Consider the following 121896-nt stretch of genomic DNA (forward strand, 5'->3'; position numbering starts at 1 on the left):
GGCGCCGGAGCAGAGATTCCCCTGCAGCCCGTGGTGAAGACCATGGTGAGGCAGGCTGTCCCCCTGCAGTCCATGGAGGTCCACGGTGGAGCAGATATCCACCTGCAGCCCGTGGAGGACCCCACGCCGGAGCAGGTGGGTTCCCGAAGGAGGCTGTGACCCCGTGGGAACCCCGCGCTGGAGCAGGCTCCTGGCAGGACCTGCGGATCTGTGGAGAGAGGAGCCCACGGAGCAGGTTTTCTGGCAGGACTTGTGACCCCGTGGGGGGCTCACGCTGGAGCAGTCTGTGCCTGAAGGACTGCACGCCGTGGAAAGGACCCATGCTGGAGCAGTTCGTGAAGAACTGCAGCCCGTGGGAAGGACCCACGTTGGAGAAGTTCGTGGAGGACTGTCTCCCGTGGGTGGGACCCCACGCTGGAGCAGGGGAAGAGTGTGATGAGTCCTCCCCCTGAGGAGGATGAAGCAGCAGAAAATAACATGTGATGAACTGACCGTAAACCCCATCCCCGTCCCCCTGTGCCGCTGGGGGGGTGGTAGAGAATCCGGGAGTGAAGTTGTGCCCGGGAAGAAGGGAGGGGTGGAGGGAAGGTGTTCTGAGATTTGGTTTTATTTCTCATTACCCTACTCCGGTTGATTTGTAATAAATCAAGTTAATTTTTCCCCAAACTGAGTCTGTTTTGCCTGTGACGGTAATTGGTGAGTGATCTCTCCTATCCTTATCTCGACCCACAAGCTCTTTGTTATATTTTCTCTCCCCTGTCCAGTTGAGAAGGAGGGGGAGTGATAGAACAGCTCTGGTGGGCACCTGGCGTCCAGCCAGGGTTAACCCATCACAACGTGGTTCTTAGTCTCAGCTGTGCTCTTCATCTGCTTTCCTGGCCACTGCTTTATCTTTGGTGGCCTGAAAAATAGATGTCTAAGAGTGAAGATAAGGAATTCAAGTGGCTTTGTCCCTTGATACAGGACATGAGCTGTAGTGTTGTAATGCCCAATGGATTTTTTTAATGAAAGAATAAAACAGGCATTCCTGACCTGCCGAGTTGATGTTTAGTGGGTTGATGTGTGTGAAATTGTCTTGTCAGAGATAAGATAGCTCTGATTCTTTTTGAGATGTAATATCACACTTGGTATATAAAAAAACCTTGGTAATTTGATAAAAGCTGTCACCTCAGTCTCAATCTTCTTCTGCTATTTAAAGAAACTGTGGTGGAACAAGATGCCTGCTGCATGTTATTTGCCCTGTCTTGTGGGAAGGGACACTTAATGGCTGGCAGAACCTGTTGAGCTAAAGTAGTGGAAATGTGGTTACTGTTTGCAGGCAACATCCTCCCTTCTCCATAAACCTATGTCTCTATGAATGAAATGCCTTAGCCTGGTGAAGTTCAGAAGAGTAGAAAACAGCATGGATATGGGCAAAGCTTTATTGTCCTCTTTACTACAAAATCAAGCTGGGCTGTATGGAGCTGAACAGCGTACGCTGAATGGTAGTATGTCTCTGGGAGCTGGGGAAGGCAGTTGTTGGAGGCCACATGAGTCACTCTTGATTGGTAGTGTAGCTGTACTTTCAGGATCCTGTGTATCAGCTATTGGGAAATCAACTTTTGATTTAAAGCTGACTACTTCTGTTGAACACTCTTGACTTCAGAGCGGAGGCTGGTATAGTTCTTCAGTAAGGACTGTACTTCAAGAAAGCCAGTAAAACGCCTGGCAAATTTCATGGAGTTATTTGATAATTACATTTTATAACTTTTTCTGAAGTAGAAGCTGGCAAAATTGCAGTATCAGTAGAAGTGTGCAGAGCTGTCCTCTGAAACAGTCTCGAGCTTTTCTCCTCCAGATCTCCCCCAAGCTCCCTGCTGTAGCTTGATGTATTTGTCTGGTCTCAATTAAGCGATGATCTTAAAACACTTAAGCATATAAGGGACTCTTCTCAAAAGAACTTGTACCACTGCAGTCAAAGCTATGTGTGTGTAAAGTTGTCTGCATTTGTAAAGTGGAGCGTGTTAGTCCTGTGTGAATGGGATGCATATCCCTCTGGGGACACTGAGCATATTAGAACTCCAAATCTAATACAGCTTGTAGGGAAATGGTACTAGTTTTCTTCCTCGATTTATCCAGAGTTAGGGGCTGCTCAAATTGATAATTCCAGTTCAGGGCTGTCTTTAGTCTAACAAGTCCCTTATGGATTTGCTGTACTGGAATTAAAATACTTCTCAGAAGCCAGACTTAATTCACTAGACAAGTGATGAATGCTGGGGGGGGGTGTCGTGTGTGAAGTGGGAGCCTTTGTTTACTGAAAATGTTTTTGTGGTTTGGCATGCTGTTGCTTTGATGTGATACAAAGCTGTCCTTTCCTACTATTTAAACTCCAGCTAAGTCTCTGTCAAGTCCTTTAAAGTAGTTCAGTCAAGCTCTAAGCCTATGGAATCATTATTAGCTGGCCACTTTTGCTAGCACAAATGAACTGGGAAAAAGCCCAGGGGTCAACAACTTGGCTTTAAATATATGTTAAAAATTGTTTTAGATCTTTTTAGACAGTAAAAGCTGATTTTAAGTTTGTATGAGTGATGATCACATCAGATAGAGAAAACACTGAGATTGCATGTTGTTTCTAATGCTCTAAGGGGGAAAAGTTTTGTTTCCTGTCAGACATGCCACGTTAACAGCATGAAACTTGGCTCCATGGAAGTTGAGGGCTTGATGTATGTTATTTTACTGATTATCATCCTGATTTAACCATGCTTTAGTAGAAGATGTGGCATAGCGACTTCTGAGCCGTGTAGTTAACTGACTTATTACATATCAGTCTTCAATTTCTCTTTTTCTGGGCAGCTCCCTCAGCTGGAAAAAAATTAGTGAATACCTGGTCATCTCTTTAGACTGAGAAGAGTTATTATTATTTTAAAGGGAAGCTTGGGTAGTTTTTAGTGTTTTGACACTTTGACATGTTTGCAAAAGCCTATTGATCGAAGACTATTTCTAAGCTTGACTAGTAAATGTAATAGTTGATTTATTTTTTCCTGATTCTGCAATGATAGCATTCCAAATGACTGAGTCTTCACTGGCTTTCATGTCATGCTATAAATCAACTCTTAACTTTAGAAAGACCAAAACCGATCTGCCAGGTTTTATAAACCACCCCCTTCCTGCCCCCCCACTCCTAAGTCTATGAAAGTTCTTCAAAACACAGCAGACTTAGAATTGAATCCAACTACATAAGTACTTGAAATGAGGCCAGACTCAGTGTTTCATGGCTCAGTACGGGACTTCAGTGCTGCTTTGGGCTTACAACACCCAAAACCAAAAATTTAAAAGTGTGGTGAGTATCTTACCGATTTCAAATTCATAGCCCACAACAAAATTCTTCTCTAAGAAATGTGTGAAGTCAAAACTGGTGACGATAAGAATTTCTGGTAATAGGCAGCTATATAAGGTTCAGATAGTTCCCTACTGATATGTAATCCTTCATCACACATTCCACTAGTTTTCTGCATTTCTATCTACTTCACCTTTACTTGGCTCAAAATGAAGAGGTTATAGCAGTAACTTGCTAACTTGATATTTCATAAAAACCTGATTTACATTCAGGTGAATACCCTTCAGTAATGTTCAAGATGAAACTAATGAATTACTCTGATCTTGCCAGCCTTGCTTAAGCCAATGAAATAGAACACTGAAGACTGCTGGACAAGTAAAAAGGAATGCTTGAAAAGGGCAGCTTAAAGAGCAAAGATGACATGGATGCGATCCTGTACCTCGTGCGGCCATTAACATGCTTGGAAAGTGAGCATGGGTCACTAACTGTGTGTGTTTGTGATGTCCTGTTATACTAAAAGAGATGGCCTCAAGGAAAAGGTAATGGAAAACCTGGGACTGTGTTTTAAGATAGCCTTTCACTGTCAGATGTGTGAGGGGAAAAATTGCACCTTGTGCTAAAGAAATAAGGAATGGGAAATTTGGGGATAGTTAAGTTTCTTCCTGGGAAATGTTAGATCAGATAAAGGGAGAGGCTGTGGATTTTCATAGTGTTGACCTTTAACTGCCTGCACATGATACTGAGGCAGGAATTTCAAATGAGTAGTTAAGGGTGTGCTGTTTCTAAGGGATATTTCTTCATTTATGGAGGATAATAAGAACATAGTAGAATGTAAGCAAAGTTATATTGAGAGAAGGTTTAGCTAAACAGATTTCCTACCTGAACACATGTTCAGATATGATTGTCATCATTTCTTAACAGTTTCTGCAAGGAGAATTGAATAGTGTGTTTTCTAGTGGTGGTTCCTAGCAATTGGCCAGACCTTGCACCACGGCTTTTGTTGCACATCCTTTGTAAGCAGAGGTCTGGCTAGTTCACAGCTATTGATACTATGTGATTTTTAAAGCAAATGGATAGAAAGCTGAAAATTCTTCAGGGATATTCAGTATCTGAAAGGTTATTGTAATACTGGGTGGGTTTCACAAATGCTTGGGGGCTCTGAGTGGATATAACTTAAGACTTTATGTGGTGCTAAACCCAGAAGGAGGAGGACTGGAGTTTCAAAGAAATGGGCACCAATGCACTCTCAGATGTAATCAAGTTCTTTAAAAAGTATTCATTTAAATAAAGCCCTGTTGAGTTTAATGGAAAACATAATTCTCTATAGTCTTTGTTGATATGCTCATGGAATTTCTGCAAGAGTGTATTCTATTAAACCGGGAAGTCTTATGGCAAGACTGGCATTTTCCATTAAGTTCTGTAAGGCTCTACAGTAACGCCTCAAGCTATTTGACAATCGTAGAAATACTAGAGTGCATCCTTTTCTGAGGAGCTCAGTTGTATTATCTATAAACAGATGGTGCTTGAAGCTTTGTCTTGGGACTCTCAGTGCCTAACCTTTGAGTAAGCAGGGTTTTTCACTGAAGAAAGGCTCTACTCTGTGCTACTTCCAGTTCATGATGGGGGTGGCACTTCATTTAAGGCATGGTCTATTGTAATGAGTGCTTCGAAGAACATTAGAACAAAGCTTGGCAAATGAAATGTGTCCTGACAGAGGGCATTTGTTTGTGTGTGACACCATTGTTTTCAAAAGCTTATTTGTATTTTGTGGGAGAGTAACATGGTTTGTTGCTGATGGGGAATGTACAATTAAGGACTTGAGTTTTCTTGGACTTGGTAGAGCAGTACCTGTCACCATTCTCTATTAGATCCTCTACAAACTCTGCTTATGTACAGCTATGAAAAAGTATGGAGCACTATGAGGCAGCTTACCTCTGGACTTAGATAGCTGTGATATGAGGAACAGAAGGTATTTTATGTGTATTTCTCTTTTAGGGTGAACGAGGTTTAGTATTTGCTTTTCCTACCATAAAACAATATATTCAGTCTCCCCCATCTGTGCTATCCTGTTTGGTTTTATTTGTATTCACTTTGCTTGTTAGAATGATACTTCCAACTTTATGGGTCATCACTTGGGGGCTGGAGGAAGTCTATTCCCTCTCCCCATACTCCCACAGCCATGGAGATGGGGTTTTGTCTCCACAGGTAGGTATTAATGGAAGTTAGCAGAGTGCATTGCTTTGTGTTTCTAAGCATGCTAACAAAGATACAATACTAGAGTGGGTGGTATGTTTGGTCTTCGCAGGGTTTGCATAATGAAGTTGTGAATGGCTGTATACTCCTTGGCAATGAGCTTTTTTTTACTTTTGACTTGAATTGGGGCATAACCAAGTTTTGTCTGTGTGAAAGGTGCTGGGATGACAGATCTACTTACTGGCCTTTCACTGTCTAGTCATTGCATGTATCAGACAAGATATTTTTCAAGTAGTCAACTGTGACCTGTAATGAGCATTAAATTTCGCTGATTTAGTCCTTGTCATTTCTGCTGTGTTTGCATGGGGGAGGCAGTTTACACTTACTGTGAAAGTTGTAACTACCTTCATCCACTGAACAGCTATCAGATAGTAAAGCTTTTAGTCACTGTTGCTGTGGGCTACTTTCATACTAGTGACTGTATGCTTAGAGGCAACATGTCTCAACGCTGCTCCCCTGAGCTTGTGAAGCCCTCCCCTAAGGTGAGCACACGCATGTCACTTTTTTCATGCCTTGTCACTGTAAGGTCAGTGCTGGTATAGATGGCCAAGTGTGACACTTCAGGTGTGGAGACTTGAGAATAAAAAGGGCAGACACTCTGCGCTTTTCCTGGCATGGACAGTGTTGGAAGGCAGTGCCAGTTTGGAGTTTTGATAGTGCTGTGAAATGCCAGCTGTAGTCTGCTGTGCATCTAAATGAATCACAAAGGGGAAACTAGGTTCAAAGCCAAACTGGTTTTCCCAACAAAAGCCATAGCAGTTGGTGGTATTACAAAGCATTTTGGCTGTGGTCTGGCTTCACATTGCTTTTCAAAATCTATGCTAAATGATTTGTGAAGACTTAATCAATTGTAAGACTTTGAGATAGGAGTGGTACATAGCTTATAGTTACCAGTATCACCTGATGTCCTTCATTTAATTGTGTGCATGTGTTGCTATTCTGTTAAATGACAAAGGAACCTGAAGCTGAGGTGGCAGATATTTACTGGCCTTGCTGCTACTGTGCAGAACAGTGTATTGTAAACGTCTTCAGCTGCTGCTAAGCAAGCTAGCTCTGATGATGTTGTGCAGCCTGGCTAGATCAGAGAATGCTATGCCGCAGAAACATCACTGGTCTGTTCCTGAGACTTGGCTTGTATCTGTACAATGATATGCTTCCCCGTTAACTTACTCCAAGTTTGTAGGGAATATCTGAACTCTCCATTGTGCAGGATAGGCATGTCAACTGTATCCTAGGTGGCAGCAAGATCAGTCCCGGACCTGGATTTCAGGTTTTGCTCACTTGAATGCTGGGTGGGAACTCCTGTGGAGTAAGCTGAGGAAAGAACCCATGAGCCTTATCTCTCAGCCAGCTGCTCAGCAGGCAAGCTGCAGATTTCCCCTAAGAGGGATGCTCTTGGCAATTTCATATGCAAACAATAATTAAAGCAATACATGTTCTGAATACAAATTCTGTTTAGAGCTGGCTTTGAAATGACTTTTTTTCTGCTGAAAAAAGGGGATGGGGAAGGGAGAACAATGAAAAAAAAACCCTATCTTTTCACAGAAAATGCTGTGTGAATAACTTTGTGACTTTTAAAGGAAAACTGAGCACAAGAAAAACCCTGAATACAAAATGCTTTGATTTTTTTAAAGTGGAATTGACACTCATTTTTCAAATGTAAACAAAATGGGTAAATATCTAGAGAAAGCAAGGATGTTGGTTTCAGTCCTTTTTCTCCCTACCAAATGTTTTTCACTCAGTGAAAATTTCACTAAGTAATCTTTTTCTTACTTGAAGTTCCAGTAAGAGGATCTAGCATGTAATTGGTATTACTCCTGGAAATTCGTCAAACGGTCTTTCAAGGTGAGCTGCATGACTTGTAGTGAGTCCAGATATTAGAGTGACCAACATTTTTTCCTGTAAGAGATTGGTTACTGTGATGTCTGCAGAATTGTAATACTTGCAAGTCTTTCAGGGCTAAGACTTCCAAATAGGTTAGGGTCAAGGGATATGTGGTGAGGGAGAAGTCACGTCTCTAAGTTTTGGGGTTATTTTGACTAAAAGTATCCCAATGAAGAGGGCTTTTTAATAATGAAGGGCCCAGATTCTGCCACTCTTGCTCATGATGAAGAAGAATGGCTAGAAGAGTACATGAAAGTGGATTACTGGTCCAGAATAGTTTCCAAGTGTTAAAGAAAATGTCCAGGTCTGTTGCCATGGCTAAAGAACAGTTCAAAATGATCTTGAAGTGTTGGAAAGGAATTAATTACTACCTTTGTTCAGCAGAAGTAATGATCAACAAATTGGAAGTCAGCTGCATGATTTCGTAGAAGGGAAATGTGATTCTTGTGAAGTTTATGCTTCATAAAGGGGTATGAGGTAGGTGCCCTCCTCCCCTAGTGAGACAAAACTCCTTGGATTTTTCCAGTTGTGCCAGCTTAGTATGAAAAAGAGAACAAACTGATGGTGGCTGGAAGGAGCAAGGATCACAGCCAAAATGGTCTCCAAGGAAAGTGGTAAGACAGGAATGGCAATGCTGTAACAGGAAAGGGCTAAATGAAGATAAATGACAAGTTGAGACAAAGAGAAGAAAACAAGAGTGTGAGGGAAACTTAGGAATTTGAATCGGGTGACAATAAGGCAAGTAATCTAACCTGGGAGTTAAACACTGTCACAACACTGAAAGGTACAAAACTAAACACAGCTCTTCCACTCCATTTAAAAAAAACAAAACAAAACAAACCACCCCAAAACATTTGGTTCAGTTTGTAAGGAAGTTGAATGGTTCTGAAAAGGTGTGTTGGTTTTGTTTTTCTAAGGAGAATGCATCTTGAAAGGGAAAGAATGCAGACTAGGTAGAAGCAGCAGGTACTCTAGTTTGCATTTTACAGGAAACATGAAATTATAAAGAACAAAATCAAAAAGCTTTTGCAACAAAAGCTTTTCTTTGTAAAAGGTTTACTTTCTAATAGTTAGTGAGCTGACAATCGTTCTGTCATGTTATATGCTAGTCTGTCCATTTTGTTTCAGAGAACCTAGCCTGCTACCTCAAAAAATACATAGGAACTAGTGAGAGATGCTGTGACAGGAGATGCTAAAAGGTTTGTTTGACACAGCTGTTATGACACTGCTGATAACAGGGAAGCTATGGTTTAGCATAGTCTTCTCATAGCAAATTAGCCAACAAGGGGGAAAAGTTGTAGCAGAATTAATCGCTACCTGGAAAACAATTTCATGCTAGGCTAAACAGGGATTATAAAGAAAAAAAAGTCTGGTTCACAACCCAAGCCTTGGTTTTAGAAAGAAAAGGGGAGGAAAAAAGAAATAAAAACAGTTACCTCAAGGCATTGACTACAGATCTGTCCTGTAAGAAAGACATAGTTTGGAGTGGTGTGAACTAAGTAAAGATCTGCGGGACAGTTGGTTACTGGTTATAAATTTATGAAGTACTTAGCTTCCTGCGGTAGTTTCCTGGGGACATATGCAACTTGAGTATGGGAAAGGAGGGGTAATGAAAGAGTACCAGGAAGGAGTGAATGGGAAGATGTATAAGTACCTTGCAGATAAGGATGTAACACAAGGTCCAAATGTATACACAAATATTTAAAACAAAGTTAACTTTATCTACTTGTTCTCTGAAGGGCTGTGCAGGGTGTTTTAGCCTGTGACTGAATGTTTCTTCTTTATAATATGCAGTCCGGCATTTAAAGGAGCACGCAGAGGAAAGACTCTTTAAAATGCAGCACTCCTGTGGATTATATGTTCACTGACAGTGTCCACTTCAGGGCTATTCTGATGCTTGCAGGATGGAAATAGTTTTGGGGTGGGGTTTTTTGTTTGTTTGTTTGTTTTAAGGAGTTAATAGGGTAATATGCGTTTGAATCTCATGCTTTTAATCAGGTACTATGGTGAAACAGATAGCAGATGGAACTGGTTACTTGCAGAAGTGTTTTGTTCATGTTGAACAGGAGGCCCTCAAGTTAAGGAGTTCTGGGACTCCAAGTTCAGTTCCTGCTGTGCTGTGTGTTCTCTGTGATCTCAGGCAAGGCACTAAAAGGAAGATTTGTAGAAGATTTTAGTACTGCATCCTACAGCACTGCCATTTTGGAAGGTAACTGGTCATCTAATGGAGTGGAAGCCACTCAACTCAAGGTGGCTTTTGTCTATTTGAGGCAAATCCCTTAAATCTGTTTGGTAGAAAACTTGTCAAACTACAGCAGTATGTTGTAAATGTCTGTTGTGGTTTAACCCCAGCCAGCAACTAAGCACCATGCAGCTGCTCTATCACTTCCCCCCTCAGCTAGACAGGGGAGAGAAAATGTAACATGGGTTGAGATAAGGACAGGGAGAGATCACTCAACTAATTACCATCACGGATAAAACAGACTCAGCTTGGGGAAAATTAATGTAATGTGTTGTCAATCAAACCAGAGTAGGGTAATGAGAAATAAAACCAAATCCTAAAACACCTTCCCCTCCCTTCTTCCCAGGCACAGCTTCACTCCGAAATTGTCTACCTCCCCCCCGTCCCCAGCAGCACAGGGGGACAGGGAATAGGGGTTGCAGTCAGTTCATCACATGTTGTCTCTGCTGCTCCTTCCTCTTCAGGGGCAGGACTCCTCACTCTTTCCCTGCTCCAATGTGGGGTCCCTCCCACAGGAGACAGTCCTCCACAAACTTCTCCAGCGTGAGTCCTTCCCACAGGCTACAGTTCTTCATGAACTGCTCTAGCATGGGTCCCTTCCACGGTGTGCAGTCCTTCAGGCACAGACTGCTCCAGCGTGGGTCCCCCGCGGGGTCACAAGTCCTGCCAGAAAACCTGCTGCAGCGTGGGCTCCTCTCTCCACAGGGCCGCAGGTCCTGCCAGGAGCCTGCTCCAGTGTGGGCTTCCCACAGGGTCACAGCCTTCTTCGGGCATCTACCTGCTCCGGCATGGGGTCCTCCCCAGGCTGCAGGTAGATATCTGCTGCCCTGTGGACCTCCCTGGGCTGCAGGGGGACAGCCTGCCTCACCGTGGTCTTCCCCACAGGCTGCAGGGGAATCTTCTCTGGTGCCTGGAGCACCTCCTCCCCCTCCTTCTTCACTGACCTGGGGGTCTGCAGGGCTGTTTCTCTCACATGTTCTCACTCCTCTCTGTGGCTGCAGTTGCTGTTGTGCAGCAACTTTTCCCCCTTCTTAAATATGTTATCCCAGAGGTGCTACCACTGTTGCTGATGGGCTGGGCCTTGGCCAGCGGTGGGTCCGTCTTAGGGCTGGCTGGCGCTGGCTCTGCTGGACATAGGGGAAGCTTCCAGCAGCTTCTCACAAGTGCCACCCTTGTAGCCCTCCCCGCTATCCAAACCTTGCCATGCAAACCCAATACAATGCCTGAAGGTTTAGGCGTGTACCTTGGTTAGCACATGATAGCACCCCGAAAAAAAGTTTTTCCTTTGTTTACATCAAGTGTGCTGTAGTTTCCCAGATGTAAAATACAGTCGCTGCCCTGACTCACAAGGACTTTCATGTGGAGAATACACTGGGTAACATGAGAGAGTTTGTAAACAGATGTAACAGCTCTGAGAATGTATTAGAAACAGTGTTCTCTGCCATATGATCTTGATCTTTGCTTCTGTTAAAAAGTAAGAATTGTTTGATGAGAAGTACTAGAGTTTAGAAATGGAGGGGCTTTTTATGTCTCATTTTGCAGAATTTTTCTGGACCCAGTTTCTCCATTAAAAGTGCCACCAACTAGAGATGTGTTCCTTGTTTAAACTTCTTCCTTTTCAAGCCTGCAAAATGGATCTTTGAGGAAAAACTTAAATGCACTTTTTAGTGATACTTCCTGAATGCTGGTGACTCAACAGCACAGAAGAAATGCTATTATATGCAGCACAGCCTTTGTTCAAAGGAATAGGCTATCTTAACAATAACTTTAGAGCTGTCTCTAAGGCAAGTGAGGAAGCTTCATCTCTTCAGTTCCCTATAACCAGACTGGACATAGCCCTGGAGACTGTGCTATATTCCCCCTGGAAATAGGGTTGAGATTCAGAAAGTCAGTGGCAAAAGCTAACGGAAGCTATTGCAATGGAAAAGAGGTCTGAACTCAAACACTTGAGAGAGTGTTTGAGGTGTCTGCAGAACTGGACCAACCTTATGGTCTTCAAGTACTTTTTTTCATACCAGGTGTTTAAGCTTGGAAATGAGAAATAATGATTTTGGGGCATATTATTATGGAGGATAAATCAGTAGTGTATATCTAACACTGTTCTTTTTTTCTGCTCTTAAAGAACCATTCTAGTTGATGCAAGGCACCTCTTTGACTCAAACTGTACTTGTACTGTGCTGGCTGTACAAAACTTCCAGGGATAAATAAGCAGCCAAGCATCTTTGTCCAGAGTTCCTAATGAGTCCAAGCTACAGACTGAAAAGACCCTGAAATCAGCATCCTGTGGTGGTGCATATTAGCTTAAGGAGGCTGAAGGCAGTGTTTCCTGGCAGGGATTTAGATTTAATAAATGTCCTTTTGTCCCAGTTTCAGGGAAGTGGTACAATAGGGCATGAATGCAGAAAGAAACTAATGGGGTAGCATCAGTTGCCCAAGGTCTTCCACTTTCCTTGGTAAGTGCTTTCATATGGCTCTGCTGTAAGAACTTGTTATGAGGCAGCTGAACAGCTGATGTGGAACAGCTGAGTTGCGTGGAGCTCCATGTTGAACTAACTGTGTCCTAAGCTGTTAATCTGCCTGTGTCCTAGGAGCCCAGACTCTGCTCTTGATTCTGTGGAAGAGTATATAAATTACATGGTCCTTGGAATTGTTGCAATTTATGTATGGTAAGGATACCTTCTCAGGCATACCTGGGAGGTGAATGATGGTAGTACTGTGACCATCTTTGACAAATTCTGTGCTGCCTAAAGGGCTGTGGGCATGTTCTGTATCTCTGAATTCAGCCAGCTAGAGACACTGTGTGCATATTTAATATTTTGACTTTCAGTTAAATTTCTGATGGGGTATGACTGGCCTGAAGTTTCTTCTGGGTGGACATGTTTGTTTGACAGGACAGGATAGATGAAAGCTATTCATTGCTTTAACCTGAGGATTCTATTAGAAGCATCTGATTTTTTCAGTACTTTAGGATGAAGAGACTGAGAAATCATTATGAGTGCCTATGATGATGGGTTGTGTGAGCTCCCTTAATATAACACTTGCAGCTTTTGATAAATCATCAGCCTGATGTTTTGAAAGGCTTTTTTTTCTTGTCCAGATTTCTTTTCAGTCACTCCATATTCTGTTGCTGGCACTAACTTCAGTGGGTTTTTTTTTTTCTTTCTAGGCTTTGGCACTTGAGCTGCTAGTTTGGCCTTGGAGACTTCTGACATGGTCCAGTTTCCCTAGCCTAAGACCTTTTGCAAGGTCTTGGCAGGGTTTAAAAAGAGAGTTACTTCTGCTGCTTCTGGGTGACAGAATTGATCCTGGTTTCAAGAGGATGTATTATGCTTTAAAGCTTTCTGTCCTAGAATAAGAGACTTGCTTTTTCAGAGGGACAGGTGCCCCACTTCTCAATATCTAAATCTTTGGTGATTATGCTGTTGCCTTTGTTTTTGTACCCACTGCAGGATGAAGTATGATTGTATTAAGACTATAGGCAAAACAGTAATGGGAGCGGTAGGGGGCACTTTCAAATAAAACTGCAAGTTTGAGTCAGCAGTGAGTGCTGCTTTTCTGCTGTAGTAGCAAGTCTGTTTTCCAATAAAATGCATGATAGGGTCTCTCAAAAGAAGGTCTGGTGCTGTTAGGAGCCTTTGAACTTGTCATATTTTCTGTACTGTATGCCACTTCATGCATATACAGAAGCGGAATGTTTGGGTTATCTAGACTCCAGTTCTTTGTTCTTGTGCTATTATGTGAAAGCTACATTTTCCTAGTAGTATTTACAGGCCTTCAGACTGCCCTGTTGTGAACCCTTTCCTACTTTCATCCATACAGAGAGAAGGGAGGAGAAACAACACCCCCAGCTGTTAGTCTACTGGCAGTAGTGTTTCTGTTCCACATCTACTCATTTCTTGGGTACTTAAGTGACCATCTTTTCCCTATATTGTGTACCAGGTTTCTAGTCCTGTTGTATAGAAAAGTAGGTATGTACATACATAGTACATACCTACTGTCAAGGATGGTGTTTCCAGATGCATCTGAAATAGAGCACACTCTAACCAAGCTACACTATTCTAGAAGAGTCCCTACTGAGGTAACATTCCTTCCCAACAACTGAAATACTCTTTCACCAGTGTCTAGAAGTCTATGTTTTTACAGATACCTGAGGTACTCCGATACAACAGATCTATGTTTGCTTACAGCCTAGCTATTACTTTACCCATGTTTATTTGCACATTGTATCCTATCTATGTGTTGAATTTACACCTGGACTGCAGTATTTGACTGTCTCCTGTGATGGAATTAAAATGAAGGTGTTTGCAGGTCTAATTTTGTTCATTTTCAAGGGACAGTTTTGGAGGTGATTCGCTTAGTCTTCTGCTGCAGTTTTCCATATGAAACCTCTGTACAGTTTTTGAGGCTACCATTGTTTAAAAATAAAAGCCAAGCTGAAAGGCTTCCCCCATTTCATGCCACAGTTCTGCAACAGGTTTTAAGGGGCTCTTATTACTTGCAGGGTTGGGAAATGTTGCTTTATTGAAAATTAGTGAGTGTTTACTGGGAAGGGCTACAGCTGTTGGGGCTTCTTGTTTGTTTTACTACTAACAGCAATAAATGAAGATCCATTGTTGTACTATAAACACAAAATGAGAAAGGTCTCCTGGGATGAACAAGCAGGCAGCACTGCAGTAGCATCAAGTCTATTCTCCCAGCCTGATAACAGTAGTGATAGAATTAATCCCTGTGCCTGGGATTCATACCTTGTTCTTAACGCTGGTTTAGTCAGTTCAGCCCTTTCCCAATCCTAACCTGTCCCAGCTTCTAACATGTTCATCAGTGCTGCTTATTTTGCTTTGCTCTCTGTGATCCTGTGTCAACCTCTGGGTACCTCTGTCTGTCAAAACTATGGTGCTCATTAGCAGGGAATGCCTAGCCTTGCCTGCCCTAGCTGGGACAAGACACAGAAAAGAATTAGGGCCCTTGAAGCTTGCTCAGGGAGAAGCCAAACAACTATACTTGACCGCAAAGTCTGAACAGAGTAGTTCAGGTGCTTTACGGTGAAGCTGTGGAATCCCTGTGTTGCTTTTCCAAAATGTTTGCCACACTGCTGGTCTCATTCCAGCCTGGGATTGCCTTGGCATACAACTGAGCTGTAGCCAGCCCTGTTTATTATTGGCTATGCTCAGAAGTGCTTCCCTTGGTCTCTTTGGCAAACCTGCTGCACATTTGTCCTGCTTCTGCCAGCTAATTTCAGCGTTAGCTTGGTTTGGTAGCTAAGCACTGGCCCCATTTCTCTGGGTTCATTTTCTGAAGAGTTTACAATCCAATCATTTTGTTGAAGCAAGAAGCAGTAGTGCTAAGTCAACATCAATGGTTACATTTTTGTCTATTTATTTACTTTTCAGCAATGCACAAAACACATTTGTTAAGCCACCTCCCCCTATGCTTTCCAGCAATGTTGTACCAGTGGAGACTTCAGAAGGCACTGTTAGCTGTTTGGTGTGATTTCAGATGTCCTTTTTGACAACAAATCTCTGTGTGATGTTAATGAGGCTTGGGACCTGGAATACACAGAGTTACTGTTGCTGCTGGGCACAACTGCAAGTGAAGGGTTATGGGCAACGGAGCAGAAAAGGGACCTAGCCTTTCCTGTACCCTTCTCACTAAGGACAATACAAAGAAATAAGAGGTCTTCAGCAGTGTCTCACCAGAGTATAATTTTCATTAATTGCATTACAATTATGTAATCACTTTAACAAATGCTGCCTGAGTCTTCTTCGGCTGCAGTTATCTCAGATGGCACCACCAGAAATATATCCTGTGATGAAGCAGGTTTTATGAAATTTTGGAAGCATTGTCTGCCCTGTGACAATATCCAGGGATAGCCCTGGGCTGTGTTTCTTAAGTGTGTGTTCACCAGAAAAAAATCAAAAGCTGTGGGAGAGTATGCTGAGGCGAGGGTTGGTCTGTTCCTGCCCAGTTGCTTTGACTCATCTCATAATACAAGCATTTTCTGCTACCCTTGTCAAAGACAGGGTAGTGGGATAAATGCTCTGGCCTGGCATTCAACAGTTAGCAAAGTGTTTCAAGTTAGATTTGAGGTGGTGCAGGAGACAATTATCTACTCAACAGGCATTGGTACAGAGCAGACCAAGCACCTCTTACCTGTTTGGGAGAAATTAATGACTATGTTTTTATTGATGTTTTTCACTTAAGCTATAAGCACCTGTGGTTAACACAACTTTTCCCAGCTGAGCCTCTTTGGATGAGTGCCTTTGTCTATCTTTGATGCCTCTGACACTCTGTGGTTGTACTTGAGTGTTGTAAGGTTTTTTTGATGCAGCGACTTTTTGTTATTTGTTGTTAGTCCCACCAGTCTCTTTCAAAGTTGAATTTAACATAAGCAGGTTTGATATTGGGTGTTTGCAGTGTTGCATGAAATCTTAGCCTTGTAGAAATCTGGGAGTGTTTTGCTGTTGATTTCTCTGGACCCAGGATTACTCCCTTGTTTCCTGCCTCCCCACCTCTCCCTACTGCTGCTTTACACTCCCCTAATCCATTGGCCATCTATGCTGTGTCTGTTGGAGATGACTGGGAAAAACTGTACTGCATCTTAATCTAAACTTGTCTGAAGATCTTTCTGGTTTTCTGTGTCATACCACTTAATTTCTTTCTCTCTGTAGTTTTATTGCCTTTATAAATTCAGCGTTTAACTTGGTAAGCTTGGTAGGGATAAAGTTTAGCATGTAAAATAAAACTATGGTGTAATTTTATACTGCTATTTTACTGCTGTTGTTTCTCGCAGAAGGGGAAAAACTTTCAGTTACCTGGGAAGGATGGCTCAATGTTGTGCATGTGTTGGCACCCTAGCTGTGAGGGTGCTTGCAAATTTTTAACGTGTCGCTGAACTTGGTTGTCCCATATTAAACCTCATATTTTTTGTTGTCAGTGCTCAACTTGCTCTAGGACTCTATAACAGGAAAACAGCCTCTGTATTACTGCAGCATCTCTCAGTGTATTTGTAGGTTTTGTACTGGCAAGCGTTGTTTTGTCATATTCAGCCACGTCTTTCTCTCTGAGGTGTTAGAAGATCATTGGGATGCACGTATAGGGGAGCACTACAGCAGCCCATAAGCCCATGGTGAACCATGCATGTGGTTCACAGGTATCATTAGAAGGGACTTGCGAAGTTGTTTTTTGAGGTGTATATGCATGCGTGTATATATATATATATGCATGCATGTGTATATATATATGCATGCATGAAAGATGTAGCCCTGACTTTGCAGCTCTAAAAGTGGAATTGTAACATATTACTCTGCAGACTTTTCAGTAGCACTATCTTTGTAATAATAATGAAAAAAGGAAGAAAAGAAAGGGGGAAGCGGATGGGAGGAGGCACCACCCTTAGCCCTCACTGTCATTCCTGCCCTTTTATAAGACCAAGTGGTGGCTTTAAGTTGAAACATACTTGCTGTTTCTGTAGAAGCAGAAGTTTCTTGGTTCAAAGTCACGGATCTTTTCCTTTTGCATTGAATAGAAATCTCTATAAGCTGTTGGTGCTATTAAAAGTTGTATCTATACAAGTAAGTAACAAAACTATTCCCAATGTGATTTCCAACTCCCACCTCTCCCCCAGTTTTGAGTTTTCTGTGCTTCCTTTCCCCCCTTCCCCTAGAAAGATTTTCTATAGGTAAAATGAGATGTGCAGTTTTGGGTATTTGCATGTTTTTCATTTAGAAAATGGACATTTTATCAGGTTTGATGGCTGAGGAAAATTGCCTATGTGGAAATGGTAACTAATTTCAGGGTGACTGATGGTAGCTTTCTGCGAGGTTCCAGGTTGTTCTCATCCCTTCTGGTGCATTCACCATAACAGGGCAGTCTTCCTGCCCTAAGGTAGGTAGTGCTGCTGCTTCTTAGACACCGGGGAGTTTATTACTATTGGCAGGGAGCCGAGCAGAACGGGTTTTTTGTGTTCAAATCAAGAAAAACGGCGCCTTTCTGTTTTGTGAAGGACTACTAATATTACAGGGCTGACTGGTTTCTTTAGGACTGACCAAACAGTTCAAGAAAAATAGGAGCTTTTTCAAACACAGTCAGGTCTGCTGAAGCAATAGTAAAGTCATTGGTGGAGGGAAGATGAGTGTGTCAGTTCTGGAAGCTAAGCTATTTTGTATCCCTATGCTGATACTTGGTAGGCCTCCAATGCCTGCAACCCAGAAAAGGACGTGCCTATTTATTTTCCTTGTTGGAGTCGTCTTCTCGTTTCTGTGTATTGCGTCCAACACCCTAGATTTATAATTCAATCTGTGTCTATTTGTTTCTTGACAGAAGAGGATGAAATAATAGCGAGGCTCTGTTTTCTTTATAGCTAGGAATAGGTAGCTATGGCTTACCATCAGTGTAAACTGTACAGGGTTTTGTGACGTTTCAGATGAATGATGCTACTGCTGCATGAAAGTAAATCGCGGTGTCCTGGAGTGAGTCCCAGGTTATTCTGCTGTTCTTGCAGCAGTTCATTTCTGTAGCAGTGTACTTACAAAAGTATATCAGGCCAGATTCTTCTTTTTTGCTATCACCAGGAGTCACTATGGCAGAGACAGTGGAAGTGGTCATATTCAAAATTGGTGCAGATCTAGTGGACGTTAGAACCTCTTTTGAGAGTTTTAGAGTTCAGAATTGGGAAGCCTCAACAGCTGCATGCTTATTCTAGTGGGGTGCATGACATACAGCAAGTCACTGACCCACTCAGAGCTCCAGTTCAGCTGATCAAAGGAAGGACCATCTTTGAGCACAATGTCAGTATTTCATCCCTCAAATGAGACTGCAGTTAAATAGCAGATCCTTCTTTGCCTTACTCTAGTATGTGCCACAGGGCTGAATTTGACCTGTGAGTTATCTCTGCATAAATCTGATAATTCTATAGTTAATTAGGTAACTGGAAACGAGACAAAGTGAATCTAACTGTTTTTCTTATCTTTTCTGCATTCTATTGCGTCTTCCATCTTTTCTGAACTTTCTGAAGTACAAGGGACAAGCAGGTCGAAAGTGGGAAGAAAATTAAAAGCGCTTGGCCTGGTGCCTGCCTTTACACTGTGTTGATTAGGTTTTAATTGGCAATTCTTGTCTGTAATGTAAGATAATTGCAGAGATTTCTAGGAATTGTTTGTAGAATAGGAAGAAACAGACACATCTGAGTTCTACTGGAGGAGTTTAAAGACTTTATAAAGTGCAACAGATGGTGCTTTGCTAGTTAAGATGACAGGCGTGAGGTCTCTTTGTAGACGTTCAGCCATGATGGTTAGAGCTTCTGTTCCCTGCTGGCTAGAGGTGCTCTGACATAATCTTCTATTAGGGGACTTGAACAATTCCAAAGTAACATGCACTTTATGTTCTGGTCCAAATTGTGAAGATTGTTCTTCAGAAAGTAAAGTTAGGCAGCCACAGAGTGAAATTCCTTGTGTGTGTGGCAGGAGTACCCTTCCCAACAGGAGCTTTGCTTTCACTGATCTCTGCAGTTGTTCTCAACTCCCTTCTGAAAGGCTTGCAGAAGCGAGAAGGCACATCAGTAGGTGTACAGTGTATAGACACTCCAGTGGCATGGAGGAAGAAGGATCTATTTTGTTTTCAGACAGCAGTGCTCCCCAATAAGTTCGTGTGAGCCAACAACCAACCTTGGACTGGCTCCTGGACTGGAATTATGTCAGTGTGAAACTTGGAACACAGAAGAGCTTCCCCCCCACCCCCCTCCTAGTGCCCGTAATCAAACTATTTCCAAAGCCCTCATTGGTCTCCGGCTTCCAGGAAGTTGTAGGGAAAGTGGAACAAAGAGAGGGTGTTGTAACTTACAGAGAAAAAAGATCTTGTCTTTGTAGTCTTTATTGGAGCAGGTACTGAACCTTGTGTTTTTATGTTACTTCTAAAACTGTGAGAGTATGTTGAAAAATAAAAATTCTGATCTGAAGTTGCACATTCATGAAACGGTTTTATGATACGATCTGATTGTTTACTATTGCAGTAGAATTATGATTTCTGTTTGCTCCTTAGCTAGTGGATAGTGGATGATACAAGGGAGAATCCTGTTTTAAGAAGAGTTCACCTGGGTTTTTAAATTCCAGGAAGAACCTAAAATTGCAGAACAAATAGCTGGCAACCAGGGAATATTTCACCTAGATGTTAAAGAAAAAGAAGAAATTTGTGACCGTGCGGGGTCCTTTTCATGGGGTCATCTTGTTGAGCAGCCAGACAGATCTGCAAGATAAGTATACTTTCAAGCTCCCTGCCTAGCAGATGCTTGGAAGGTATACATTATCTCATGTTTAAATGAGTTTTCTCACTTTTTGGCATTGGTAATGCTGCAGGGGAGTTTCCATGGGATTAACTCTTTGGCCATCTTTTCTTTCTGCGGTTCGGTGTTCATTTCACTTCAGGCCGTATTGGAAAGTGATTACCTGGAAGGGATTTGGTTACACTGGGCTTCAACAAAGGCAACACCAGATGCTCAAGAAACATTTTAAACATAAATTCTGAGGTTTTTGTTTTTGGTTTTTTTAAGAACTGTTTACTAGCCCCTATGGCTAATGCTTGGAGTTGGCTGATTTTGCTCTGTAGCCTTAGGATTTGCCCGAGAGGTGAGTGGGTAACTTTCTCATAGAGACAGACTTCTTTTTTGGTTTGGTTTGGTTTTGGTTTTTTGTAATTAGTGCTGATACTGTTGCCTTCTAAAAGCTATAAGATGTTAGAGATGGCAGTTGTTTAGCTCGTTCTGGTCATAAACTGATGAGTGTGGCTGCCGTTCTTTCAAATGCACAGTCTTTTTTTAGGAATTCATTCAGGGGAGAAGACAGGTAGAGAAGGGGGGGTTGCATTCACCAGGAGGTTTTAATTTTCTAACGACAGAAAAAAAAGAAGTGCATCAGTGTTTTCAGGTAACAATAATAATAATATCAGGGTGCTTATTTTGAGTATGGAACAGATGGGGAAAAAAAAGCCTGGAACTCTGCTCCCCGCATGCTCATTTTTTGTTGTTCTGGCACAGGCACACAGAGAAGCCCTTCGTGAGGAACTGCATGTGAAGTCCTTGCAGTTACCATAGCAAAGCTCACTTTTCAAAAAAAACAAACAAACAAAAAAAAAAGGAATTTATTAGGACAGTGGTGTACTAGAATCTAAATCTGATAGGCTTGCAAAATGAAAGTGAGAAAAGCAAAAAGGGAAAGAGTAACTCGGTGTTCGTTCTATTCTTTAAGTTCAGTTTCAGGTACCTTACTCTTTGTTGAGTATTAATTGCCTTTCTCTTATAGAACATGATGTGAAGAGACTTCCTGAAGAGGGATGGGTAAAATTGCCTTTACTGTGTAGCCCAGATAACTGAAGTAGAGAAAGAAGAAGTATCTTGGTTGAGATTACACAGCAGTACAGTACCTCCTTCATCCCTTGGCTCTTTCCATCAGACTGTGCTGTTTGCACTCTCTTGAAAACTTAGGTCTTCAACTTTCTGGTAAACAAAACATGACCTTTTCAAACAATGATAAAGACATGGAAAAGCTTCTCTGCTATCTACAGATGGTAGTTGGTTTAGTTTGATAAAGCATCTGAAGTTGGGATTTCCCCCAGAATTTTGTGCTCAGAATATTTACCTAGAAATCTTAAAGGAACAGACATTCATTCTGGAAGAGAAATCTTTCTTTAATTTTAACCACCAATACTTAAGAAATAATGTGATAACGGACAGGGAAATAGTGTTGATGAATGGAAAACGCAGGAAGTTAGGTTTATTTCCAGCTTCGGTGCACTCTGTGTGTCTTTGAGAAGTCAGCTAGTTCATGTAAGTGTAACAGGAATAATGATAACAAGGAGTTTATTTGACTGTGGAACATGAGATTTTCTGATTCTTAACAAGACGGGCTTAGAATATTTCCTGTTTCTTTTTTAGTCACTACACTGGTGGGATGCTGTGTCCCATTCATAAACACCACTTCTCTATAAAGGCAAAGCATTGTTCTTAATAGTAAAAATTATTGTATTAATAGCACTAGTGCTATTAACACCAGGGACAAAATTGTGCAGATATTACATTATGGTGTAATAATAACTGGTTGTTTAACTTGGAGTCTTGAATTTTTGTTCATTGTACCTTAAATTTATTTCTTTTGCTTTCTTTTAGGGACCTCTTCCCTCTCACCAGATTGCAGCATAGACTGCCAGACCCACTGTCTCATAGACTGCAGGCAGGGACATTACTACACAGCTGGCAACTGCTTGGAATGTCCGACGGGTTTCTAGTAAGCCTCCTTCCTTCCCTTCTCCTCGGCAATTATGCTCCTGCAATAAGAAAGTTAAATATTTGGGACATCATTTTTACATTCAGGATATTCTGAGAGCTATCCAGTAATGCAGATCAGGAGGTAGGGCACAAAACGTAGTGCCAGTCCCTTATAGATGAATATTCAGCTGACCAGGAAAAACACTACCTTTGTCTTAAAATGCCATCCGGGGCTTTCTGCAGCAATTGGCACTCACAGTTCCCCTCGAAGTCGACAGGAGTGATTCTTCTTCAGCACAACAGTCTCAGTAAAATGTGTGACAGCCTCTGTGGGCAATGTACAAAACCCCATTCCCTTTAAGATTGCTTAGGACAGATTTTGTGTAGTGTGTCTTTTGTGTAGTGTGTATTTGGGAGGGGCAGGAACGTTAATTGTATTTTAGCAGCAGCAAAAATTAGGCTGATTTTCAGCTCAGAGGAAAGAACACAAGGTGTCTTTGGCCCCCAGTGCACGGAATCTTCCCCTGGAAAATTCATTCTGTGTCCTGGCTACTTACTTACTGATGTGCCAGTCAGAAAATATGTTGAAAGCTGAGCACAGAATGATAACCTGAGAACGGAGAAGGCTGGGTACAAAGAATGGTGAGTTGCAGGGGGTAGGTGGTTGCTTTCCAGCGGTGCTGAACCCAGCACACAGACTGCCAGCCAGCCTGGCTGTGTTGCAAGCAAGACCTCAATGAGCCATTTTTGGTTGGAAAGCTGTCCTAAACTCTGGTGTATCATTGCCAGCATGCTCTGTCTTCCTCAGAAGAAAATCATTAAGACGTCTTTCTCTGCCACACATGGCTCACTTTAAATGAAAGTAGAAATGGTCATTGTGGAGTTTTCAGACATAATCTCAAACCAGATTAAGACGGGTTTTGTACAAACTGTCTTGAACCTTAAGGTCAGATTGCCGTATCTTCTACTGCAAATTCTGTCCTTGCGTGTGCAATCCAAGTGATGCACCTTGAGCTCCTATATACGTGTTAGCACCCTCTGAGGTTCTGGAGGGATCTGATCTGAATCCGTGCTTTTGTGGCTCTGGAGGGATCTGATCTGAATCCGTGCTTTTGTGGCTAAAAGCATTTGTTTGAGCAGTTGGTGAGGAGGATGTTCCTGTATCTACACAACACCCATACTGGCTGGTAAGGGCAGGAATTCCCAGAAAAGTGGAAAAATTTAATTTTTTAACTTTGTTATTTTTGATCCAGTTGCCCTGGGGGTCAAGCAGCCCCAAGGAAATGCCCGCTGGGAACAGCCAATGAACTTACTGCTCAAGCAGACATCACAGCTTGCCAGGTAAGCTGAAGGACAGGGAAGAGATCAAGGATGTGAAGTAGTGCTTTTTGCCTCTACTCCCATGTATTTTGAATCATCTGATTTCAGGCTTCTTTGCAGATTTTGTAGTCTGCTTTGGAATTTTTCAGGAAATCCCTGCATTGTGTTTGGCCCTGATTCGGCTCAGAGAAGGCAGGTTGTCCCTCCAGGTAGACAGTAAGCAGCACTCCCTCCATGCGTTATGGCACTCACAGTAAAAAGTGTATGTTGGGAGTGCTCAAGAGTACATAGGCCAGATATTGAAAACATTACAACATCCTTTCTTTCTGGCACTTGAGCTGAGGATGTCTAAAACTGCAGTTTTACATTATTCATGCAAAGAATGCGTTTCTGTGGATCTGATGCTCTTTGTGATCTCGCTGCAGGTTTGTCCCAATGGCTATCTCAGCCTAGAGAGTGGAGCTGGGTGCCGTGCGTGTCCAGATGGCTATTCATGCGATCCACGTAGTGGTGTGCAGAGGAGCTGTGGTCCTGGTCAGTATTCGCTGGAGGGAGAGTTGGAGTGTCAGGAATGTCCAGAGAAATATGTCTGCCCAGATGGACGGAGCAGACAGGTACTGAACGAGCATGTTACTCTCCAAGGGCAAATTTTCAGTCTTCTGGACAGGCAGGGCCTGAACATGAATGTGTTGTCAAAAGAAGACAGGCTTCCCTGCTTTAATAGTAGGATACAGACCTTTCTTCATCAAAGAAAAGCATTTAAAACACTTCAATGGTATAGTAGATCTAAGACCTTCCACAAGTGGCCTGTATTAAGAGAAATAAATATTTCTCATCTAAATTCTGAGAATGTTAGTGCTCAGGTTATCTGCCACCACTAAAACCCTCTGCTGAGGACTCAAAGAAGCTTGGAGTTTGAAGTACCATTTTTGCTTCTAGAAATTGTCCCTGGAGAATAGAGCTGAAGCAGTGCTGGGAAGGCAGGAGAGGGCAGAGAAGGAGGAAGCATGAGATAGAATGCAGTACTGGGCTTTTTCCTGACTCGGGTCTGCCTGGGACACAGCTTTGGGCAGCAATGGCCATCAGACCTTCTGGTGGTATGAATTTGTGTTTTTTCCCCTTAGCGTTGTTTGGCCGGTCAGCAGCCAGATCCAAGCCGCACTCATTGTGTAACCTGCGCTCCTGGTTCTTTCTCAACTGAAGACACTCTTCTGTGCCAGCCCTGCCCAGCAGGTAAGTACATCTCACAAGTGTCTTCTGTAGTCATTAAAACATAAAACTTAAGGTGGCTGAAATGATGCTTTTCTCTGGTAAAACTTAGCTGGCAGTATTGGAACAGAGAGAGGCTCCTTGTGTCACAGTAAAACTGGAGGTTAAAAAATAATTCCTGAGATAAAGCAGATGCCATTCAGAAAAGTTCATGAAAAGCAGAGAATGAAAATGAGAGAAGACCGAGAATCACAGTTGGTTTCGATAGTCATCGCACTTGCTGGATTTATGGGTGAGGTCCAGCTGATACAGCCTTGGGACATAAACTAGTATGTCCAAATGTGCAAGTGTTGCTGAGTAATGAGGGAAGCTTTTGCTTCCTCTTCCCACATAGAAAGCAGCGCTCTTGCACTGTAATTTTTAACTGATCATCTGTAAAATTGATTCGCACACAGTTGTAGCTTTCTCCACTTTAGGACCTCGATTCACTGGCCATCACAAATACCCATTTATAGTGGGTGCTGTAGGCATTAGGAATCAAATAAGGGCACGCTGTGGTTTTCTTACCCAATTTCTCTTTGTGCTTGATACTCTCAAAGAAATCCGAATAAGCCCATGTTTAGGAATTTGCAGTGTGTTGTCTTTGGGGCTGTCACAAATTCCTCACTGAGATGCTGATGCAGAATTAGGGAGCAGGGGAACAGACTAGGAGGGACTAGGGTTTTGTTGCAAAACAATTAACTTTTAAAATTATGACAGGTATGGAATGTCATTTCACATGATTAATTAGCCAAAAACATCCATCAAAGGAAATGGAGTAACTTGGGAAGCCACCTTAAGGTACATTCTGTGAGTGTTTGCTATTTGGGAATAATCCCAATACAAGAACCCAAACCTTTGTATTTGCCCAGGCGGTAACCTGCCACTCTTCAGTGAGAGAGCAGGTTAAGTTGTTCTAGTACTGAATGGTCCCTTGGTATAGTTTCCCCATAAAGAGAGAGTTTTCTGCAGCATTAAAATCCTGGCATGTGCCTTATATATCCCAGAGAATGAGTATAAGCCTAGTGAGGATTTGGTAGCCCAAGGTTACCTTTCCGTTGTGCTTGTTTCCTGTGATAAAATGTGGTGCTTTGTTATCCCTCTGAGGCCCTCTGGGTGAACTCTTTTCCATTCTTCAATACAGTACTTGGTAATAGGAAAAGTTTGGTGCTGCAGGTAGGAGCAATATTACCAATAATTCCCTCCACATGCCCTTAGACTTTAATTCATGTTTCTTAGCCCACCTGAACCCTAGCAAAAACACCTTATAGGGAGAGCATGGTGTAGCTGTCAATTTGTAAAAGGATATGTAATGTCACTACAAGAATGCAGTTTGCAAGCTGCAGTCCTACCAAGCTTTTCTCTTTCCTGTAAGCCCTGTACAGCATGTGAAGATGAACTATTTAATGAACAGCTCCAGGTGCCTCCTGCAGAGTCACTAAACTCAGTAACTTGATTCTTATGTCTGTAACTAGAATCCCTCTTACTAAATAATTACTAACTAATTACTGCTTGCCCCCCACAAAGCCCACCTTCTATCCTTCACTGAACATTTGAGCATGCTCTTTCTGTTTCAGGCCGACAGACTCCTATACCCAACTAAATACAGAGTCCAGCTACACTGCAGAGAGCATATGTGTCTTAGCGGTGGCAGGGTTTTCTAGTGCAGTTGTACCCAGCAGAGCGGCCGCAGCCCCTCTGCCTGCTCCCGGCATCTGTAGAAGCCATCCTTTCCAGGCACGGCTAAGCCGTGTTCCTGTACTCTGGGTACCTTATGCGTTGTCCAGTAGAAGGAGAAACGGAGTACCTAAAAAGAGATCGTGCCTAGACCACGATCTCAGTAGTTTCAATCCAGTTATAATACATAAGTGAGAGAATAGAACAAAGGATTTCTCTTACTTCCAGTGCCTGGGTTTAGGTATGAATAGCAAATAATTTTTCTCTCTCAAGGTCAGTCACACATGGGAAGTAATGGTGGTTTTGTGGATGTTTATCATATTACACTTACTATTTGCTGTGCTCTGTAGAGGGCCAGGGAACTAATTGAGGCTCCATAAAAAAAAAACCAACAAAAACCAGGAAATGCTGGCTTTTTTGCACGTAAGCAAGTATTTATAAATTGTACTTACCTAACTCTTGAATAAGTAAACAGACACGGGCATGTTACAGCATGGAGTTTAGAATGACAGATTTGCTACTGTATTATTATTGTTTATAGCGCAAGATCAGCCAAAAGCTGCAGTCAGGTTTCGCCTCCAGTGTATCAACCACAAAACCTGGGGAGAGCAAGTGAAAATCTCCGAGTAGATGATCAACAGGTTAAATATATGCAGAGTATCTCATGCTGAAATTCAATGCTTCCGTGTTAAAATTAGTCCCTCTTGTGTTCTTAAGTATGAATATGTCATCCAGCCCAACTGCAAAGCCCTTAGATGGTAAGAAGTTTGAATACCGTCACAAGCAGGAAAGGCTTGAGGATTCCCAGTGTTCTTTTTCACAGTTTGACTGACTTTAATTATATGTAATCTGTGTACTTAGTATTGCGTGCGTGTGAATGAAGCATCATTGCTATGCTGATACATAGCAATATATTTCAACACAGCAGTGGCAATTCCATGCCACACACAGTTAAATCTTGCCCCCCCCCGTCACTCTTCAAATATCCATCTGGAGTTTAGTAAACCACTTGATAATCAAGTTCTACAAAATCTTAACTTGGAAAGAATAATTAATTCTAGCTGGATAGGAGCATTTAATTGCTAAATGTACAACTGGCAGAAGAATTTTAAGATGGTGTATTGAACTGGGGAGGCCAATGTGGTCCTTAGAGCAGTAGCAGGAATACTTTGGCTTATCTTTTAAACCCCATGATCTTGAAGAGAGCAGAAGAATTGGAGTAGAAAGAGAGAACAATTAACTCTTAACAATGCTAACTAATAAAACTAACTTGGATATTTAGCTTGAAATTTCATTGTATGTCTTGAATTTTAAAATGCCGTGACATATTAAACATTTGAATTTTCTCTGCCAGCTCAGTTTTACAAAAGGAAGAAACATTTTTAGATGGGAAATTCATGAGAATTTATTTTTCAAATCTTGTCAGAATTTCCAAACCTGAAAGATTTGGGCTATCTGTAATGTGCTGATTTTAAATAAAGTGACCTGCTGTTTTCTTCCATTGATTATGTCCTGGCATCTCTGCTTATATTGCAGAACCAAGCAATTTATAGTCTTCACAGCACCTTTGTATTCCTGAAACGAAAAGTTTTTTGGAAAAAAAACCCAGTCAATCATTTAAATCATAGAATCATAGAATCATTTCGGTTGCAAAAGACCTTCAAGATCATCGAGTCCAGCCATTAACCATGCCCCCTGAACCATGCCCTGGAGTACCCTGTCCACTCGCTTTTTGAATATCTCCAGGGATGGTGACTCAACCGCTTCCCTGGGCAGCCCATTCCAATGTCTGACAACCCTCTCAGTAAAAAACTTTTTCCTAATATCTAACCTAAATCTCCCTTGCCTCAACTTGAGGCCATTTCCTCTTGTCCTATCTCTAGCCACCTGACAGAAGAGACCAACACCCACCTCACTACAACCCCCTTTCAGGTAGTTGTAGAGAGCGATAAGGTCTCCCCTCAGCCTCCTCTTTTCTAGACTGAACAACCCCAGATCCCTCAGCCGTTCCTCATAAGACTTGCTCAAATGACAGCCTTCAACAAACAAGAGCTGACTGAAATGCTATGGAAATTCTAGATCTCAAGGAAAATGTTCATTCAAAATTAAGCAAACCCAGAAAAAAATGTAAAATTCCATAATGCGCCCCCTCCCTTTTTTTTTTTTTGCAACTTACCAGAAATGCTTAAAATGATTTGCAAACTTGAATATTTGAAGTTTGAAAATGTTACTGACTTTCAGAACTTTGTTTTCATTTTCTGTTGGTTAGCTTTAGTAGAAGGCGATGCTCCTGGACTTCTGCCTTGTGTTACTTCAGCTTTGTCTTTTCTCAGTGTAAATACAGCAAAACCCTTTGTCTGTCTAATGCAGCGACCTTTTGAAAGTTCAAGTGCTTTAAACATCATAAAATGTCTTTTCTGGAGCAGGTTCCCTTCTTCCAGATAGCCCTTGTCCCCAGTGCAGGACAATTTAGTTTCTGACATATATTGACTTAGTGAGTAAAAGGTTTGGAATTGGAGGGACAGACAGACATGAATGGGTGAGGCTTATCCATCTTTGACTTCACCTATTACTTGATTTTGCTCACTGCTGTGAAAGACTTTTTTGAAACGCAGCCTACTAGAATGGCCTCCTCTCCGTTCCTTTAAATGATTCTGGCATCTTACTACCATTACGTATAAAACACTGTTGATGTGTAAGTAAAGAAAGTGCACTTACCGGCCAGCCATCCTATGCGGGTTCTAGGCTGTTTTCATCAGTAGTGGACCAGCTTACCAGGGACCATCCTGGACTTTGCTGCTTTTGAGAACACAAAGCTTAAACAGCCTCTGGGAAACTGTGTAGTGCTGTATCGCCTAACACCTATATTATTTTAGGACACTACTACCATCTTAGCTTTGCCTTGAGCTTGTGCTAATAAATCCTTTTTAATTGGACAGTGTTTTAGCCTAGACTGAGTAGCATGCTGACACAACTGGTTCTCCTGTTTTTGCTTTGGAGGTGGCTTGTATCCTGCTGGATCAGAGCACATTCACGTCTGCCTTCAGGGTGCAAGGTTCATACACCCTGATATGATTTAGTCAGCAAATACTTGTGCTTTCTGATTTGTCCCCACAACACGCACACACATGTCAGCATGCAAGAGACCCATCACCACTCTACTCTAAGTCCAAGTTGTCCAGAACGTCATTTCTGAACCAGATGTTGTTTTCTTCTTCTCTATAGGTCACTTCTGTTCCAATGGCCTTGCAGTCCGTCCATGCGCAGCAGGGAGTTTCAAGCCCAGAGAGGGACTTCATACACCCAGCAGCAGCTCCTCATGCTTGCCAGGTCTGTACCATGAAAGATCTTTGTTTTGGACAGTGGGGGTAATAATTCTCACTGTAAATCACGCTGTTAAGTGTGTTCTCGTGAAGGGGCTGGCAGTTACAGTACTTATTTACTAGTCTCTGGCTCGGGCAGTACTAGAGCTGGATGAAAGGAACACCTGTGGAATCTCCTATGAGTCACCAGACTTGTGTTGAAGCATTCAGGAGTTACAAAGCTGTTGCATCCAGAGGTGCTTACTATCTACTTATTTCATTGGGACTGCCTTTATGGGTATGGAGCCTGGTATTTAGATATCTGCCCTACACAGAGATTTCAAAGAAGTTGCAATGGAGGGAAAAGGTGGTTACGGTACTTTCAGTAGAAGGAAAGAAAGTCAAGGAGCAATTTGAAATTACGTGCTAAAGGCATCCAACAGGTCAGTTGTGAAGCCGAAGTCAGCAACTGGCCTGTTGTTAAAGCTTAAGGAAGAACCTTTTTATGATGAGGGTGGTGAAACACTGGCACAGGTTGCCCAGAGGGAGGTGGTAGATGCCCCATTCCTGGAAACATTCAAGGTCAGGTTGGACGGGGCTCTGAGCAACCTGTTCTAGTTGAAGATGTCCCTGCTCATTGCAGGGGGGTTTGGACTAGGTGACCTTTAAAGGTCCCTTCCAACCCAAACCGTTCTATGATTCTTATTCAATGCGTCAGCTTTGCATGCGAGACACTTTTTAACACTATTAGTCAACTTTGAGGAGATGTGCTATGCTGTAACGCAGTCTGATTTTTCAAGCTCTTTTATGAGTGGAACAGAGGAGTAACATAATTAAAGGAAGTTGACCATACACATTCTTTTTGGGAAAGGGGTTCTTTATTTGTATGTGTTTGAATCAATCACAATAGTCCCTGGCCTGCTTTTGCAGCAAGGGGAAATTGGGTTACAGATTAGGCAAAACTTTTTTTATTATAACAGTAAAAAAGCACTGGAATTTATACCTTCAGAAGCTGTAGAAGCCCTGCCCTTAAGAGTTTTTCAAGTGCTAAGTAGATGAAACAGCGTGTAATGTTCTGAAATGCATGCAAGGAGGTAGGCACAAGGCTTCCACAGATTTCCAGCTCTATTTTCTGTGATGTTGCCTTCTAAATATTTTTGGTTTGGTTTTCTAAATCAGTAGAACTTTGTTTTGCATGTGGTAGGGCTGAGTCACACTAATGATTGGGAAACCTGTTGGAAGTGACTAGATTTTGCAATTTAGTAATGAATAAATTAATTTAAAAGGACATAATAATAGAGCTTTGTTAAAGTCTTCTCTGCTGCTAAATCTTTGCTTAGACAGGGAGAGGGAGACCTGGCTTTCTGCTACAGTAATCACATGTTGCTGAGACCAGTTCTGCCTGTTTTTGAACATTTCCGATATCTCCGTGTCTCTCGCAGTGGCATAAAAAAAATGCCTCTCTCTCCTTAACAGTGCTATACAAATGGGAAAATAGGGGGATATTCAGGGAATGAGCTCAGTTCACTAAAGTAAACTTTGGCCCAAGTCCAGAACGTTTTGTCCAGGGTCACAAATCACCAGGTGCACTGCTGGGAGCAGAAACCTAGAGCTCAGTTGCTCAGTCTCCCTTTACATCTACTGGGCTCTTCCCCTCAGAGGGGTAAATGTGCTAAGAAAATAATTATCTCCTTCAAATCAAGCCCTACATTTTTCTATTTGATCATTTCTTTTCTAGCGAATGACTGAGCTGCTAAAGCGTCTTGACTGTTGAATGATTTTTTTACTCACCAGCTAAGTCTAGGCAATTGCTGCTTTCCGCCCACTTCTGAAATTAAAACCAGAAGTGCATTTACATGGTGCAGCAAGGAACAAACCTCACATCTCATCAAGACAGCAAAATTCAAGAGACAGGGCCAGCGGCACCTGAACAAATGCTGTAGAAGCTGCAAAGTAAATTAGAGTTTAAAAACTCTTTCAGTTTAATAATGTAAACTGTTACGCTATGCCGATACTACTTTATATAATGATGTTGTCAACTCTCCCAAGGAACGCTTGGCAAAGGTAGGACAACGCCTGCTGCAAAATACGCGGGGGACACGTGAATAAATGGTGACAAGCCATAGCATATTTCAAGTATACTACCATGAGGGAGATACGGCTCGTGTGGTATTAGCCTGTGTCCACCATCTGCACTACAGCGTGTGAAGTGTGACATATTTACTTCTCAGTGAAACCGACTTTGCCTGCATCGCATCTATTGCACAGCAAGTACATGGACTAGCCTGGTCCTGCAGAATAGATAATATGCTCTAAATCTGTGCCCTGATTGATCTGCTATAAAGTGTCCAGGCAGCCATGCTATTAAGTCCATTCTAAACTCCAAAGGGAAGCATCATCTCCAGAAAGTCAGGCAAGAACTGGAAATTTTGTCCCTATAGTCAAGTCACATAGATTCTGGTTATATAAAATGCCAGTCCCACTGGATTTGCTGGGGGTGCAAATCCACATCATGAAGCTTTTGACAGCTTAAGGCAATTTTTAGAGTCCCACAACTCCATGAGGTTGCAGCCCCCCTCAGGTGTGTTGATTCAGTTGCTGTGCTCAGAGCTGTGGAATTTTATAGTTTTGAGAAGTTCAAATCTTGTTGTACTGAGGTTTTTGAACCTTGTGTTCATCCATGCCATGTGCAGTAAATGTAAGGGGAAAATAATAAGCTTTTTCTGAGGAGTGGGAATGAGCAACTGGGTGGAAGGCAGGGGGAGAGATGACCCTTAAACTTGCTTTGCACTCTGAGGAATCCTAATCTGGACCTGCATCTTCAATCTGTGGAGAGGAAAGCCTAGTAGATTTTAATAAATCCTGATCATTCTGAGGGTGCTGTAAGGCTCTATTCCAGCCTGCAGAGGCACATACACACTAGTGTATGCCTGAGCCTTGCCTTGACAAGCATTTGGAAGGGAGCCAGGGGTTCAACCTGGAAGTACTCCAGGGAGCCATTATCAGCAGCCAGAGTTTTCCCTTCTCCCTGAATTGCTCTATTTGCTTTGTGCTGTTGAAAGGCCTGACTCAGGAGGATAGCAACTTCTCCTGGGCTAAATTTGTGTTTCCTTTTCACCAAGTTAAACGTTTGGGGACATTTTGTAATGAAATACACTCTCTGCATGTGGTAACACCAGTAAGGGATTGTTGTTTTATTATGTATTGATGTTACTAGTGTTCCTTTAAGTTACAATGCAAGCATCTTTTGTTTAACACGTGGGATTTTAGAGATGATCACGTCTCGAACTGGTTGTCATTCAAGCAGGTATCCATGTGTTTGTACTGAGAATATCTCCAGTCTGCGAAACCCGTTTGTCTCTCTTTGTATTCAGAATGCAAACGTAGAAACAGCTCAGCTTTCATGGAAACCCCAGGCTCTCTTTACAACTGAGGCCTAAGCATCGTGATTATTAAACATACCTCCATCTGAGTGTGTTTTAAGGCTGATACTTTTGTTTATTTTTTAATGTATCTCATTCCTTGTATTATCAGCTCAGAGCATAGTCCAGATGGTTTTACCGCTTCTGTGAGCCACTCAACCGCAGTAACATTCAGCTAATCCAATACCACCACCTTCTGGCTTTGGAGTAACTTTATTGTTGGTATGAATGAACCTCCATCATACTTTCTTGCTGTAGGTGAAAGCAAAGGAATCGTATTTCATAGGACCCTCTGTTTTGTCGGCAGGTCATGCTCCCTTTGGGACCTTAAATGTCTTCTCTCTCTTTAGGAATTGGATTGTGTTTAAAGTGCCCCGCTGGGCATTTCTGTCCTGCTGGATCAGGTTATCCAGTCCCATGCCAGCCAGGTACATACAATCCTCTCCAAGGACAGGATGAAGCTGCTGATTGCAGAGCCTGCCCAGCAGGGAGAGCTTGTACTCAGGCTGGCTTAGCCCAGCCTGATGCAGAGTGCTTACCAGGGTAAGCCTTGTTGTTTTCTGTGCTTCTATCTATGTCTGTGCATATATTTCACCATCGTTGTTTATGCTTTGTGCATAGGGCTGTGCAGGTGGCATCCTTTGCTATGTCAAGATTTTATTGCAGTTTCTGGTAAATCAGTGTGGCATAGACTGTTCTGGTGGAAGGCACTGCTGCCTGCTATTGCGACAGGATAGGTGGTAAAAAGAGACAAGAATGAAGCTGGGCCACATGTCCCATGGTTATGAACAAAGTGACCTGGCTGAATAACCTGCTTTTCTTTTGGTGAAAAATGTATGACACAACCAGTCCATTTACAGTGTTTCATTTTTGGTATTTCTGCATTATCAGTTGTCAGTTACATTGCTGTCAGCCACAGCATCAAGTGCTTCAGCTTTTTCCCAGCTGCAGCATTCATCCTAATATTCTGGTAGGGCATAGAGTTTGTCTCCCTCTTGCATCAAAACATTTGTCCCAGCTAGCCTGCTGTGTTCTGTTAGGTATGTGTGCCCAGCGGGGTCATCCAGCCCTCATTTTCCCAGCAACGCCTGTCCTCCAGGAACGTTTGGCAATGACTTCAGCCTCTTTGATAAGTCCCAGTGTGAAACGTGCCCTGCTGGATTTGTCTGTGTGAGAGGTAGGTGGCTTTATGACAAAGTGAACTGTGTTCTTTGGTACCCCTTATCACAGAGCCCCCTAGTAAGTACTAGAGTAGGTCAGTGAGGTATCACAATGATGGTAAATGGGAAGAAGTTGCCCTGCAGAGACTGCTGTGCTCACTGGACAAGTTGATTTTAATTTTACTCTGAAATTTCCTCTTTATGCCACCCATGAATACTGTTTTAACTTCATGACCTGGAAGCAGCCAGTTTTTACAGTCTTCAAAGTTTTTAGCTTATTGGTGGCTTCTTCACTTTAATGTCTATGCTAGCTTTGGACAGGGGCACCATGCAGGATACCTGAGTTGAAGAATAATTGCTTTAGTAACTGGTTCTGTGATAGAGCCTCTCATCGACAGAGGAAGTAATTATTGTTATTAAGGCACAAAGGCACAAAATGAGGAGAAGACTTAACTTGGGGTTATCCAGCAGTGCTGAAAACAGAGTGAGGGAACTGGATTGTGTGAAGCCAGTATGCTACCCATTAGGCTACATTGCTTCTCTTAAATTTGTCATTGTGTTTACAGGAACAGGTGGGAAACAGAAGCCTCCCACTCCATGCCCAGTTGGTCACTACTGCCCCCCAGGCACAAAGCACCCAATGCAGCACAAGTGTGCCCGAGGCACCTGGAGCAATAGGACAAGCCTGACCTCGGAAGAGGAGTGCTTTCCGTGCCCCGCAGGCTGGTTTTGTGTGGGAGGAGCCCCTATCCCTACTGGGATGTGCAGCTCAGGGCACTACTGCCCTCAAGGTAGGCAGCTTTTTGCAGGAATGAAGGAGGTTTAGTTTACTTCTGTCTCTGGAAATTTTGTGGACTCTGATAAAATCATGCGCTGACTTTATCAGCGTATTTTTTGCATCAAAGTATTTCAGTGTGGAGCTGGATAGCAAACTGTCCATTCTGTATAGTCATACTTTAAATCTGTACTGTTTGAACTGAGTGTGTTGGTGCCAATATTTTTTTCCCCTTAATTTGCGAAGAATTAAAATGCACAATCAAGTGTCTGGTACAAGCACAATTCTAAATTTGAAACTTTCTGCAAAGATTCTGCAGTATGTACTAAATTAAGATTTTTTTGTTGTTCTCAGATCTGTGAGCAGTCATTTTTATATATAGGAATATGTATTTACATGTAACTCCTGTAAATACTTAATAGCAATGAAGAACAGGGGGCCTTATTGCCTTCTGTCTTCAAGGCTGTATTAAGAATTAGCATGGTTCTCTCCTGGTTTTTTTGGAAAGGTACGTGGAGGGGCACACAGTACCCCTGCCCTGCAGGAACTTACAGTACCAGGCTGGGAAATGCCAGAGTGGAAGATTGCGCTGCCTGCCCCACAGGAGCTTTCTGCACCAGTGGGACCTCCAAGCCAGTTCTATGCCCAGTGTAAGTACACTACACATGCTGCAGTAGTTGTGCAGGTACAAAACAAAATATTTCTACACAGCATTTCAGAACACTTCTGATTTTAAGTAACACCTTTCTGCACCAGAAATGTTAGTGAGTTCCTTTCACCTTGCTTGTTACTGGGTGGTCCAGGCAAGTTTTTTCTGAATCGGGCAGTTTCTTGGCTCCAGGAACAATAGATTTCCTCTATACCAAAGACTGAGAACGCAGACCAGAGGTGCACTGTCCTTTTCTTGGTTGCTTTGCTGCTGTTTATGACTCTCCCTTCTGCTGTATTTTCTCCTGCAGAGGAACTTATCGCATGGAACATGGCGCAAAAGTGGCTGCAGACTGCATCCCTTGTCCTGGAGGGTATTACTGCCCTGAGCTTGGCACTGTTACTCCTCAAACATGTGGTGCTGGCAACTTTTCAGTAAGTAGCAATAATTTTATCCTGTCATCTGTTCAGTGTAAGGACTGAATTTTGGCAGAAAAGGGAGCTTCAAGGGGAGGTTGAGGCTTTGAGTGCCTCAGAGAAGGAGCCCATCTCCTTGCATGATAAGTCTGAGTATTTGGGGTGGTTGTGTACTGTGCTTCAAATAATATCGGCCACCTGTGCTGACCCTACAAGTAAGGAGTGAAAGCGCTAGTCCAGAGAAGTCACTGGGAATATTCCTATGCAATCAGGTTTGGAGCTGCTCCAGACATGATGCTTAGAAGTATTTATCACATGTGCAATACTGCTCCTGCTGTTATTCCCACTCCAGAGGCTTGCAGTAGCACTCTAAGTACATCTGTCATGTGTCTGGCTGTGGGTAGTTGAGTAGATACTTTGGGTTTTCATGATGTATTTTACCCTGGTAGAAAGCAGATGCCTGTATTTAATTCCTGCTCAAAAGGAAGTATTTGATTGCAATGGAGCTAAACTATCACTGGGCTTTGGAAGGTAAAACAACAAGATGGAGCTGCAGAGGGGAACAGTGATGGCACAACTATTCTCACAAGCAGGTGCTAAGGCCTGTTTCTTTTTTATTTGCCTCAAAACTGTAATGAATAATTCTAGTGGTAATTGCCACGTTTCCCCATTGATGAGAAATGGGTTTGTCACTCCTGTCAAATGATCCCAGTATTCCTGTCCAGGCGAGTTCTCTATCACTGCACGAATTTGGTAGTTATCACTGGAACCCTTAATTAAGTTTGGAGAGGAGGTAAATGGAGATTTATGTATGGCAAATAGACCTAGGTTATTTTTTGTTTGCACTTCGGAGTTCAGTGTAACAAAGAAAGATGAGGGAACGTGTCTGTGTTTTTTCTCTGCTCCTGCTGGTAAAGGGTGTTGGGTTGACTGTTCTGAGGATCAGAACTTTTTGTATGGATAATCCACAGGCAGTGACAGGGCCTGCTTCTTATTTGTGAAGCACAGGCTTTCTTGCCTGCAGGGTGAATACACTGAATTGCATGCTGTTTGTTGTTCATAGGGTAGGTTAGGTGGAAGTTTTAAAGGAAACTCTGCTTCCGGTAGTATTACTGAGCATAACAGGGAATGTTTTATAAGAGCCAGGGTCCTGTCATCGGCTCCCGAGGGCAATGTCTTTGCTTAGTGGCCGTGTTTTTGTGGACTGTTTTGTTTACTGATAGGGTCTGCTGTAGAGTTGGTTGCATTCATTTCCTTTGTTTTGTGCCTCAACACAGCTTGCCAAATGTGCAAGGATTCTTTTGCTCTCTCGAAGTGGAACCATGTGCCTTTCATGTTGTAGGACCAAGGTTCAGCCTCCTGCTTGCCATGTCTTGTCGGACATTACTGTGCTAGTGAGCACACTAGCTGGGAAGTGATGCTCCTTGCTATGATTTGCCCAGCGGGTCTCCTGTGCCCAGAAGGACAGGCAGTTGTTCCTGATGCCAGTGCAAATGCCTGCCCAAGAGGATACTACTGTCCCCGGGGAGATACTGTAAGTGAATCTGCTTTGGTCCTTGGGATTCACTGTTCTCTCATCAAGTCGGCTGTACAGTTACAGTCTGCACTGGGATTAGTCTTGCTATGGGAGCCTTTCCTAACAATTTTTTTTACTGATTTCTGTACTCTTTTGGCGTTCGCAGATCTTAGCAGTATTTGCCCTACATAAAACTGTTCATAATATTGGGATAACGTTTTCTGAGATGGTGTATTCAATACAGAGGATTGGATCCATGTTCTATTATACCATCTTTTCAGCATTCACACCAGATTCCTAGTGTCGCTTTTCAGTGTTTGTTCCCAGTTACGGGGAAGGATTATTTTCACAGCTTCAGTTTCTGGGTGATTGCCTTGTGGGATGCAGCAGTCATATTAGTATGTTGAAGACCCATTTTTCTATTTCATTTCAAGGGCTTGCATGCTAAGCCTTGCCCCAGCGGGACCTATGGTGAGCAGAAGGGTCTAAGCAGTGCTGATGAATGCTTACTGTGCCCTGCAGGGAAGTACTGCTACAGAGATGGGATTGAGCCTCTAGGAATTCCCCACCCTGTAAGTATAGCCCAGGTTCTCCTGCCTTCCCCCCCCCCCCCCCCCCCCCCCCGCAAAGGCTGCTATTGTTAATGGAGCAAGCTTAATGCATGTTTTCTGTCTTTACTTTGCCTTCTGGCTGTCAGTGCAGGCTATGAAAGAGAGTTCAAAGGTCAGGAATTGGTGCTGCTCTGTCTCTAATGAGTTTTGGGATCTTTCATTGCAATTGTCTCGTCTCTGGAAAGAGTGAACTCTTCAAATATTAATAGCTGTTAAAAAAAGAAGTCTCTATTAAGAGTAAAAAATGCAGTTGGATTCTCTTCCACTTGGATGAATCCACATTTTTATTTAAGAACAAGGTAATAACTCTTATCCCGGTTACAGCTCTTCCAAGCGCAGAAGAGCATCTTCTGCGCAACTGTATAGGCAACATTTAGGGCCTGTCTCAATGACAAGATTTTACCTTAAAAAATCTCACCTAAAATAATTATCCTACATGGTCAAAATTTTACTGGTAAGACTGAATTACCTTCCTTCCCTTCTTTTCTGCTCCATTTTCTTGCAGTAAAAAAATGCCAGGTTATTCAAATTGTAGATGAAGCTTGTATCTTTGTGTTGAATCTTAACAGATTCCTCTTCCCTGCTCCAAAGACGACAAAGCCATGCCTGACTGTGTATTTTGCTTTCCAGACGGGGGATTGCCCACCTGGCTACAACTGTCCTCCAGGGACTGGATTCCCTTTCTCCTTCCCCTGTATGCCAGGCTTCTTCTGGGATAATTCCAGTGTAGAGGGTGAAGATGCTTGCAAACCATGTCCACCTGGGTACTACTGTGACTCTCCTGCCATGTTGGAGCCCAAACCTTGCCCAGCAGTAAGTTGTTCTTTCGTGGTTATCTAATGGAAGAAGCTGGTTTGTGGGAGTCTATTTAATAGAAGAGCCTTAGATGCTGTATTAAGCTGGCTTTGTTCTGCAGGGCTTTTACTGTGTCGAAGGCAGCTCTAAACATGAACCCTGCCCAGAGGGTACATACAGTAACAAGAAGGGGCTGTCTGGACCCTCGGAGTGCAGCCCCTGTGGCCATGGTTTCTACTGTGCTGCTCCAGGACAGACTGGGCCAAGTGGTCCCTGTAAGGCTGGATTCTACTGCCAGGGCAGGGCCCTGACTCCAGTAAGTCACACAGCAAGGTTTTCTTCTCCTTATCTAATTGTGCTCCACTGTGGGGGCTTTTTTCCCACTGTGGTGCTTTTTGTCAACCCAGTGACTTCCAGAGTCACAGTTTTGTACTGCTCACGCTCAAGTTTATGGCATAAGGACCGCTCGTGCTGCCCTCAAAGGGAGTGTAGCCATGTCATATTTTTCCCTCTCAACACTAACACCCCCTTAATTAAAAATGCAGCCAGGTGGAAAGGCTACAGGTGAAAAGTTTAGTGGGTGTGAATTGCAGTGGGATTGCTAGTGTAACAGTGTCATCCATATTTATTCTTTTTGCATTTGCTACATTTCCCTTAAGTAGGTATTGTCTGTTTTCTGTACAACAGAGTATCTCTTGTTTTTCTTTATTGCCTTGGGCCCAAATCAGTATGATGCCTTTAAATACTTTAACCCCATTTACTCCTTTTTTTTTTTTTTTTTTTTTTAATGATGCCTTTTCCAATTTCAGTTGCCCACAGATGGTGTGACAGGAAATATGTGCCCTGCTGGGGCATACTGCCCACCCGGCTCTCCCTCACCTATCCCCTGTCCTCCAGGAACTTACAGCAACGTGAGTGGGTTGAGAAGCCTCCGTGAGTGCTTGGACTGCCCACCTGGGTGAGTATCATCTTTGGAGAATAAGGCTCAGTTCTGTCCCATTGCAAAGGGGTTGTTCAGCCCCCAGTTTGTTGCCAGAGCAGCCCATCTTTACCTTACCTTCAGCCCTCTTACAGAGGAGTCCCCTCTGTTCCCAAGGCTCTAGTACAAATGCACAACCTGCTTTCTCCATGGCTACGTGCCTGTATCAGTAGACTTGCAATAAGGAATTTGAATTGTCTGAGTTGTCCCTCAGCTTTTACTGTTCACTGGCTTCTGTCAAGACTCATTATGTCTGTAGTGCAGGATGGCTTGACCTAGCAGCTCTTGCTTGAACGTCCTCATTAATACTGATGGGGTAGTCCTTTTTTATGTTACCAGATAGTATAATTCACCACCTTGTTGCGTTCCTTTTAATGACACAAAATTACACATCTGATTCTGAAGGAAAAGGTATGGATTGTGGTGGCTTTCACCTGTCCGTGAGTGTGCATTGAGTATGTGCAACTTGTTAAGGCTAGCGAGGGACAGTCTGACTTTCAGGTGATCATATCTTCATGCTGGCATGACAAATGGTGCGTGCAAGATCATCTGGGGCTTAGTGGCACAAAACTTATAATTTTTATGCTTTACTGTGAAGAAGGAGATCAGCCGGGTTGGAGTTGTAGATCTCCATGCGGTGGAATCCAAAGCTCTTGAGAGAATCCACATTCAAAAAACTGTGTCTCTTTTTTACTTTTACTTCACTCTGTTTTCCCAGGAGAAGTAGGCAGGAAAACAGAGCAAGAGACTGCTCTGGAATTCATATTCTGTCTGGAAGTTGGAGGGAATGCCATCCAAGTTCTTTCCTTTTATATGCATTTTTAGCCCAAAGTTGCAGAGAAGGTTTGAAGAAAACCAACATTTGGGTGTTTGTGTGATCTTTATTCAGAAGTATATGCAGAAGCCACTCCCTGATTGTAGAGGGGAGAATTCTTCCCAGGATAAAGCTATTGAACCTGAGAGGTTATAGTCTTTAAAAACCATGTGTGAGAAGTGATGCATATCCTCTGTAACTCCCTTTCGAGGCCTGTAAGCAAACAGGAACCATGTCTCTAAGATTCCAGGTAGACTGCAGGGATTTTTTTTTTGTCGGGACTGTGCTATCCAGTGACAAAAGGAACTATTGCTACCCAAGGTTTTTGTTTTTCCTCACATAGCCTGTATTGTGATGGGACTAGTAACCAAGCTCCCTCGGGGCCATGTGAACCTGGCTACTTCTGTACAGGAGGTGCCAAAAGCGCTCTTCAGCAAGTGGTGATGGAGGGGCATTATTCCTTAACAGGAGCTTTCAAGCCAGAGCCATGTCCTCTTGGCAGCTTCCAGCCTGTAAGTATGTTAGTATACACTGTGTAATATACCTGTGAGGTCATCAGAGCCCCTGGAAGCTGTAAAGTGTGTGAATAGAAATTCATGAGATGTTTGCAAGTGGTCAGCTTAAAAAAAGAGGGACTTGGGTTTTATCCAAAGTTGGGTGATCACCACCTCCTTTGTGGAACTCTATGCAGAGCTAAAAAGGTTTGGATCAGGACATCAGATCCATCAGTCCAGCACTCCTGTTTATAGCTCATTTGGCAGTTTTTCTTCAGTTTTCTTGCATAGTGCATATTTAGAAGTGGGCTGAGGAGGCTTTGGCCTAGCATAGGTGAATTAACATGTGCATGTGCCTTACTGCTGTATTAGATCAGGCCTGTGCCTGCCACTTCTTTAGTGGTGCAAGGTGCTGTTTGGATACCACAAATCTGTTGCATTTGGACTGCAGTTCATTTGCTTCAGGGTGTTTATTTTGTACTAGGGAGTCTCTGGGAGTTGGTAGAATGCGCAAAGTTTGTTTATTCACATGGTAAGCAGTAATACCCCACATCTGCAAGGTTCTTTCTATGTTCCCTCGTTAGGGCCGTGGTCAGTCTGTTTGTAGGGATTGTCCAGAGGGTACATTCTGCAATGAGCTGGGCCTGGCTGCACCCCAGGATTGTCCCAAAGGGCATTTTTGCTTGCTTGGAAGTTCCTTGCCTCTCCTGTGTCCAGCGGTAAGAATCAAATATGGACTTGTTTTTCAAGTAGTAGTTTTCAGCAGGCTTCCAATCCCTTGGCAGGGGGCATTCGCTGGTTCTCTCTCTTTGTGCAGGGAACTTACACAGATGTAGTCAGGGCAGGTTCATGCAAGCCCTGCCCAGCAGGCATGTACTGCAGCATGGCTGGTCTGACTGAGCCAGAAGGATATTGCCAGCCAGGATATTACTGCATTCAAGGTTCCAGCACCTCCTCACCTGTGAGTACTGAGTAACTTGCATTGCTTCAGACCTTTTGGCACTACAAAAGTTTTCATAAACCATGTTAAATTTATTTTCCTTGCTTCAGATGGGGCTTCCATTTGGAGACCTTTGCCCACAAGGACATTATTGCCCTGCTGGCACGACACACCCAAAAGAGATGCCGTGCCCTGCTGGGACCTGGAACGGACAGAGAGGAGCCCAGGATGCCACTTGGTGTCTGCCTTGTGCCCCTGGGTTTTTCTGCAACATGTCTGGCCAAGATGCTCCTGCAGGACTTTGTGCACAAGGTGAGACAAAGCCAAAACTTCTTTAGCTACTTAGAAATTCAGGGTTTTTTGAATGGGAGACAGGACTCAAGTGCTTTCTGCTTTAAGGCTATTACTGCACAGGAAGGACAAAGACTGCAAAGCCAGAGGATGGTATCACTGGAGATCTCTGTCCTCAAGGACATTTCTGCCCTGCAGGCTCAGCAGCACCTTCTCCCTGCCCCAGTGGAGAATACAGTAATGCAACAGGTCAGGAACTGGATCTTTACAACTTCAGTGTGACTTGGGGGAGATAGAAACACAGATTGTGTTTTTTGTCTGTATCCGAGAACGTCTTGATAGCTGCTGGCCATTATGAGCATCAGTATTTTCAGGGGGGCAGTAGAGAAGGGGGTTGGAGGCGGGGGGGCGGGGGGGGAAGTAGTTTGTTTTGTTTTGGTTTTTTTCCTGGTGTCACATGGGGAATGTATCTCACCCCTGCAGCACCTCACATATGAAGATTGTAGCAGTGACACTCAGTGCACAGAGAGCTAGTAAGCAGTTAACCGAATTTCCTTGCCGTTCTGCCTGCCACCTAATGGTGAGATGTGGAGGTTACTGGCACTCTGGGGCTGCTGAAGTGGAGTTGAGAAGTTTGCTGAATCAAATGCCCCTGGGAGAAGGTGCATGTTTGAAGGCCAGTTATAGCAGGAGGGCTACAGAATAGCTTTATTTCGGTTTCTGCTTCGTTAAGTACGCAGCCAGGCACTTGGCATATGGTATTTTTTTTCCACTTCATTACATGGTTCCTTTTAATTCCTGTATTTCCTTCATAGGTCAAAACAAATGCTTTCCTTGTCCTGCTGGGTTTCACTGTTCAAAAGGACTGAGGCGTCGCTGTCCTCCTGGCTTCTATTGCCCTCAGAAAACTGGAATCAGTTTTTATCCCTGTCCCCCTGGGACTTACAACCCCTCCTATGGACTCAGCCAGGCAGAGAGGTGTCAACAGTGCCCTGCAGGTGAGGAAATGACGGAGTTCTCTGATTGTTCGTGTAGGGCAGTGTCTAAGAGGGTGATCTCTCTGCGTATCTCTTTTCCCAATCCACTGATGTGTGTTTCACCTTTAGTAAATGCAAAAGTGAAAATACACAGTCAAAGGAGGTTCCCTGTCCCACTGGTAGTGTCCCCCAGTGAGCCACAGGTTTTTTTGAGGCTCTGCAGAAGAGTTTGGTTTACACTCAGGATTTCCCAGAGTAGAGCATGATCTGAGTTGGAATGCAGTTTTGTCCCAGTTGTGCTGATGCTGAAGGATTGGTGCTCTCAGAGTCTTCCCCTTTGCCTTCCAATCAGTGCATGCAGTACAGCAGCTCTCCTGTTTTTTTTCCCCCAGTTTACTGATACTCTTTTCCCTCTGTGGTCTTTCAGGAATGTTCTGTGGAGACTGGGGATTATCGTCTCCAAGTGGTCCCTGCTGGCCAGGATTCTTCTGCACAGCAGGTATTGAATGTAGCGTTCACAGGGCAAAAAGTGAAAAAGTAGGAGGCTGTGGCCCTTTAGGAATTGTTTTTCGTACATTCTCTCTGCAATCTCTGCCTAGCTTTTATTGCAGAGAGTGCCAGGATAGTTCTGAGGAATGAAGCTATGTGATAAGGTTATGCTCAGTCACATCAGAAGTTTCTCTAGTCAAATATCTGCTTTCTGAGGCTAGTAGAAGGACTTAGGGTAAACTACAAGAAGTAGACTCAAGCAAGTTGTTACTGTAGGAATTTGACTGTTCTGAGCAAGTTTCCTGGCAGCTTTCAGCTGGTGTTTGTATAATATAAGGATTTGTATTTGTAGGGACAAAGGACTGCAGGCAGATGGGAAGGTAGTGGCAACTTCATTCAGTCCTTCTGCACAGTGTTCAGTAGCACTGAATTTTCTCTGTGCTGCATGCTGTAACTGCTGCTGAGGATTAGTGTTTGATACATTTCATAGAACCACGGGACCTGAGTTTAGGTAATTTAATAAGGATCCTGACGCTTAATTTACTTTTAAGTAACTTCCTATGTCCTTGCAATTATTAAGAGAAGCCTGAAATGAGAGTAAACTGCAGGAGCCAAAACCCACACAAATCCTGATTTTATAGATGCCTAGTGCTCTGTTTTTGACTGTTTGGATTTGGCAGTTCATCCCTTCCTCGAGATTTCTTTCAGGTCTTTACCAATTTCTGTGCTCTGTGCGGGGCAGTTGTCATGAATGTTTTACCAAGATCAAGTCCAAATTTTAAGATACCTTTGGATGCAGTCCAATTTAAAGGAAATGCTTTCAGCTAACTTTGAGTGTTGTTTGCCACACCAGTGAAAGGGGAGCTTACATTAAAAACAGGAAGTCTTTTTTGTTTCTAACTTTCTATTTGCCAGCTAGCACGTAAGCCCAGAGACTGCTCTGAAACAGCAGTCAACTCTACTGTGATCAGCATGCAGATCCATGCTTTGCAGTGCGGTTGACAGGCCTTTGAACTTCGTAGATGCTCCCAGTATTCCCATATAAATAAAACAGCTTCTGTACGTACTGGCCCCTTCAACAAACAGATGATTCTGGCTTTAGCATGGGAGATGGGCACTTGGGATCACCAACTTTTAGTCCCGGTTGCAGCAGTGGGAACTCATGTGAGCTGTTCTCTTTCGGGTATCAGTTTTCCTGGCTATACGTTAGAGATTGATGATATGTGCCAGAGGAGGATTTTGTGAGCTATAGTTAAAGCTCGCATTCTTGTAGGGCCCTAGAGGTAATTGTGTAATGTGTGGTCATCCTTCCTCGCTGACAGCCCAGCTTTTAGAGCAGTAGGTCTGTGGCGAAATAAAGTAAAAAGGTAAACCGTCCAAATGGTTCTATTCCCCTACGGTAGTTGCTGTTAATTATTCCATTCCGCTATAGATTTTTTGCTTTATTGTCATAAGTAACAATCACCTGTTCTCTTTTTTCAGCTACGGAAATGTTTCTTTAGGTGTGGGGGACAGACTTGTCTATGAATAGCAATCCATATCATTCAGGATACCTTTGGTCTCTCTTCCTCATGCAGGAGCAAGTGTCCCAAACCCTAATGGAGCCACAAACATGAGCACTGGTGGCCCATGCCCACCTGGACACTTCTGCCCAGCTGGCACAAGTATCCCACAGCAATGCCCTGTGGGCACTTACTCAGACAGGTAAGCTTCTTGGTTCTGCTGATGCTAATTTTCATTTTCCTTTTCTTTTTGGTTTCTCCCTTAGTCCTTTAAGCAACAAAGTGCAGCTCAGTAAGGCTCATTAGACACATCTTTGCATTGATCATAAAAGCTTTGTGGTTGTTTTCACTTGGCCAGAGGTGTAGGCATCAGTGGTCTACCTGCTGAACTTGCATGCTTGCCAACAGAAAGCCTGCTTATGTCCCGCACCAGGCTCTACAACTGGCAGGACTCCAGCTGCACAGTGTGTCCATCTGGCTATTACTGCAGCTCTGCTGGCCTCACGGCACCCTCGGGACCCTGCTCAGCTGGGTACTACTGCCTCTCTGGAGCTTCCTCGCCATCACCAGCTGGTGAGCTGCACTGGGTGAATGTCGGTGTCTTCATCTGCCTGTGTCCAATAAATAGGGGTTTTGGCAACAGGTAGCTTTAAAAAATGCCACCTTTTTTTTTTCCCTGGTATTCCTGCCCCTGCCACTCCTCTGTCATGCAGGCCCCCATATTAATTTTGTTTTGAAGTATTTGTACCAATGCATACACATGCCAAGCGTGAAGAAGCAGTTGGTCCACCAATCTGTGTTATCGAATGAGATACTTGCATTGAACACTGGGAAAGTTACGGGTGCCTGCCTGTAACGGACATAGCGTGATTGCTCCTTCGTCATTTTATTGTGTCTCAGAAATGATAATTTCCAGGGAAGAGTTCCAAGTCCCCAGTGGACGATTCCATATTCTCCAGAATTCCTGGTGTATGTAGAGTGTTTAGAAAGCTGAACTGTTAAATGTGCTTCGTTGTGGCTTTGCCTGTGAAGCAAGGAGGGCAGAGACATGGTGACACCACACTGAATAATTCCAAAGCTGGGATATGGTGGTCATTCTAGTTACTGTGTTGAGCATCCTCTTGATCTGTCTTCTGGGATCCCAGAGAAGACAAGATCCTCATCAGTGGGTTGTTAGCTCCCTTTGCTGGCATTGTCTCTCCCTCAGCAGCTCCCTTTTATTGGCCATGTCTCTTCTTTCTGTGTCCTAGATATGTGGGAGAAAGGAGGCCCTTGCCCTGTGAGCCACTTCTGCCCAGAAGGAACGAGCTTTCCCTTACCCTGCCTTGCAGGCACTTACAACAACCTCACCAGACAAGCTGCGTGCTTCCCTTGTGCTGCAGGCTACTACTGCCCAGAAAATACCACCAGCTACAGTATGAATCCTTGCCCGGCTGGCTTCTACTGCCCCAAAGGTGAGATGGGCCCAGGGGACGAGGCAATCCATTGGCCAGGCTGAAACATCCTTCTTATTAAAGGCAAGAAATGATCTCAGTGAACAAAAATGTTTAAGTGTCAGTCTGGTTCTTCATGGAAAAAAAGACCCCAGTCTTTGAAACCCTAAATACGGCTGTTGCTTAACCTCCTCACAGGCAAGCTAAACAGTGCCCAGAGACTGCCTTGGCCGTGAAGGGCAAGCTGTGCACTGTGGAGACAAGCAATGAGAGAAACTGGCAAAGATGACATGAAGTGATACAGCAGGATTAATAGCCAAGATAGTATTTATAGTCCATGAAAGATTCTTGCTTTCTTTATTCCAAAGGAACCAGGTTTGCTACTGAGTTTCCCTGTCCCCGGGGCTACTATAACCCTGATCCCATGACACAGAGCTTGGATAGCTGCTTGCCCTGTCCACCTGGGCACTACTGTGGGAAGGAGAACTTGACAGCTGCCTCAGGCAAGTGTGATGCCGGTGAGTCTGGATCTGTTTGGCTGTTGTATTGCACGGCACTTGGGGGCAGTGTGTTTGGGAGGCTGATGCTTATATCCTGCAGCTTTTACCACAGCTTTTCCAGTCTGTTTGCTTGATTCACTTGCATGATAATTTCTGGGGCTCTGTCACTGCTAGAGCTTCTCAGTCACGTTTTCTGTTCTCAGGTTGGTTTTGCATCTCAGCTGCTTGGACCTCACAGCCTTTTGATCTGGATAACTACACCAATGCCAACTGCCTCTGTCCAGCCACTGCCACTGGAGGGAAGTGTGTAGCTGGTTTCTATTGCCCCAAAGGAAGCCCAGAGCCTCTTCCTTGCCCTCCAGGTTTTTACTGCAATGCTTCAGGTTAGTTTTTTTGGAGAAGAGGAGTGATCTGTTTTGAGGGGAGTTAAACTGAAGGCATTGTGTGGACGAGGAAGTGCTTGCTATTTAAGAACTCATTAGAGGATCCTAAAGCTAAGTTCTGCTTCTAGGTGATAAACCTGACTTTGCCCAGCATTTGCTGTGTGACCCTGAGTTGAGTCACTTTGCCTCTGTGGCCATGTTCCCATCTTCAGAGGACCGGTATCAACATGTGTCATTGTAGGTTCCTAGACATGGAGGATCAGGGTCTCCTGTCAGACTCCACTGTATTCTCTGCAGCTGCAGGCTCTGGGATGCTGCCTGCTGCTTCATTTTCTCCTATTCTTTTTCTGTCCTTTCACTATTCTTTCAGTGTGTTAAATAGGAGCTTCTTTTACCCTGATACTTCTGTAGAGCTGTAATGGTGCTTGCAAGATGCCTTTGGTGTCTCCCAGAGGGAGGCTGTGAGTGATTTTTTTTCCTGCTTTTCTCCCTTTGTCTTCATGCTTTGAGTGCCATTATCCTTTCTTTATTCCAGGTCTGTCTGTCCCCAGTGGGGAGTGTACTGCTGGGTTTTACTGCAAAGGCGGAGCAGCTCTCCCTAAACCAACAGATGGCGTGAGTGGGAATATCTGCCCTGTGGGGACTTACTGCAGTAAGTATCCAGCATCAATCAGGACTAAAAATTTCATTTCACATAATAGTCATATAGTATCTGAAACACTGATGGGTGATTTTGAGAGCGTGGTTGCCAGCTTGCTAGGGTCTGACCATGGTGCCTGAAGTGCCACATTCTTCCCCTAGTGTTTCCCCTGGCCTGTTCTTTGAAAGTGGTAAGTGACATATTTGTCTCAATGCCTAAAATCATCTGTCTTTAGAATGAGAATTAAATGAAGCTAATTATGTGTGTCCTCTCCCATGCAGCACTGTTTGATCTATGAGTGAAAAATAAGATACTGTTTCCACATTGCTGTGCATTCGTCCAACCCCTGAATGCAGCGATCTCATTCATTCTTTTATTGTTCATTTCTCTCTGTCTTGCTTCTGTTCTCACAGCTGCAGCATCAGCAGAACCCAAGCTCTGCCCAGCTGGCACCTTTTCCAGCCTTCTAGGGAGGACAACACTTACTGAGTGCCAGCCTTGCCCCTCTGGCTTCTATTGCGAGGTACCTGGCCTCAGTGCACCAACTGGGGAGTGCTGGGAAGGTAAGTCGTGAACAAACTGCACTGCAGATTGAGCATGTTCTCTGAGGACATGCTCAAAGGAGCATGTATTTTTGTGTATTGGGCAAGTTCAAAATCAATGTCTTTCTGGGAGTCACTGTTTTAGAGTGGAAAAGTCAATTCCCTGCTGGGAGATCTGACAGAAGTCAGAGAGGTGCTGTAGACTGTACAGGCATGCAGAAAACAAGAGTCACATTTTTCACAATATCCAAACGTTATCGTGTGCATCCCTCACACAAGAGATGGCTGCTTATTATTGACTCTTGAGCCTTCCTATGGATGAAACTTTAGAGACTTGCTGCCTACCTTGATGGTTTCCTTCTCTTGACTGGAGAAGGAATAATTTCTGGCTCTGTGTGAAAAGGCCATTAGAGGTTAAAGCAATTCAGATGTGAAAGCAGAAATGGTAATGTCTGCGTATTCTGAACAATTAAAATATTGGCAAGGGAAAACTCTTTTCAGTGGGAAAACTTTATTTGAAGGGTTTCAGTAACTGAAGGGAAACAAAGATCAATGCTGTGTCCCTAAGTGTTCTTTCCTGTGCCACCTGTAAGTTTTGTCCTGTATTCTGGGGACCACTGGGTGGCAAATTTCCTTCTAAAGAGTGCAGCAAGTGGAAAGCTTTGAGGTGTATTTGTCCCAGCAGGAGTGTGATTCAGATCAACAGTAATTTAAGGTCAGCAGTAGATGGTTTTTTTTTTTGTTTTTTTTTGAGTGGCCAGTGAGGTCTTTTGTATGCCTGGGAGAACCTGTTCTCTTCTCATGAGCAGCACCTCAATAGCTAGTATCTCTCAGTGACTAATGTAGCTTTCTTTCCTCTGTCTTCACTGCAGGCTATTACTGTGACAACCAGCAAGGGCCAGTTATTGATTTTACCCTTTACCCATGCCCGCAAGGGTTTTACTGCCCACCAGGGACAAACAGGAGCACTCAGTACAGCTGCCCTGCAGGAACCTTTGGACCAAGGCAAAAACTGAAAACTATCAAGGAATGTCAAAGATGCCCACCAGGAAAATACTGTGAATTCTCCGGACTTGTTGCCCCAACAGGTATATTGCTGTTCTGAGTCTATTCGTTACTGGTAGAGAGTCATGTCAATAGCCGATGGCTAGTGCCAGGGATTGGAGTTAGGACTCTAGGGTTCTGATCTCAGCTAAGATGAACTGTCCTGTTTTACTTGTCAAGAACTTCCTGAGAAAGAAAAAGATTCTTTTTTTTCTAAGCAAGAAGTGAGAGAAGGACTGCAGAAACTATCTCATCAAAAAATCTAGTGGGGAGTTTTCCAGTGTCAAACCCGTCTGGCATTGGTTTTAGAATTAGTTTGTTTTTTCAGCCTAGTTCCCAAAGAACTAATTATTTCACATAATTGATGTGCATCTGATTAGGCTTAGCAGAGAAAGAGAGGGCAAAGTACCCAGCAGTTACATGTCTCCATTTTTTTTTTTCAAGATTCTTTTTTCACATTGGCGCTGATGATTTTTTTGTTGCTCCTTGTCCTGTATAGATAAAGGCCTTAATTCATCAAAGCACTTCAATAAAATTCTTAACGTTTCAGGCTTCACTTAAGGATGTGTTGAATATGTGCACAAAGAGAAATGTGTGCTTAAGTACTTGCCCAAATGTGGAGGCATTGCTCGGTCAGAGCTAAGTAAAGTGCTTCCCTACCTAGGAACAGTCAGTTTGGCATCTGCTACCAATTCTGCACTCCTTACAGTTACAAGCAGCTCCTCTGCTTGATGACCATTACGTCACAAATTTGCAGACTGGCAGTGGCTCTGCATGATGGCATAGCAAATGAGTGTACTTCAGTGTGTATTGTGAAATTTGTGTTTATGTGCCTATGATTTTAATATAGTCGTGTATTTTGTATATGTTGTTCTGTTTTCTAGGAGATTGTGCTGAGGGATTTTGGTGCAAAAGTGGTGCCCGAGTAAGAAACCCCCAAGATGGAGAATCAGGACTGCCTTGTCCTCCTGGTCATTATTGTCCTGAAGGTAGGGTGCTTTGCTAATGCATAATTTTTCTCTAATTCATGGAAAGTGTGAGGTGGCATTTCCTCACTCTGGTGCTCTTGATTTTTGCCAGGTGCACCACTTCCATTACAGTGCCCTCCTGGCACGTGGACTGGCAGTGAAGGCAGTAGGAGTTTGCAGGAGTGCTGGCCTTGCCCTGGGGGATATTACTGCAATAGCTCTGGACAAAGGGCCCCCTCAGGACACTGCAGCCCAGGGTAAGTAGACGAGTGAACATGTTTATGTACTCTGTTGAAAGAAGAGGTGTTCTATAAGGGGTCTCCTTTACCCTTTTGAAATAGAGAGTTATGTTCCTATATTCATGGCTGCAGGTACTACTGCGTCACTAGGGCCCAGACCCCAACACCCACTGACGGCCTCTCAGGAGCTCCATGTCCAGTCCGTCATTTTTGTCCTCTTGGATCCAGGAGTCCAGTGCTGTGCCCCCCTGGCTCCTACATGCCGCACATCCGTGGAGAGAAGTGCCGTGCTTGCCCAGAGGGTGAATACTGTGTCTCTGGTGAGAAGCCACAGCCGTGTCCCCAGAGTGAGTTAAGGTCCTACTTAAACATCAGTTTTGTCTTTGATTTTCTAAAGACTGCTGATTCTGATCTGTTCTTTCTTTTCCAGGGTATTTCTGTCCCAAGGGCACAGCTCTTCCAATTGCTTGTCCAGCAGGGTCCTATAACCCATCACAAAGGCAAGCCAGCTGCCTCCCCTGTCCTAAAGGGTAAGAGTTGAGACAGTGAGCTTAGCATTGTACGTATGAGTAAGGGACTACTGGAAATTGCTTATCCAGTCATCGTGGAGCAGTGTGTGGTGGGAAAATGAGTTATTTTACCATTGAAAAGCACTTGTCTCTGTGAGAAAACAGCGCACCTATTGAGCTCTGTTTAGCAACACTGTATAGTTGATTATGGGACCAGGCAAAGTCCTAAACCCAGGTACAACTACACTGGAAGGGAATTTAGATCAGAAGGCTATTCTGAGCAAGGAAACCATTGGCACCATAAACTTTTTCCATGTCTGAAGTAATAGATGGTTCCCTTGGCAACAGGCTGGCATAGGCCTGTTGAAGGGGAAGAGGATCTTGTATATCACCTGAGGCTGACTGGCTTTTCCTTGGGGGATTCATCTCCAATTACTGACTGGATTTGACCTTGATTAACTTTTACAAGTTGATGAGTCACAGCCTGGATGTGTTATGACTCAAGTTAAGAAAATTATGTCTCTGTGGCTTTTGCAATTATGCCATCAATTTGGCATAGGAGGAGACAACTAAGAATGTAGTAATACGCGTAAGTAGGTCTCTCTTGTGGTCATTATAGCACAGTGCAGCAGCTACATTAGACTAGCTAGCCCCACCATTAAGTTATTCGGGCGTTCGTGGATAGAATATTGCTAGAAAATGTCTTTTTTTTTTTTTTCCCTTTTTTAAATCTCTTTGGACCAGGTTCTTCTGCCCCCCAAATTCCTCTTCCTTTTTGGAGAATAACTGTTCAGCTGGCCATTACTGCCCTACCGGTACTGCTTCTGCAACACAGTTCCCATGTCCTAAGGGGACTTACAACCCACTGACTGGAAGCAGCCTGATGTCTCACTGCACCCCCTGTGACCCAGGTAAACAGCAAATAAGCATGTCTCAGGATGGTGGCAGGAGAATGTATGAAAATGTGTATTTGAGTGTTCTTGAGCTTCAGTGGTTCAGTGGACAAATTGTGTAAGTATGTAGCTTGCTCTCTGAAGTACCTTTCTGTTTTTTTCTGCCAGTACTAATGGGCATTGCTTTGCTTTCTCAGGGCATTACTGTGCATTTGCAGGGCAGTCACATGTTACAGGACCCTGTTCGGCTGGGTTCTACTGCAGCGGAGGTGTTTCTAGTCCAACACCTACAGATGGTCTTCTGGGGAACGCATGCCCAAAGGGAACTTACTGTCCTATGGGCTCTGCCTTTCCACAGCTATGTCCTCCTGGTTATTATAGCAACTCAACTGGGAATACTGGCATCAAGGACTGTCTCCTTTGTGATGCAGGTACAATATTGAAAGAAAAGAATAACGAGGTTCTAGCCAGACACTAGGTTTCCTAGGGCTTCTGAGAAACTTTGTGGTTCTAGAGCAGGCAATCATGAACAACTGCTTTCTTGGAGAGAGATGTTAGGTGGAGCATAGACTAAATCTGCCACTTTTCCATGTAGGAGGATACTCACAGTGAAGTGCAAACTTCTGTGCTGTGAGCTTCCCTTTCCACCCTTTCTCTCTATGCTTTCGTACTTAAGAGGTGATACAAGGAGTGCTCTTTGTTCAGGCCTGTAAGGCCTGTACTTGCAGCTACTCTCAGTGAAAGCATCTCTGGGAGAATAGATGTGGGGACAGCAAACATGATGCTTCAGTGATTATTTCCTCATTACATACTTGCTGTTGTCTGTCTCGTGTGACCAATATCATTACGGCCCTTTTGTGGTCTCTCAATTTCAGGGTATTTCTGCAATGGGACTGGACTTGTGACTCCAACTGGATTATGTGAGGCTGGATTCTACTGTAGTGGAGGAACCATTTCTCCTAAACTTCCCACGGTAAGCTGTGCTTGTGATGTAAGTAATGTAAAATGTCATATCTGTGGAACTGAAGACCATAAGGTCACCTTAGTTCTTTTGCCCTGTATTAACCTCTCCCTTACTACATTACCTTTTGTATCAGGTACATCTGGTTTATTGATAGTGGAAGGGGCTAGAGAGAGCAAAATATACTTGGCCTCCTTTCAGCTTTTACATCTCAAAGCTGACCAAAAATAATTCTATCTTTGCATATTGATGCTGCAAAACAGAGTGGAATGCCGTATCAGATTAAAATTACAGATGTTGGGAGTGCATGAGTTTGATTAGACTACTGCATCTGTCAGCCCTCCTCCTAGGCAAAATACAATAAAAAATTTTTAAGATAACTCAACAAGATACTGGTTTTATGCCGCAGCTCTCTACGGACTACGAATGAAGAAGGGGTGGTGCTATCTTCCAAATGGCCAGCCCAGCAAGATTTGTCAGGCACAGAATTCTGATCCCCTCTTTTGGAAAAAGATAGGTGTGCAGCCTTAAAGACTGAGGGATGAGTGCAGGATTTCATACTACATGTCTCATTCTCTTCACCTTTAGAATCTGACATAGATCTATGTCAGATCCTCCGGCCTCAAAAGGCCACCCTTTTGAGTTTGCAGATGGTAATTATGGTGTTTTTCTTCAAAGACAACAGTCAGTGGCGGACCATGTCCACCTGGACATTACTGCGTGGTGGGGAGCAGCAGAGCCCAGCCGTGCCCTGCAGGGAGTTATAGCCCATCTTGGAGTATGGCACAGTGTTTGGAGTGCCCAGAAGGCTTTTACTGCACAGCTGCTTCCACAAACTACACAGATTGCCCTGCAGGTGAGTGTGATTGCACCTACCCACTCATTCTGGGAAATCTTGCTTAAGGAACTATCAGATGCCCCCACAGCTATTTGGAGTAGATTTGTCATTGGACCGGGTTGCATGAGTCACAAATCTCTTCCACTGGATGGATCAATGACCTTGGTCAAAGTACTTAAGCTCTTTGGGATTCAGTTCCTGTCTGAATGTGGAAAATCGTTGTAGTGGGTTGACCCTGGCTGGATGCCCGGTGCCCACCAAAGCTGCTCTATCACTCCCCCTTCTCAGCTGGACAGGGGGGAGAAAATATAACAAAAGGCTCGTGGGTCAAGATAAGGACAGTTTAATAAACTGAAAGCCAAGGTCGCGCGTGAAAGCAAAGAAAAACAAATGATATTATTCTCTACTTCCCATCAGCAGGCGATGTCTAGCCACTTCCTGGGAGGCAGGGCTTCAGAACGCGTAGTGGTTGCTCTGGAAGACCAAAAATGCCCTCCTTCCGTCTCCCTTTACTTAGCTTTTATATCTGAGCTGACATCATATGGTATGGAATATCTGTTTGGTTAGTTTAGGTCAGCTGTCCTGGTTATGTACCCTCCCGAGATCTCGCCCTGCCCCAGCCTGCCGTTGAGGGGGGGCAAAAATGTTGGAGAGACAGCCTTGATGCTGTGCCAGCACTGCTCAGCAGTAGCCAAAACACTGGTGTGTTATCAACACCTTTCTAGCTACCGATGCAGAGCACAGTGCTGTGAGGGCTGCTATGGGGAGTATTAACTCCATCTCAGCCAGACCCAATACAATCGTAAATGGAGCAAACAGTTTTGACAGTAGACCTTTATCACACACTTAAAGATCTTCACATTTAAAAAGTACATGGTATTAAAACTATTGCTAGTCCTCAGGCCTGATTAGCTTCATTTCATGCAGCCAATGTGACGTAGCTATCGGAGAGTAGTGATAAATTGTAAGGTGGACCCACCATAATAGCTTGGGATCAGTCCTTCTCAGAAACAGATGAAGAGAATGCTATGTGTGCTGGTTGGGGGTTCTTCCTAGGCTATTACCAGCATGTGTTAACCTTTATGAAACCTGTCTTTTCCTTCCTAGGTCACTATTGCCCCAGGAATACAGAATTTGCCACACAGTATCCTTGTCCCCCTGGAACCTACAGTGAAGCTTTAAATATCTGGGATGCTTCCAAGTGCCAACTATGTCCTCCTGGAAGGGTCTGTTCCAAGCCAGGCCTAGCAAGACCAGATGGACTATGCATGCCTGGATGGTTTTGTCCACCTGGATCCACGTCAAGCAAACCAGTGTTTCCTGGAAATTACTCTGGTATGAAGGGGAATGGTGAAGCGTGATGATTATTATTAATGAGGAGGTGGTATTGCAGTCACCTAAAGGACCCAGCCAGGTTCAGGATGGCTTACTTTCCCTTTTTACTTTACTTAATGCAGTGCTCTAGTTCTGTTCTTCCTGAGCTCTTTAGATAAGATACAGTGCTTGCAATTCTTATGTTTCACCTCAGTCTGTGTCTCTTCCATTAGCAGGCATGGCAGCTCCAGCTTCTGGATCTGTTGGGTTGTGCCAAGCAGGAACCTTTTGTCCTGCTGGTTCATTTCTTCCTCTTCCCTGCACTCCAGGTAGGAGAAGAGTCTTTCTCTCTGCACAAGTTTTTTTGGGTTGGATTGGGTTTTTTGTACCTATGTACTCTTTTCCCTTTTGCCAAGATCAGTAGGCAATCCCAGTCTTGTGCTGTGACTGTTTGGTTCTGGTGTCTCTTAAACGATGGCCTTGCTTCTGCTACCTGCACCAGGTTTGTACTGTGCAACTGCAGAGCTCGCAGCTCCATCAGGTCCCTGTGAGGCTGGCTTCTACTGCACGGGGGGCTCCATGCTCCCAAACCCCATGGATGGAACAGTGGGCAACATTTGTCCTCGAGGCCACTTTTGTCCTGCAGGGAGTTATTCTCCATCTCCATGTCCCCCAGGTAGGTTTGCTGGCAGCTGCTACACGCTATCGTTTGTCTTCCCAGTGTCCAGTGAGCTGCTGAGCTTGCCTGGGTCTGTGCCATTCTTCTGCCAGCCCCTTGTTTCGTTGTGCTGAAGCATGCCTTTATGTTCCCCAGAGGACAGCTGCTATCAGCATGAAGGCTTAGCCTTTAATCCAGTGCTGTAGTATTGGAAACATCAGTCCTAAATGTGCATTCAGACAGTAATTGCAAAACTTCCCCTGGAGCCTCAGTCTGTGGTCTACATGCTGCTGTGCAGCTGTGGTGGGGGGAATGCTCTTTGCTGAGCCCTGCTGAAGGAGACTTCACGTAGCCAAGCACGTATAAAAGCCTCTGCCGCCCTCCCTGCACGGTGAGAGCTGTCCTTTAACATCACCGTTCATTAACGAAGGATTAAGTTGAATGAGAAAGACTGTGGAATGTTTGTTTCTGTCCTGGGTTAAATCTGTAGTTACATAAAGCATGTGACTGCACTGCTCAGTCCAGACTAGAAATAAATAGCAATTCACCTCAGCCAGTACTCAAGACCAGCCTCATACAGACCCCTCTTATAGGAGGACTGTAATCTACTCTTCTAAGGGAGTGCTGGGGACCGTACTCCCTTTGAATTCCTTCCAGCCAGCATCCTTTTGGCATCTCCTGCAAGACACAGCTGGGGCTACTGTAGCTAGAAAGTTACTGCATGAGCAGCTTGTGCTTCTATCCATAGCTGCTTGCAGCAGGGTCTAGGATGATGTGAGAATGTGCTTTTGGTGGCTTTTTAATTTCAGGCTCCTTTTTGGCTCATCGTGGTGGCCAGTCACCACAGGATTGCCAGGCCTGCTTCCCAGGGTGGTTCTGTTCTCAGCACGGCCAGAGCTCCCCGGAGGGCTTGTGTAAAGGAGGATGGTTTTGCCCAGAGGGCTCTGTGTCAGCCCAGCAGTCAGGTAGGCAATCTTGGGGGTTATTCTTTACCTACTGGAGCTGCAGTGGCAAGATGATCTTAAAATCTGACTTTACTTACAGTTTCAAGTTATGTTTAGAAATGACTAGCGATTTAGATTAAAAAATGTTTTCCAAAAATTATTCCAAGTAACACAGGTTAAGTAGTGGGTAACTGTGTGTAAATATAGTAGAAAATATAGGAGATTTTACCAAGGCAAAAAAAAAAGCTGAAAAATATCCTAAGAGGAATTTATTCCTTGTGATATTTTCATTTTTGTTAGGAAGAGCTACAGAGAGAGAGGTTATATGCAATTGTCTATCCTCCCTTTCGTAAGGATGATGATGTAGGGATAAGTGTAACTCAAATCCTGATGTATTAGAAACATACAGGTGGCTCTCTGAAAAAAGTTAGTGAACCATGTGACAGTGCAGAGAGGCTGCAGCCTCTTCAGCTTTCTGGGAGCTGTTAAGGGCAACATGTCTGCATGGCTGTTCAATTGAAAGCCTACTTCAGTGATACATGAAGTTGGTGTTCGGAGTGCAGCGCATGGGCCTGCACTGCTCAAATCTGTGTTTAGCAATGCTTTTAACAAAACCAGGGTGGTTTGTTTTTTTTTTTTCCTTATAAACCTTTTATCTTATTAAATCTTCCAGTTCTACGTTTGTGGTGATGCTTCCCCTAATGGCACTATAAAGCTGTTCAGGACATAAGCAGAGCAGTGACGTTAGAAGTGTATTTCTTTTTTTGCTCCTAGACTATTTGTGTCCTGTGGGTCACTATTGCCCCACTGGCAGCCCAGAGCCCATACCCTGTCCTTCTGGAAAATATCAGGACCAGGCTGGTAAAAGCCAGTGTGAAATATGCCCAGCAGGAATGTAAGTGAAATGGATTCGCTCCTTTCTCTGGATGCTTTCCTTAGGAATTAGCATGTGTATTTCCCTCTGTCTTAGGCAGATCTGTGTGTTGTATCCTTTGATACACAAGGCTGGTTTTCTTGTTTCTGTTTCCGTATCGCCTTTCCCTTTACTATGTCGTTTTCTGTACTGCAACCCATGTATTGTAGAAAATCCGTCCTGGTAGGTCTGTCTGCTGGGATGGACAAAATGGTCGTGACAGGTTGCATCTTAGCTCTCCAGTTGTTTCTTTTCAAGTAATTTGTTTTCTGTTTTCTGTGTAGTCTTAGAATGTCACTGTTGCACAGAAAAAGTTTTTTAGTCTCTGGCAGAACAGAGGGAGAGCATGGGCTGAGGCAAGACTTGGGGTTTTTTTGGTAGGTTCTGTGCCCCAAAAGGCCACCGAGGTGATCTCCAAGAACACTTCTCACGTGGCGTGGTCAAACCAATAGAATGTCCAGCAGGATATTACTGCCTGTCGGGAACAAAAGCTGCCAATCAGTACCCGTGCCCAGAGGGTACCTACAGTAACCAAACTGGACTGGGAAATCCCAGGGAATGCAAGCCTTGTCCTGGAGGCAAATTTTGTGCCAGTGCAGGTAGGAATCGTGTATGGATCAAATACAATCCTAGGCTGTTTTGTATCTAGGAGAGTCAAAAAGATCTACCAATGGGTCAAGTGTTCTTCTGTATGCAGTTCATATGACTTTTAAGTAGCATTTGTAATGATCTCTGGGACCCCTTGGGTAGAGATTCTTTGTGCTCAGTTTTAAAGATTTTTACAAACTATCTTTTGTAAGTTTAATTGAAGAGGCAGATTAAGGTGCTTTTGTTTTAGCAGAGATGATGAAACCAAAAGCTGAGCAGCTTGGGTTCTAGGACTCATTCATTCTTGGTTGTCTCTTAGTGGAAAGACTAGTACCAATCAGCCCCTTTCTGTAAAGGTGATCTAGAAAGCTGTTTAGACCTGTTGCTGTCTGGTAATCAGTTGTGTAAGTAAATGTGGAGATCGTAGATTGAACTTTTAAGTAACAGAGCTAGTCACAGGCCAGTAGACTCTGAAGTCATTGTGATGACAAGGCTTGTCTGGTTTGTTTAGTCCAGAAGCTGTGATTTATGTAATGCCACTGGCTTATTTCACTTTATGCTTCTTTTCTTTAGGACTCTCGTCCCCAAGTGGTCCCTGTTTGCCTGGGTATTACTGCACTTCAAAGGCACGTATACCCAATCCTGTTAACGATGAGGCAGGCAACCTTTGCCCAGCAGGCCATTACTGCCCACCAGGTAGCAGCAAGCCAGAGCTATGTCCCACTGGCACGTTTTTACCTCAGTCTGGGATGGTTTACCGTAATGCCTGTTTGCCCTGCCCTGGGGGGAAGTTCTGCCAAGGAGAAGGCCTGGCCAGTGTTTCTGGTGTGTATTGCATGCATCTAACATCTTATTTGTCTCCCAGTTTGGATTTTTTTTATGTTTCCTGGTTGCTTAAACAAATGCCGAAGCTTTTCTTTCTTGCAGGAACATGTTACGCTGGGTATTTCTGTGGTCTTGGATCCACACAGCCAGATCATAATCACTGCCCCCCTGGCTTCTACTGTCCTGAAGGCTCTGAATCCCCAGTTCCATGCAGCCCTGGAAGCTTCAACTCTGACAGTGGGAAATGGCAGTCAACAGACTGTCAGCTCTGCCCAGCTGGATACTTCTGCAATGGTGAGTTTCTGCTGGTGTATTTGGGAACTGGGAGGTTATGTAATGTGAGTCAAGATAGACACTCACTACAGCTTTATTTCTTACAAGCTTGTCCTTAGCAAATATAGGAACAAACTCAATAAGTGTCACACATCATCTTTTGTTAGCGATGGTTTCTGCAGGCTGTACGCTAAGTATAAATGCTCTGAATCATTTGTCTTCCAAAACTCCTGTTGTGTTCTCGGTAGCAGTCTCCGGTCACCCATAAACACTTCTTGCTTGCTATTACACCTTCTTTCTTCCTTGGCTCAGCCACCTCTTCTAGATGTCTTTTATGTTTTCGGCCTCTCGGGGAAGCAAAATATCCTGGCAAACAGGCACTTGGTACTGGCTAGCAGCCAGGGTCTCTGCTCTGAGACAGCTGCTCCTTCTCGGAGGTTCTCACCATCTGTCTGTACAAGATGTTTACTTGCTGCCCCCAACACTGAAATATTTGCGGTCACACTGACAGTGACAGATTCACCCATCACCTTCTGTGAGACAAAGAGGCTTTTCTTTTCTCAGGTGAAGAACTGAAGCAACAGGGAGGAGATGACTGAGCTAACATGAGTTTATAGGAGAGCTGGAACCATGACTGAGAGACTCAGAATCACACCTGAGCATTTTAATTGGAAGCCTATGTTTCCCCCAGGCATATAATTAAGAACTGACTTTCCTGTGTGATAAGATGTTCTTTGTTTGAGGCTGAACTTCAGCAAATAGGTACTTTCTGACACACCTTACAGGTATATGATGAAGGATTTCATGATTCCAGCAGATAAGGGTTTCTATTGTCTTTGTTCTGGCAAAGAAAAAGGAAAGGCTTTGCTTTTGTTGTTGCAAGTCTGGGCAAAACCACTTCTGAAGGACCATGTTCTGCAGGCAACTACTGCCCACCTGGCCAGACTTCAGTTACTCCCTTTCCCTATCGCTGTCCCCGAGCCTTTTACTGCCCCATGGGATCTGCTTTTCTTATACCCTGTAAGCATGGGACGTACCAGTCACAGGAGAGGAAGGACTTTCGTGACCTCTGCCCAGCAGGACTCTTCTGTGAACAGCCTAACAAAAGTGAGGAGTCTGGATGGGGCTGTGTATTGCAATAAAAAGAGATTCCATGTCACTAAGGGCTGAGTCTTCCTGTTAGACTTAGTGGAACAAAAAAGGATTTTGAATGCTGTAGTTTCCTTTCTTCTGTTAAGGTTCTACTAAGTCAGTATTACATGAATTGGACTGGACAGGCAGGTGCATCAGTTTCTGCCAAGAATGGAAGTTAAAACACATTTCAAAGAATATGAGGCTGTAGGTGAACAAGTAGGCTGAAGCCAAATCTTTCTCCTATCTGGGGAAAGAAACTCCATGCCCAGGACGATATGAGTAACAAAGATATCCCTGTGTGGTAGCTCATGCATGCAACAAAAAAATGCAAAAAATACAGCTGCACGAGTGTGCTTGAACTCCCTAGATGGGATTACTCTAATAAGACTGTAGACAGCTCCTTTGTAGACATCCGAATCTGAGCTAGTTTTCTGTACTCCCTCTGTAGTCAATGAAGAGAGAGAGAGAGGCACTTCGGAGGCGCAATTTATTTTTCTTATTTTTAGATGTCTGCCTTAGGATGAGATGAAATGCAGTTCCTCTGGAAGTGCTGTTTCTCTCCAATTACTGCAAAGGGAATCTGAGCAACTAAATCAGAAGTACGCGCAATGAATCCCATGTCCTGCGTCTGGCTGAACTAACGGGGGAGGAAGCCTGACTACATTGATAGAGAACGACATTGCCTGTCACCTCTTGTAATATCTCCTGAGCAAGGTGCTATTCTTTGTATTCTAGGTTCACATGCTCCTGAGCTGTGCCCTGCTGGGTACTTCTGTCTGCCAGGTACCAACTTCAGTACAGAGCATCCATGTCCAAAGGGTACCTTTGGCCCCAGGACTGGCACCACTAGCGAGTCTGACTGTGAGCCCTGCCCAGCAGGTAAGCAGGGACTTGGCACAAGAAACCCAGGGGTCATACATGGGAAGGTTCAGGAAAATCCTTCATGTTATTGACTCCTGCACTGATCTTCTGTGCAGGCCCTCACACTGAGATTGCTTTCCTGTTCATTTTAGGCATGTATTGTTCAGCACCAGGTCTATCACAGCCTTCTGGATTTTGCAGTTCAGGTTATCATTGTGCCAAGGGAGCCATCAGCCCAGCCCCCTTCAAACACAGGGTGAGTGAGTGCCAGGCAGCAGGACAGTAAACCTAGTGACAAGGAACAGTCTGTCACAATCTCGTAGCTTCTGGTGTAACATTTTCCAAGCATTACTGCTCTCTATGGGGTTGCTCGTGCCTTTTACTGCTGCCCTTGAAAGCTCCTCAGATGTAGTGATGTGCTGCTCTTAATGTCTGCTGGAATATGTTGCTGCCTACTAGCAAATTCTAGCCAGACCTCCGTTTCTGTAGGTTGCACTGGAGCATGTTGTCTAATATCTTCTCCAAAAGGTGGCATCAGGGATAGGATAGCCACGCCTCAGCAGCCAGTGCCCTTTTTATGCCAGCCGTGGACTTTGTTTAGCTTCAGTGGCAGCAAACTTGTAGGACTCAGCTCCTATGTGCCCTTTCCAGAACCTGGCTGTGTAGTACATTGTGCTAAATCTTCTTTCAAGAACACTTTTTCTCTGCTCTGTATTTTTGTGGTACAGGTGGAATCTTCCAGCCTTGGTCTGCCTGGTAATGACATCTGTCCTGTAGGGCATTTCTGCCCCAGCGGTACAGGGTATCCTGTGCCCTGTCCTCCTGGATCCTTCTCTACCATTGTGGGCCTGAAGGCAGAGGAACAGTGCCAGCCCTGCCCATCCGGACGGTATTGCAGTGGGGCAGGACTGTCTGATCTGGCCCAGACATCGCTGTGTAACGCAGGGTGCGGTGAGACAGTTGCTTGTTAGTGGCAAAATACAGCCGTCAGGATTGCTATAGGTTATAGTAGAGGGACATCCAAACTAAAAGATACCAGGCCTGAATGTCTCTTGTCGAATGCCTTGTGTGCAAATATTTATACTCAAGATTGATTAAATGACAACAACTTTTGTTCTTAGCCCTTCCGGTCAGCTACACAGCATCTACTTGGTGATCTCAGTAGATGTTTCAGAACCATTCCTTTTCCCTTTGTTTGCCTGACATTCTGTCCCAGCCTTATACATGGTTTTTCGCTATTTTCACTGTAGGTTTAGTGTATTACAAATCCCTTATTTAGCCTCGTGATCACACTTGCTGAAAATTCGACCTGGGCATCCTTTTCCTCTTCTGTGTTTTATCTCTTCTCCCACAAGGTGGTGCAGTAACCAGAGACAAGGTAGCATTTCTAGCCTTCATAATGCAAGCAGAAAAGTGCTGTTAGCTGTATTTGTCCATCTCATGAGTATGCCTCGTAGCAAGAAGCTAAAGAACCTCAGTTTATTTTGTCTGTGAAAGAATTTTAGAAGTGATTTCACTGTAGCGTAATGAGATTTTGTGGGGAAAGATTTCTGATAGCAGGTGGCTCTTGAATCTAGTGGAGAAAACCACAACGAAATTTGGCTAGAAGTTGAAGCTGAACTCAGAATACAAGCAAGGGCTGCATTTGGAATAACTAAAAATAATTAGCCACAGAAACGGAAGTCCTGGGAATAATAGGGATTTGCCACTTCTCAGTTGAATTTTAGAGCCTTCCCAAAAATTGCTTTAACCCTAGAAAGATTTTATAGCCTGCCTACAACAGTATTGGCTAAGGTTTTCTGGGCTGAGTGATAATGAATATTACATGATTATAAATGACTCTCAACTTCCAAAATCTGTGAAGTTCTTGCCTCCAACAGGGTACAATTTGTGCTTTGCCCGGGCTGCTTTTCAACACCTCTACCATGTAGCATCCATCACTTCTCGTAGCCCGTTCAGTCCTAAATAGGTCTTGCTTCCAGGCAAAAGAACACAGCTTTGCTGTGCTCTTGTTCAGTGCTGCTCCTTTTGCACTCAGTATTTTGCCTTAAGGACTAGGAATTGTTTCTTCTTCAGAAACTACATCGTTTGAATCCTTGTCTACAGCATGCAATGGGACCATGGCTCTCGCTTCCTTGTTGCTCAGCTCTTACCGTAATAGATTTTATATTTCTTCATCTTTACTTGTTGGCAGAGTGTTGGGAGGGAAGTGGTAAAGGGAAGATTCAATGTTGCAACTAGATGGCATGAAAACAGAAGCCTACAAGAAGAGCGGGGACAAAAGGAGGCGAAGCAAAGACAGCAGAAACTGAACGCTTGGGCCCTGTGCTTTGAAGTAAAAAACCCTTTAGTTTTCAGAGGCTTTTCCTTCCAGAATGAGAACGTTTTCCAGTCAGCTTAGTGAAAAAAAGCCATTTGCTGGGATTTTCAGGTGGGCACTAAATTCCAGATGACGGGGAGAACATGTTAGCAAAATTGAAACAAACTGCATTTTCAAGGGTTTGTTAATGTGCTGACCGTTGGTTTTTGATTAGTGCCTCCCCCACCTATTGCCTCTAAACAGGGCTGTCAGCTCACTGTTTCAGGTCTGGATTTTCTCTCTACAGCTATGTTTGCCTGGGAGGAAACTCTGCTCCCTGCCCTTCTGATGGGATTTATGGATACAGGTGTCCCAGCGGCTTCTACTGTCCTGTGGGCACTGGGCTAGAACTGCCCTGTGAGCCTGGCACATTCAGCCCTGTGCCTGGGGCAAGTGTCTGCCTCCCTTGCCCGGCTGGTACGGCCTGCAGCAGTGCTGCCACTGTTGAGCCGCTCGGCTGCCCCAGAGGTGAGCAATACAGGTGTGCAGCAAAACCCCTAACATACAAGTGGGAAGAGATATGATGGATGCCTGTACAACTCTTTCTGGCTGAGCCATAGTAGTGGTTCACTCCAGGGGACGCTATTAGTTAGGGCAAGCTCAGTGTTCCCACCTCTTTCTCCTTCCTTTTTTGAGCAGTGTCTCATTCATCTCTCTCAATGTACAGGTTACTATTGTCCAGTTCAGACGGCTGTCCCCCTGCCGTGCCCCGAGGGGACACTGAACACCTTGGAGGGGGCATTTGCCCCCACTGCCTGCAGGCTGTGCCCAGTGGGGAGGTACTGCAGAGGAGATGCTAACTGGGAACCTGATGGTGAGTTTTTGGTTAATAACAGACCACCTGCAACAGAGGGGTTGGAGACTCAGGGCTGGAGGATGTAAGGAGGTAGAAAATATATCTCAGTGAACAGAGGTCATAAAGGCTATTGGAGGGCACCCTTCTTCCCTAGGTCTGTGCCTATCAGTCATTTCTTTTCTCCGTTTCATTCTTTTAACGGAGCATTTGTCTTGGATGTTATTTTTATGTTAGGGCATTACTTTCCTTGTCTCCCTTAGTTTTTTCTGCTTTCTCTTTCTTTGCTTTTAACCCTTTTATTGCTCTTGTTTCTGTCCTCCTAAATCCTTCCCCTCCTGTTTAAGCACAGAGTAATTGTCACTGGGCCAAAATGCAAAGGTTGGACACGTGAGAAGACGACAGGCAGAACTCCTTCCACAGAAAACAAAATATGAGGAACCAGTTAGAGAATTGAAAAGGTAAGCAAATGCTAGATGAGGTCAGTGCAAGTAAAGGAAGGAAGTGATAGAGGCCAAAGATTGATGAGAAGGAGGGAAGGCAAACAAAAGGTGAACGGCCCAGGATATCGGCAGTGATAAAACAGGACAAGGATGGCCTTCCAGCTTATGTTCTCTGAGTTATCTGTCTACTTCTGAGGGTTAGAGGAGGTGCCTCTTCACTGACCATGGTACCATGGGCTGGCAATTGCCACCCTCTGTTTTCCCATGGCAGGTCTGTGTTCAGCCGGGTACTACTGTGAAGGAGGAGCCACTGATGCTATTCCACGTGGGACACCTGCGTTCCCGCTTAGTGGGCCCTGCCCACTTGGGCACTATTGTCCAGAGGGTACTCATTTCCCAATTGCCTGCCCAGTGGGGACCCTGAACAATGCCACAGGTGAGTGTGACTTCACCCACAAGTTTCTCCTGTGGTCCACAGCGATGGGGGACTTCATTGCTGGCAGCCATGCTGAGGGGGTGCCCCTTGGTCACTGAGGGGTAGTGGTACCCTCAGCCAGGCCTGATGGTGGCAATGTGTTATCAGTTCAAGTAAGTGCTGATGATGCTGTGACTATACTGGGTGTACTTTCATCTCCCTCTCTCGCTGGCCTTGACTTTTGGTTTCCTCTTCAGGTGGTACCTCCCCGGAGAGCTGTGTGCCATGCTATCCTGGGTCTTTCTGTGCTAGCATTGGTTTGAGTTCTCCAACAGGACCTTGTACTGAGGGGTTTTACTGCCCAGCAAACTTCAGCTCCGTCAGCCCCACAGCATTCCTCTGCCCTAAGGTACTGCTTAGTGATAGCTGGGCAGTGAAAGGGGTGGGTCTTAGTTCTGGGCAGGAGGTGTCCATTTTCCACAGTGGCAAAGGGTCACATGTGCCTGATTGAAATGTTGATTACATGCACATGGAGTGTTGCCCTAGGCTTTGGTAATTCTGGGATTCACCCTTTACACAGACCCTAAGTTTGCCAACATCTCCATGCAATCCTCTTCTTTCTCTGTCATTGCCAGGGTCACTTCTGCCAGTCAGGGACAGCCCACCCAACACCATGCCCTGCTGGGGAATACCAGCCAGCCAGGGGCTCTGCATTCTGCATTCCATGCCAGAGAGGATTCTACTGCCAGGAGCTGGTAGCAGGAGACCCCAGGCACTGCCCACCACATTCTTACTGTCCTACAGGTCCACTGAAACTTGCATACCTGCTATGCCAAGGATTCAAATGTTGTGTGCCTCACTGTGATCCTAGAGTTGTACAAACCTAACGTGTGTCTTCCTGTAGGCCAGGTGATGAGGAGGTGGCAATGAGCAAATATGGCATAGTTGCTGCCTTGCTTTCTGGGAGTCATTTTTTATGCTCTGATACGCTTCTAGAGTCTTGTCAGATCACAGCAGTCTTCCTAGGGTTTTTTATTGTCTCTGCGGTCTCCCTTTCAGGCACACGGGTTCCTCTCACGTGTCCTGAAGGCACCTTCACTCCTGCAAATATGACTGGCCTCTGGAATGAGAAGGAATGCCTGCCTTGCTTACCTGGTCACTACTGCAGGTTATGATTCATTTCAATCTGGCATTTTTTCACTTTGTCTTAAGCAGTTTGGCATCCTTGTTTTGTGCTGATAAATCGATGCTAAGCTCCTCCCAGCTTTTCTACCACAACTCTCTCATTCAAGGAAAGAAATATAATCTTAGATACAGCTTTTGGTTACAGAGGTGTTGCATCTGTGAATTTTGGGAGGCATCTCAAAGCAGTCTGACGTTATTGTCACGATACAAAGAAGCATCTGAAAGAGACAGTGGGTAGCATTTGTGAAAATGTGGAAGTAATCCAGAAAGTCCAGCCCAGTGGAAAGTCATCCACAATTTCATCTGAAGCAATTTGCCCGTGTTCATGGAATTTGAACTCAAAAGTGCCTGGCTCGCTCTAGTAATCTGCATGTTTTTATAAGTGGAAAAAATGGGTCTATTTTCTCTCTCATATCAGTGTAAGAAGTTCTTATTTTCTGTTGCAGACTTCACAGAGTTCATTGCATCAATACTTGCTCTGCTTCTGCACCAAATCGTTAGTAGTACGTCGTATATAAATTCTGACTGTCCTCTCTGCTCCAGGCATGGACAGCTGGAGGGGAAGTGTGCTGCTGGATACTTCTGCCTGTCTGGGAGCTCTCAATCTACTCCACAGGGCCACAGCTTTTCCTGGCGTGTCCCGTCTGGGTGCCGCTGGGGTCAGGTGTGTGCAGGGCTGTGTCCTGCAGGTAAGTGAGAATCTCGATAGTATTTAAAGTATAGAATATTGACTTGCTTCTAAACAACTGGAGAGCATCTGTTATCTTGTGTAATATATTATGGTCACTTCTTTGAAGTTGTCATTGCTCATTGGTTTCCTCTGGTTTTATATCTTCAGACAAAGAGGTGTGCCTGACCAAAAAGGCCACCTTGATTTTATGGTGCTAGACTGCTAGTCCAGCAAAGTTTGAAGGCTGTTGGTTTGGCTCTCTACATGCAAAGCAGCATCCCAACAGCTGTGTAGATGTTTATTCTACAACAACAGAAGGGTCTTGCTGAGTAATTTTTGCCATTGGAGGGCTTTCATATTTTACATTCATCTCTTTCCTGTCCATTTTTGTAGGTTTCTACTGTCTGGAGGGATCTGAGGTACCTATACCGTGTCCTGCCAATACTATTAGAGATGTTCCAGGGGCTGCAAAGAGAGAAGACTGCCTGCCCTGTCCACCAGGCCACTGGTGCAAAGCAGGTTGGAACTTGGGGGTAAAGAGTGAGGGGAGGGAGTGGAAGTTGCTTTTCAAGGGAGTTGTATGTATCCCTGAGTCTGGTGAGGCTAGCTTTGATACCAGATACCATTGTGGAACAGTCCTTGCAGTAGGACACACGCTCTAGTTATGAGTTCTAGTGTCTGCAGAGAAGAGAGACATTTAACACTGTTAATATAACGTGGTGTTCCAGCAAACATTGGAAATGTAGGAGAGCCTGGGATCACAACCAGTCTCCAAATATCCCTGTGTGCTATCTGTGAGAAGAGAGGCTTGGATTGTGGAGGTGGGTTGTACACATGTGTGCAGTAGCTTAGCAAGGACCCAAGGAGGACACAGAAGAAAGGTGTTCCAATTACAAGGAAAAGATGACTCTTTAAAGCCCTGCTTTCTGCTTGTTAGGGGATTCAGAGGCCTACCTGTGTCCATCAGGACACTATTGCTTCAGAGGCAATGGCAGCGACCACAGCAGTCTCCTGGCACCTCAGAAATGCCCTCCGCAAACTTACCGCAAGCACCCAGGAGCTCAGAGCCTGACGGATTGCCAGCCATGTCCTCCAGGCTATCACTGCCCTTTATCAGGTAAGTGCCGGGTGAAAGCGAGCCCTTTCTCACCCCTAGAGCTGATAACAAAACTTCCTGAGATGAGATGGGGAAAGGGAGAGGTAATTCATGTTCGCAGCAAGCTAAGAGCCCTTCTCTGAAACCCTTCCTGGCCATTCAGCCTCCCTTTCTTCATTCATTTCTCTTCCTAACAGGTCTGACCAGGTTTGAGGATTATCCATGCCCCCCTGGATACTGGTGCCCTGGTAAAGGGGATGCTTTCCTTTGTCCAGCTGGCACTTCCAGGATCCAGCCTGGTGCAAAATCATTGCAAGAGTGTGATCCCTGCTCACCTGGATACTATTGCCCGGATCCAGCACAGACAGGGCTGCCTAACACCCAAGGGGTACCTTGTAAACCTGGCTATGAATGCCCAGCAGGTGACATGACCGTGCTCCTTTTGTTTTCTTTATTTGCAGCCATTTCTGAGTCTAGATGGCTGAACCGTGCACTGCAGGCACAGCCGCAGCATTTAGCAGTGACTAGACACGTTTTTGCAGTAGCCCTCCTAGGATATGGTCACTGATGGAGTGGCTTTAGAAGTGGATTTATTACCCTGAATCCTTTTCCTGGCTTTTGGCCTTTGAATTCTCATGTCCTGTTTCTCAGCTCTCCCTTCCTGTTCTCCTTTAGCTGAGGTTCCCAAAGGAAGTGGTCTGGTCCTAGAAAAGAAGCAGATATCTTTCATCATCTAGGGCTAGGCATTCAGGTGTTAGCATTCCATGCTAAATAGCAAACTGGTTCCCAACACATCTGGCCCTTCTGTGAGCAAGAGGAAAAGTGCAGTGTTTAGGGACAGTCACACTTAATAAGGACCCTTACTCACTGTCTCCCCAACACACACACTCTTGTTCTGGGAAAGTCACATAATCAATCACTCTTTCCCCTTTTTTCCTCCAGGTTCAGTAAATCCTAAGCCTTGCAAGCCTGGCCTATACTGTGGTGCTCGCACAGCTGTGCCATCCGTGTGCCCTGCTGGGTATTACTGTCCCGAAGGATCGTTGACATATAATAGCCCTGAGCAGCTGTGAGTACCTAGTATGTTTGGTGCAGCCAGCTTTAAGTTTTTAAAAAATCTGAATATTGGGAAGTGTGCCTGTGATAAAACCTGAGTTAATGCTTCAAGCACGGTCTTTGTGCATTGTGCAAAAGCTAAGGTATCTTTGTAATTACAGTTACGGATTTGGTGACTGCTAAGACTGAGGGTGATTTATGATTTCTACTAGTTAGCTTGAGCTTAGGACCAGATGAGAACCATTTTTAATTTTGCCTTCAGTTTGCACTGGTCACTGAATCCAGAAATCAAAACATTTCCAGAGACTTTATTCCCGCTTTCTGCCTTGTTTTGCCTTCCAGGTGTGTGTTTCCCTACTACTGTCCCCCAGGCAGTGCTCATCCACTGCCTTGTGAAGGAGGGTACATGGCCCTCAGCTTGCCTGGTCTAAGGGATTCATTTGAGAAATTCTGTAGAATCTGCGATGGAGGCACCTATCGTAGTGACTCTCTCATCATGGCACCCTGTCAGCCCTGCCCAGCAGGCTTCATCTGCCCACAAGGTAAATGGAGCTGCCGTGGAGGAGTGGGGCAAGAAGTAGCATCTTAAATTGTAACGAGAAAGTTTTAAGTTCTACGTGGGCAAAGTTCTTAATGCTCTACAGTTACAAATCCCTGGTGTGGGCTGTCACATTAGTTTGTGGAGTATTTGTTTGTGGTGGGTTGTTAGAAGAGTTTAGAGAAATGGGTCAAGAGTGGTTTGGATATTGGTGTCCTGTCTCTCAGGGGATGACCTGTCAAGCCCTTGCGAGCCATGTTTTCTCTAATTTTGTGGCTTAGCTGAGAGGCTCAGAGTTAACGTATTACAAGAAGTAGAAGAGTGAACCTAGGGGTTCAAAGTTTGCTGTGCGACAGCCACTGCTGCTTGCAACCTGCTGGGTTAGGATGCGGGAGGAATAGCTTTACAAGCATTTGAAAGTCTCTGTTGGCTGGGATCCTATGTTGAGCTCACTGACGTGTTAGCTCCTGCCATATACTGTGGAGGAGATCATGTCTACCCACTCTTGCCACTGGATTTGTCCAGTGAAATAACTGGGACAAAGGAATCAAGATTTGTATTTAAATATAAGTAAAATAAATTGAAAAATGTTTAATGTTGACTAACTTTATATATGCATACGTGTGTATTTATATATATTTGTATTTATGGACATATATGTAGGTGTGTGTACATGTATTGCTGGAATAAATAAGTGCTCTCTGCCTATCTCTTAGCACTTGCTTGGGTCCTTAAGCAGTGTCTGTGTCTAACAGCCTGTCACTTTCTCTAGGCAGTGAGAGTTACCACAAGAAGCCATGCCCCAGTGGCTATTACTGCCCTCCCCTGGCATCTGTCCCTCTGCCCTGTCCCCCGGGGACCCATGGGAGCAGCAACTTTGCAAAGCGTATAGAGGATTGCCAGGCCTGTCCTGCCAACACCTTCAATCACCTTCCTGCTCAGGCTGCCTGTTTCCCCTGTGGCAGCTCTTCTTCCTCTCAGCCTGGTGAGTTGCTGTTTGTGAGGGAAACTTTTCACCTCTGTTATGAGAAAGACTAAAAAGGAAATCACCTAGAAATGTGATTCCCCCATATGGTTTCATGACAGACCACAAGCCCTGGGATCCTCGTGATGCTGTGTGTGCTATCAATGCCTGGCTGCTCTTTCTCTGTCCCACCCAGAAGGAGCATTCAATTTTCAAAACTGTGTTTTGTTTTCTTGCGCTCTGTTAGCCGAGGGGATTTGATCTCATCTTCAAAGGAAGGAAGAGATGAGATGAGCAGCCCTACTAATTCTTGCTCTATCATTGCTTTGAAAGCAGTGGATTTTCACCAAGAGTACTTTTACCCTGAATTGGGGAGCTTGCATTAAATGTAGGTGTGCTTTTGAGCCAAAACTGGGCACTGTAACCATGTCCAGCTTGGGCTATGATAAAGTGGGAAAAGGCTAGAAAACTGGAATGTAGGTGGCGAAGCACAGCAGAGAGTGCATATGCTTTATTCAGTGTACTGTGCGGTACTGTACCAGCATTTCAAATTAAGTGGATTTGAGAGTGTTGAGGCTCAAGAGAGGGGCTTGGCAGCCTTGATTGACTGGGTCCTTACCCTATCCGGTGGCTTAATGTACAAGTTAATGGAGGGCTTGTCAAAATGCCACTGTGGCAAATGACCAGCTGGGCCTTTTCGCATCTCTTGTTAAATAGGCACTTCAGGAAATGATCTAATGATTGTGTTGGTGGAGGAAAAGGCAGGCTGGCTCCAGCTGGCTTTTCTGTTGGCTCTGCTCTGCTGTGCTAGTGGGGCAGCAGACTCCAGGAGTGTCACTAAAATGAGCAGTGTGATTTGGCCAAAGAGTATTATTCAACACAGGAACTGTTCCTTTTTGGTGAGCACAGTTTTTGCAAACTATATTCCCTACCGTGACTACTACTCTAAATCCAACCTTTTCTCTAAGGTGCTGCCAGCTGTACCTGCCATGGGTTGAACCGGGCTTTCCAGCAGTCGGATGCCTCCTGTATCTGCCGGGCAGGTTACATATACTATGATGAGAGAGGCAAGAAAGACCCTGACAGCAACAGCAATCAGGACTGCCGACCTCAGGTAAAGTTTGGCTTCGGAACAAAGTTGTTGCATGACAGGCAGGAGAAGGAAAGTAGTTCAGTGCTTTAGGCCCTCTCTCAGGGTGTGTACGTGCACGCAATCTGAGCTTAGTTCTCTGGGCTTCTGCAGACATAAGCAAGTCCTTTAGCTGTTTTGTTTGAGACCCTTGCCCCTTCCTTGTAGGACATTGGCATTGTCTTCCTTACCAGAATCTTGTGAAGCGAAATTCATAAGGGCTGGAGGCAAAAGATACTTCCATACTACAGCAATGGGGAGCAGCCAAGTGTCTCAGATGATAGATGCAGGAATATAAGCCTCTGTATGGAGTTCTTCATTAGACTGGCTTGAGGAATTTGGATGGGAAGTGAAAGTGTTGTGATCTTTGTTCCACACTTTCCAAGTTGTCTTTTAACAGACCTTGGATTACCTTTACGTTGAATGTCAGCAGCGTGGGTGGGGTAGGAAGATAATTTTGTCTGCTGCATCTTGGTTGAAGTGCTAGAGCTTGTCTGGTTTCACACATTGGATGAGTGTTGTTCTTTCAGGTGGATGAGCTCTGTGCTCCTGGAGAGGTCCGTCTAGCATCTACGCGCCAGTGTGTTTTTCCTGAGCAATATGACTGCTCTCCTTCTTGTGGGCCTGCAGGTGGAGAGATTAATGCAGAGCTGGGCATGTAAGTCTCAGCCCAGCCTCTCATTAAGAAGTACTTCACAATTAGTTCTGACGGGCCAAATTACTGATCCCATGAAGTCATTCCAGGGTAGGGCTGTGGGAGGTGTTTTTGAGAAATTTTCCATTGCTGGAGTTCCTTTCTGTGGAGATAACCAGCCTTCAGTCCACATTCATTGTCCTCATTCCTCTACCTGGAGAGTATGTCTGTGTTTTCACCATTACCTAGTGATTTTGTATGCTTGGGTAGAGACACCAGAATGAACACTGAGTGACAACGTGAGCGTGAACAGAGCTCACGTTTTCTGAGGTAGACCTTTTCTGTGTACCTGAAGTTGAGCCCTCCCTAAAGCGGATGATCCCTCTATTTAGATTTAGACCAGAATTGAGGAAATGGATCCTCATTCCTGCGCCCCCCACCTTCAATGCTGACTAAAACATTGAAGCTAGTTCTTGTCATATGATACTACTTTTTTCTCTTTGTGAACAAACTTCTGTATTGCAAAATCTTCTCCCAACATGAATTGCACAGAAATCTAGTGTGTTAAAATGGTATGCTGTTGCTTTCACCCATTTTCTTAAAGCAGAACTTTAGGGAGGGGATGCATAATACTCTGTTATAGGACCGAAGTTCATCTCTATTAGACACCAACAGAAGCCTGTTACAGAGCGGAGTATTGCATTTTGGCCTTTCCCATGCACGGAATAGCAGACAGAGTACTGGATGAGATGGTCTGTGAGTTTGCTCTATCCTGTTTTACATGGATATAGAGTAGGCCCACTCATTGTGTAGATTGTAAGATACTGGGGCTAGCCTGACCATCAGTATGTTGTAGCTGTTTGCTCAGAGGTCACGAGTGATCGAGACCTTTTGTCTGCTTTATAGATGTCACTGCAAGCAGTACGTCTCTTCTGAGGAGCTCTGTGACCAACTGTGTTTGCAGAGAGCCCCACGGATCTCCTTGGGATTTGGTATCAATAGAGAGCTGCTTCTGAGGATAAACGAAGGAGAAGTGAGGGTAAGTATGGAGTGGGGGAATGCTTTCCTAGCATGCAAGTCTGGAGAGAGCCCTTATAGACTACAGTTAGGTAAAGGGACTCTTGGGGGCTGAGGTTACAGAAGGGTACAAAACTGTGAGCAGAGAGGAGAGACTCAATATGTCTCATTGCCCAGAGTACTGATCAGGCAGCAGGTTGGTGTATGACTGAGAAATGATAGTTCCTGAATGGTGGGGATAAAACCTCACTAGAGCAGTCTTGTACAGCTGAAGGTAAGGTTGATCACAAACCAGGGTCTGAGTCCAGGGTTGATTGTATCAGTGATCAGTGTCCTCCTCTGCTTTTAATAGGAAGTGGCAAACGTTCTGGGCCCAGATGAACATGTGCAGAAAAGCCAGCGAGTGCATTTGGTTCTGTTTGGTCCCAGTGGAGTGCTAGGTTTCATTGTCTCCAGCACAGATGTTCTGGATGCATTTCTCACGGGTAAGGCTTGCGAGCCCCTGAGAGTGAACCTAAGTTCCAGCCAGGCTAAGCCATTCATTTCCTTTCCAGTGGGAACAGCAAGCAGACAGCAGGTTGGCACAGAGGGAGTTGATTGTCAGACACTTCAAACTATTTAGAAAGTAGGGAAAGATCTCGTGCTATCTGGGAGTAAACAATGGGGACCTGCACTGGCTGCACAGTTAGCTCCCTGGGAACAAGACAAAGATTGTAGGATGATTTTGGCCTTCCAAGGAACTAGAAGGAAACTCAATTTGGAGGCAAATCTGTTGGCAAGTGCATGCTGGCTCCTAATTCCAGTTGCTCCTCATTTATGGTAGTGTGACCGAGAGCAGAATTTGGCCTTGTGAGCTATAATTACCCACAGACACAAAATAAATAGTCCTTCATTGCCAAGGGTTAGGTGTTTTCACATGCAGCTCTTCTTGCAGAATTAATTTTGTTTTGTTCTGTTGCCTGTGGCAGGAGATTTTTCATCACGTCAGTTGCTGCAGAAAGGTCATCGAGTCCAGAGGACTTCTTCCGAAGATATCCATGCCTTGCCCCTTGTTCCTAACCCAGTAGTATGTTTGGAAGCAGGAGACATGATCCTTTTCCAGCTTAGCATCAGTTCCCATAGTGAGTGGTTTTGGGTCTGTGTGCTCTTTGCGGATATATGTGTCTAGACCTGTTTAGAGCAATGACTCCACATTTGGTAGTACCGCATGTATGAGCACTCTTCTTCACCTCCGTGTCTCACTTGCCCTCAGGGGATTCCAGAACTTTAGTCTAGGCTCTGCCAGTGACTTACCTGGTGTTTTTTACTTTTAGACTGGATTTCTGTAGAATAGAGGTAAAATTTTTCCTCTGTTAGAAAGTGTAAGCCTTTCTTGGGCAGTACTGCATACCTCAATTAAATGAGTTGATGCTGCATAGCCCTGTAAAAGAAATGCGGCTATGTAGTTCTTTGCCAGACCAGTGTCAGCTATCCTAACCAAAGTGGGTCAAAGTTGCTGACACTGTGATGAACTGTTCCCAGATCGTGCATCCAGCTATTACCCTGTTTATCAGAAGCAGCATCTATATAACAGCAACCCAAGCTGGGATTTTGGACCCTTCCGAAGGCTAGACCACCTTGTCCAGGAGACTCACCTCAACATCTCCTGGTAATATCTGGCGTGATTAACAGTGCATGTGTTATGGGCAGGACCTGAGAGCGAGTCTTTCACAGAATCAGTAGGTCCTTGGAAGCGCGCAGTATGTGAAAATGCCAAAATTTGGTGTGTTCAAGTCCACGTATTTAACCATCATCACAGCTGGAGGCTAAAGAAAGCTTGGATCAACCAGCACCTTCCTTACTTCTCCCTTCTAGGTTTGCCCATGTTTTCCTGGAGTCTGGGACATATGTTTTCAGGGATAGGACCGTTGAGGAACACTTCCTGATTGTGACTGTGAATGAAGCAAATGTGGGCTGTGACCCCAGAGGTGTATCCTTCCAGCCCTCTTCTCTGTTCCAGCTGGCCAGACATGGCGTTTTGAAGCAACGGGATCTGAACTTGGCTCCTAACTGGGCTGCTATCACAGGTACAGCCAAAACACTGATACCTACCTTGAACCTTGATGCTTAGCCATGACCTTTCTTGTACCTCTTCAGGTGTGTTTAAACAAGCATTTGGGTTGTTTTTTTTTAATACCATAAAGCCACTGGCTTTGTCAGCTTTAATCCTTTTCTCCTGTGGAGATTCCCTTCCCAAAGTTCACTGCTCTCTAGCCAAGAACCTGCCTGTGTAGGAGCTGAAGGGGGAAAGAGAGGGAAGGAGCAGTTGTGTTTCTTTCCACATCCTGCTTGAAGAATTCAAGTAATTGAGGGCTTTGTTTTCCTTGGCTTGAAAGCAGGTGCCAGGGTGTTTCTGTGACAAACTAAAGTGAAATTAAATGCATAATTTAAAAGTTCACTAAAGGCTAAACACAAGGGCAGTTAAGGTCTTTCCTCAAAGCCATACCTCTGTGTAAGTGCTGCGCACATACCAGTGGCTTTGTCCATCAGTGAGAGGACAGTAAAGCAATAGAAATGGAAGTGTGGCTTGCAAGCGTGATCCTTGATTCTGTCATGTTCAGCTACCAGTGCTGAAAGCATTTTGCCTCCTTGCCTGCATGCACCAGATCAGCAAGGGGAGAAGCAGAAGGCTGTGTAATGAATACGAAAGTTGCTAAATACTGGTTTTGTGTGGGAGGGAGAGCCTTTAGTAAAGTGTAAAAGGGAGACTGTGATATTGATACACACTGCTTCCTATGTTTCTTACTTCTTGCCATCCCTCTTGGTTTCCCCAGTGGTCCTTTTTGTTCTGGGCTTCCTGATTGTGGTGCTGACAACCCTGGCTGTAGTGCTTCAGCCTGCTGTCGCTATCATTAGCCCCCTGAAGAGCTGGAAGCCACGATGGAGGAGCCTGGGCGAGCCGCACATCCCACCAGAGTACGTCCTCCTTAAAGACAGGTAAACCACCTTTTCATGGTAGGTATCAGGAGCTCAGACCTTGATAATACAAAAGCATGTCCTATTGCAATTACTGACTCAGTCCCTGATGCTGGACTTCTTGCCAGCTTTACAGTATGCTGAGTTTCTAGCTGCACAGGGAGTTTCTTGATATTACCCAGGAGCTCCCCAGCAGTATTCCAGCTCTCTTCCAGTATAGTGTAAAACAGCTCTGTTGTGTCATCTGCGTAGGGTATTATTGTCTGAATTACCTGACCTAGGCTTCCCCTGCATGTTTAGATGTCAAAATCTAGACAGGAAACCTCTTCTTCTGCTTGAACTAGGCTTGTAATAATGGACTATCTGATTTTACTGAGAAAAATTAGATGTTCTTCAGCCCTTCTGTCATTCCATCTAGCCTTCAGTTCTATCGGACGGTTGGTCCTCATGCTTCTGGAGAAGATGCTGGCTTCACAGAGAAAGGAGCTGTGCATAATGCAGGTGAAGTGTTGTGCCAACCCCAGGTGTTCTCCCATCGGCTTCTTCCTACTTACTCCCCATTCTGTTGTCTTCTGTTAACTCTCTACTATGATATTTTGTACCTACTCACTCAGAAATTTATGCACACGCTTGAGGTCACGCAGTCACTTCGGCTGCTACGCACTCGCATGTTTGCGCACATTTACACACGCGCACGCATGTGCGTGCATACCACACGCACTTCTATGCTATGTTCATTTTATCTCTCCAGTTGGGGAGTGTAACCTCCTGTCGTTGGAATGCGTTAGTGTTTTCTTCCTTAGGAATTAGGAGGTAAGTGGCCGGCCCTGAAACGTCCTTTAAAACAATAGTGGGTTCAAATGACTAATGAAGAAAATGAAGATCTTCAAAAATATTTTCTTGGGTTCTCCTGTTGGTCATTCTATTCTCTGAAGGCACATGACTCATGGGCCTTTTTCGCCTTCTGGGAATGACCTCTTTTGGGGAATTTCAGGATGTTCACAGGGTAGAGTAAGTCCAGAACCCAGCAGATGGCACCATCTAGTGATGCCGAGAACTGCTTACAGACAAGTAGCACCCTGACAGTTTACTGGGCGAGTTAGGAGTTGATAGTAATGCTCTGTCATCTTCCCCCTCACTAAGGAACAAGACCTTCTCTTACATCTCTTGCCTCAACCATTTTCCTTCTTCACAGTACACAAAATGCTTTTGCATCCTATGGACAGGCAGTGCCCCTTCTGGGAAATAAATTAGAATAGACTTCTGGCCAGCGGTTAAGTGTGAAACTTACCTTGTGTTTCAGAAGAGCATTTTGCACTGAGGGTTCTGGAGGATTTCAGTGTTCGCACCCTGTACGATAAGCTGGAAGATCAGAATTTGCACCTGGCATCTCAGCTGGCAAAGCACAGGATGGATGTGTTGGTGTTTTACAACAGAATCAGCCAGCAGATTCAAAGTCTCATGGTCAGTGTGAAGAAACAGTTGAGGGAAGGAAGTCTTGTAACTGTGAAATCTGTAAGATAAGTGATTCCCCTGAAGTGGCAATTTACTGAGGGATAGGTCTTACTCTTTTTGATACCTTATTTTGGCATGAAATAGTTACACTAGTCTCTGTTTTGATATGAGAGGCAGAGTGTGGAATGGGTGAATTGTGAGGTTTTCAGAATATAATACCGCTGCTATCTGCAAACAGGATGTGGTGCAAGCACTGGACTCTGAAGGCCTGAAAATCTTTGCCAGGCAAAGGATTTGTGGGCATAAACCTGCTGACAGCAGCCGGGCAGCAGTGGGCGTTGAACAATGTGATGAATGCTGTAGCAACAACTTCCAAGCAGGTGAGAGAACCAGAGTGCAGAGCAAGAGAGAAGCGGAGTGTAAGGGTAGCATCAGTGGACCAGTTAAAAAAAAGCATGGCTTGTACACATGAGAAAAGATCCCACAAGATCGTGTCTTCTAGTCTTCTTGTAGTTCTGTAAGAGCTGACAGCCTGTCTTCATGTGAGTTCCATGAGAACACAGGTCTGTCAGCTTAGGAACAGGTAAGCACAGAGTTATTTGGAAATGTTACAGCATGAGGCATCTTGGAACCATCTTGTGGAATTTCCAAAGAAAGGTTCCTGCTCTTGGTTTTACTCTGGAGATCATTACAGTTCTTCATGTGGTTCTGTAGAAGTCCATTTAAATTGCTTGTTAGGTTCATTAGGTGCTCCGTGGCAAGAGGCAACACAGTTAATGAAAGCTCTGGAAACGCTGCTTGGGAATGCTCTGTACAAGAATGTAGCTGTGAAACGAGACATGGAGCAGAAGGTCCAAGGACAGAATGTGGTGACAGTTGTACCCTCACTGGACAGCCTAGCCAGTGGAAGTAAATCAGAAGTCAAAGGGCAGGTGAGCTGCAGGTGTCTGTTGCTGGGCTATCTCTCACCTTTCTGCTAGTTTTTCCACTTGCCCATTTCTTTAACTCTTGGGCCCTTTTTATCCCACAGGATCATGAGCTGCCACAGCAATATGAGCTCTTCAGTAGGAGAGATGCTCTTTTCAGCTTCCCTGGACATGAAGAACATGGTAAGGGCAGTGACGTAGTTGTGGGTGCCATGGGTACTTTTCAGCAATCACGGTAGAAGGCTGAGTCAGTGAAGTCAAGGTTAAGAGAGAGTATATATGTTGGCTAACAGAGCGAATGTATAATTACTTTTTCCCGTTTATGCTATTTCTTACTTTCACATAATTTTTTTTTTGCTGAGGTGGACAATTGAAATTTTTCCAGTTCAGGAAAGCCACTTCTGCCTCCTCTATTCTTCTGTAAGAGTGAAGTCAAGGAGCTTTTGTCCCCACAGACCCTTTACAGCTATATCTTAGGTGACTACCTGTAGGGAAGAGATTAGGTGTCACTCTACTAATTAAATGCTAATGTGAGGAGGTCAGGAAAATTCTGTACCATCAGTTCTGTGATCTTCACAGGCTCTGGGAAGGGATTCTCTCTGCTCAACACAGTATTTCCTGGTGGCAGTATGTATGTTGCAGTCATCCAGCCATGAAGAGCCACCTCTTCCTTTACGCTTAAAAGTGCCCCCCCCCCCCCCCCGCTTTCTTCGCGTTTAGATCTCCAGTTGGCTTATCTGACGGAGTTGGAGGTGGAGGGCCTGATAGCAGCTTCCCCCCTTGCCAAGACTCTGTGTGAGATCAAGCAAGCTTTGGTGAATCTGCAGCAACCTTCAGACCTTGTTAATACAGGTAACAGATCTTAGCCTGTATTGCAGTTTCTGTTTCCCTGTAGCGGATAGGATATGAGGTTACAAAATGTGGCGAGACAAGTTGTCTCTCATCTTTGGTGCCTTGGTAAAACACACACACAAATGTCTGCTGTTGAGCTGCAGGTCATTAAAAAGAAGTCACCAGAAGGCCAATAAGCAGACCAAAGTGCTTGACTAATTCACATGTGTAGACTTGTTTCCTTATTTTTCTCAGCAGGTACTTACACAAACGGAGGATTTTTGTTTCTTATGAATTCATTTGTTAGAGCTTTTCTGTTCATCACAAAAGGTTTCCAGGGAAAATGTTGTAATACAGCCAAGATCTGTGATCTTAGGAAGCAATTTACCAGCAAGAGAGTAAGGCAGCTGGTTCTCTTCATGTGTACTGGTTTATAGTAGTAAATAAACAAAGAGTTAAAATAAGCAGGATGTCTTCTGAACAGAGTGTTTTCCTCAAGCTGTTGCTGAATTTTTAGACTGTGATGCTTAGAGTTTAAAATTATTAATGGAGTTGTTTTGGTGTAATTATGGGTGGATCATTTGCATTATTTTGAAATTCAGATACAGAGAGCTTTGCAAAGGCCTGAATATGCTATCAATGTGCACTATGTAGCTTGCCACATATTCTAGAGTCACTGAGTCAGCGTATAGTGCTGGCAATAGATCCTGCCCTGTTTTTTTGCCCATGGGATTAGGCTGCCTTAGTGGTGGCATAGCAATCCCTTGCTGCTGTCCACTGACGCTCTGCCTTTGTTTTGAATTTCTGTAACAGACAGCAAACATCAAACATGCGTGGGGAGCTCAGCCCTCTTCTGAGCTGCTGGATTCTTGGGCCACAAAGAGGGATGAAGCTCTGCTGCTGGAAGTAAAGAGGAGCTGCATTGCTCAGAGGATTGAAGAGGCAGAAGCAGAAGTATTTCACCTTCTGCAAAGTAAAATAGCCACCAGCTCATTTCCTTGAGGAACGTAGCTTATCCTTGGCAATGGCTAAATGTGGATTATGGGAGGAGGGTGTGTGCGTCTGCGGACAGAGCTGCAGTACCTGAAGTATCAGAATAGTTAAGTATTTAGTTAGAGATGTACTTGGTTGAATATGTAATGGATAATCCATATGCTGTTTGCTTAACCTGGTTGAAATACTTTCACGCTTGCCGTGGATTATCAATAATTTGTAGGCTTGAGAAGGAAGCTGAGCTTCTTGACATTGTTTAATAATTTTATAGTTTTCATTGGTAAGTCAGTAAAGCAGAAAACACGTGAGGCCACAGGTGGCATAAGAGCCCCTACTTATCAATGCATTTTGTATAGCCTTTATGATCTTGGATACAAAGGATATTTGTGAGGGTTTTTCAAGTGTAGTTTAGAGCCATACTTCTAAGCCTTGCCCAGCATCTCTACGTTGCCTGTGCATGTTTTCAATATACTCATGTTGATCTCTGTAAGGTCTGCTGGTAGAGACCTTGAAGGTCTGTAGAGATGTGATTTTTTTTGAGCAAAGAGTGCACTTAAACTATTCCCTGTAGTGGTGACTGCAGGGATCAATGTAGCAGGCAGTGACCAGTGCTCTGGGAGCCTGATGTTGAAACTGAAAATATCCTTCGTACCATTCTTACTCTTTTGGCCTGTCTGTATGATGCCAAGAGAGCCTGGCTGTGAAAGTGGCCTTTGCTTCTGTGGAACGGGAGCAGAATCAGAACACTTGCTCCATCTCTTTCTGCGCAGTATTCCTTAGTCCCAGGTGAAGTACAGCAATGTAAAATCTCTTGACTGTGAGCCAGCACAGTACGTTGGCAACCTCCACAGGTAGGCTTCAGCCAAGTGTTTCCAACAGCAAAGCCTGTTCTCTTCTCACTGCAATATTGACTGAATTGCTTATGTGTGAAGAGGTCTGTGAACCCACTCCTTCCCGGTTCTTAGATGCAAATCTGTGTTTATTTCTGCCTTTGCATAACCATAGTGCGTATTAAGAGAGTGAGACTTCAGTGCCCAGGAGCCAAGACAGAAGCTCTCGGTTTTGCTTCCAGTAACTGGTGTCTCTGGTGGATCCAGAGGAACTGCAAGGTCTTTTGCCTTCATCTACTCATTTTGGTGGTTCCCCGTTTTCTGAGCTTGCTCCCAAAACCAAAACACTTATTTTGGTTCCTTTGCAACTTCACCTTGGGAGAATTTAGGTACTTGCTGACACTCTGAAGGGACTTTGGGAAAAAGGGACGATTTTAGGAAGCAAAACATACCTATAGGCAAATGCTACAAAACACCTGTAGGTCACTTTCTGTGATTGCCTGTTCTAGAATATAGTAGTGAAAAAACTGTCATTGCTGTCCATGTTGCTTTCTTTTTCAGGTTATCAGCAGGTATGTTTATAACAGTACTACATGGAGGTAAATGTCTTCAGTGATTGCTGTCTCTAATATCCACAGGGAAACATTGTACTGAGACAGGTGATAAAAGTTCTCTCTGTGACTTGTGGTTCCAGGTTACATTTGTAAAAGGCAGGGTGGAAGGCACTAGCAAATAAAACTTGTCAAATTTTTCGTTGTAACAGTTTTCCAATTCAAACAATTTTTTGTTTTAGATCAAAACAAAGATATTTGTATGGAATTTTGCTAGGTGTTTTCTTTTTTCCCCACCGTGGTTTTCTTAACAAGTACACTTCAGTTATAAATAAACATTTTTGAGTTTCAGAATGTTTTGTGTCTTTTTTTTCCCATAGAACCAAAGAATATCAATAAAAAGACCAGAGTGTCACACAATGTTTCTTTTCATACTCTGTTAATAGTTCCTTGGAAAGAACAAATAAAAAGAGGATTGGTGCAACCATTGTTTTTGTTCTACTTCTGAAGTATTTACTGTTGATAGCTCTTTTTCTAGTGGTCTATGGAACCTTCCAGGAGTCCAGTGCTGTCTGGAGTAGCTGTGAAGTCCCCTCACATTTGGGAGGGTGCCATTTACCTGGGACTGCTGATAAGATTAATCGAGTGGAGGGTCACTTAATTTGGAATTTGGAGAAGGGTTACTGGGCTGTTGGTTTTTATTTGGTTACTTTGACTTACGCCTCTCTTAACAGAAAATGAAAAGGCCCTTTTGAACATTCAGTGTAAATTTCAGCTTCTCTTGGAGAGCATCAAGTACTGCTGTGGCTGTGAGAAGGAAGGTATGGTTGAGTTCCCTGAGAAGGAACCTCTTTGGTTTATGGCTGTGTGTGGTTCTGAGTTCTGAAATGAGCTGGGTGGTTTCTGCTGATTCTGTCTTCCAGAGTGAAACCATCATCAAGCCTCCCAGTGTGTTAACAGAGCCAGATAATGTTCCTGACGGCGTTTGTTGTGGTTACTGAGGCTGCCCCTGGCTGCACTCATTATCTTGGTTAATCCTTGCCTCTCATTATACATATACATAGATAGATACAGTGCTTTTAAATGCTGTTAGAAGAAAACGTCTAATGATATTTTCTTCAGATGGCTATTTTCCAATGAGGATTTCATTACTATGTCAACGTGATGAAACATGCCAACAACCCAGATCTACTGGCGTATTCTTTGCAGGTTTTCACACTCAGTCCTTGAATACAGTCACGTTAACTAAGCCTGTCAAGTTGTCACTGATTAACAAAACTGTAATGGCTATCCATTGAATTCTCCTAGACATAGCAAGTGCAACGTATTATGAGGCAGCTTATCCCACAGCAAAAGAGGTTTGCGCCGAGTTGTATGACCTAGTTTTTGCCTTGATAAAAAGCATACGCATCAATGCAACTTGGCTGACTGACCACTAGGATGAGAGGCAGATAATTATTTAGAGATGGTCCTGAATCATAGTACTCAACGAAAACGCACCCAGACTTTGGGCTGTTTTTCAGATGCTTTTGCATAGCTGACATATGTCTTGAACTTAATTGCCATAGCTCTTAGTAGCTTCAGGCTATTGAACCCTGACCTAGACTTCTGGGTGTTACAGGTGAAATTGAATTGGCAGATGAGAATGGCCAGGTGAAGAATTTGCTCCAGAACCAGGACCACTATGCATCGCAGCTCCTGAGTGAGACAGTTTTGTGTACTACTCAAAGTCACACGTATGTACATTTGCAAATCTCTGTATTGTAGATGCTTTTATTTTCCTCTGTAGCTAAAGAAATACCCACACACAGGTGAAGGTTGAAAGTTAAAGAGGATTTTTGTTCTGGATTCCGAACTTGAGCCTCTGAGCATCCTTAGCTCCACTCAGAGACAATAGGACCTAATGATGTTGAACACTTACTGAAGACAGAGCTAAGATACCAGAAATTGGACTCCAAAATTAAGGCTGCTTTTGAAAATGGTGGAAGTCAGGATTGCCTTAGTGTAGGACAGAGATTTCCTGATGGTCCCAGTTCTACCTCCAGGAAATGTTCTTCTGAAAGTTTCTGGTTTTAATACCGTGCTTTTATCCCTCGCAGCACATGAAGGTTCCTAAGAAGCTGTTTTTACACCACGGCTGAAAGACCACAGCGTTGTCACTCCAAAGTTCCTGGGTAGGTAGCCTGAAGCAGATGTTTCTGTAATCTTGTTTTCAAACATGAGAGGAGAGAATATCATATCAGCTGTGCTCTTAGGGGAGGAATAAAAGCCCGAAGTAAAGAAGGGGTTTATTTTATAGTCAAAATGGAAAATCCTTATTTCTAGAACTAAAAAATTAAAAGTAACTAATGAAGAAAATGCTTGTTAGTATCTTTCCATTGTGCGTGAAGTGCTGGAGTCATAGATGACATGGTGTGTACCATGGAGGTACAAGAATTACTTTTGATCTTCTCTTATCAGCTACTTTTTCTCTTCTCTTCTCTTCTCTCTGCAGCTAGATTGAGGAAGTGGGAAGATTCAAAAGTGTCACCTACCAGAGTGAAATCCAGAAAATATGGCAAACAATCAATCTTGCTTTTGGAAGTTCCATCCACAGAAGGTGAGCCCCTGACCTGAATGAAATCAATGCTTATGCTTTCTTTGGGTCCCCAGCACCTATCCGTGAGCATATTGTGTTTCTACTGCACGTAAAAGGAGTCATTCACCACAGGGCAACAAGAATGAAACCGTGGCTTCCCCTTCCAAAGAAACTGAGAAACTCTAGTAATGGCAAGTCAAAGGAGTTGCTTGGTACTGAGTTTTGGAGGCCATCTTTATGCTTGTTGGTTTATTTCTTGATGAAGCAACTTGTTCGGTTATTTCCAGAAGCCTGAAATGGTAAATGGCTCATTTCTATGAGAAAAGTCTCACTAAGCTAGTTTATCAGTGAATCAGTTTGAAGCCAGGTACATGCTTAATAAATTTGCCAAATGAAGCCTTGATCCTTGCAGACACTGGGCTTGTATGGTGCATCACAGAAATTGGCAGAAGGACAAACTGCAGCCCCACATTGGTTCATCTTTAACTCAGTAGTTTTATTTCTGGAATTGTTGAAGTATTCAATTAACAAGTCTTTAGTACTTTTATCTCAACTTTTTCCTGACTGACTAGCTTCTATAAATAACTTTATAACTCCTCAGGTGGGTTGTACTTCCATGGAATGGACCCTGTCCCATATTTCACATACCTGTTGAATCAGTAGTCCTGCTGATTTGCTGTGCTAAGGACTTGTACGTATACAGCGCAATGAGAAACATATTAAAACTGTGTATAAAAACCTAGATAATCTCGTAAAAGCTATAGGTGAACCTTTCTTCTTCAAGGTTCCTCTTAAAAAAAAAAGAAAAAAAAAAGGCCTGTAAAACCTAATCAGCGAGAATATAACTTTTCTTTATACAACACCCAGTGGTACATTGACCTCGGATAAATTCACAGTTTTAAAGTTGCCATGCTTGGTTTTATGCAACTCTTCTGTTGCTGATTGTATTTAGACTTAAACAAAAAGATTTCCAAAATATATTTTCTAACAGTGGCCCCCAAATAAGATAAGGGCTGTTGGGACTCTCCAGTAAGATTCCCTACATGCTGGTGATCATACAGTGAAATTCACCTGTGTCTGTCTATGTGAGAACTGTATGACAACCTTGGAAGTATTTAGCTGTTCATGTCATGGGAAAGTATTGTCTGTATCTTCTACAAAGAACCGATGCTCAGCCCATCTTGGTCACCCAGCAATTCAAATTCCTGCTCCTGGCTTTGGAAGTAAAAGCAGCAACTAATTTCTATTAAATTCAAGGAGAAAATCTGTGCTTATGGAGATACTGTAGTCCTCTGCTTCAAATCCATTCAGTATAACACCTGTTCTATGTGTGTCATTTGTTCTGACATAATTTAATGCATACTTGGAATCCAGCAGGTAGCATCTCTCTTCTGTGAGATTTGCAGAAGTACTAAGACACGTAATACTTTGGTGATACAGGAATGGTCACCATAGATCATGTTACTGACTCGCTGTTTTGTTGATTGCAGTTGCAAAAGATGGTGGTACAGGAATGGTCACCATAGATCATGTTATTGACTTGCTGTTTTGTTGATTGCAGTTGCAAAAGACATGAAGCAATAGAGCTGCAAAATGAGATTGCACTGATACTAAGGAAGTGCAAAAGTGGTGTCTGCTTTGGATTTGTGGAGATCTAAAATTTGTTGGGACGTGGCCTTTTTGTAAGGTAGCATCAGAAATAACAGTTACTTCAGTGGGAGGTCTCTGTTTTCTCTGGAACTTACAGAATTCAGTCTTGCAAGAGGTCTGAGAACATGAAAATCAGATGAAGGGAATAGATACCCCTGCTAGCTTTCCCTAGGAAAGAAAACAGATAACCCTGAAAGAGTAGCAAATAGACAAGATGACTTCATAAATTAAGCAGGACAAAATCTTGTCTTAAAGTAAGTCAGGTATCCAGTCCAGTCATTAGAAGAACTGGAAGAAACTTGAACCGAGGAAGAGGAAACTTGGTTTTCCTTGTTACCTTTTACAGACTGGCAAGTATTAGTCCCTGAAAAAGAGAGACCTGGAAAATCTACTTGTGTCTATCAAAAGCAACAGGCATTGATTCCCAATCTCCCCCTCACCCATCTGTCAGCCAGCGTAAGTTCTGACAAATCAAAGCCCAAAATAGCACAAAATATGCACTGTTCTCTGTGAGAAATCTGCTGCAGCCCATCACTCCTACATACACCTTTGAGCCACAAAGCAAACAATTCTGTGGTTCCAAAACCATACCAAGTGTACACCTGTGGTATTCTTAATGAGAGTAAAGCCGCTAACAAGCCTATTTCTTGGAGCAAATTTGCCAAGCCAAACATAGATAAAGTGAAGAACGTGGCATTAAAAAAGCTGGTGCTTTCCAGGTGCCCAGCTCTTACTAGATTCTACTGGAGAGCCATTGTGCGTAGGTCTGACAGGTTGGCCTTTGTAAACAGTGCCAGGGGAGGTATTAGCTGATAACTGGGTTGTGGTCAACAAGCAAGTCAACGTGCTGTATAGGTCGAAGATCTCTTGTAAAGCTGGATGTTGAGGCCAGTCGCTTTTTGGCAGGTGTAAGAAACTGTTTTCAAAAGCAGCTTGCCTGAAGCACCAAGCTCTTCAGGATCCACAGACTGAGCTATACTGTAATGTTAGAAGGCAGGAGGGGTGAATTACCACAGTCCTACATGTAGATCCTGGGCTAACAGCTTTTTGGAAAAAGGCCAAATAACAAATAGGCTCACAAATGATACCAGGGGTGAGATCAGAGGAAAAAGTGGATATTTGTGGTTTGGATTTACATTACAATACTGCTGCAGAAGTTGGGAACTGGAACTATAAAAAGACACGATCCTCTCTTATTACATGCTGCTGTGAAGTTGGATTTATTCCACTTACGGTGAAATTTGGATATATTTTACTATTAATGAGGTCAGGACCTGTGGGGATTTTTTTGGTCTTGTCAGAGAAGCCAGAGTTAATTTTTTCTCTTCTAGCAAAAGAAGTGGTGTACACTAGGTAAACAGTCCTTGAACTCTGTCCTGGAGAAATAATTTTAAATTCAAGATGTAAATGTTATTTGATCCATACTAACTCTATCAGCAAATGTCCCACATCAATGATTCACCACCTTAAGAAGTTTTCCTGCAGTGTATTTACCTGTGTTTTGTAGGTCAGCAGTAACTAAGAACGAGGAAGACTTTGTAGTGTTATAAATCCTTTGCTTACCTTGGCTTCTCCACCCGCTCTTAGCAAACTGCAGTTCCAAAACTCTTAGCTAAGCTCAGAAAGGAAGTATTTGCGCAGCAGAATCACTCCCTTCAGGTTTTATTCTTTTGTGGTTTTTTCCTTACCACCACGTTCACCTTCTGGACTGGGAGGAAATTTGAGACTGCATTGTGTAGTTCCTGGACTCAAGGAGAAACTCACCTTGTCGAAGCGTTTAATCTCAGCACCGAGCAAGCTGGATCCAGCTGCGATCTGAACAGGAGGCTGTGAAGCCAAGCGGCTACTTCCCCTTTGAGTTACTATTCATACTTTATTGGGTGATGCTAAGGGGGAGCAGGGGGCAGTTCTCCTGGACCCCAGTTGACCTGCCCTGGTGTGTACCCTGTGAAGAAAGCTCAGTTGCAGCTGGCCAGCTGGGAACTGGGAGGAGATTTGTCTTGGGAACATTCTGTCTGTTCAGGATCTAATGAACTTTGGAGAAAAGTAGCTCATACCTGGCCATTCCAGACAGAAATATAGAGCAATTCAAGCCTAATCTAGCAGACCTGACTATGAGCCCCCTGGGAATTTAAAGCAAAATTTAATTCAGCCACAATGAAGAGAAGAGACTAGTTCTAGCCAGGGCTGTGCTGCTCCCACCATGGCAAAGGAGTGGAGAGAGTCAAGATGGAGAAAGCCCTACACATTTCCCAGAATGACTGACCTGGAAGCCTGAAAAGAAATAGCAATACAACAGCAGTGCGTTTCTGACCTCACATGAGGACTTGTATATGTAAATAGGGAAGTTGCTACAAGCAGCTGCTTTATCCAGTTCTGCTGTGAAATGATTTGCGGTAAATCTGTCAATGTTTGTGCTTTGGAAGTCTCTTGAACCTCAGTGGAAAATCAGAGCTGAGGTTGGTTGGGCTATTAGCATAGGTTTATGCTCTCCTTTCTCCACAACTGGTTTTTAGGTAAATGGAGCCAGCTGACAACATTACATCAGGTAAATCTCTTGATGTTTGTGCTTTGGGAGTCTTTTGAACCTTGGTGGAAAACATCAGGTTGCTTCTCCAAATCTTGGAGGAATTGAGGCCTCCTATTCTAGAAAGCATATGGATTTCCTTAGATCAAAGTCCTAGTGCAGAGTAGTACTGAACGTTAGCAGTCTCCTCACCAGCACATCCAGTGAATATTTCTTTGTGTGACAGTATGTTAACTTTCAGAATTCATAGAAAGGCTGGTTTTGAGCCCTTTCAGATCATAGGCACCTTATGTAGCAGAAAGAGAGAGATCAATTTTCCTGAGATAAAATCCCTATCTGGACTTCAGTTATTCTCTGTTACAATCCCATAGGAAATTACATTTGAAACGTACTTTGCCCTCAAGTGACTCTTTTGGGGGTGATTTTACTTGGGGGGGGGGGCGACCCACCAAAACAAAACCCTGCACGTGGAAAAAGAAGGTCTTCATGGATAGGAGATTTGGTTTACTAGGGACAGTGAAGATGGTCAAACAAAGTGATCGGATTAGATCCAATGGAAGTTACTAGATGGGTGCGATTTAGATAGGAACTGGCACTTTGAGATTGGAATAATCTGAGAGACTGTCCCTGCACTGTCTTTTTTGGGCTGTCTCAGTATTCTGTTGCTTAAAGTAATAACCCGACTCTTCTGCTAGCACTCTTTGTGACCAAGGGAGTTTGCAAAAGCTTTTGGGGTCTTCAAGTTGTTTTCTGCAAGGTTTTATTGTGAACTTTGTGATCTGTTGCTGTGTACCTCTTGGCCTAGTTTGCCGTTGCTTTGGGTCTTGCCCTTTTTCAGGTCTGCAAAGTCATGTCCTCAAGTTTTTTGTCTTGATAAGGTAGTACTTAGAAACCAAAATTCTCCTCTCACAAACCAGCCTTTTCTTTTTTCTTTAAGAAAGGAGAAAGCTACAGGAACTAGCATGGTAGGCATCGTTAAAATCAAAAATAACTATATATGTATTTTTCTTCCTCTTTCTGTCACATAACTGTAGTGCTTCTGCATGGCTGCTTCCTCCTCCCAGCCCTCCCTGCAATCGGGTAGCAGAACCAAGCTGAAAATTGAACAGATGCAAAGCACTGCTGTGAGTGGTATCTGAACTTTAACTCTCCCCCTCCCCTGACTCCCTGGCACCACTTTTGCCCCCAGGAGAAGTACAGGTAGCTTCTTCAGGTTATTGGGCTTTCTGCTTTGGGAGAATTCCCTATACTTTGTCTTGTGGATTTTATCTATTCTCTTACTCCATGTTTTCTGTTTGTTGTTTTTTTATTTGTGCAGAACTTGTGATACACTGCTGAGCTCTTTCACATAGTCTATTCATTCAGCACACCTTTGCATTCCTCCCTCTGTCTGTCTTTCTCCCCATCCTTATTGCTACTATGACTCTGCTAAGGGCGTTTCTACACTGTTTAGGATTCACATATCAGGACTGCTCCTGTTTAAATGCACACTCGTTGATTTGCAGACCACTCAGACTGCCAGGGAAGTCATTGAGATTTTGACTTCAGGCCTGAAAAACAGGCCTGGAGACCAGGTGAGATATATGAGGAATTCTACCAGAAGTAAGTTTACTCACATGATAAATGATACTGTTCACGGGATTTTAATCAGCAGTGAACCCTTCAGAGACGTTACAGAAGGATAACTCAATTCTCTCTCTGACTGACTTGAATTTTCTTCCATCTCCCCACAGTTCATGTCACCTGCCATGTGTTCGTGTCTCCTTCCTTTGTTCTGTATTTTCCTAATTCAGTTCTGGTTTTCAGCTTCTTATTGTAGTTAGCTTCTGAGTGATCCTTTCTGGTGTTTAAAATCTGTGAATCATTACTGTCAGTTTGGTGTGACGAAACTCATGTTCCATATTCTCTTCCTAAGCCTCTGATGTAGGAGGCAGACAGTTAAATGTCACAGACTTACCTGAGCCATTTTGCTTCGTTTACTTCACCGCTTAGTGTGCAGAGTCTTCATGTCTGCCAGCTGTAGCTGTGAAGGATTCTTCTATGCTGCTGGAACTTCACCTCTGCTGACTCAGCCTGCGTGACAGGGAGGGACCAGAGAGATATCAGAGCCTGGGGCAGTGGTGGTACATGGAGGTGAGAGTATCTGCTGGTACCAGCAGAGAAGAGAGAGCACAGTTAATCTGTGCATGCAGTCTCTCCTCCTTCCCTGCTGGTACCAGCGCATTCTCCTTACTCGGGGAGTAAGGAAAGAGTAAGAGTACTTCCCTGCTGGTGCCAGCATTTTTTTGTTTGTCTGTTTTGCACAAAATAATTTGTTTTTCTACCTTGCTTTCAACAAAGGTCACACCAGCTCTTACAGCTGAGGGACACCTGTTAGTGGGGGAGCCTTCTCAAAGGCATGGCGCTGAGCTGTGTCCCCTTTCTGTCCCTGTCACAGAAAGGCTAGAAGGGACAGTTACAGGGGAGTCTTTCAGTATGCTGTTGGCCAGTGTGTTAAGACCAGCCTGCCTCACATAATGCAGACTTAACAGAAGGCCAGTGCATCTAGGGAAGAGGGGAGCTGAGTGAGAGATTCTTGAGGAAGAGAGACAAGTTTCTTATCTAGAAAATTAATTCTTGTTTGGAAGTGTATTTTCCTTTCAGCCAGGGACTATTCTAGGCATTCAGATCTTTTCACAAAGATACATATGGTGTATTTTCTTCTATTCAATCACTTGTGTAGCAGCCTGATCCTGTTAATCCATTATTCAAGACAGACAACTAGGTATTGTGCTCATGCAAGATCTTCTAAACTCTGCTGTGCGGGTTTTTTTTTTTGCCACCAAACTGCGGATCTGTGGCAGATCTTGCCAGTTTTCAGTTATCTTCTTGAATTCGCAGAGTAGCGTACAGTGATGCTTCATGCGAGGCCAAGCAGAGATTCCAGAGGGATGCAACCCCGAAAGCATTAGTGCTACCTATGAAAGAAAATTGGAATAGTTTCTGAGTATGTAATGCAAACTGATCTACTGGTCTAAATAAGGTCAGCAGCCAAGATTATTGCACCAGTGTAGGAAGCAATGTGCGTAGGTGTCAGTTGCTCCATTGGAAAGCCTGGTCTAGGATGGTGAAGCCATCTTACAGGGCTTCAGACCTGGCAGACTGACAGCATAGGAATTTCTGCTTAAGAGGCTAGGCTTGTACAGAACAATGTGGTTTTTCTTGTAGGTTCTCAGTTGCATAGCCCAAAGAGTTGTCTGTTTTCCAGTTTTACAAGAGAGGTGGCTGCAGAAGTATGGAGACTATGCAGGGCTGGAACAGTGGGACAGAAGTGCTGAATGACTGAAGAATTCCTAGGTTGGAAAAATAAATAATGCAATCACTTCCAATATTTTTATTGTCAAGATAGTTTTAGGTTAGGGCATTTCTTGCCTGGTGACAGTAGGTGCTTTTCCCATTGAGATTGGAATGAGATTGGGCCAAATGTTTATTAATCTAACAGTGGGGTTCCCCTGCAGTGTACAAATGGGCCAGTTGCAGACTCTTTCTTGGGAGAAAATTTGGAGGAAAAGAGGCTTGGCAATAGTTGAGTTGTGTGTGAAATTTCAAGGCCATGCTATTTGTATCGTAGTTGTTATAAAGTCAATGGTTTTCTTTGTGTTTAAAAAAGGATCAGTTAAGTCGAACAAACCTCAGGTACCATGACAGCACGTGGGTCTGTTGACTTGCAGGGGAGAGATTTCATAATTGTCAAATCCACTTCATTCAGCAGAGAAATCTGTTACCATTTTTACTGTGTTTTATCTTTTCTGCCTATTTTACATCTAAGTGCATGTTTCTTGTCCTGAAGAGTATTTATCACACTCCTCTTAGAAGCTCTTGGGAACACAGAAAAGCTTGTACTTTATGGCTGTAAGTCTTGCAGGTGTGCATTCTCTGGTTTTGTGCTTGCACACAGCTTCGGCAGGGCTGTCTGCCTGCAGGGAGTTAAACACATCCCCCGCAGAATTGGAGGCTGTGTTTGCTTATTGCCCATCTCTGTGGCCTTTGCACATCTTGCTGCCTTCTTAGTGCTGATTGGGAACAGACTTTGGTGCACTGCTCCCTCCTTCTAGGAAGTTCTTTCTTCACACTGGATGTAAAAGCCTATCTTTCTTCAGTTAATAACCTGGACATTTTAGGAGTATAAATACTGAAATGCATCTGTTCCAAAGTGTGTTTATTTAGCAAAACATGTCACTGAGAAACTTGCCTGCGTGGGGGGGGTGTGTGGGAGTACGCAGGTGGTAGGTGCAGGTGTCTCCCCAGCTGGGGTGGCTGTGGGTGGGCAAGGTAGCCCACCCTAACGAGCAGCTGTGCACCCTCTCCTTGGCAGGCTTTGGGCATGGCTATTGTCCAGGCATGTGCTGTGTCCCTGGACACTCGTTTGTGCTGTACCTCTGAGTAGGCAAGGAATATTCAACTGTGCTGCTGAAGTTGTGCTTTTGGGGCTGTGGTTGCGGTAAGTCCTCAGGCAGCACTTGGGGGGTTCGGAGGGGACCAGTGGCAGAGCTGAGGCTGCACTTCACCTCAGGGAAGGCTTGGCGAGAGACCGGCTGTGTCTGTGGTTCCTCTGAGCTTGGGGCCCTTGTTTCTCTGCTTACCCATGAATGCGGGGGAAAAATAGAATGCAAGCTGTCTTTACCCATAACTAACACCAGCCGTGGCAGCCACCAGCCAGCTGTACCCATGGTGATCCTGGGGTCGGGATATTTCCCTTGGAAGAGCTGTGGCTTTGCCAGGCTCCCCAGTGGCTCCCTGAGGCACAGGTAGCCTCTGGCTCAGCTCCTGGAGGTGGGCTACCTTGCTGTTCTTAAACCTGTAGCAGTTACGCTTTTAAGCTCACTTTCACAGAGATTTGTTGGAGGTCTTGTTACCTTTTGCAAGAAAAAGAACAATGCTTTCTCTCGTTTGTTTAGATTTTTGCTTGAAATTTTTATGAAACAAGACAGAAGGAATTGGTCTTCTAGTCTTTTCAGAAAGAATCATTGCCTGTTGCAATTCATTTTCCAACTAAAGTGGCATTAGTTGAAAAGCATAGTGGTGTTTCAGAGTAGGTTGTTAAAGACAGTTCTAAACTGTTTGGGGGTTTTGCTGCTTTGCTATACGGGTCTGCTAGAAAATTCATGTTTGTTCTTAAATCCAACATACTGAGTTGCTCTGACTGGGCTGGTGGGATTTCTGATTGAAATTCCTAGCAAAACACTGCAAGGGTTTAGCAGCACCAAACCAGCTAAAGTTGATTCCAGCTGAGCTTTGCTTCCTAAATAGCATGCTTTGTAATGTGAGCATTTAAATGATGCTAAATGAGCTTTGAAGATAGCATCTCGCAGGTAACAAATGGTAGCTCATGTTGCTGTGGGAATTATGGTTAGTCCAGAGAATCTGCTAGGTAGACAACTGCTGGGGGTAAATACCTTTGCATCCAGCATTTCTATGTTTATTTGGTTTTCATTTATGGCCTCAGATTTTGCACCTTCATATTAAAACTCTTCCTTCAGTTTAAAAATAAACTTCACAATGTGGAGTGGAAGGAAAGTCAATTACAGTCTGGGCAAGAAATTGAGTGTCATTATGAATGCAAATGACATTGTGCTTTCTGGTGCTGTTACCTGGAATTAGATGGATTGAGTGATTGTGGGGTGTACAGTGCTGCCAAAAAATATCTGCTCCCAGGGCATCTTTCACACTGGTGGGTCTGGACTAGTTTTTCAGTCATTGCAGAATAATGTTTTGGAAAAAGTTCATGAACTGACCTGGTTAAAGCAAGTGTAATAGGGTGTGACTTAGGAGAGGGTGTTTTTCCTCTGTGAAAATCTCTAGTATCAGAAGAAATTAATGCAGCCAGCTTAACAATGTCTGAGAGTTTTTGTCAGAGGATGAGGCTGGAACAAATCATTGGGGTCCCTCTCTAAATCAGGATGCCCTAAACTGTGTAATGCTAAAGAAATTTCTGAGACTCTGTCAAGGCCCAAGAGTGGCACCGTAATCACACTCTGTAAGCGTAATGTTGTCTTTCTCCTTGTGGCTTACATACGTGTTTACATGAGTTTATTTTGCTACGTGACACATCTGCAGTAAGGCCCTTGAGAATTTGTTACGGTCATGAGTAGCCAGCCCAGAGTTCTTTGTATGGTGGTGCACCAGCAGTAATCTCTTGAATTACAAGAATAAAGGGACTGTGAGTTGGGTGTGTCTTTCTAGCATCACTGTGATCATTTCTATTTTCAGTAAGCGTTGCCACTGTAGTGGGAACAGCAGTTGTCTGCAAATGTTTGCAGGAGAAGATTTTCTGTGTTTTCCTTCCTCTTCTAGTGGAGGTACACATGGGCCTGCAGTGTCATGCTGTTTGCTGAAGGGGTTCCTTGCACCAGAGGCGGTGCCGCCGGAAAAGGTAATAAGAACAGTTTTCACTGTGTAATTTTGCTACAGTTTTTGTTTCAAAATGCAAACCCTGCCTAGGAGTTAATGACAGTGAACACACTCTCCCCACCTCATAGGAATACAAGTCTTGACTGTGTATTCCTCCAGTCTTCACTGAAATGTCAACATCGCAAGCTCTCAAACAATTCTTCAGCTCTTGCATTGTATTATGTGGTTAAAAATGTAATACTGAGAATTTCTAGTTGCTAGTCATTTTGAGAGGGGATGACTATCCTACAAGGTCTACAGAACTGCTTTACAGAGAAGGGAATGTGCTTTACATATAGTTGTCACTGGAAAGTCTACATACTACACTTAGATATTACGTGTGTGTCTTCTGTTCCTGCCAAAATCAGTTTTGTGTTTGAGCATAAGGGAAAATTCAGACCTGCCACACATAAGAACTTTAGCTCTTACACAGTTATGGTAAGAGGTAGGTATTATTATTTGTTACCATCTTGAAGCTTGACTCACCCCAAGATAAATTGCTCATAACTCTGACTTGTTCAAAATCTGTGTGTTAGGAAGTATAATATAAAATCCCACTGTCTAGTTCTAGTATGAAGACTTGTTATGAGTAAATTTTTGATCAACACACTAACAAGACCACGAGACAGACCTGACAGAGAAACTAGTACAATTTGCCTACCTAAACAGCTTTTTACATACTGCATTGCACAGCAGTTTTTGCCATCCTTAAATTCTCCCTTTCTCCTTTACTGCGGAGTAGCACTTTGCCTTAAGCCAGCTCTCCCTTTTCATCTTGCTTGCCTCTTGACCAGAATGCACGAGTTGTCTAGTAACATAGCAGGTGAAAGGGGAAAGGTGTTTGGGTTTTTTGGAGGTAGGAGGGGGGGAGATGGTGAGAGCTAGTTTGAACTAGAGAAAACTGTGCAAAGAAGCTGTTGTTAAAAGAAGCAAAAGGAGGTAAAGGAAAGTTGTGAAGTTTAGCGTAATCAGTGGGGACATCTGACCTGTCTAGTCTGGCTGAGGCTGGAGCAAGAAAGCAGAGTTTTGTGTTAAAGAAAGATTTTTTCAGTTTATGAGCTAGTAAATTAACTCTTGGCATGCTTGCAACATAGTTGTAGGCACAAAAGAAACAGCCTGCTTTGAAGGTATATTAACTTACAGTTCAAAATATGCTTCTCTCCTTTGTGTTATTGCTACTTACTTGACTGAGGCAGAGCAATGTTTATTCCTGTTGAGGCTGCAGAACTCACTAAAGGAATTTACAAGTAAGAACTGAGTGGAAGAATTACATTTTCTTTTTGGTTTAGTATTTAGCACAGGAGTATTTCTCATGGTCCATGCCGATGGTTCCTACATGTTTTCTCACCACTCAAATGATAATAATAATAATAATAATAATAATGTTGGTGTGCATGTAGTAGTAAGAAACCTACGCAAGGCTGAAGGCTCCTTAAGTTAAAGACCATGCAAGACTAAATGAAAAAGCAGTACATAGACCTGATGAGGAAAGTAAATTATCTTCCTTCCCAGCCTGCCAGCTCAGTTTTTTAGATTGTGGATTACAGTGTGTGTATTCTGCCCAGGTTTGGAATGTAACTGAATGTCTATAACAGTTTTGATTTGGGAGGCACTAGAACATGAAGATGCCATGCCATGCTGTGGTGAATATCTTTAACCTGCTCACAATTGGGTTACAAAACAGATTAAATGGAATAAATGATGCAGCAGTAAGTGTAAGAATTGATGTGTGATATTGCCGCTTAATAACCTATTATGAGATTGGAGGGGGTTGCTTGTGTGTGTATTTGAGTAGCTTCAGCTTGCAACTGGATTGTACCACCTTCTTTGCACTTTTCCTTGTGAATAGTCTTAACTTTGTTTGATGGGTACAGCAACGTTCTCTGAGTTTGTTGGGTTAAATGAGGCCTGTGTTTGAGGACAGTTCCACATTTGCTTGCATCACATACCATAACCTCATGCCTTAGTTAGGTGTCAACAAAGGATGGTTATACTGGACCGGGAGGTCCTACCCGCTGTTTCCCGCATGTGCTGTTATGCAATGACCTGTCTTGTCCTGTGCAGTAATTCCCAGACTTACTAGTTCTAACAAACATTATGCATGCCAGTGAGCAAATGTAGGATTCATTCCTTCCACGCCTATGGCCTGTTTGTCCGTTTTACCTTAATGGTTTTGAGATCTTTTGTAATACTGGAAAATCTCTTAGATTTAGAAACAGTGAATCTGTTCTTAGGTGTTCATGGGCTTTGCCCTTCTTGGAAATGATGCTAATCTTCTGATTTCTTAACTTGTCTTTTCAGTTGCTTTACACACCTCTGATTTGGACTTTCTGCTCAGGCATTGATACAGTAAAACAGATGGCAAAGTACATCTTGTCCTCTCAAAGAAAATGTTGGTGCAATGGAGTCACAGGCAGCCAAACTATGGAGCTGTTAGGTTGCATACTACTCTTAGCCTCTGAAGAGGGCTTTGAACTAAAGCAACATTTGAAATGCAAAGGAGCATTTGTTGGCAACTCTTGTTCAAAGCAAAACTGACCCTAGAGGTACCAGAGCAGACTATTTCAGAGTCATTGCTGGTTTTCAGGTTTTTGCTCCAGACCATCCACTGCCTTTTTTTTTTTTCTGTTACTGATCATCTTGGTGGCTTTTTTCCCTAAAATGATTATACATGTGGGAAATGTGATGCCGCAATTCCTCCCTACTCACTTTTGCACAGAGGGGACGGGGAGACATACATTTGCTAGTTTTCCAGATATTACTATGACAGAATTCTTTTCTCTCAGGAGCATATGTTGATGCTAAAATGGATGCATCACATCCATCTTTTAAATCTTCTTCTCAAAACTTTTTTTTTTCTGTCTGCTGTTGAGTTTTTTCCAGCTTGCATTACTTCGTTTCGTCCTGATTTCTTTGTTTGACTCTTCTTCAAGCCAAGGACATCTATGTGTCAAAGTTCTCTCTGATACTGGGGAGGATACATGTGTCACACAAAGCCTGAATGGTTTGTGATACGGTAAAAGAATAATGTTCCTAGAAAAATAATGAAGAAACTGGATTAGCTTCCAGTGTTCCAGTTATAACACTGTCACTTGGCTCTGAAATCCTGGAAAATTCCTCTTCTGTAGCTCTGTGGTTTTGTCAGTCTCTTTTGCTGTGTTGCAAGATTCTGAGATTCTGTGTATACAATTTCATAAGTATGTTTTTGTTTTGCATTAGCAGCAAAATATGTTGACTGTGAATGTAGTCAGAGGTGCTGAGGTACTCCAAGTAACAAAGGGAGGGCCAGAAACAAAACTGCAGTCAGGCTGGCAGTGTTTAGAGATAGTACTCTCCTCTTCCAGAGTGATGTGTTTATGAGGTGGTAAGTATCAGGAGTTAGAGCACAACAAGAGAAATTTCTTTTTGTACAAATTTCTTGTAGATCTGGTCTTTGACCAGTGGGAGAAAACAGACTCTTTAGATGGTTTTACAGAGCAACCGCTGCATTTCTCAGTGCTTTTAGAATTTTGTATATTCTGTGAGTGAACAGCCTCACCAGTTATCTTTCCCACAAGTTTTTTCAAGAAAATGTATTTTGTTTTCGAAGTAAACCAAACATAGCTATATTCTTTCCCGGTTCTGTGCAGTAACCACCCCCACATTGTGCAAAAACTGCCCCCCGCTTCTTCCCTCTTCTGTCTATGTTTGAACATGTTGTTTTGGTTAAGGACTGCAAATCTATAGACGATGGAAAGTGGGTTATGTTGCTCGCCTATATAGCTTCTCCTCATATTTTTCCTGTCTTTTAAGCAGAAGAGAAATCAGTCCTGACTACTGACAGATGACAAGGTGTTGAAATGAGTCAGCTTGGCACCTCACGTACTTGTTGGTGTGTTACAGGGTTGCATTACCAAGTTAAAAGCGGCACATATATCTGGAATTTGGACTCACCCATTGTTTACGTGCTTATTCTTTGTCGCTTTTCCTCCTTCCTTTATAATTCCTCTCCTTTGTGTTTATATGTGAAAAACACTGATATCCGGTGTAATTGATACTCAGCGTAATGCCCATCCAGGTATTAAGGAGAGGAGTTGTGAGAAGGAAGGCTCACAAAATGCAAAGTAGTTTCTAGCACATAAGGGTGTGGACTTTTGGGAATGGGCAGTCTTTAGGCTGGAGAACACTCTTCTTGTTCCCCTCCCTCAGTTCTTCTCTTGATTTCTTTCTTGTTGGCAATCCTTCTTGCCATTTGCTACAACAGGAGTTCTCTTTCTGCCCCTGTTCTCTAAAGCTTGTCTAGACTTGCATTTAAATGTGAAATATCAACATACATTATTTATCATTTGCTTTAAAATTCGTAAAGCCTTTGTCTAAACAAGATGTGGTACCTACTGGTTCTTGCTAAAATGACCATATTAAAGACCTGGTTTCAAATAGAACTTTAACTGCGCCTATCTAATGCATACTGAGGTCTATTTTGCCATAGAAATTGTGGCCTTTGGAAAGTGAGTATTGGATTTGGTATCTCAAAGTGTTCAAATCGACTGGTTGTGTCTTGGTTTTCAAGATGTGTTTATCAAAACTGAACAGGTATTTGAAATATGTTAGTCTGTTAATGGGGGCAGAAAAAGCAGGTATGCACTTCTTTCCTCTTTGACCTGGCAGAAGTTAGGTCCTTTCCTGTTCTACTCAGTTTCTCTAAGTCTTTATAAGAAAATAAGATGGAGAACTGTTTTCTAGAAAAAGTTTTATTATCAAATTATTCCTATACAGCATTTCTACCCTTGGTAAGGTAATACAGACCTATATATGTACTCGCTTGGAATTCAGTTCCACCAAAAAAAGAAAATCGGCAAAACCAACACTTTTAGTGCAAATTAATGCCTTAGATTATATGGATTTTGTCCTCTTTTTTTTTTTCCTTTACACGTGTTTTCCTCTCGGAGTGCTCTCCAAGTTCATCTTTGAATGAGGGAAAATTGTGCTTGTTACAAAAATAGGTAGCATTTAAATTTCTAGACAAGTGTCAGCTTTACAGTACAGTGGGAGGTAACTTATCAACCTCTAAAGTCCTTATTTCTTCATTAAATTCATGAAATTTTTTCACCCCCTCATGAGGCGAATCCATGCTTGATATTGCACAGACAGGACATAAAAGCAGCAGCAGCAGAGGCTGTGTCAGGTGAGGAAGAAGCTCTCCACAAGGAGGAAGATGACCAGTGATAATGATTGTTTCAATAATACATGTTCTTGTCCCACCAGCCTGCAGTAGAAGAGAGGCGGTGAAATCAGTTATTTTTTCTTCAGAGAGGAAAAGTAATCATTGGGAACAAATGGTCCATTTTTAAGCAGTCCACCTGTCAGCAGCAGCTAAGGTAGGTGTATGAGTGAAAGGGTAGGAAAGGACACCTTACGTTAAAACACTAAACTAGAAAAATCTACTTACTTCCTGGGTATCTCCTGATAAACAGCTTGCGGACTTCATCATAGACCCATATCAATATGGCGAATGGTACAGCCACAAACCAATACTGAAACCTGGGAGTGGGAGAAGAGGTTCTCTTTCAGAAGCATCTAACCACTCAGCTGAATTTCTGGGGTCTCTGTCTATGCTATTTGGTGTCACTAAAAGAGAATCTGGCTGCTTTTTTTTTTTTCTTTTTCTTAATTTAAGCACTCAAATGGTTAGAAATAAGATGATGTGCATGTAAGCCTCCCAATCTTAAGTAGTTACTGAATTAATTTATTCCAGATACTATTCAGAAGGAAATGTTGCCTGGTGGTATTACAGTCTCTGAAGATGGTAGAAAAATGGAATGTTTCTGATAGTGATATATTTAAAATAAAAGTTGCTTGCATAAAATTAAGTTAAGTGCTATCTAATCTCACCAAAATATTGGGGATCCTGGAAAAAATATTAAAATGTTTGTTCTACACAAGTAGGATTCTGGATCCTCAGTAGTAAATCTAGTAGAAAAAGTAGTGCTTTTTTTTTTTGCAGAAACTATGAAAATAATGCCCTTTTTGGTCAAGAAGTTGTCCACCCTGTTCTTCACAATGAATATTGTTAAATATTTATCCTTGAATTGTGCTGCGTGGGCACCCTGCTCCCATTTGTCTGTTTTTGGCAGAATGGTAAGTCCATGTCTCTTTATACATGGAGGGCAAGAGTAGTAAGCTAGCATCAAAACTCACCTCAGCGGTGTGAAGTTCAGGGCTGTAACATGTCCAAGACCATAGGTAAGAATCAGAGCAATTCCTATCTGGGAAAATATACCTACCCAGATGACTTTGTTCCTACAAGAAAACCAAAGAGGAAGGGTTACATGCCTCTGTCCATGTATAAAAACCTGATGCCACAGCATAATGCAAAGGCTGTGCCACTTTCAGAATTGTGGTCGTGCTCTGGTAGCTGGCTTGAATGATCTGCCTCAGCTGATGAGCACTGCAGAGACAGTAGCATGAGATGGGTGGTAGACTCTGTAGCGCTGTCTTATGTTGCATGTGTGTGTGTCTTTCCTGGTAGCATTCCTGACCTACCTAGATTAAAGCAAGCTTTAGGTAGACATGCAGTGCGCATTAGTCATGTCTTCTAGTTGCACTGTGAATGTGCGCATTGTGACTCAAATGTAAACGTAAGAAGGAAATATACATAAGTGTAGGCTCTGTACCTGCAGATAAAGAAAGGAAAACAATTTGCTTTCCTATCAGAAATACTCTGACTAAACGCCAGCTTTTAAGTGTGGCCTCCATCCCAATAGATAATTTTAACTCCCTGGCTTCCATGGGATTGAAGGGTGCAGAGTGTTTTGCAGAGGGGAGCCAGCACTATCTTAGAGAGTTTGACCAGCTCGTACCTCCTCAGTGGCCAAAGTTATCTCGGATAAGTCCAAATGCACTATCTATTGATAACTACATAAAGAATTTAAGAAAATAATCTAGAGAGGAAACTCCCTTTTTTTGTGGTAAACACTTTGATGAATGGAGAGTTAGTTTTAAGCTGATGCGTTTTCGGAGTAACAAATACAACGTCTTTCTTTAAAGAAAACACGTATCGTGAAGTAGGAAAGGGGGTGGGGGGAGGTGTAATAAAATGTTTGAGATTTGTGATTGCTTGAAGCCAGATTTAGTCTTTGTTCAAAGACTGAATGTGAGTGGGCTAAATCACTGAGCTAACCTTTTTCTAAAATTAGGAGTAGGCTAACTTATCCTCTTATATGTCAGGTGAAGAATCTGCAAAATCTACCTGAAAAGACCCTGCTGGAAAATGGAATTTCTTCGTGTTTTCCTGATGATCAAATCAGCAACTTGCTGAATTGTGATGCTGACAAAGAAGGCAGTGTAGCCAGTCCACTGTAGGTACATCCTCTGGTATTTAGTCTGCAAAGCGAAGGAAAAATCATAGTGTTATATCAGACACTCATATCTTGTGCAAGCGACTGCAAACCTTGATAGCAGGATTTCAGTTAATAAGGTGTAAATGCAGACTTATTCCAGATTTAGTTACATGATGATCAGAGTTTGGCCACTTGTTCTAGTCCGCTAGTTACTGTGGATGAGTCATGAGGCTGAGGCATGAGCCTGGTGTAAGGAGGTATTTATATTGATTTATTAATGGTTTCTGTGTCTTGTGATTTCTGCAGAATGAATGAGGGGGAATGAAGAGTGAAAGGGGGAGGGAGAGTCTGCAAAGTACTTTACAGTAGTGCTGTTCAGAAGCAAGCAGGGCTGAGAGATTATGATGGGTCTAAACATAAATTCCAGAGAAGAAGGTGCATCTCTAGAGGCTTTGAATCAGAAGGCGGCAAACTGTAGAAGAAGGAATGAAAGAATGGACTCTGAGTGAAAGAGCTAGGTGGCAGGAAGCACTAAAGAGTCTATCCTGAGGGACCGTTGGATGAAAACGAATCATTTTTGTGTTTAAATCTCTCTCTCGTTCCCTAATCCTTTATTTTGGAGGAGAATATAGAATTTTTAAGAAACTGTTGGGTGAGAGACAGTGCAAGGATGTTACAGTGCTTCTTTACCCATTCCTGTCCATATGAATCCTCAAAGTCATTAATGGCGTTGTTTTCCCAGTCCACTCGCACGCCAAGCAGTGTGGAAGGTAGGAAACCTTGTTCAGCATACACAGTAAAATAGGTTACAAAGGCTCCCACTGACTGCATGATACCTGCAAAATCAAAGAGGTAGGAATGAGGAACAAGCAAAATTTAGGAGCACTGGGGAATGTGCTGGGTATCAGTGTTCATCTCTCTCATATGGCATGGAATTTGCCATGAGTCTAAAGGTAGTTTTAGAGCTCTTGAGTCTAAAGGTGGTTTTAGAGCTCTTAGTGCTCTAAGGTTCTTGACCTCTGTAGATTAAAAGCCTGTTGTATTGTTGAATAATTAGCAACAGAAGGGAGTTAGTAAGTTTGCCTAGGAAGGCAGAGGAAGGAGTTGAGTTTCAGCTCCCCCTTTTCTAAAAAATGAATCAGCTTGACTCTGTCTTGGTTTGCTGAAACAAGATAGCGTTTCAGAGAACAGGCCAACCTACCGATCTGCAGATAGGAGTATACAGCGAGCTGCTCATTCACCAGCCTGTCTTTCCTTTTGTTACGAGGTCTCCTGTTCATAATATCGCTTTCAGCTTTTTCGTAGGCTAATGCGACAGAGGGGATCTACAACAGAAATAAACCATTAGAGCCTTGGTGGCAACGTTTGTCTGCTTTTCAGATGCTTCTCAGAAAAGTTTCGGTTCTCAAGTGGTTCTGTTGATATACCCTGCCTTTTCAGTATACACAGAGCAAATGAAAGAAGGATCTGTGTAGCACTCTCTTGACATGTATAAAAGATTTGAGGGAAGTCTGAAACTGTTTCATAGGTCTGATGATTATATGACAATACAAAGGGCTAGAGAATACTGAAAACATTAAAGGGTCTTTCAGATCCCTTGGACTGGGCTCTGATGAAATGTCTGGTATTCATCCCTGTAGTAACTGCAGCAATCTGTATGATCTCGTGATTGAAACACACTGTTGTTTTGCACACTGCTGAGTTTTGCTTGTCAGCATGGATCAGAAGTCTTTTCTTTCTGCTCCCCTTCTGCAGGTTTTTTTTCTACTCTTCTTTCTCTATACCTGGCTGCTTTTAATCTAGCCCTCTACTCTTTTTCTAGCTTGCTATTCAGCCGCAGGGTAAGGCAACTAAATCTTCCAGTGTTCTGCGTGTCCCTGTGCACCCAGCCCCTCTCACTTGTCATGATATTTCAGCAGAAAATAACTCAGAAGATGCCAACTTACAATGTCTGTGCCCAGGTCAATGAACAGGATGGTGATAGTGCCAATGGGCATTGGAATGCTGGCAATAATGTAGATGAGAAAGGGACAGAGCTCAGCAATATTCTTAGTCAGGGTGTAGGCAATGGTTTTCTTTAGGTTGTCAAAGATCAGGCGGCCTGGGGGAAAAGGAAGGAAACACTTCTGTAAAAGCTAATTGTCGACAGTGGTTTCCAGAAGGAAGTTAAATTTTTAACTAAATGAAGTGAAAACATTTACTGCTTATGTCTGCTTTTCTCATCTGTTTCCTCATGCGTTTGGGGCTTTTTTTTTTTTAAACTAACCTACCTTCCCTTAGAGCCTTCTGAAAATTCAATTGAAAATAAAAGGAAAATTCAAGGGAAAATAAAAGATCTCATTCAATGAGAAAGATTGAGGAAAAAGTCCTGTTCCACAATACACTGTAGTTTTAATGGAAACCACAAGCTCTTTATGGTGAAAGTAGAGTGGAATGTGTGTTACTGTCATAGGTGGAGCACCGCGATGGTGATGTGCGAGCAAGTAATAGAGTGAAAATGTAGAGAAAACAGTTTGTATCTTTGTGGGCTCAGAACTGCATAGGAACAAGATGGGAACTGCTTTTGCCTAGAGCTCGAACAAGCAGCAATAGCAGACTGATGCTATGTGTGAGAGAGGGGGATGATTTTCTTATTGTCTGTTTGTCATGTGTCTATAAATGGAACTGATTCTTATTTTTTCCAAATATCAAAATCACATTTTCAAATCCAGAAAGAAAAAAGGAGAAGGATCAGGAGAACCCACCAGTGCTGTGTGGCTGTCAGCAGCTTTCAGCTAAGAAAGTGGATAGCAACATTATTTTTACCTTCCTCCACTCCTGTGACAATAGAAGCAAAGTTATCATCCAGCAGTACCATATCAGCTGCATTTTTAGCTGCGTCAGAACCAGCAATACCCATAGCAATTCCAATATCCGCTTTTTTAAGAGCAGGGGAGTCATTGACTCCATCTCCAGTCACGGCAACAACTGCTCCCTGGAACACACAAAAGATTCAGATGTGGGTTTTTTGAAGAGATGGTGCTATCTTCCTCTAAGGACAGTCTGCTCTCGGCACACTCCCTGTGTTTAAATCTCTAGAAGAAAGATGCTGATATGAAGTTCTGAATCGTCTTTGTACCCGCATAAAACATAGCTAGTGATTAGAAAGACGCTAGGTAGGATTAATACAGCAACCTCACACTTTTGTGTGATAGATGTCTGTATCCGAGCTTTGTCATCTAGACTCCCTTCATAGTAGAGAGAAACAGGAAATTCAGGGATACTATTTACTACATTCTAAAGAGTAGGCATCTAAATTAGATGCACTTAAAATGCTATTAATCTGATCATTTCTTTCTGTGGAATAGAAGGGGGCTTAAAAATTTAGACATCTGTCTATGTGTGTACGGTCTATCCCTGTCTGAGCAGACCCAGGCTCATCTCTGGCACTTGTAAGAGATTCAGTTGACACAACATATTCTGTCCTTGTCTTTTTTTCCGCCTTCTCCTGCCTGCCTGCCTGCCTTCTCCTGCCTGCCTGCCTGCCTTCTCCTGCCTGCCTGCCTGCCTTCTCCTGCCTGCCTGCCTGCCTTCTCCTGCCTGCCTGCCTGCCTTCTCCTGCCTGCCTGCCTGCCTTCTCCTGCCTGCCTGCCTGCCTTCTCCTGCCTGCCTGCCTGCCTTCTCCTGCCTGCCTGCCTGCCTTCTCCTGCCTGCCTTCTTTTTTTGAAGTGCTTATAGAATCAGTCAGTTCTTATCTTAATTGTAAATTATGTAAGTCTTCAGTTAGAGATCATTCTTACCCTTATCCCAACAACTTCTGGTCATTGCCAGTCTATGCTAGAATTGAGCTAATGATCCAAAAGATGGAAAACTCTGATTATTCAACTCAGTTTCTTTGCTATCTTCCAATGAAACCATCTACTGCAGATAAAGGTCCTGTTCTAGTTGATGCAAAAGTTCATGGCTTGATAGCAATACAGAGTGTTCCGAGTGGGAAGAAGCCTGACAAACTGATTAATATAAATACTGAATGTCCTGTCCCTGTGGGGATTTAGCATAGTGTCACTACCTATAAATAATGCTATGTACAGAAGGGCTTATAAGCTCTAAGTACTAAACATAGCATGTAGACTGACTGGCTCGACTTGAGGCAGGGAGGGTGTTCCTTTTCATCCTCTAAAGAGCCAAATCTACTGGGAGTGTGGGTGTCTAAGCAGTGCAGAACACATTTACCCCTGTCTACCAAAGGCCATTCAAAAAGAAAATGAGAGATGAAATTGAAAGATTTTAAACCCCCCCCCTTTTTTTTTTTTACTCTCCTGAAAGCAGTTCAGGCTTAAACCCGAAGAGCTGATAATGCTGATTGGAAAGCTTAGCTCTGGCGTAATTACAAAAATAAAATAATGTCTTGTGCTGCATCACCTCTGCAAAGTTCAGGCACAGCAGTAGTGTGTATGCTCTATACATGTCATTTATTTCTCTTCTGCTTCTTGTGCTGGCCGTACTCTATGCTCCTTTATATAATATTGCCCGTGGATGGTACAAACTCTCTTTAAATCCTGCTTTCTGTGGGTTGTTTTACAGTCTTTGAAAGTAATACAGATAAGGCTTGGTCCTACATAAATCATGCTATGACGCTTTGTGGGATTCATACCTTCACTTCTAAACATTCCTGTGGGCGGGAAGCGCACAGGTCTAAATGGCCACAAGAGATAACATGAGAGGATGTGGTAACATGTTGCTTTTATCTGGGTTTAAAGAATTCCTGAGGGAAGGCTCCTTCCCAAACAGTGTACAGTCTTTGCCCAGGAGGCTTTATGTGCAGCACAGCAGCAGCATCTCAGAATTATATGCAAAAGACAGACCCTCGGTACAGCTCCAAGTTAAGCAAACTTAGGAAAAGCTCATTTTTTCAATATGAGTTCAGAGTCTGTAACAGGAATTTGAGTAGCTTGGATGCTGTCCTGACAGTGTTTGTGGCAATCTCTTAGATAATGTTCTTGCACAGTGAAAAGAGCACAAACAGAGCTTAGAGAGCATTGGAAACTGGCTCCCATTCTCTCACCTTGAGGACGATATCTGTGGAAAGCTACTGCCTCATGAATGCCTTATAGCCATATCTGCGTGTAACTTTTTACACCTCTTACCTGCCTTTGGCAGCCTTCAACTATGATCAGTTTCTGTTGGGGTGATGTCCGAGCAAAGACTATCTCTGAGTGGTTACACAAGATTTCATCCAGCTGCTGCAAGCTCATATCCTTCAGCTCCATCCCATTAACTACTGCTGCTGTAGCTTCTCTGTAAGAGCCATAGGAAAGCTGGGTAAATTTTCAAATCAAAAGGCTTAGATAAAAATAGTGCACTCGTAGAATGTATGTGGCTTGATAGTAAGGAAAGCAGCAAATTGAGTTAATTTCAGAAGCATTAGTTGTTAATCAGCAGGTGTTGAATGAAAGCCACTGTACAAATCCAGAGTGAATTACAGTTACCTAGATACAGAGGGGAGTAATTGAAGCTTCCTCCTGAGCAGACATAACAGCAGAAAATGCATTTTAAAGAGGACTCTGAGTGGGAGGATGGGACAGTGGAGGAGGAAGACCTCTTTTCTATAAAGAGCTTTTATCTTTGTCTTATGAGGTTTTTCTTTTCACATTTAATGGGTGAAAGAGGAATTTGGACTGATGGTCCTTAGGTCGTGTGATTCTGAATTTTGCTTTTCGTATATCTGTGTTTTGTCAAATGGGCAGTGACAGCAAAGTCCAACATGATCTGCAAAGTATAATTTGCTAGGACTTTTTTCAAGGGTCAGTGAAGATGAGAGCCACTGATCTAGACACACAGTTATTTAGGTAGAGATGATATGTTGAATGGATACAATGGCTGGGAACGTATCAAGAAACAGAAAAGCAAAAAGCAGCCATGACGTAGAAACGGGCTGTAAAAGCATTGTGGAGGGAGAAGGCATAGCTTTCAGAAAATGAACTCGTAGGTATCCCCTGTACTCTGTTTGCTCTTACCGTCTATTGACTTGCTCAACAGGAATGTTGAGGCGCTTAGCAATATCTTCCACAGTCTCGCTGGTGGCTGAAATGATGCCTACGCTCTTGGCAATGGCCTTAGCTGTGATTGGATGATCACCAGTGACCATGATAACCTGAGGAAGGGACAAGCACTCAGTGTGACAAATGTATATGCAATGGCTGGAGTGAGATAAGGTGAAATATCTATTGTTGTAGACCAGGAAGCAGTTCAGAATCTGAACTTGGAAAGCTGTGCTATGTACATAACAATGACAGATTATTACTATTGATTACTTAGCTCTATATTGACATCTGATCTCTACCTCTTGTTATTGGCCCTATTTTATCAGGGCTGTAAAGGAAGAACTTGTCACAGGCAGCAAGGTTAGAATAATGCAGAATAAAGAAGCCTTTATGTAAGAATTTATATTACTATACTCAAAGGAGAGAGTTCGTTAGAATATTGCATCTTAAAATGGATCTTTGTGACTGAGGTGTTCTGACAGATAAGACGCAGTTGTTTCTTGTTTTTCTTGAAGAACAGTTGCCAGTTGCCAGATCTGTCTTCAGACTACAGAAAATTTCATCAGGGTTGGGACTTGGGATTCATCTCATCTAAGATCGTTAATTCCAAATACCATTTTTCCTTTATTTAGCTAGATTGCCCCTCTGCCTAAGCTGAAGGTTTACTTGTGGGTCCCCGGGAGTGAAATTAGGAGAATTACTGCTTCAGATTCAACTTGAACAGTTTTGAGATTAGCGATGCCTGTGCATAAAAGTTCCTAACAGGTGTAGCCCTGTGTCCTAATGCCTTTTCAAGAATTGCTTCTGTTACCTTACTCTGTTTACAAGCAAGTAATTCTAGCTGGCATGGTTTCTATATTCTAGAAATGGATCTGAGGAGACAGTATCTGACTTTCTCCAAATTTGGATTTCCGGTTTGGGGGTTCCATGTGCTTCCTATAGTCTGATACCCACTTAAATTAAACTGTTTTGCCTCTCGGGGCCTTCAAGTAGTTTCTTTAAGTTACACTTGTAGAATGGTATTAAGGAACGTTTAGGGTTTTGGTAGCTGTTGCTAGAAAGATACTTAATGACAGCATGGTGGAAGATCTTAAAAGCTGTATTATCATGAGTATTTCTGTAGAATCACTGTATTTTTCATTGTAAAATCCCTACCTTGATCCCAGCACTGCGGCATTTTGACACGGCATCTGGCACTGTGGACCGAGGTGGGTCAATCATAGATAAGAGCCCAACAAAGCACAGGTTGGAGGTTGGGAAGTTCATGGAATCTGTGTCAAATGGGTAGGTGTCTGGAAACTCATTTTCAGGCAGGTACAAATGACAGAAACCTGGAAAGAAACTTAGGTTGATGTGACATACAGGAAATAGTGGGAGAAAGAGGAGAGCTTGCTGTGTAGCATCAGGCTTTGCTCTTGTCCATAGAACTCCAGTGCATTAACCATTAACTTTTTATGGAGGTTTTTTTAACCTGCCATTGTAACCTTCACATCAAAGTTCACATAGAGTTGGTGTTTCACGTGGCAAAGCTAGTGATACTGCCAGCAGGGAAGAGTGTTTTCCTTTGTGGACTACTTACAGGTTTTTTTGGCTGCTCAGAGTGGCAGGTCAACATCAGTATAGAGCAGTAAGGGCATCCCTGCCACAGAGAGCTTACAGCACATCAGTGTGGTTTTAACACTCTGCTTAGGTGCCTGTACACTTTCCTTTTTCAACTCTACTGCAAGAGGAATGAAGTCCATATGCAGTGGATTGTACCAAGATTTAAACCCCCATTTTAAACCACAGTTGTCTGATAGTCCCTCTAGTTGGACTTACCCAGCACTCTCTCTCCCATGCCCCCCAGCTCCATGTATGCTGTTTGGAAAGCTTCTGCCTTTTCGCTGTCCAGTGGTTCTTCCTTGCCGTTGATCATGATGGTGCTACATCTTTCTAAAATCCTCTCTGGGGCACCTTTCATCACCAGCAGAAAGCGTTTGTCCTTGGGATCGTCAGTCTCATGAATGGAAAGCTGTGTGCCACAAATATGAATACGTGATCTTCACTTGCATCTAGTTTTGGTCACTTTGCATAGAAGTAACGTTTCCTCTTTTCCACGAGGATATCGTACATTCCATCAAACAGAATGAACTATATTTATTATAGCTTAAATTTCCTCTGTCATTGAATTACCCCATTAAGACTTCCAGGTCACAGATAGTTGCGTTAGACCCAATGATAGAAACAGTTTAAGCTGGAAACAATCTGGCATAATTTCCAAAAATGAGACACACCTGGAATTTGTTGGTAGAGTTGAAAGGAATTTCAGCTACTTTTTTGTTCTGTGCTCTAATATTCATGACGTTACCCAAAATGACTTCTGCAAATTTCAGCAGAGCTGTTTCGGAGGCATCACCTACCACAACTCTCTGTATGCACAAAAGAACAAACAGCTTATAGCACGTATACTTCTGCACTTCCATCAGGAGAGCTTGCGTGATTCTATAACATGTTGTAGGTTTAAGCAGCAATGAATCTACGTTGCTATATTCAAGTTGTCAGAGAAAATTATTACAGTAAAAACTTAGGACAACTGTTTTGCACTTACTGCTACAACTAAGCTACAGCACAGAGATGAAATTAGGGTTTGATTCTGTGAAAGTGCAAGATTTGTGATCACTTTCAGGTTTGTGTGGCAGCTTTGTAATGCAGTTCTAGGGTAGCAGCAGGCATGTACAGGTGAGCTAACTGATGCACAAAATCAAATGACTTTGAGGAAGGCACTGATGGAGTAAACAGTAGAAATCAGGGTTTTGTTCTGGTAGTCTAGTCACCAGAATTTATTATCTTCAGCAGTTGTGTGTAAAGACATTAATTAAGGCATGTTTACCTTTTCTATTTTGCTATATTAAATTAATAGTCTAGTAATTACTAGTGTAGAAATTCTTGCTACTTGAATTGCCTTTTTCCTTATAGGGATAGTTGCTCTTGGCTGTGTGGGTTTTCTTCCCTGTCTTAAACTTTTTGCGAGCGTATAGCAGTAATGGTACTGTAAATAGTAACTTAGAAGATAGGCATGGTAAAGTGGAGGCGATCACTAAAGCCAAACAGAGCAATGCGTATGTATTCTTTCAGAGGAAGAGAAATAAGCTGATGGGTAATAGGCAGTACCTTCATTATTGGGAGATTCTCCTGTCCTGGTCTGAATTCCGCCCGGTTGCAGAGAGTTACAATTTTTGATAATGCTGTCCATGATGGAGAACTTTGATCAAAAGGCTGGGCTGAGAGGAAGCAAAATACACATTGTATCCTTTAGCATATTACCTGACAGAAATAGAAGCTTAAGTTTGAAACAACAGGATTGAATTACTTGCGAAATTGTTCTTTTGAGAGGTTCTGTTACGGAAAAACAATTTGACGCAAACCTTTAAATCTGTCAGTCAGCAGTTCTGGCAAAGTTGCTTAGATCATGTTTCTCTGTTTATTTCCCTACTAAATTTACAGACAGCAGAAGGATTTGGATTAGAACCTCCTCCAGACTTCCTTTCTGTGAGTGGAGTTCAAATATTAATTCTTTTTTTCACATCTCTGCATGACTAAGAAGGGATTTTTCTGTTGCACACTGCACTTCTGTGTGGAAGGAAGACATGTCTGTTTTAGCTATCAAAAGACATTCCCATTGACATCAGTTTGACAGCCGGTGGGTATGAAATATCACAGGTTTGATCCAAGTAGCTGCCCCTTCCCAGATCCCCCCATTGCCATATTTACTTGTTTGATCTTCACTGGTGTCAGCTGAGTAGATCTGATTATCAAACCAGAGGTGAGCAACAGTCATCCTGTTTTGTGTGAGGGTCCCTGTCTTGTCAGAACAGATGATAGAGGTAGAACCAAGTGTTTCTACAGCTTCTAAGTTCTTCACCAAGCAGTTCTTCTTTGCCATCCGCTTGGCTGTCAGAGACAGACTCACCTGGCGGAAGTAAAGAAGTTCAGCTCACTGTTTGTGAGGTAGAGTTACAAAATGATGCAATGAGGTATTTTGTGTCTTTTTTTTTTTTTAGGAAGAGAACATTTTTTTAAAAATTATCTTTAGGTTGATTGCAGTGCTTTTCTTTTCTTTTTTTTTTTTCCTTTTTTAATAACATTATTAAGGTCAGAGGTTTGGCTGTAACTAGCACAAGTACATTTGCCGCTGAGAGGAACCTGCTTGCTGGCTGATAAAAATAAGAATGTCATATCAGTTAAAAGGCTGGTTTAGAAGGAAGAACCTACAATGCAGGGGGAGCTCCTAATCACCAGCTTAATGAATCCTGAAATGATTCTCTTCATTATTGCAGTACTGCTGTTTGTTCGGTTTTGGTGTACTTTAGAGCTAACAGTGTTTAGCAGGTGTGCTGCTTCCCAGCCAGGGATTTTAGTGGTGCCTTCTTTGTGTTAGTGGAATTTTCATGTGACTTTTAGAGTACAAGATCCTCATTTCCAAATAGGAACAGGCTGTGGGGAAATGAGTCACATCATTCTACTGGTTAGCAAATGAGGGAGAATGGTACTTGAAGAACCTTATTTCAAACTGGTTTGTTGTGCTGCAGCTTCTAAGACTAATGGCTCAGTTATGCCAGAATTCTCAAACGAAATGTTTATCCTTTCAGTTTCATGGAAAAAAACACCCTTATTTCAAACTCAACTCAGCCAAGTTACTTAAAAGATAATCTGTTCTTCACTGCTTAGTGTTGCACCCTAATGAACTTAGGAGTGATGAATAGTGGTAATGACCGAAGAACTACGGTGGCAACCAGTGAATTCAAACGTAGACTTACCGTTACTGTGGCTAGCAGTCCCTCTGGCACATTTGCCACAATGATACCTATTAGAAAGATGATGGAGTCCAGAATCTTGTATCGCATAGAAACAGATATAATGAAGAAGAGAACACCAATGGAAATGGCCACTCCTGCCACCAGGTAGACGAAATGTTCTATCTCAATAGCAATGGGTGTTTTCTCGTTTCCTACTCCCGATGCGAGAGAGGCAATCCGCCCGATGACAGTGCGGTCCCCAGTGTTGATTACAATGCCAGTAGCAGTGCCTGCAAAGAAGTAAAAGACTATCAGCTCTGGGAGAGCCTAGTCCTGTTTTCTGTGCCCAGTACTGATTGATGAAGACCCTTCTCAGCCTTAATGTGACTGAGATTTCACGCCAGAATGCAATTCTTCCCCTTAGAAATCTTAAAGCTCTGGTGAAGAGAAAGAAACATGTAAACTATTTTCACTAATTAGTCTTTTTTGCTTGTATTGCAGTAGGAATGAGGTGTTATCCTGGGCATTGTACAGTCTTGTGGCTGATAGTCTGTCAGGTATGACAGACATACCCTTTAGTGCTGAGAGTAAGAACAACAGCTTTATGTGTGCAGAGCCCTTACACAGAAGCATCCACAAGTACTCAGAGGCATCTGCAACTTGACATTCCTGAAGATAATGATGGAAAGACCACAAGGAAATTGCAGTTAATTGATTGTTGCACCCATAACTAGGCTAGGTGTTAAAACAAATGTCTCATTGGTTGATACTAAGTATGACCAGCCCAGTGCTTAAGGCTTTATTTTGGTGTGCTTGGGACAATAATTTCCTGTGAGCAATTAAACCTTTCTGGAATTCCTTGAAGCAGAATTGCTTAAAATGAGTTAGCAGTATTATGCAGCACACTGTAGAGGTGCCATTTCTGGAGGCCCTTTGCTCTGCCTGTACGCACCTTCCACACAGGTGGTGGAGTAGAATGCAATGTTCCTGGTCTCCAAGGGGTTCTCATGGGTGAAGTCACAGGAACGAGACTGCGGTTCTGATTCCCCTGTGAGTGAAGAATTGTCCACCTTTAATGAAATGGAGACATGCCCATATTAAAGTTAGTAATATGCAGTTATGTCTAGCCCAGAGGGCAAGGTGGCAGCACATTTAATAATCGGTGACGGGGCCATAATCTTTCGGTGCCTTTTCTCTGAGAGAGCTGCCGTTGTCACTGAGAGAATCTCTAATGTTGAGTTCGGTCAATGTTGTGTGTGTGTCTATCGGTGTGATTTTCAGTAGCAGCCTGAAAGAAAACATGGTTTGAAGATCTGCCTCCAGGTCTTTGGAAACACTTAATACTGTATTGGTATTTCTGCCTCTGTCCTGGCAAAGAGCATTGCTAGAACATGGTGTGGACCTAATGGCTTCTTTTGATGTTCAGGGAGTGGAGATGTTAGTCCTAGGTGAGCTGAGCATCATAGTGTTGCTTCTGCACTCTATGATTTAATTAGATCATGTCTAATTAAAGCTCTAAACTTGGGTGCGCAGAAATTCTTTATATGCAATAAAAGTCTCTAAACCATGTTTTTCTGCTTTCCCCGCTTCAAAGTACTGTTTACCTTACAACCCTGAGCAAAGATCAGACGAATGTCTGCTGGGATCCTGTCTCCACCCTTTATTTCCACGATGTCTCCAACCACCAGCTGGTCTGCTGGCAGTTCCTTCTTCTCTGCATCTCTGATGACAAGAGCTTGCTGAAAGACGTAAGTGTGACAAAAATTAGCATTGTGCCATCCTCTAAACCTCGTACCAAGACGTACATTCAAGTTGGGCTTATTGTGCTTTTGTCATTTCAAGGTGCGTTATTAAAATGAACTTTTACCTCAAGTGAAATGCATTGGTTATTCTCACCTGTGGAATCATTTTACTGAAGCTGGCCATGATGTTTGTACTTTTAGCTTCTTGATAGTAAGCGAAGATACCAGTGAGGATGACAACCAGTGCCAGGACTACTCCGAGGTAGAGCTAATCAATAAAAGATATAATTCAGTTAATTAAGACAAGCGTTCAGCAATTTCTCTGCTAGAATAAATCACAGTTCTATATTGTTTCAGGAGACTCTTAAAATGAGGTATTGGTCAGGTTAAAAGACAGTTTAAGAAAAGAACTTTCAAGTTTTGCCCTGCTAATGATCAAGTAAAGCTTTTTGAGTATGAAAAGGGCTTTTAATGGCAAGTTTCGCATCTCTCTAAAAGCCTTCTCCAAACTATACCCGACACAAACCTGAACAAATTATATTCCTAGCAGAGTGTAACTCATAAGGGAATCGGAGTCAAAGACTCCGGAGTCCTTTCTGGACTTTAGTATTGCTCTTAGGCGTACTCAAGTATTATGATTATGGAGTGGTTATAAAACCTTTGGATAGACACTCTTGGACAGAAGTGGTACGTCAGGTATTTGAGCATTTATCAGAAATGTTCAGTAGTAGAGGGAGAGTCCTGAAAGAATAAAAAGCCTCTTTGTAGTTACTGAGTAACTGTGAAGTAGTATTTAAATTACTTAGATTGTCAAAGGGTCAAATACTTACTTTGTGGTTATTCAACTACTTACATTGTCAAAGGGTGATTCAGATCCCTGGGCAAGCTGAATGCCAAATGAAATCCAGGAGAAGACAGCTCCTATCCATAAGAGGATGGAAAACCCTCCCACCATCTGCTTGAGGAACTTAACGATTTCAGGGGTGGCTTTGGGAGGAGTGAGTGAGTTGGGACCATCCCGAGCCAAAATCTCTGCTGCTCTTGCACTGGAGAGACCCTGCAAAAGTAAATGACATGTTTAAAATGAAGTCACGGAAAAACAGATTTTTATCTCAACTCGGAACAAAATTCACACACTGTTTTTTCCTTAAATGTTGTTTGTGTCACAGATCAGCTGCAGTAACCTGCATCTTTGATTTCTAAACTTTCTGATTTCAGAGTGGATACTATTAGTTATCTGCTATGAAGAAACAGGTATTTTGTTACTGGAGCATTGAATTTGGGGCCGTGTCCATTGGGAGTTTTCATTCTGTTGGTTATCTGTCAAGTATACCTGTACTAAGTGTTGGGAAAGCTGGGGAAAAACAGACATCAGTTCTTTTGCTGCTGTTTCTGCATTTCCACAAGACGTTTGTAGTTTATGGGTTTCCTGAAATTCTAGTCTATACTCTGGCCACATTGCAATGCTTTGATATTCGAATGTTAGGTGTCAAAGGGACTTGGGTGTATAGTTTCTCAAATCTAGTGTTTCCTTCAAGATAAAATCATTTCCAGCACGCTCTCTTGCTCTAAATTGTTACAGACGCTGCTGGTGAAAAATGAATTGTAGTGAAATCTAAATACCAGGTAAAAACCTTCGAGAAACTGAGGTCCTGGTACAAACTTTGAGGTCACATTTTGTGCAGGGGTTTTGATTTCAAAACAGTAGATCAGACTTCTTCAGACTTGAGAGAAACTCCAGTTTAAATCCAGGTCAGGGCTGCACGTTAACTTGCTGGTTTAGGCTTTATTGGGAGTTAGTGCATCATACTCATGCATGCATGCATCGCGTACATCTATGTATGAGCCTGTTGATTTGAATGCTTTCCTACTGCTTCTAGGAAGCTTTGGGTAAGCCAGAGGCTAAGTAAGGCAACTGATTCAGGCAGTTTTTTAATGATGCCCTATGGACTTACTTTGTTGATGCTTGTACCATACTTTTCCTCCAGTTCTGAAGTGCTGAGTTTGTGGTCCTCCTGGATTCCAAAAGAGAAAATGATAGTGAGCAGAATGTCAGACTGTTGAAATTTCTATTTCAGGATCTAGAAAATGTTCAAAATGCCTGGATCTCGGACCATGGATCCAGTTGCTAGTATGACATCCCACTTTCATGAATAGACAATACGCAATTTGCATATTGATAAGCAAAATATCTTCCACTGAAAGACGGTATTTTCTTTTGATTTTGAGAGTACTTTTGTAAATAGCTCCCTCCTCCAGCAAATCTGTCACAAGAACAGAGTGGTCTTTTCATGTTAATACTGCTTGCCACAAAAGTCTGTGCTGCTTTTAAAGAGTTCCTCTTTACGTGCTGCAGGGCTCAGGCATTCAGTACCATAGGCAATAAGTTAATAGAAGAAAGCGTGGTGTCAGAATACGTGTGACAACAATCTTTACACTTGATTGACAAGGTAGGGTATGTGAAATTATTTGCCATGGTCTTGTAGAAAGAAGCAGCAGGTTCTAACCACAGTTAAAAAGGGTATGGGAGAGGGAAATCTCAAAGCTCATCTCCTTTCCCTGCAGTAACACCTCTGTGGTATCTTTGACCTAATTATATCTTGTGCCGAACTGAGATTTAGAAGCCAAGAATTTGAGAGATCTCACAATTGTTTTCACAGAATGATTCGTTGGTACTTGGATGAGTCAATTAACTTGTCTGTGCTTTGGTTTCTCTTTAGAAACGTGAGAGTAGTGTTACATCCCCTGGTGGCAAAGATCAGATACACTGAGAATTATTTAGCTAGTACTGGGTAGATCTTGGAAACATGATGGGTAAGCTGATGGCTCATTTTGGGGTTTCCTTACCTTTGAAATACCATCTAGCCCATAAACAGCCTCTCCTTTGAGCTGCTCTCCAAGCAATTGAGAAAAGAGGTCAGTATAATTAGCTTCATTTTTTAGATTGGGAAACTGAAATGTGTAGAGAGGAAGCAACTTTTCCAAGATCAGCCAGCAGGTCACTAGCAAGCTAGAAGTAAAATACAGGTTTCTTGAGCTTAGTGCACTGTCCTTGAAGTACAGTGCAGTTAGTTTGGGGAAGAAAACCTGTGCTTAAAGCTGAGGCATTCTTTTAGATCTACTAGAAATCTCTGGAGCAAAATGTCGTGCTTCTACCTTTCCCTCTGTTTCCCGGCTGACTGTGCAAGTGGCGGTTCACGGGAAATACTGATTACGGTTATTCCATCTGGGGAATAACTCCTCTTTGGGTAGATAATGTTCTGTATCATTGGTGGCTTAATTAAGCCGGAATCATTCTTTCATTATAGGTATGAATCCTGCACAACTTTTTTCTGGCACACTTCAGGAGCGTGAGGAAGCAAATCCTTCCCTGTGTTAGGATTTTCAGTGCAGCATGTCTTCTGTTAAAATGATAGTGCATCGGCATTTCACTCCCCTTCAGTGGACTTCATTCAGACAGTGGGTAGAGGCTGTCCTGCTGGCTGTAATGGGAGCTTAGCAGCACTCACCAGGTCCAGTTCTTTCTTAAGGTCTTCTGCCTTCTTTTTTTTATTGTTGCCTTTTAAGTCTTTGTACTTCTCTTCATCTCCAATCTCTGTTTTTTCCAGATCTTTTGTCCCATAGATCTCAACCGAGTAAACATCGGACTTTTTCTGTAAAAGAAATAAGGTTTTGGCATTGCTGTGAACATCTGCTGGGACTTGAAGGAAGCAGTAAAAAAATGCCACAAACAAGTCAAACTCTGACAAATCTGCTTTTTTTAGACAAGCTACAAATTGCTACTGTCTCTTTCTCCTGGCATCTTAGAGTGCTAGTTCCTGTCTTACCCTGAGATCTCTCCAGCGTGTGTTACAGTAATCATGGTCAGGTCTTCAGCAGATGTAAATTACAGTGATTCCTTTAGAGATGTGCAACACTTTTAGTAGTTTATGGTCTAATACAAAGTGTAGGAATACTGCCCTGGATCTCAGCACTGCTAGTGAAAAGCATTAAGTCATTTATCAGCTCCAAGAGATCGGTGTAAAAGCAAAAGATTTTTAAAAGGAAAGGGGAGGGGAAAAAATATTAATTGATAACTTGGCTGTTCCTGGAGCTTTTTAGATACATGACTTCAAGATGTCAATTTTAATTAAAAAAGAAAAAGAAATTTACACATTTATATTTATGCATTTACACTCGATCATGTAGCAAGAAATGAAGGCAAACACCATACTGGCAGCCAAGGAGAAGCAAGTCTGTCTTTCCACATAGAGCTCAGAACTGGCAGGGAGTTAGCAAACTCTTTACTCTTTTTTGCCTATCTACTATCAGGTGCAGGAAACTGTTAATGTAGGGAAGCTGCCAAACCTCTGACAATGTTTTGCTTTTATTGATAACTTGGGGGTTGTGCTGTTTCCTAACTATAAGTTAATACTGTAGTCTGAAGGGCAAACTTCCTGTGTTGCTAATTTACCAGCTTCTATAATTATAACGTTCCAGATACTAATTATCTTGTAAACTATGTGCCATGCCTTGGAAGAGCTATTGGTTGACCCCATTTCACAGGCTTCCTTACAGATTAACCATCAGAGCTTTATGAGAGTCATACTGGATCTTATCTGATGGTGTGCTTTACTAGTGGGCCAGATGAACTTGTTGGCTGCTGCTGCTGTCTGTCTAATGAGTACATACATACTCTGCAGGGCATTTGTCAGTGTTTGGCCTCCTGCAGAGGTAATATTTCAGATGAGTTGAGAGTAGAGATCTTAATTACATACAGACTAAACCAGAGAGCTCAAGTAATGGAAACAAGGGGGGGGGAAAGGATTGGGACATTTTATTACTTAATACTTTTCTGAACTCAACAGTGGCATCTTATCCTCAGATGCCCTTTAATTAGAGGAATGTTGAAGTCTTGACATTTTATCTTGACGAAGGGAAAAGCTAAGAGCTGGTGAGTCGTTTGGGGGGAGCTAAAAGTCTGAAATCCTTTTCCTAAAGCACTTGAATTTCCTTGGTGATACGTATCCCAGATAAAGGACGTGTCTGTTAAAAGAAGTTCTATTTTTTTATACCTTGCCAAAGGTGCACAATCTGGTTTATTGGGATTTTTCCTTCACTTTCCTCCTTCTCCTCCTCCTCCTGTCTTTAACTATCCCACCCAAAAATCTGTTCAGCTTTTCAAATCCCCAAAAAGTAGAGAGACGAGGAAAGAAAGAAAACTGCTATCTATTGTGAGAACTTAGCAGATGGAGGAGAATAATGAAGAAAATTAATGAAGTTAGTAAAATCTATTGGTCACTTCTATTATCATCTATGTTTACCCTTTAACCTGCAAATTTTCATAAAATCTCAGATTTTGGCATTTGCAAAAGGCGTAGTGTTCATGAAACTGTTGATTATGAAGCTGGCCAGTCCTAGAAGTCTTCCCTATCCAACCTGATCTCTTTACTTTTTAGGATTAGAGGTGCGTACCTATCTACATAGTGAAAATTTTAGTGATTACGCTGGATGCCCAACAGTGTCTAGTATTAGTTCCATTTTTTCACTTAGCTCGTATTTATAATCTATATATGCATATTAAAACTTAAATTAATGCTTGATCTTAAGAAGAAACACGTACGTCAGCAATTCCACGAACAGTGTACTCACCTTTACCATCTTGGTGAGTTTATTCTTTTCCTGATGGAGTGAAACAGCCAAGCTAAAGTCCCTGGACGAAAAGCAAAAGCCCAACTGGAGAATGAAGTGGCTCAGAGCAGTTTTGGCTGTTGGAGTGCCAAAGCTCACAGAGGTAGTTCCCTCGCGGCTGGCAAGCAGACATTAGCTGGAACCCTGCTTGCACTTCAGCATCCTTCAGGCAGGATGAGTTCGTTGTCCAAAGCCTGTAGAGAAAGAGGACTGTTGGCTAGTGCTTTATAAATCGGCATCTTGTGCTGCTACTCCACCCCTCCCCTTCCAGGTCCAGCCCATCTTCTGTTTCACCTGTAGTAGGTGGAAAAATACCGCAGTAATGGGCATGTGGGTTTCAGGTCAGATAGTTTCTAATTATTCCTTTGTAGTGTTTGCTCATAACTAGGGAACAGGTGTATTACTCATCTTGCTAGAAGCAAAGAGTTTTCTTCAGAGACTTTCCAGCACTCAACTCCCCTTATGATTTCCAGCTGTTGTGGGGCAACGTACAGTGGGGTAGAGGAAGTCTGTGCACATTTTGTCTTGCCTATTTACATGATGTTCTGTTTGCCTGCC

The 121896-nt window shown here is 43.3% G+C and overlaps 2 protein-coding genes across 2 annotated transcripts; one reads left to right on the forward strand and one right to left on the reverse strand.

The window, feature by feature from the left end:
* The first annotated feature begins 20230 nt into the window (after positions 1-20230).
* LOC128141191 (zonadhesin-like) lies at positions 20231-86758 on the forward strand. The gene is given in 87 exon segments (XM_052785800.1): positions 20231-20314; positions 21850-21967; positions 23202-23289; positions 23694-23882; positions 24393-24501; positions 29419-29523; positions 33268-33460; positions 33958-34094; positions 34644-34868; positions 35361-35502; positions 35812-35935; positions 37260-37451; positions 37868-38005; positions 38675-38857; positions 38961-39155; positions 39649-39797; positions 40976-41144; positions 41711-41845; positions 41944-42087; positions 42177-42378; positions 42466-42606; positions 43173-43355; positions 43762-43833; positions 45401-45527; positions 45759-45898; positions 46576-46779; positions 47127-47276; positions 47462-47641; positions 48177-48293; positions 48695-48844; positions 49696-49911; positions 50752-50856; positions 50948-51092; positions 51207-51421; positions 51505-51604; positions 52328-52494; positions 52674-52907; positions 53352-53449; positions 54116-54293; positions 55383-55610; positions 55823-55918; positions 56092-56265; positions 57057-57212; positions 57966-58086; positions 58486-58703; positions 59266-59517; positions 59620-59811; positions 61660-61803; positions 61938-62041; positions 62514-62731; positions 64392-64612; positions 64812-64958; positions 65652-65816; positions 66053-66204; positions 66431-66599; positions 66855-66963; positions 67524-67669; positions 68044-68169; positions 68588-68767; positions 68944-69168; positions 69689-69815; positions 70145-70344; positions 71113-71325; positions 72273-72418; positions 72964-73091; positions 73974-74106; positions 74437-74569; positions 75053-75205; positions 75606-75732; positions 75939-76150; positions 76898-77060; positions 77458-77540; positions 78343-78503; positions 78733-78874; positions 79233-79426; positions 79525-79603; positions 80141-80235; positions 81065-81205; positions 82025-82095; positions 82636-82646; positions 83351-83446; positions 84247-84328; positions 84330-84361; positions 84725-84799; positions 85120-85224; positions 85320-85415; positions 86694-86758. Coding segments are annotated over 87 exon segments (12723 nt in total). The 5' UTR covers positions 20231-20256.
* A 13635-nt stretch (positions 86759-100393) lies between these two features.
* On the reverse strand, positions 100394-121534 carry ATP12A (ATPase H+/K+ transporting non-gastric alpha2 subunit). The gene is made up of 23 exons (XM_052786457.1): positions 121300-121534; positions 119178-119321; positions 117624-117683; positions 116522-116725; positions 115823-115936; positions 115531-115665; positions 114879-114996; positions 113948-114216; positions 112902-113100; positions 112302-112411; positions 111425-111559; positions 110970-111162; positions 110307-110482; positions 109125-109261; positions 108255-108405; positions 105934-106102; positions 105075-105229; positions 104330-104453; positions 103819-103964; positions 103038-103171; positions 101987-102088; positions 101238-101329; positions 100394-101054 (listed from the first exon to the last, which is right to left on the reverse strand). Exons 1-23 carry the CDS (start codon positions 121306-121308, stop codon positions 101026-101028), a joined length of 3105 nt encoding a protein of 1034 aa, XP_052642417.1. The 5' UTR covers positions 121309-121534; the 3' UTR covers positions 100394-101025.
* Between the last annotated feature and the right edge of the window lie 362 nt (positions 121535-121896).

Source organism: Harpia harpyja, chromosome 4, assembly GCF_026419915.1.
Source record: "Harpia harpyja isolate bHarHar1 chromosome 4, bHarHar1 primary haplotype, whole genome shotgun sequence".
Classification (NCBI taxonomy): Eukaryota; Metazoa; Chordata; class Aves; order Accipitriformes; family Accipitridae; genus Harpia; species Harpia harpyja.

What these genes read in the sequence shown, in the direction of transcription:
- ATP12A (XM_052786457.1), bottom strand. An exon ending in TCAGTAAAATGATTCCACAG is followed by an intron (nt 115,666 to 115,822) that starts GTGAGAATAACC and finishes TACGTCTTTCAG; the next exon opens with CAAGCTCTTGTCATCAGAGA. An exon ending in TTGAAGGCTGCCAAAGGCAG is followed by an intron (nt 106,103 to 108,254) that starts GTAAGAGGTGTA and finishes TGTGTGTTCCAG; the next exon opens with GGAGCAGTTGTTGCCGTGAC.